Source organism: Heloderma suspectum, chromosome 8 (assembly GCF_057233095.1).
Source record: "Heloderma suspectum isolate Gila_16-S chromosome 8, 16-S_ref, whole genome shotgun sequence".
NCBI lineage: Eukaryota > Metazoa > Chordata > Lepidosauria > Squamata > Helodermatidae > Heloderma > Heloderma suspectum.
Genome location: NC_139465.1, coordinates 24464673 through 24606999, shown reverse-complemented (window position 1 = coordinate 24606999; position 142327 = coordinate 24464673). Strand labels below are relative to the sequence as shown.

General features: G+C 46.4%; 5 protein-coding genes and 1 pseudogene across 14 annotated transcripts in view; all 6 read left to right on the top strand.

Annotated features, from left to right (window-relative positions):
* The first annotated feature begins 29344 nt into the window (after positions 1-29344).
* On the top strand, positions 29345-30376 carry LOC146338945 (uncharacterized; annotated as a pseudogene).
* Positions 30377-37783: 7407 nt separating this feature from the next.
* On the top strand, positions 37784-48523 carry LOC146338944 (uncharacterized). Its single transcript, XM_084813137.1, has 6 exons — positions 37784-37960; positions 39354-39405; positions 42164-42351; positions 42738-42896; positions 45052-45162; positions 46692-48523. Exons 1-6 carry the CDS (start codon positions 37814-37816, stop codon positions 46809-46811), a joined length of 777 nt encoding a protein of 258 aa, XP_084669263.1. The 5' UTR covers positions 37784-37813; the 3' UTR covers positions 46812-48523.
* Positions 48524-55819: 7296 nt separating this feature from the next.
* On the top strand, positions 55820-66799 carry LOC146338943 (uncharacterized). Its single transcript, XM_084813151.1, has 4 exons — positions 55820-56152; positions 57130-57181; positions 65285-65442; positions 66528-66799. The coding sequence occupies exons 1-4, from the start codon at positions 56006-56008 to the stop codon at positions 66591-66593; spliced, it is 423 nt and encodes a 140-aa protein (XP_084669277.1). The 5' UTR covers positions 55820-56005; the 3' UTR covers positions 66594-66799.
* LOC146338942 (uncharacterized) lies at positions 65690-94649 on the top strand. Of its 3 annotated transcripts, XM_084813130.1 has the most exons (7): positions 65690-66612; positions 68073-68182; positions 82895-82946; positions 88838-89025; positions 90243-90401; positions 91183-91293; positions 92779-94649. In XM_084813130.1, exons 2-7 carry the CDS (start codon positions 68084-68086, stop codon positions 92896-92898), a joined length of 729 nt encoding a protein of 242 aa, XP_084669256.1. In that variant the 5' UTR covers positions 65690-66612; positions 68073-68083; the 3' UTR covers positions 92899-94649. The 3 variants fall into 3 exon arrangements, with proteins under 3 accessions (XP_084669256.1, XP_084669254.1, XP_084669255.1); XM_084813128.1 differs by lacking the exon at positions 65690-66612 and having other exon boundaries at positions 67956-68182; XM_084813129.1 differs by lacking the exons at positions 65690-66612; positions 68073-68182 and adding an exon at positions 81499-81671.
* Positions 94650-110092: 15443 nt separating this feature from the next.
* On the top strand, positions 110093-132960 carry LOC146338941 (uncharacterized). Of its 7 annotated transcripts, none has more exons than XM_084813141.1 (7): positions 110093-110177; positions 111922-112031; positions 119121-119172; positions 124555-124742; positions 125954-126112; positions 127270-127380; positions 128937-132960. In XM_084813141.1, the coding sequence occupies exons 2-7, from the start codon at positions 111933-111935 to the stop codon at positions 129054-129056; spliced, it is 729 nt and encodes a 242-aa protein (XP_084669267.1). In that variant the 5' UTR covers positions 110093-110177; positions 111922-111932; the 3' UTR covers positions 129057-132960. The 7 variants fall into 7 exon arrangements, with proteins under 7 accessions (XP_084669267.1, XP_084669266.1, XP_084669269.1 ...); XM_084813140.1 differs by lacking the exon at positions 110093-110177 and adding an exon at positions 110231-110409; XM_084813143.1 differs by lacking the exon at positions 110093-110177 and adding an exon at positions 110231-110515.
* Positions 132961-139022: 6062 nt separating this feature from the next.
* LOC146338940 (uncharacterized) overlaps positions 139023-142327 on the top strand; it is a 16453-nt gene continuing 13148 nt past the window's right edge. The window contains exons 1-2 of one of the 2 annotated variants that reach the window (XM_084813134.1): positions 139101-139210; positions 139371-139460. In XM_084813134.1, coding sequence (XP_084669260.1) covers positions 139422-139460 — 39 coding nt within the window. In that variant the 5' untranslated portion in view covers positions 139101-139210; positions 139371-139421. Of the gene's footprint in view, positions 139211-139370; positions 139461-142327 lie in introns of both variants that reach the window. The other variant, XM_084813131.1, reaches the window with a different exon arrangement.

Genomic DNA, 142327 nt, shown 5'->3' with positions numbered 1-142327 from the left:
ATTTATTCTTCTTTTACAACTTAACAACTCTACTGTTTGCAACTAGATCTGAGCAGCACAGTACCTATGCCCTAAGTTGGAACAGTTGGTCCCCGTTTGAAAGGGAATTACTGGCAGACCCCTGAACTTAAGGACTAGGGAGAGTCCCTCCCCTTTTCCCTTGGATCCTCCGGGCGCAGCCGTTGTATCCGCGCCATCCGGGCACTACGCCTCCTTTCTGCGCCCTCCATTTGGCGCCGCTCTCTGCGTCGGTGTCGCACGTCCACCAAGTCTGCTATCTGCGCTCTGTCACTCCCTGGACTGCTTTCTAATCTAGGAATGCTGGTGGGAGGAATCTCCGTCAGCTGTTGGCCCTGGGAAAGAGGAGTGCGCTCCTCTCCCAGGAGCGACTGCTCTTCCTCAGAATCAGACCTACTCTGGGATTCTATGGGCTCAGTGTCCACCCTGACATCATCCCCGCTCCCATGAGGCCCCCCCTCATGCTCCTCCCCTGGGGCCCCGGGCTTGTGGGGGTACAGCTGGTGGAAGCGCCTCAGCAGCAACGGAGCATGCACATTTTCCGCAGGTTCCCAGGATTGCTCATCAGGCCCGTACCCCTTCCAGTCCACCAGATATTGCAAGCGGCCACGAGAAAGGCAGGAGTCCAGAATCTCCGTGACCTCAAACTCCTCCTCCTCCTCCACCAGCACTGGCGGTGGGGGGGAGCCGACTGAGCGATGAGGGTCGCCCGAAACCAGGGGGGACAGCAAGGACCGATGAAAAACGGGATGGATCTTCATGGAGGGTGGGAGAGCCAGGTGAAAAGCAACAGGGTTAATCAGGGCTGTAATCTGGAAAGGCCCCATGCGGCGAGGCGCGAGCTTCCTTGCGGGCGAGTGAGAGGGGAGGTATTGGGTGGACAACCAAACCCAGTCCCCCAGTTGCAGAGACGGACCTGGCTGGCGCCGCCGGTCTGCAGAGGCCTTGTAGGCTGTCTTGGCTTGCTTGAGGGAGTCCCGTAAGAGGTGGTGTACCGCTCGCAACTCCTCTAAAAAGTCCTGGGCTGCTGGCACTGAAGAGGGAGCTAGGGTGGACGGGAAGGCCTTGGGGTGGTAACCAAAATTGGCAAAAAATGGAGTTTGGTGGGTGGAAGCATGGCAGGTATTGTTATAAGCAAATTCTGTGAGAGGCAGCAAGGAAAACCAGTCATCCTGCTGGTAATTTACATAACAGCGCAGATATTGCTCCACAGTCGCATTGGTGCGCTCGGTCTGATCGTCTGTCTGTGGATGGTGGGCGGAGGAAAGACGGAGCGTCACATGGAGCAACACCAGTAGCTCCCTCCAGAAATGGGCAGTGAATTGGGCCCCCCTATCGGAAATGAGACCCTCGGGCCATCCGTGGAGGCGGAAAACATGTGCCACGAACAGCTCTGCCATCTCCCTGGCTGTGGGCAACCCAGAGCAGGGGATGAAATGGGCCATCTTAGAAAACAAATCCACCACCACCAGAATAGTGGTCTTACCGTGTGAGCGAGGCAAGTCAGTGATGAAGTCAAGGGAGAGCAGTTTCCAAGGTCTTGAGGGGGTAGGCAGGGGGTGAAGCAAGCCTGTGGGCTTGCCTGAGGGGGCCTTTGCCCACTGGCAGGAGGCGACATAGGACTTGACGTCCTGACACACACGAGGCCACCAAAAATCCTTTGTCACTCCATGCAAGGTCTTGGCGACGCCAAATAGCCCAGCTGTGGGGGAGTCGTGGCACTGATGGAGGATCTTTTCACGGAGGGGTCTAGAAGGCACATAGACCCGTCCGGAATGGTAAAGCAGGCCACCTCGCAAAGAGAAGGGGGTAGAGTGGGGGGGGCAGAGGCTAGCCCCAATTCCTCCACCTTTGTGCGAACAAAAGCATCCTGAGCCTGTGCAGAGAGAAGGAGCTCATCCCAAGAATGAGGCACCGCAGCTGCCGCCAGGCCTTGGGGGGGAAGAATCAGAGAGGGGGGGGGAATTTTCCTCACTCCCTGGCTGGAGGTCAGGCTTACGAGAAAGAGCATCCGCTTGTAGGTTGTCTGAGGCCTTCACATGGCAAATCTTAAGGTGGAACCGAGAAAAAAAAAGCGACCACCTAATCTGCCGCTGGTTTAAGGCACGGGCTGTCTGAAGATGTTCGAGGTTGCAATGGTCGGTTCTAACTTCGACTGGGTGCTGGGCCCCCTCCAGGAGATGACTCCAGGTCTCCAAAGCGGACTTGATGGCCAACAGTTCCTTCTCCCAGATGGTATAATTCCTCTCAGACATGGTCAGTTTCGTGGAGTGGTAGGTGCAGAGTTGTAGCCTGCTGCCCTCCCGATCTGCCTGAAAGAGCACCGCCCCCACCGCGAAGTCAGAGGCATCAGTTTGCACTACAAAAGGCTTCCTCGGATCGGGATGTAACAGGATCGGCTCAGAACTGAAAAGCTTCCTAAGTTCCTTGAAAGCCTGTTGGGCAGATGCCGTCCAATGAAAAGGAGATTTCTTGCCCTTAAGGAGGTCCGTGAGAGGAGAAGTGAGCCGAGCAAAACTGGGCAGGAACTTTCTGTAAAAATTAGCAAAACCCAGAAAACGTTGCAAGTCCTTCTTGGTGGATGGAGCCTGCCAGGAGAGGACAGCCTGGACCTTTGCAGGATCCATCCTGATACCGTCAGGCGAAATAATGTAGCTAAGAAAGTCCAAAGAGGTTAGGTCAAACGCACATTTCTCCAGCTTGGCATAAAGATGGTTCTTGTGGAGGCACTGGAGGACAGCAGAAACATGAAGCTGATGGGCATCGGAGTCCTCAGAAAATATAAGTAAATCATCGAGATAAACAATGAGGAAAGTGTCCAAATAGTCCCTGAAGATGGCATTCATAAAATGCGAAAAAGTGGGGGGGGGGTGCAGGTGAGCCCAAAAGGCATTACTAGGTATTCATATGCTCCGTACCGGGTCCTGAAACAGGTCTTCCACTCATCCCCCTCCCGGATGTGAATGAGATTGTATGCGTTACGCAGGTCCAACTTTGTGAAAATCTTGGCTCGCCCCAGGTGCTCCAGCATCTCAGGGATCAGGGGGAGGGGGTACTTGTCAGGGATGGAAATGGAATTTAGATTTCTGAAGTCGTGCACTGGGCGGCGCTCTCCAGATCTCTTGGCCACAAAGAAGGTAGGAGCACAGGCAGGGGAGGAGGAGGGACAAATGAAACCGCATTTGAGATTTGTGTCCAAAAACTCCCGCAGAGCTCAAAGTTCCGGCTCCGACATTGGATACAGCTGGCCAGCGGGGATGGTCACCCCCAGAATGAGGTTAATGGCACAGTCAAAAGGGCGGTGGGGGGGAAGCCGGTCAGCCTCCTTCTTGTCAAACACATCCCGAAAAGCTTCATACTTCTCTGGGAGGATGATGGTAGCTGAAGGACTGCCATAAGCAGACAAGGAGGGGGAGGAAAGGGTTAAGGCCTGGGCTGGGACTGGCGCCTCCTCTGGGAGGCAATGCTCCCGGCAGTTGGGAGACGCAAACTCCACTTGCTGAAGCCCCCAAGAAATCTGAGGGTTGTGCTTAGAGAGCCAGGAAATACCCAGCACGATTGGGTATAAGGGAACCTTGGCTAAGTGAAACTGAATCTGCTCAACGTGGGACTGGGGGCACAGAGTGAGCGGAACTGTAATACGGGTCACCGCGCCCGAAGAGAGAGGATGCCCATCAATGGTCTCCACTGCCAAGGGGGCAGGAAGGGGCAGGGTAGAAATCTTGTGGAAGAGGGCGAAGGTCTCATCCATGAAACTGGTCGTAGACCCCGAGTCCACTAAAGCTAGGGCCTCCACCCCACCCCACCCCACTGGGAGGAGCGGAGGTGAACATGCAACAGCAGATGGGAGGGTGGGGGGGTTGGGGAAGGCACCCACCCGGTGGGGAACTGACCCCCACACTGGAGGCCCCCAACAAGCTTGGGGGGCAGTCTAGTCAGGCCTGGGGACGAGGAGGAGGAGGAGGGGGAAGGAGAGGAGGAGGAGGCAGCGGAGCTGTGGATTTCACTCAGCAGGTCTTGGCGAAATGCCCTAGCTTTCCACATCGAAAACATCGGCGCTCAGCATGCCGGCGCTCAAACTCCTCTGGCGGCAGCGAGGCTCAGGTAGCTCCCAGCTGCATCGGGGTCTCCTCCACCCCCAGTGCCGGAGCGGGGGGTGGGGGAGGAGGCAGGAAACGTGGGGGAATGGGAGGAGGGAAATCCTGGCCCCCGGCGCCCCGCTGGGTCTGCCGGCGCCCCTCCAGCCGACTATCTATCTGAAGGCAGGTCTGGATGAGCTCCTCCAAAGTAGGCGGGCTGGGCGTGCGCACCAACTCATCCAAGATCTCGTCGTTCAAACCATCCAAAAACTGAGCCACTAGCGCAGCATCATTCCACTGTAAATCCTGCATCAGCAAACGAAAGGTTGTCGCGTAGCTGGAAACTGAGTTCTTGCCCTGCCGGAGGCGGCGAATCTCCCAAGAAGCCGTCTGCGTGTGCAGGGGGTCACCGAAAAAACGTGCCATGGCTGTCATGAAACCTTGATAGTCCCCGAGCAGGGGGTCATTAGCGAGCAGGAGCCCCGAAGCCCATTTAGCTGCCATGCCTGACAGTAGGTTAATGATGAAACCCACACAGATGTTCCGTCTGGAAATCCTCAGGCCTAAGACACATGTACAGCTCTGACTGGGCCCTGAAAATCTGAAAAAGTCCTTTCTCACCAGAAAACCTCTCTGGCAATGCCACCGGGCACTTGCGGCATGGGGGAATCGGAGGTGGGGGGGGGGTTGAACCACAGCCTGTAGATTTTGCACTGTAGCCTTCAGTTGAGCCATCTGATCATGGAGCATCTGGTTCTCTTGCACCAGAGCTTGCACTGCTGGGTCTCCGGCACCCTCCATAAGGCAATAGGAGAAGAGAGAGAGAGAGAGAGAGGAGAGAGAAAAAAAAAAGAGGAACGGGGACCAAGGTGTCAAGGGCTCCTTGGAGGCCTCTCTCAGTCTAATCCAGTAGCCAAGTCCAGACACAGACAAAAGGATTCCTTTCAAAGCTTTATTCTTCTTTTACAACTTAACAACTCTACTGTTTGCAACTAGATCTGAGCAGCACAGTACCTATGCCCTAAGTTGGAACAGTTGGTCCCTGTTTGAAAGGGAATTACTGGCAGACCCCTGAACTTAAGGACTAGGGAGAGTCCCTCCCCTTTTCCCTTGGATCCTCTGGGCGCAGCTGTTGTTTGCGCGCCAACCGGGCACTACGCCTCCTTTCTGCGCCCTCCATTTGGCGCCGCTCTCTGCGTCGGCATCGCGCGTCCACCAAGTCTGCTATCCGCGCTCTGTCACTCCCTGGACTGCTATCTAAGCTAGGAATGCTGGTGGGAGGAATCTCCGTCAGCTGTTGGCCCTGGGAAAGAGGAGCGCGCTCCTCTCCCAGGAGCGACTGCTCTTCCTCAGAATCAGACCTACTCTGGGATTCTATGGGCTCAGTGTCCACCCTGATAGCAATGTTGGTGGAAAAGAACTGTCTCTTTGCCACCCTCACCGCCACAGAGTAGGCTTGATAGTGGGCTCTTACCTGTGTTCAGTCAGACTCAGCACGAGTTTTCCTCCACCTGCGTTCTAGCCATCTCCCCTCTTGCTTCATTGCCCTCAGCTCAGGTGTATACCAAGGAGCTGGCCGGGCTCTGCTCAGAGGGAGAGGGCGCTTGGGCGCGATCGTGTCAACCGCTCGAGTCATCTCTGCATTCCACAGAGCGACCTGGGCTTCGACAGGAGCACCAGCCATACCAGCAGGAAAATCCCCCAGAGCCCTCTGGAATCCATCAGAATCCATTAATCTCCGGGGGCGGACCATTTTAATAGGTCCCACACCCTTGCAGAGGGGGAAGGCTGCCAGGAGTCTAAACCTCAGCAGGAAGTGATCTATCCATGACAAAGGGACAGATGTTAATTCCTCCACTTTCAGATCACCATCCTCCTGCCCAGTCGAGAAAACCAGATCAAGCTTGTGTCCTTTTATATGCATTGGGCCGATAACATATTGGGACAGCCCCATGGTTGTCATGGCGACCATGAAGTCCTGAGCCGCCCCGGATACAGCGGCCTCGGCATGGAAGTTGAGATCCCCCAGGACCATCATCCTAGGGGTCCTCAACACCAAGTCCGAGACCACCTCCGTCAGCTCAGGCAGGGAGTCTGATGGGCAGCGGGGTGGGGGGTACACCAACAGAATCCGTAATCTGTCCCGGGTACCCAACACAAGGTACAAATACTCAAAATCTGCACTCGAATTAGCAGGAAGCCTGGAGAGGGAGATTGAATTCCTATAGACCATGGCAACCCCCCCTCCCTGACCCTCAAGTCAGTGTTAGTGCTGCACCGAGTACCCAAGAGGGCACAGGTGGGAGAGAGTGACCCCTCCCAGTTCCCCCACCCAGGTCCCAGTAATGTTAGAAAAAAAAGGAGACTCCATAACCATTGGCGTCTCAAGTTACGTAAGAGCCCGAGTGGCGGGAAAATATAGGCGGAGCAAAAAGGGAATCATACTGACGCACTCATGACTAACGGCTTGGTAAGCTGATAGTGACTGTTTATTGGATATTAACTTAGTGAGCCGATGTACTAACTGTTTCATTGGTTACTGGTAAGAACAATAGAAGCAATATGATATAAAGGGCTTTTGCACACGTGTCTCGGGGTCCAGACTGCTCTGCACCCGTTTTGCAAAACGTTCAATAAAATAGTGTTGGATCCACTGCTGCCTGCCTGGCATTCTTTTCTTCTAAACCGAAAGCAAGGACTTTTTATCTAACAATTTGGTGCCGTGACTCGGATCCTGCTTCGGGGCGCGTCCCCTTCGCGCTGAGCCGAGGGGCCGCGGAGGAGAAGTGGCCACAGGCGGTTGTTTTATACTGCCTTCTCCTCACGACGGTGGCGGCAGAAGCACCTGGGGACCAACGCCAGAGGAAGAGGGAGACGTGATCACTCCTTTTAGGCACCGGCAGTGGATCAATAAGCAGCTGGACGCAGCTGCGGGCGGGACAGAAGAGGCTTTTGGGGTAAGTGAAACAGCTTACATTAGGGGATAAACGCGGGACGGTGGTATGTTTGTGATTGTGTGAGACGCCTACGGGCGAAGCGAGTGAGGAGCCCCGATCTGCATTTCCTTACCCCGGAGACGGGCTAGGTCAGAGGAGGGCGAAGCGCAAGAATTGCTGACTGAAATTCCCACCGTCATGGGCGGGTCCCAATCTATGTCTGCGAAGAAGTCCCATACGCCCTTGGAGTGTTGTTTGCGCAATTGGTCACATTTTAAGCAGGATTATGGAACTAAGATGACAAAGGATCGTCTTGTCTTTTTTTGCACCCGGGAATGGCCAATATTAGAACCCAAATGGCCACCCGAGGGGTCTTTTGACCCAACCTTGGTATCTGATGTGCGAACAATAGTAGCACAGAGGGGAAGTTGGGACCAGTTCCCTTATATTGATTCGTGGGCAACTTGTGTGCCCCTTGGCGGCAGGCCTGCTCCGTGGGTTGTTAAATGCATGTCCCTTGCCCTTCCCATGGTGGTCAAAAGGAAACCACCAAAAGAAGGACCACCCAGGGTTGTGGCCACGGCACCGGAGGACCTACTGCTTCTTCCTCCCTACGGGACAGCCGTCGCAGGGCGCTCGTTGCAACCACCACCCTCTCCTGAGGGGCCCGCCCAGCGGTTAGATGCCCCCGAGAAGGACCCCTCTCATGAAATAGTACCAGAGGACCCCACCCCTCTAGTTGAACGCCAGGACACTCTCCAAGATCGTCTATATTCCCTAGAGGAAAGATTGGAGGTCCTACAGAGAGAGGCAAAAGGGGGACCTAACTACAACCTGCGAAAGGACCCCCAACCACCGGTGAAGTTCACCTTCCCCATCAGAGAAGTCCCCGACCCTACCGCCCAACATCCTCAAGGGACGATGTTTGTTTATGTCCTATTCACAACATCTGATTTGTATAATTGGAAACAATTTAACCCCTCCTTTGAAGAGGATCCCGGGCCACTCCTGTCTCTGATGGAGAATGTGAGGCTTACTCACAACCCCACATGGGACGATACACAAATGCTACTGAACACCTGTTTTCTCAGCCAAAAGCCAACCATCCTTGCGGGGGCACGAGCCAAGTATAGGGAGGAAAATCCCCAGGCAACTGAGGAGGAGACGGTGGAGGTTCTGCCCACAGGGCGACCCAATTGGGGGGTGGCCACAGCGGCACATAGACGCTTACATGCTGACTATTTTCAACTCATTTTAGCAGGCATGAAGCAAGCCGCGAGAAGGGCCCCCAATTTGCAAAAAGTCCTGACTCTAAAGCAAGACAAAAACGAACCTCCTGCTGTGTTCCTCCAAAGGCTGAGGGAAGCCTTCGCTAAATATACTGACATTGACTTGAATGATCCAAATAATTTAAGGATCCTCACGACTCAGTTCGTGGGAAATAGCTGCCAGGACATCAGAAAGAAGTTGCAAAAAGTTGAAGGAGGGTTGGCAGCTGACCTAGGAGTTTTAGTTGAAGTAGCTCAAAAGGTTTATGAGAGGCGAGAAGAAGAAGAAGGAAAAGAAAAAGACAAGAGGCAGGCCAAGCTCCTTGCTGCGGTTCTTAAACCTGACAAGGAGGGAGCTAGGAAGGGGAGGAAAGGGGGAAGGAAAGGATCTCCCCTGGGGAAAGATCAATGTGCCTTTTGTAAGAAAATGGGGCACTGGAAGCGTGACTGTGAGGCTTTGAAGCAGAAAGAGAGAGGGGAAAATACGGGAGAAGCGCAGAGAGTTCTGTATGAACAGGAAAGAGATTAGGACAGACCGGGGCCCGGCCCCCTCTTAGCCGTCTCTGAGGCAAGACGGGACCCCATGGTCAAAATAAAGGTTGGGGGCCGCTCCTACAAAGCCCTTGTGGACACAGGGGCCGCCCTGTCCGTCCTCCCCCTCAGTGAGCCCCCAACGGGAGGTGGGGGGTTCACCACCATAATGGGGGTCGAGGGAAGGGCAACCCAAGTGCCCCTCTCTCGTCCCCTGTTCACCAAGGTTGGGAAAACACACCTAGAACATGCATTTGTCTGTACCCCCTCCTGTCCGGTGGCATTGCTAGGGAGGGACTTATTGACTAAACTCCAAATTGAGATTGCTTTTACTCCTGACGGAAGGATGGAGATACGGCTCCCTAAACAGCAGAGTAGTAACTACCAAATGGCCCTTTTGAAGGTTGCAGAAGAATCCACCCCAGAGGCCACCGAGGACTGGAGCTTAATAGAAAACAGAGTCAATCCTCTAGCTTGGGCCGGGATTGGAGGGGCCTCTCGTGCCAAGTCGGCAGCACCATACAAAATTCCCCTCAAGGAGGGAGCAAGGCCTGTTCATGTGAAACAGTATCCCCTTTCCCGCCAAGGAAAGGAGGGCCTACAACCAGTAATAACAAAGCTCCGAGAAGAAGGCCGGCTCATTGAGATAATGTCCCCCTATAACACGCCCATCATCGCTGTGCCAAAAAGGGGAGGGGGGCAAGGGCTTTCGCTTAGTGCAAGACCTCCGGCTCATTAATCAGCAGATCGAGGCCCCCCATCCTGTGGTCCCCAACCCACACACCCTCCTTGTAGGAATTCCGGAAGAGCACGCCTGGTTCACTGTCATAGACCTAAAAGACGCCTTTTTCAGCATCCCCCTCCACCCTGATTCAAGGCCTTTGTTCACCTTTGAATGGGAAAGCCCAGGGGGGGGGTCAAAAGTTCAATTAGCATGGACAGTCATCCCTCAGGGGCTGAATCTCTCACCGGTGGTCTTTGGCCAGCAGCTCCAAAAGGATCTCGAACCCTGGGTCCAGCAGCACTCAGAGGTGCATCTCCTCCAGTACTGTGACGACCTCCTGATTTCAGCCAAGGCCAAGAATGCATGCCTGAGTGGGACGGTTTCCCTCCTCAACTATCTAGCGGGGGGGGGGTATAAAGTGTCAAAAGAAAAAGTACAGTTGGCCCAACCAACTGTAAAATTCCTAGGCTACCACATAACTAAAGGGACTCGGAGCCTAGGGCAAGAAAGAGTTGAAGTCATCCGTGACACTCCTGTCCCTAAGTCCCCCCGCGAATTGAGGGCCTACCTGGGGCTGACCGGATTCTGCCGACTATGGATAGCAAACTATGGGGAGACAGCGCGGCCGCTGTATGAGGCGCTGCAGAAAGATAGACTGGATAAATGGAAATGGACTAAGGAAATGAATAAGTCTTTTCTCAGTCTTAAAGCTGCTCTTGTGTCACCACCTGCTCTAGCCATACCAAATCCCAGCCGGCCATTTAGACTTTATGTGCATGAAAATAAGGGCATAGCTTCGGGAGTGCTTTGCCAGCGAAAAGGGCCCTCTTGGAGACCAGTGGGATATTACTCCAAGGTCCTAGATGTCGTAGCACGAGGATGGCCAAGTTGCCTGAGGGCAGTAGCGGCAACGGCTCTGGTTTGTGCTGAAGCGGAGAAAATGACAATGGGAGGACCCATTGAAATTGGGTGCCGCATGGAGTGCCACAAATTTTGGGATCAGGAGGAGGAAGCAAATTTCTCAACCCAGCCCGGCATTCCCGATATGAAATAGGTTTACTAACAAACGAAAACCTCACTTTTAAGGCTTGCTCTAGCTTTAATATCGCCACACTACTGCCAACATTACTGGGCACAAACGGATCAGGACTCCCAGATCATGACTGCCTTGAAGTATTAGACCTAGACACCAAAGGCCGACCGGACCTTGAGGATGAACCAATAGAGGGAGCCAGAGATCTGTTTGTAGATGGATCTAGCTATATGCTGGATGGAAGGCGCTACACAGGCGCGGCTGTCGTTACTCTAGAGGAGAGTGTGCGTGAGGAAAGGCTGCCTCCTCATTTCTCCGCCCAATCCGCTGAACTGGTAGCCCTGACAAGAGCCCTGCAAGCCAGCAAGGGAAAGCGAGTAAATATTTATACCGATAGCAAAAATGCCTTCGCCGTTGTGCATCCTCATGGGCAACTGTGGAAAGAGAGGGGATTCCTTACAGCAAACGGATCTCCAGTGGCTAATGGCGGCCTAATAGTGGATCTTCTGGATGCCCTCCAGCTACCCTCACAAGTAGCTGTTGTCCATGTCCGAGCCCATGGGAAAGAAAAAGAGGAAAAATGGAGACAGGGAAACCAGAAGGCAGATGAGGCCGCAAAAAGAGCAGCCAGAGAGGGAATCCAAGGAACATTCCTCATTCTTCAAAAGAAAAGAGCGCCCCACATACTCCCCTGCTGAGTTACGGGTGGCACAAGAACACGGAATAAGTCCCTGCGATGACGGATGGATCCAGATGACAGATGGAAGACTGCTTCTTCCACAGACCCTGCAGAGGGTTGTTCTAGAGCAAGTTCACCATTCTCTTGGACACCCTGGAGCATCAGCCATGATCGACTATTGCAAGAGGCTGTTTGTCTCCCCTGGCTTAACTGTATGCGCCCACCGACTAGCCGCAACCTGTGAAGTCTGCCAGAAAACCAACCCTCCCAGGGCACCCCCTCCTCCAAAAGGAGGGCGACCATGGGCCTACTATCCTTTCCAGAGGGCGCAGATTGATTTTGCTGAGATGCCACCATGTAGGGGTTACAGGTATTTGCTTGTAATAGTATGTCAAATGACAGGGTGGGTAGAGGCGTTTCCATGTAGGAACTGCCAAGCTAAAACTGTTGTTGCTAAATTGTTACAGGAGGTGGTGCCCCGGTTCTCCCTGCCCGAAGTTATAGAGTCCGATCAGGGCTCACATTTCACCTCAGTTATTACACGGGGGCTGGCACAAGCTCTGGGAGTAGAGTGGCATTTACATTGCCCCTGGAGGCCCCAGGCAAGTGGACAGGTTGAAAGAATCAATCGGAGCCTCAAGGAGACTTTAACCAAACTCCAACGAGGGGTGAAGCTCACTTGGGTTGAGGCTCTGCCAATAGCTTTAACGAAGCTTCGAAGGATGCCAAGAAAGGACATAAAATTGTCCCCCTTTGAACTGATGTTTGGGTTCCCGCCTCGGGTACACTGCGGAAGGAGGGAGGAAGTCAAGTGGGAGGTGGGTGATCAGATGCTAAGGGATCAGTTGACTTCTCTACAGTCTGTTCTTTCACAGCTACGAGCTTATTCCGTTCCGTTTCAGAGACTGCCGTTAGATGCACCTATCCATCTCTTCCAGACGGGAGACGAGGTGTTGCTGAAAAAGTGGAATAAAGAAGCTTTAAAGGAAGGGTGGGAGGGGCCTTATTTGGTGGGACCAACCAGCCACTCGTGTGTAAAGCTTGTGGGTTCTAGTAAATGGACACATTGCAGCCGGATAAAGCCATTTAAGCGACCCTCGCTTCCTTCTGTCACTTGGAAAGAACAGGAGGACACAGGCAACGGTCCTTTGCTCCCTGGCACCCCTCTGGAAGCTGCCAAGGACAAAGGCGAAGAAGCCATCCAGGAGCCACAATCGCCTGTAATATACAAGTCACAACATCTGGGAAAAGCTCGGGTTCGAATTACAAAAAACTTGTAATATGAAGCAAGTATTGTGGGTGGTGTTGGTAATGTTGGTTAAAGAAATATTAACGTGGATGGTGATACCTCAAGGACTTGGGCTTGACAGCTTTAAGATAAAACCCCGAAATGTCACACCAACACCCCTCAGACCACTTCTGGTACAGATCCCTGAGAAAGAGAGGCGTCCCTGGAGAACCAGGTTAGGGATCCCAATAACAGAGGAAACTGATAATGTGTGGTTAGAGTGGATAAAGTATACAGCCAAGTCTTTAAATAAGTCTGACTGTTTTGTTTGTGCCACAGGGAGATCTGTAGCAAAGGTGCTGCCCTTTCCACTGGGATGGGACACTCCTTCCCTCCTCACCTGCGTGATCCGTTTGTTCCAACACCCTGATGCATGGGGAGAGGAGGAATGCCAAACCCTCAATAAATTATACCCCCCACTCAAATCAAAGGATCGTGTCAGACCTTCCACAGTCTTCCTGCAAAGAAGAAACCATACCGGATGCATACACCGAAACCTTGCAGACACAGAGGGGCATATAGGGAACCTGACAAGTAAAGTAAGATGTGTTAATTCTACCCGCTTTAGGAATAATTCCCTTTCAATCCCACGAGCTGATCTCTGGTGGTATTGTGGTGGCCTAGAGTTGTATGAGGTATTGCCCTCCAATTGGTCCGGAGCTTGTGGGTTAGTTCAGTTGGCAGTCCCCTTTTCAATTGCATACCATCCAGCAGAGAAGACTGGCCAACCCCGGCAGAAACTATCAGTAACCCCTTTTGATGATCAAATATATATTGACTCCATAGGAGTACCAAGGGGAGTGCCAGATGAGTTCAAAGGAAGAAATCAAATTTCTGCAGGATTTGAATCTACCCTGTTTTGGTGGGTGACCATTAACAAAAATGTAGATTGGATCAATTACATTTATTATAATCAACAGAGGTTTATAAACTATACTCGAGATGCTGTAAAAGGATTGGCTGAGCAGCTAGATGACACCAGCCAAATGGCTTGGGAAAATCGGCGTGTTCTTGATATGATGTTAGCAGAAAAAGGAGGGGTTTGCGTCATGCTAGGTGGACGGTGTTGCACCTTCATCCCTAACAACACTGCCCCAGATGGCACGGTAACAAGGGCTTTGCAGGGTCTCACCGCCTTGTCTGAAGAATTAGCCGAGAATTCAGGGATTAACAACCCCGTGACTGACTGGTTGGAGAGATGGTTTGGAAAATGGAAACACCTAGCAGCCTCAATCCTTATTTCGCTTGTAGTGATGATAGGAGTTTTAGTGTTATTTGGTTGTTGCATTATCCCCTGCGCTAGAGGCTTATCCCAGCGGTTAATTGAAACCGCTCTGTCAAAACAGATGCTCTTGCTTTATTGTGCTGATAAAGAAACTCCGTTTTAAATGCTTTAAGACGTGAATAAAGACTTAAAGGAGGGAATTGTTAGAAAAAAAGGAGACTCCATAACCATTGGCGTCTCAAGTTACGTAAGAGCCCGAGTGGTGGGAAAATATAGGCGGAGCAAAAAGGGAATCATACTGACGCACTCATGACTAACGGCTTGGTAAGCTGATAGTGACTGTTTATTGGATATTAACTTAGTGAGCCGATGTACTAACTGTTTCATTGGTTACTGGTAAGAACAATAGAAGCGATATGATATAAAGGGCTTTTGCACAGGTGTCTCGGGGTCCAGACTGCTCTGCACCCGTTTTGCAAAATGTTCAATAAAATAGTGTTGGATCCACTGCTGCCTGCCTGGCATTCTTTTCTTCTAAACCGAAAGCAAGGACTTTTTATCTAACAGTAATACGTACCAGGTCAGCCCCCTCATCGACAATCAAATCATGGATGAGGGAGATTTTATTTTGGGCCGACCTGGCATTCAGCAGCAGCACCACCAGACCCGAGGGCAGACTGGTAAGGCTGCCAGGAACCATCGGGTTGGGGGAAGAACCAGAAGAGGGGACAGCTGTAAGGTGTCTAGCCCCTCTTCTCCTCAGCTGGCCTGTTAATCCCCCAACGCCATGCCTCCCCCTGCCCGTGACCACAGTTATAGTGGCACCTCCCCGACCCCCTGAGTTGCCCAATAGTCCTCCCAGGCACATATTAAAATGTTAGAGTATAAAATGTTCAACAGTATAAAAGAATATAAAAGATAAAAGAGATAAAAGAGAACAGCAGCTAAGAAGGAGCAGATAAAGTCCACGTTTGCCCCTTTCTCCCTCGCCTTGCCTGTCTATCTTACTGCTGTTTATATTGCTTTTATTGTTACTGCAGTTGAAATGGTTTTTAGTAATGTATTTTCAATGTGATTTTTAATATTTATATGTAAACAGCTTAGAGATTTTAATATATTAAGCAATATATGAGTATTGTATTATTAATAAATACATCAACAAAATTCTTGGGAGTGCTTTGAGACAGAGGGCTCCTGGCGCTACTGCAATGCGTTTATCAATGAGTAGCGTGTGGGTTTTAATCAGGGACCGAAGGCAAGTGCTGAATGCATGTCCATCTTAGTAACCTTTGTACTAACCCTGGTGGGTTCCAGCAATCACTCTGACACATAGGTAGACACAACAGGTGATTTTATGGGGTAGCTAAAACAGGGAAAGCTTTCAGTCACTTAAAGGTTGGCACACACCCAAGGAAAGGGTCCACCATTCGTGCCAGATCCAGATTTTTGAGGGTCCTTGGGCAAGGCATACTCAGTGGGCACCCCCTCAGTGAGTCTACCTTCTCACCACCATTGTCAGCAGTTACTATTACTCCTCATCCTCTCTGTCACCATTGCTTCCGCTTGCTTGCTTGATAGACAGAGAGCGAGTGAGCCAGTAGGCTGTGGCATCTACTGCTCCTCCTCCTCAACACCACCGTTGTCTGGGCCCAAGTAAGAGGCAGGTGAGCAAGCAAGTTGCAACGGTGAAGAGGAGGGACAAGTCCAGGAGAACACATAGACTTATACGCAAGAAGCGCTGTGGATCACCCATATACCCCTTTCACAGCACTATTTTGCATATAAGTCTGTGGGCAAGGGCTGTCGATCGCCATGTTTTTTAAAAACATGGCGATCGGGACAGAGACGAACAGGCCCGAGTAAGTTGTGGGCTGCTTACCGAATGCGGAGGGGGGGGGGCTTGACTGCAGCCTAGAGGGCCAGTGAGAAGGGGAAAGCTTGGCAGGCGCAGCTTGGGGGATGCCCAGAGAACCCAAGCTGGGATGTGTTCTCACATCCCTAATCACAGCTAGCGATGGCCATCCCCCTTTGGGGGCTCGCCCCACTTAACATGGCAGGTGCAATTTGCACAAATTAGGCATATTATAGCTGCAATTTGCTCAAATTAAGCAAATCACAGCCAAAATTTGTGTAAAAAACCACATGAAAATCTGTGAGCTGGGCCAACTTGATAAAGATTATCTTGTGGGTAAGTGAGCCAGAATCTGGGGGGTGAGCTGCTGAAAAGCTCAGCAAACTTCACCCCCCTGGATGGATTCTTCTAACATCCGTAGTCACAGCAGGGTCTGTTGGGAGATGTACTTCTAAGATGTTCTAAGTCTCCACATTACACTACCAATCAAAAGGCACTGTGCAGCTATGCTGTCTTTTCCTCCTTAAGTAATTTTAGAATCATAGAATAGTAGGGTTGGAAGGGGCCTACAAGGCCATCGAGTCCAACCCGCTGCTCAATGCAGGAATCCAAGTCAGAGCATCCCTGACAAATGGCTGTCCAGCCTCGTCTTGAAGGCCTCCAGTGTGGGAGAGCCCACCACCTCCCCAGGTAATTGGTTCCATTGTCATATTGCTCTTACAGTCAGGAAGTTTTTCCTGATGTTCAGCCGGAATCTGGCTTCCTGTCACTTGAGCCCATTATTCCGTGTCCTGCACTCTGGGATGAAGCAGTGTGTGGAAAGAAGCAGTGGTGGGGAAAACACATGGGGATTACAAGTGGAAGATGTTGTCATCTGGACCTCTGTAAAATTCCATGAATGAGGCATGGAGTTTGCACAATAAAAGCTTTGTCTAGGGATATTACGGGGGTCTGAGAGGGGGGCCATTTACGCAACGTTACAGGTGTAAATGGTCCATTTTTACAGCTGCCATTTATGCAACATTACTTTTTGGGAAAACCCTGAGCTGCCGTTTTTACACAAAATGGCAGCTCGCTAAAGGGGCGGGCATGCTCCGGGCACTCACTGGGCACTCACTGGGCCACCCAGAGGCTCACACAAGAGTCTTGCCGGGCAGACAGAGGGGAGTCGGTTCATCCCTAGCCTTGCCTGGAAGCCCCCACCCAGTCCACTGGCTTCTGCATCCATGCACTTCCTCCATTGTCTTCCCCAGCTTCAAAAGGCAGAGTGTAAGCTGCTTCAGGACAAGGATGCTGGTTTTTTCCCTGGTTTTGACATTGTAAAGCATATATTGTTTGCAGGGCAGAAGTTTGAGTTTGCTTCTGAAATCTATGCATACAAACAAAGATACATAATGGGACCAGGTTATCTTAGGGATTGCCTCCCCCTTATGCGACTGCCCGGTCTTTCCGATCATCAGAGAACACACTCCTGAGGGTGTCATATGCTCCTGAGATTCGCCTCAGGAGCGCTTCCAGCAGAGCTTTTAATGTCTCAGCACTTTTGTCTTTTAATGTCTCTGGGATGTGTCACCGGCGATCATTAGACAGGCCCCCACAGTTCGGACGTTTAAACGTCTCCTCAAGACCCATTTCTTCACACAGGCTTTCTCTGAAGTGTGACGCAACTAGCCTTGGTCTGTAGTGCAAAGCAGAGTGTGTATTTTTACATTGATTAGTATTTTTTATTGTGTAGTTCTATTCTTATAGTTTGTTGTTGTTTTGGTGGTATGATACTGTATGTTCACTGCTTTGAAAGGAAAGTGGTATCTAAATTATCATTATCATCAGCACCATCATTATAGTTGTTGCTGTTGTTGTTATTATTATTAGCAATAATATTGAGCAGTGGTGCCATCAGGGCAGGAACTTGGGGCAAAAGTCTAAGGCCCCATTTAGCAGAATGTGTAGAAAGGCCAAACTCAGTCAGGCTGGTGTTTACCCCAGCTTGAAGTAAATGAAGTCATGCATATTTATCATCTAAAAGGCAAGGGACAGGGGCTAAGACCATTAGATCCTGAGTCCAAAGTTACAAAACCACACCAGTGGTATTTAGAGGCAAATCCAGATAGGCTTGTTCAGGGCTTGGTATACATGGCGCTAAAAATCAAAGAAAGAAAATATCTTAGTCCTATGCAGCTCTCTTTTTTACTTGCTGCCATCCTTTAGAACTGAGGAGCATCATTCACCTTCCCAGTTCTGGTATATTTCCCTCCTAGGCTGCTCTGAACATGCTCACACAGTGCTGGTTGCTAGGATTTGCTGAAGATGAGAACCTGTGCATTTCCTTGCATCCTGGATGGGTGCAGACAGACATGGGAGGAAAAATGGTAGGTGATTCATGATGGAATCTCATCCCAAGATTCCATCTAATGTATTGTACTACCTGGACCAACATCCAAGTGAGGCTCAAAGTGAACAATACATGAATTCACTTTTGGACATTTCATAAATATCATAAACACCTGCTTTAGGTTTAAGAGAGGCCCTTGGTCTGATCCAGCAATGAAATCCAGGGTGTTTTTTTTTATAAAGGGCTCCAAATGCTACCAATCAAAAGGCATCATGCAGCCATCAGCAGCAGCCTGTCCACTTAGGCGGACTAGGCAATCGCTTGGGTGCCATGTTAAGTGGGGCATCAAATTCAAGGGGGAAAAAAATACAGATAATAAAAACATACAAATAGCATAACGAAGATGTCATTATTTCAATTCCTGTGCATGTACAGAGGGAATATGACTGAGGCTGTGGAGGTGAGCAAGAAAACCACTGGGGATGGTGGGGCTAAGTTGGGCCAGCCGCCTGCTTGCCTTTGGGACCCAATCCTCCCTCAAGCGATGCAGGATATCCTCCTGTTTGCATCTGCTCCCAGTTGGAGGCAGGGAGTGAGAGTCTCCCCAGAGGGCAGCCCCTTCCTTTGCCCTCCGAGAGCTGAGCCTAGGGGCTGGCAGTACCTGATTGGCCATGTTGCCCTGAGGATGCAACCGGGACCGTTCTTCCAGGGGACCGTCTTCCACGTCTGCGCTCATCTCCTTTGCTGTTTTTACCAAACTCTCTGTGCTGATACAGTGCTTAGTTAAACACACAAACATTTAGGCCACGTTTTATTATAAACGATAATATTTCTCCTGCCGAAGATGTACGGGAGAGGGGGCTTGCCTTTTCATTAGATGGAAAACAGGGGCAAAATGTTTCCCAGTTTACCAGAAGCCTTAGCCTAGATCTGCCCTGGGGGTTTTGGTGTGGGGGCACTGGTTGCATGGTTCGCCTGGGCACCAATTGCTGGCACATAGTTTAGGGCCACCCCTGGCAGCTCTATCACCTTTTCCTCCTTAACGGATTTCTTCTGTTAAGAAAAAAGAGGGAAGAACTGCTGGGAAGATATGGGAGAGTTACAAACGGACAACGTCATATTTGGGGCTCCCTGTAAAATTCTGTGTTTGAGGCAGAGTAACTGCTGGATAAAAGCCTGATCTGACTGGAAGCACCCTTCGTCTCATAACTTATCCAGACTCCAACTCAGCATTAGGTGTGTTTAAGCCAACTTTTAAAAAGTTAAACTTGGTGTGGAACTGTGGCAGGATTCCCAACTCTGGCTTTACAGAACCTCCTGGGAATTCCCAAAGCAGTGTATGCAGTGACTACCTCAGTGCTGTTCATCCCCAGCAGCAGATACTGACGGCTGCTTCACACAGAGCTTTTATCCTGCAATTGATATTGTTCCTTCACGGAAGTTTACAAGCTCTTTACATGATGCTGTGTCCCTCCAGGGCGTCTCCTGCACTAAATGCCCTTTGTTCTGTTTTTAACTAGATTGCAGATAACGAGCTATCAGATTACCCTGTTGTGTTCCCCTTCGGTTTCCTCCGTCAAAAGAGGAAAAGCGGCAAGAAGAGGAGCAAGATCAATGAAAGATAATGGAAGACACAGATATGGGGAGAAGGAGCGGGGAAGGGGAGGGGAGAAAGGAAGCGCATGTAAAGGGAGTCCATTGTGATCCTGCATTTAAAACAGAAACAGAAAGCCCCATTTTAAATGCAAGATTTGAATATGAACTTGAGCATGCTCCAGGAGAGAGCGCAGGACAGGAAGGCCTGGCGTGCTATGGTCCATGGGGTCACGAACAGTCGGACATGACTGAACGACTGAACAAAAGAGATGCCTTGAGAGTCCAGTTGCAAAAATACCCGAATTCCAGGGTTTCCAAAGGCCTTCAGGCTTGATCCGGGCAACCCTACAGAGGAAGAGAATTCCGTACATGAGGAGCAGCTGTTGAGCAGTTGAAATTGATACCAGAAGTTCATGCAGTGTACTCTTGGCTGATCCTGCCCATTTGCAGTTCTATTTTTGCCCAGCACACATCTTCTGTCACTCTCTTTTCTGTTCTGTTTTTCCAGGCCCCTCAGAGAATGGACTTGTCTGTGCGAGACCTCCTGGACACCATGGCCCATCTCTCTGAGGAAGGCAGTGGCACCTTTGTGAACTGGGAAGGGAAGTCCCTTCCCTGGTGAGACACCCAGACGCCTGCTAGCCTGAACGTCCAGATAAGCCCTTTGCTAGAAACAATGTGAACTGCGCCTTTTATCAAACGCTCTGTGCTCTGCTGGTAATCTGACCACTCCCTCTTCCTTCCAGCTGCCTTGTGCACTGTAGTTAATTCTGGCTGGCCTGTGTACTCGCTTTTGGTTGTCATGGGTGGGGGAGTGCAAGCCTTGTGCCACTCACCTATTCACTCTTTCTAGGTACAGGCCCTAGGGGTGGAAAGTAACCACCCTGGCACGCAGGCTCTGTGTGCTTCAGGATGTGAGTGATTTAGCAGCACCCAGTCATTGCTGTTCTGCTTCAAGCTGCAACTTCCACACCTCTGGAATCCAAATAACATCCTGTAGCCAGGTGGGAACACCCACTTTCCGCAACCCCAAATGTGGTCGGGGAGGCGATTTTTGTAGGGACGATGGTGTGGGAGTAAAGGTGATGATGATAAAGCTTTCATTGTTTCAGCCAGTGGTTACAAGAAGCATACAAAAAACACAGATAGATAACAAAAATCAGATAAAACATATGTTACAAATTTTTAAACATTCTGCAAGGTCAAAAAACATTATACTGTACTTTCGGGATACAAGGGCAAAGTTGGCCAGTGACAGGAGAATTGTTTTATTATGCCATATAAACAAAAAAATTATTCCCTCCGAATCAGACCAGATGAACTTTTACTCAAAAAATGGATCTAAATACTTGGAACAAATTTTGGAAAACAGAAGGTGATAAAACAGGTAATGAGGCAGGTCCTCTACTTTGCCTCTACAACAAGGGCAAAGTCTGGAGGCATAAGGTATTTTTCTAAAATGCTCTTCCAATACTGCCATGTTCATCTACTGCACCCTTAACCGTGTTAAAGCTGATCTGAGGCGAGGCTCAGAAATAAGAGTTAGATAACTTTCACATTCAAATTTAATTTTGGTCTTTGCAAACCAGGGTGCTCTCTAGGGATGAAAGGGTTAAACACCCCATCCATTCCTGTTGCAGTCCCAGTTGTGATTGGGGACCCTGTCTGGCTGCAGTTTAGGGGGAAGGAAAATAAATGGATGGGAAGACAATGCTATTTAGAAACGGAAGGGTTAAAATAGCAGAATGGATTCTTAAAGAGGAGGGTCAGAGAGTAGAAAACAGAAAGATTTCAAATTTCCAGGGCCAAATCATTACATTCCAGGGTCCTGAAAGAGTCTGTGGACATATGGACTTTCCTTCAATAAAGAAATCTCAGTGATTTGGGTATCCAGTGTCAGATAGCCTGAGCGTGTGTGCTGGGGGGATCGGGAAACCTGACAGTGTAGATACAAAACCTAACTAAGCGTTAGGTATTGCGCATTTAGGAAGGAAAAGAAAATCAAAGGTATGAGAATAGAATGGGGGTAGACCTGGCTTGATAATAGCAACAGTAGTAATGATACACTTGACCATTGGTACCAAAACACAAGACATCCACAGGAGAGGTTTGTTGTTCAGTCGTTCAGTCGTGTCCGACTCTTCGTGACCCCATGGACCATAGCATGCCAGGCCTTCCTGTCCTGCGCTATCTCCCGGAGCGTGCTCAAGTTCATATTCATTGCATCCGTGATGCTATCTAGCCATCTCATCCTCTGCTGTCCCCTTCTCCTTTTGCCTTCAGTCTTTCCCAGCATCAGGGTCTTTTCCAGAGAGTTTTCTCTTCGCATTAGGTGGTCAAAATATTTGAACTTCATCTTCAGTATCTGTCCTTCCAATAAGTAGTCAGGGTTGATTTCCTTTAGGATGGACTGATTTGACCTCCTTACAGTCCAGGGGATTCGTAAGAGTCTTCTCCAGCACCACAGTTCGAAAGCATCGACTCTTCGGCGCTCAGCCTTCCTTATAGTCCAGCTCTCACAGCCATACGTTGCTACTGGGAAAACCATAGCTTTGATTATATGGACCTTTGTCGTCAAGGTGATGTCTCTGCTTCTTACTATGCTGTCTAGGTTTGCCATAGCTTTCCTCCCAAGGAGCAAGCGTCTTTTAATTTCATGGCTACAGTCACTGTCTGCGGTGATCTTGGAGCCCAAGAAAATAAAATCTGTCACTGCTTCCATTTCTTCCCCTTCTATATGCCAGGAAGTGATGGGGCCAGATGCCATGATCTTCGTTTTTTTAATGTTGAGTTTCAAACCAGCTTTTGCACTCTCCACTTTCACCCTCAACAAGAGGCTCTTGAGATCCTCTTCGCTTTCTGCCATTAGGGTGGTATTGTCTGCGTATCTGAGGTTGTTGATAATTCTCCCGGCAATCTTAATTCCGACCTGTGATTCATCCAACCCGGCGTTTCTCATGATGTACTCTGCATATAAATTAAATAAGCAGGGCGACAATATACAGCCTTGTGGTACTCCTTTCCCAATTTTGAACCAATCGGTTGTTCCATGTCCGGTTCTTACTGTTGCTTCTTGACCTTCATACAGATTTCTCAGGAGACAGGTAAGGTGGTTGGGTACTTTAACAGCATCATCCTTTAGGATTTTAAATAGCTCAGCTGGAATACTGTCATCTCCGCTAGCTTTGTTGTTACTAATGCTTCCTAAGGCCCACTTGACTTCACTCTCAAGGATGTCCGGCTCAAGTTCAGTGAACGCACTATCATGGCTATCAGGGACATTAAGATCCTTCCTGTATAGTTCTTCTGTGTATTCTTTCCGCCTCTTCTTAATCTCCTCTGCTTCTGTTAGGTCCCTGCCTTCTTTGTCCTTTATCATGCCCGTCTTTGCACAAAATGTTCCGTTGAGATCTCCAATTTTCTTGAAGAGATCTCTAATCTTTCCCATTCTATTATTTTCTTTGATTTCTTTGCATTGTTCATTTAAGAAGGCCTTCTTGTCTCTCCTTGCTATTCTCTGGAACTCTGTATTCAGTTGGATATATCTTCCCCTTTCTCCCTTGCTTTTCACTTCCCTTCTTTGCTCAGCTACTTGTAAAGCCTCATCAGACAGCCACTTGGCTTTCTTGCATTTCTTTTTCTTTGGGATGGATTTCGTTGCTGCCTCCTGAACAATGTTACGGACCTCCGTCCATAGTTCCTCAGGCACTCTGTCTATCAAGTCTAACCCCTTAAATCTATTCCTCACCTCCACTGTATATTCATAAGGGATATGATTTAGGTCATACCTGAATGGTTTAGTGGTTTTCCCTACGTTCTTCAATTTAAGCCGAAATTTTGTGATAAGAAGCTTATGATCTGAGCCACAGTCAGCTCCAGGTCTTGTTTTGACTGACTGTATAGAGCTTCTCCATCTTTGGCTGCAAAGGACAGAATCAATCTGATTTCCATATTGACCATCCGGTGATGTCCATGTGTAGAGTCGCCTCTTGTGCTGTTGGAAAAGAGTGTTTGCTATGATCAGCGTGTTCTCTTGGCAAAACTCTGCTTCATTTTGTACACCAAGGTCATGCTTGCCTGTTATCCCAGTGATTTCTTGATTTCCTACTTTAGCATTCCAATCCCCTATGATGAAGAGGACATCTTTTTTTGGTGTTAGTTCTAGAAGGTGTTGTAGGTCTTCATAGAACCGATCAGCCTCAGCTTCTTCAGCCTCCGTGGTTGGGGCATAGACTTGAATTACTGTGATGTTGAATGGTTTGCCTTGGATTCATACTGAGATCATTGTATTGTTTTTGAGATTGTACCCCAGTACTGCTTTTCCCACCCTTTTGTTGACTATGAGTGCTACTCCATTTCTTCTAAGGGATTTTTGCCCACAGTAGTAGATATAATGGTCATCTGAATTAATTCACCCATGCCTGTCCATTTTAGTTTGCTGATTCCCAAGATGTCGATGTTCAATCTTGCCATCTCATGTTTGACCACCTCCAGCTTACCTTGATTCATTGATCTGACATTCCAGGTTCCTAGACAATATTGTTCCTTACAGCATCGGATTTTCTTTTCACCACCAGACACATCCACAGCTGAGTGTCCTTTCGGCTTTGGCCCAGCCGCTTCACTCTTTCTGGTGCTACTTGGAAATTCCCTCTGCTCTTCCTCAGTAGTATATTGGACACCTTCCGACCTGAGGGGCTCATCTTCCGGCGTCATATCTTTTAGCCTTGAGATACATTCCATGGGGTTTTCTTGGCTAGAATACTGGAGTGGGTTGCCATTTCCTTCTCCAGTGGATCACATTTTGTCAGAACTCTCCACCATGACCTGTCCATCTTGGGTGGCCCTGTATGGCATAGCTTATGGCTTCACTGAGTTATGCAAGCCCCTTCGCCACAACAAGGCAGTGATCCATGAAGGGGCAGGAGAGGTTTAGCGGGCCACAAATGGGAAGCAGGGGTGAAACCAACATTTCCTTCCTTTCTCTTGCCCTGGGTTTTCACATCTGGACAGGAGAGGGCACAGTTTTTGCCCCCATCTCAAGCATATGTCCGATTCACATAGAAACATTTATTCTTTTCAATGAGATGACAGGTAGTATAGAAAGGAACTTCACCAATATGAATATTATTACATTCTCCCTGTTTCCATGAACAATGAGAGGTTTTGGTTTCCTTTGGAAGGAGAGAGCACGGGCTTATTTACAATTATACACCTTGTTCTTTTCACACAGAGATCTTGGTTACAACATTTTAGGGGGTGGGGTAGAGGGTGTCACCTTTCTGTAATCTTGCACTGAGAAAACGCAAATGATCCATGCAGAACAACAAGTCAGCCATCTCACTAACAAAAGGAATGCAGGAGGGAAAAAGAGAAGATAGTATAAGGCAGCATGAGAAAAAAGTGTGTTTGTAGTAAGGGAGCAGCCCACAATCCTTAACACAACACAAGTCCAGACAACTTTGGTCAAACATGCTAACAAACTTCCATACTAAGATCTCCAACGTCTGTGCATTTCTCGGGACCTGGCTTTGGATTGTCCTGCCTTTCTGAGGCCGGCGTGCTGGGGCCGTTCCATACATCACATTCAGCGAGGAGCTGCAACCAATATGTTATATGTATTATTATTCAAATTGACTATTATTTATTATGCACATTTATATACCACTTTCCACAAAGGTATCAACACGGTGAATATCAAATACAATGGCATAAACACAACAATAAATATAACTATAAAAACACCACAATACAGATTCATCAGAAATAAAAGCTCACAGTCTACGGTGTGCTACAAACCATAGCTGGCTGGGTGATGCTTCAGGGAAAGCCTGTGTAAAGAGATGAGTTTTAAGCAGACGTCTGAACCTCAGAACAGTGGGGGCCTTTCTAATGTCAATTGGTGGAGCGTTCCAGGGGGTGGGCGGGTGGGTGCTGCAGCACCAAATGCTCCACTGCAAGTGCTCCTGAGGTGAACCCCAAGAGCATGGGCACCCCTCAGAAGTGCTCCCTCTGATGATTGCAGAGATCAGGCAGGGAGATAAGTGGGGAGGTGCTCCCTATGGCAACCTGGTCTCAAGTTATTTAGGGTATATTTTAGAGGGACTAGGGCCATGGGTCACTTAACCTGAGCTTGAAGTGTTAACATGTACCTGAGTAAGGTGGGAGGGGAACTCTGGGTTCTGCCTTTTTCCTTGTCTCCTCCCTCTCCTCTCCTATTCTTCTTCCTTCTTCCTTCTGCAAGTGATGCTGACCATGGGGCTGACCACAACCAACTTACCTTGAGATGTATGTTTGTTATATCTCCAGTAAAGTCTGTTCTTAACCCACCACTCGAGTGTGTCCTGCCTACTGATTCAGATTTCAGGTTATGGGCCCAGCAGCCAAGAAAGAAGAAAAAGGGCTTTTGCAAGGAACCACCCTGAAACCTGTGAGTACTGCCCATTGGATAGACAAGAGAGAGAAAAAAAATCTCAGAGGCTGGAATGATGGCTGAAGGAAATATACATGCAGCCATGGAAAAACTAGGCACTGGGAACTACCAGATATGGAAGCTGAAGATGGAAATGGTGCTAGTGAAAGAGGACTTGTGGGAGATTCTGGAATCAGCCCACTCTACAGAAAACCCCCAGGACTGGGACAAATGGGACAGAAAAGCAAGGGTAACAATTGCTCTATCCATCAAAAATGACCAGTTGCTCCACATCAGCTAAGGAAATGTGGGAAGCTCTGCAGAAAGTGCAGCAGCCTACCAGCATAACTGCAAAGCTCTTCTTGAAGAGGAAGCTGTTTAAAATGAGGCTTGAGAAAGGATCCAGCTTGCTAGACCACATAAATGCACTCTTGCAAGTTGTTGAAGAGCTGCGGGCAGTTGGCTCAGAGACCCCAGAGGAGGATGTCGTGGCCATCATTTTGTGCAGCACAGATGACCCCTATGAACCCCTCATAACAGCCTTGGAAGCACGCCCCAAAGCAGAGCTAAAATTGGACTGTGTAAAGGTCAGGCTGATTAGTGAGTGGAATCGCAGGATGGAAAAGATGGCTGATGCCTCATGTGAGAGGACAAGGGCTAGGCCAGAGGCAAAGATGGAATCAGAACAAGCCCTTAAGGCAAAGACAAAAGAATGCTACAAGTGTGGGGCCAGGGCACATTTCAAGAGAGACTGTCCGGAAAACAGCCAAAGAGAGAAAAGAGCAACAAAGGCAGGGCAGAGTAAACTATGAGCTGCATTCCTGCTGATCCATTTGCCTTGAAGTAAGCAGAGCTCAGAGGCACAACCTAGTTTTGGTGCTGGACTTGGAAGCTAGCAGCCACATGACTAGCCGGAGAGAGTTCTTCAAGGAACTAGATCACCAAAAGCAGGGTTATGTTTACCCGGCTAATGGGAAACAGATAAAAGCAGCTGGAACAGGAGAAGGCACCACAGACTGTATAGCACCACCTCATGGTTAGGGGTGTACGAAACCTTGCTTACCTGGCTCCGCTGGGTTCCGCTGGGCGGGGGGAGGCGCTCCGTCCCTCCCCCCGGAATCCTCGAGCGCCTCCCCCTGGAATCCTGGTTGGCCGGCTCCGCTCCGCGGGGATTCTGCAGAGCCGCTGGCCAGCTCCGCCAGCAGCCGGACATCCGGCCGCTGCCTAGCAGGGATGCAAATGGCAGCTGCTGTAGCCGCCGCCATTTGCGTCCCTGTATTCAGCCGTGATAGGCTACGTAAAGACTTACGTAGCCTATCACGTCTGGGTTAAAAAAAAACAAAACCCTACGCAAATGGCGGCTACGGCCGCCGCCATTTGTGTTCCTTATTTTAGGCCGTCTTAGTCTACGTAAATATTTATGTAAACTAAGACGGCGAAAATAAGGGGGAACACAAATAGTGTAGTGGGCACTATTTGCGTTCCCCTTTATTTTCACCGTCTTAGTCTACGTAAATATTTACGTAGACTAAGACGGCCAAAAATAAAGAATGCAAATGGCAGTGGCCATAGCCACTGTTTTTTTTAAAAAAAACCCAGATGTGATAGGCTACGTAAATCTTTACATAGCCTATCACGAATTGGGGGGGGGGAAACAGACTGCAAATGGTGGCGGCGGCAGCTGTTCGGAAGACCAGCCACCGCCGCCACTGGAGCCGCCGCCATCCAGAACATCCACCCCAGGTAAGTCTTGTCCCGGGGGGGATCCACGGGGGGCGGGGGGGTGGCAGGCCGTTCCGCCACGGAGTTCAGGGGGCCGAATGCACTGGCATTCGGCCTCACTGAGATCCATGGTGGAATTCTCTGACATCCCTACTCATGGTGAGAAAATGAAGCTGACGATGTCTTATTTGTGCCAGACCTGGAGGGCAGCTTGCGCTCAGTAAGAAAGCTTATAGCAGATGGATTTGTCCTACTTTTCGAGGGGGATGAATGCCAAATCTCCAGAGAAGGAAGGTTGTGGGGCAATGTCAGGGTAAAGAACTCTATGTATGAGATTCCTGGCAGCAGAGAAGAGGCCAAGAGGGCAGACGAGGCACCCCACAACAGTTGCATCCATCTCTGGCACAGACGCATGGGGCACAGAAGCATGGAGGCCATGAAGGAGTTGGTGGCCAAGGAACTCACAGCAGACTTACAGATCCTAGCATGCAAGTCAAGGATGAGCTGTGTATGCTGCATCAAGACCAAGCCCACACAAGCCCCACTGCCCAAGGCAAGTGAGAGCAGAGCTAAAGAGCCACTGGAGCTCATCTACTCCGACCTCTGTGGGCCGATGGAGGTGATAACCCCTGGAGAGGGTAAGTACTTCCTCACCGTCATGGATGATTATTCCAGGTTCACAGCAGTCTACATCATCAAGTATAAGGATCAAGTACTGAGCAAGTTGAAGGAGTTTGTTGCAGCAACCAAGAACAAATTCCACAAGATATTGGGTGCCATTCGTACTGACAATGGAGGAGAGTACATCAGAAGAGAGATGGAAGCGTATCTCCGGGCCCAAGGCACTGCGCACCAAAACACAGTCAGCTACTCGCCAGAACAGAATGGCGTGGCTGAGAGGGGTAACAGATCACTCCTAGACATAGTAAGAAGCATGCTGTCAGATGCAAATCTACCATTCAAATTCTGGGGAGGGGCGGTGTCTATGGTGGCCTACATACAGAACAGGCTGCCAACCAGGGCCACTAGTAAAACACCTTTTGAACTGTGGCATGCAGCCAAGCTGAAGGTGGGCCATCTGAGAGTGTTTGGGTGTGAGGCCTATGCTCACAGCCCAGAACAGAAAAGGACCAAGCTGGCTGACAGAGCCATAGAAGGGGTCCTGGTGGGATACAGTCCCTACCATAGAGGCTACAGAATTCTTATTCCCCAAGACTGCAGCGTCATAGTCAGCCAAAGTGTGCAGTTCAATGAGACTGTGAGGTGAACCTGAGCACACCTGGGAGTGGAGGAGGGGAGCCCACAATGCCCGAGGAAGACGAGGGGGCAGCCGACACACCTAATCCCGACAGTGAGGCTGGTGACACCGGGGAGCTCAAGCTGAACGCAGCAGAGCAGCAGGAACCCAGGAGGTCGGAAAGGGCCTCCAAAGGCGTTCTGCCAGCCAGGTATGGTGACTATTACTCTGCAGCCAGAGTGCAGCAGATCCAAGAGCCGGAGAGCTGGGAGGACGTTGCCTCCTTGCCCAAGGATGAAGCAGACAGGTGGAAGCAGGCAGCACAGGAAGAGATGGACTCATTACGCCAACCTGGACCCTGACTGAACTTCCCCCCAATCGCAAGGCAATTGGCTGCAAGTGGACCTTCAAAATGAAGCGCGACGCAGACGGTGAAGTAGAACACTACAAAGCCAGGTTAGTAGCAAAGGGATACTCTCAAAATGGGGAGGACTACAATGAAACGTTGGCCCCAGTGTAAAGCACACCACCATTAGAGACAGCAGGGAGATGCAAGTGAGGCATCTAGACATTAAAAGAGCATTCCTGTGTTGTGAAATAGAGGAAGACCTGTACACAATGCAACCACCAGGGTTTGAAGATCCAGAAGGGGCAAGGGAAGTGCAAACTGCTCAAAAGCATTTATGGACTTAAGCAGGCCACCAGGGCCTGGAATGAGAAAACTAAGGGAGTCCTAGTACACGAAGGGGAAAGCAGACTCCTGCCTCTATGCCAGGCAGAAGGAGGGCAAGTGGGCATACATACATACTAGTGTATGTGGATGATCTGGTCCTGTGCTATGAGCAGGAAAGCAATGGCACAGAAATCATGCTCAGACAGAAGCAGAACTTTGAAATCAAGGACCTGGGTCCAATAGAGTACTACTTGAGTATACAGGTCAAGAAGAAGGACGATGGGAGCTTCCTCCTTAGTCAGAGACAAAAGATCAAAGAGATGCTGCTGGAGTTCGGAATGGCAGAAGGGGAAGAGGTCAAGACTCCCATGACCACATATCACTTGAAGATGTGATGACGACGTCCCACTGCTGGATAATCAGCAGTATCGGAGGGCCATTGGTAAGCTCCTATTCATCGTGATAGTTACCAGACCAGACATAGCGGCAGCTGTGGGCATCCTGAGCAGGAAAGTGGCCAAGCCATCTCAGCACAACTGGAACAGAGTGAAGCGTGTGATGTGCTACTTGAGAGGTACCACGCATACAAAGTTCGAGCTGCCCAGCAGCACACATGCAGGGCTGATTGGGCTCATGGATGCAGACTGGGTGGGTGATGAGTCAGACTGCAAGTCCACACCAGGTAACCTGTTCACATACAAAGGCGGGGCTATCAGTTGGCCAGTAAGAAGCAGGCATAGTGGCCATGTCTTCCAGAAGCAGAATACGTAGCAGCAGCCAGTTGCATGTCAGGAAGTGATTTGGCTCAGACAATTATTCACTGCCATGGGACTGGAGACCACAGTGCTATATGAAGACAATCAAGGGTGCCTAAAGCTGGCATCGAGTGAGGAGCTGAGACCACGGACAAAGCACATTGATGTGAGACATCACCTGATCAGAGACTTAGTTGAGCAAGAGGTGACTGAAATGAAGTATTGCCCGAATGAAGAAATGGTGGCAGATGTGTTGACAAAGCCTCTGCCAGGGGAATTGCACCAGCACCACCTGATGGGCATGGGATTAGTGCAGTGACCCATTGCCTTTGAGAAGGGGTGTTGGAGGGTCTAGGGCCATGAGTCACTTAACCTGAGCTTGAAGGGTTAACATGTACCTGAGTAAGGTAGGGGGGGATCTCTGGGTTCTGCCTTTTTCCTTGTCTCCTCCCTCTACTCTCCTATTCTTCTTCCTTCTTCCTCCTGCAAGGGATGCTCACCATGGGGCTGACCTCAGCCAACTTATCTTGAGATGTAAGCTTGTTCTATCTCAAGTAAAGTCTGTCATTAACCCACCACTCCAGTGTGTTCTGTCTACATCCATGGCTACTGATGGGGAGCTGATTCGGACTTCACACCCCTCTCCAGCTAGACAAAAAGTCATTGTTCTCCAGCCTCTTCTTGGGCAGTTCTTCTAAGAACTGCACAATAATTCCCCCCCCCACACACACACTCCATTTCCCTTCTTTTTTATCATTCCAAAGGCAGCTGTGTAGCACTGGAAGATTTTAAAAAGCCCCTTATATTGTCAGACATGTAAAGAAATTGGGGCCCAGGCCCTCATGGCACAAATCTGCATAAAATTTCCATATGCTAATTTCTATATATGCAAATTTAGAAATAATTACTAGGATTTATCTCAATTTTGCAGATGTCAAAGCTAGCCAATTTATCATCCAAATCACCCCAGATTAATTTTTTTTTTTTGAAATCTTCAGTTAATTTGCCCCCTGTCCACTTCAATTGCAATTAATTTGCAAGGGGGTGAAAACAATGCAAAAGAAGGAAGTGGCTGGTAGGTTTTTTCACAAGCAATTCGCACAGAATTCAACAAGCAATTCGCACAGCAATTCGCATGAACAATTCGCACCCCCAACCATCTCGAATGGCCATATTTGCACTAAAATGGAGTTTCAAAAATTTTACAATGCGCTAATCCAAAAGTATTCTGTGTTGGGAGATGTTGCATTCCCCCCCCCCCCGCAGCTGCAATTCCCTTTGAAAATCACCCCCCCCCATAACAATTAAGCTAAGGGGAGAAAAAACCCCTTCCATTGGCACCATTGAACACTCAGGTCTCTGGAGAACAGATCCAGGGTCCTGGGGAATACACTGGGGGCACGAGCCTTATGGGTCCAATGTTTACAACACTCCTGGTCAGACCATTGGTCCATTCAGCTCATTATTGACAGGCAGCAGTTCTCCAGGTTTTCAAACGGATCTTTCCCAACCCTACTTGAACTGGGGATTGAACTGAGGACCTTTTACAGGCAAAACATTTGCCTGCCACTGACCTATGGACCTTCTGCTATTGTCAAACACAAGAATCTAAGCTAATAAATGAACAAAGCAGCTTATGTCTTGTCGTGCTGTGATAACGTGTGTGGCACTGGACTCCTGCCAGATAAGAGACACTAAGCTGACACAAGCTTAAGGGGGAAAGTTGGGGGGGGGGGAGTCTCGCATGAAGGACAGGCTTGTGAGGGAGCCCAGCCATGCCAGCACATGGGGAATCCAGTTTTTCTAGTAATTCTAGTAATTTCAGAAGAAGGTTCTTTTGAAACATCTGAGTTTGAAACATAAACAGATAAAAGGAAATATTTCTTCACATACCACACTATGGAATTCGCTACCACAGAATGTAGTGATGGCCACCAGTTTGGGTGGCTTGAGAAGGGGGTTAGACAAATTCCTGGAGGAGAAGGCTATCAATGGCTACTAGTCTTGATGGCTATGTGCTCCCTCCAGTACCAAAGGCACTGAGCCTATGTACACCAGTTGCTGGAGAACATGGGTGGGAGGGTGCTGTTGCACTCATGTCCTACTTGTGGGTTTCTGGTCAACAGCTGGTTGGCCACTGTGTGGACAGAATCCTTGACCAGATGGACCCTTGGTCTGATCCAGCAGGGCTCTTCTTATGTTCTGAGGCTACAGCAGAAGGAGGAAGAGAAACAGGGCCATTCAACCAGCAACTTTTGCCTCTTCCTTTCATTGAAATATTTTCCATTCCATCTGGTCCTTACCCGAACTTTGACACTTTTAAGACCTGGCACCTGAGTTTGCTTTTTTGCTCCACCTGAAAGCCCCACTCCTTTACAAACCCAGAAACTTTGCTAGATCTTGACCCATGTAATGAGGGTTTGGCCAAGAATGTATTTTTCCAAAGTCCCAGATCTATTTCCCAGAGCCCAAAGTGTCCATTGGTGTTAATGGAAGTTTTTTTTTTTCTTCCTAAGTTTAATTGACATGTGGGAGAGGTGATTTTCTGGGTGGGGGGATTATGGCTAGGGAGGGAAGGTTTAACCATTCCTTTCCCACATGCTACAGCCCCTCAGAAATCCCCCCCCCGCATGACAAGCTTAGGGGGAAAAAACTTCCACTGATGCCATAAGTGGGCATGATTGTGGGTGGGGTCACAGCTTTCTGTATATGATTTATTATTACATTTACATCTCACCTTTTTTCCTCCTGCAAAGAACCAAAGGCAGCTTACATGGTATAGTGGTCCTCCTCCTCCTCTCCATTTTATCTTCACAACAGCCCAGTGAAGTAGGTCTGTCTGAGAGTGAGTGACTGGCCCAAGTGCCCCAGTGATCTCTCAAGTTCCAGTCCAACACTCTAACCACTACACCATACTGCTGAGAGAAGCTCTAACCCTCTCCTCTCTGTGTACGGCAATTGCTTCTGAAAATTGCCTCCCCTTCCCGGCATGGCAAGAAAGCTTAGAAAAACACAACCCTTTCTATTGGTGCCAAAGGAACCTTTATTTCTAAACGTAATTGCATATGGTGGGGGATGATTTTCCTCTGGGAAAGAAAAAGAGAGAGGGAGAGAAGTGGGAGAAGAGAGATGAGGGGGAGAGAAAGAGAGGGAGAAAATGTGTTTATTGTCCTCCTAAAGGGGAAAATAATCTGGGCAGGAGGCCTTCTCAAGACATCCCAAGTGCACATCAGATCAAAGCATGTATTGTGCACTCATGATTCCTTACTCACATTTGTTTATGGCTTCTTTAGTTGGTGTTGTCATCCTCCAGTTTTGCTTCTGCTTTCTAAAAGCACTTTTCCTTTTTTTTTTTTTTACAGCAGGGAAAATAGGGTATTGTTTCTGAAAGTGAAAGAGAAGGTATTTTCTTACTTGTGTATTTGCACTTTTCTGCCATAGCACAGCACCACCTAGTGGTTATCTAGTGGAAAAACTGGAAAGGAAAAGCTGTTTGTGTAGAGCTCAGATTTCAATTCTGCGATGAAATGGAAAGTAGCTCAGTGGATTAACAGTCTCATACCAAAAAGCTCTTGGTCTTTAGGTGCTTCCAGATGGAGGGCTCCAACATTAACAAGGAAAAGACATTGTGCAGCTATTCTGTTTTTTCCTCTATAGTGGATTTTTCCTGCTAGTAATAAGTGGTGGGAAAACATGGGGCGGGGGGCACAAACTGAAGACACTGTGATCTAAACCTTAAGTGTATGTCTCCCTGCATGGTGCATGGAGAGGTGGTGCTAGGTGCAGGGCTTCCTAGCCTGTTCTGCTTGCATTTTCTCTGTGAGCATTTCTACACCAGGCTAAAATCCTGCAACTTTACCAGGGCTTTCTGCTTCCATTTTAAATGCAGGATCATGATGGGCTTCCTTTACACAGGCTTCCCTTCCACCACCACCCCTTTCCCCCTTTATCTGCAATGTTCTATATGTTTCATTATACAGCCACTAGATGGCGCTATGGTCTAGCTCCTCTTATTGCAGGATTTCATCTTTTCACCAGGGAACTCATAGAATCATAGAATTATAGAATAGTGGGGTTGGAAGGGGTCTACAAGGCCATTGAGTCCAACCCCCTGCTCAACGCAGGAATCCAAGTCAGAGCATCCCTGATAGATGGCTGTCCAGCCTCATCTTGAATGCCTCTAGTGCGGGAGAGCTCACCACCTCCCTAGGTAATTGGTTCCATTGTCGTATTGCTCTAACAGTCAGAAAGTTTTTCCTGATGTTCAGCCGGAATCTGGTTTCCTGTAACTTGAGCCCATTACTCTGTGTCCTGCACTCTGGCATGATCGAGAAGAGATCCTGGCCTTCTTCTGTGTGACAACCTTTCAAGTACTTGAAGAGCGCTATCCTATCTCCCCTCAGTCTTCTCTTCTCAAGGCTAAACATCCTCAGTTCTTTCAGACTCTCTTCATAGGGCTTTGTTTCCAGTTCCCTGATCATCTTTGTTGCCCTCCTCTGAACCCTCTCCAGCTTGTCTGCATCCTTCTTAAAGTGTGGCACCCAGAACTGGACACAATACTCCAGATGAGGCCTAACCAGTGCTGAGTAGAGGGGAACTAGTACTTTCTGGGATTTGGAAGCTATTCTTCTATGAATGCAGCCCAAAAGAGCATTTGCCTTTTTTGCAGCCTCATCACATTGTTGGCTCATATTCAGCTTGTGATCGACAACAATTCCAAGATCCTTCTTGCTTGTAGTCTTGTTGAGCCACATATCCCCCATCTTATAACTGTGCATTTGGTTTCTTTTTCCTAGGTACAGAACTTGGCATGTATCCCTATTAAATTTCATTCTGTTGTTTTCTGCCCAGTGCTCCAGTCTATCAAGATCACTTTGAATTTTGTTTCTGTCTTCCAAAGTATTAGCTATCCCGACCAATTTTGTGTCATCCACAAATTTGATCAGCATTCCCTGCACCTCCACCTCCAAGTAATTAATAAAAATGTTGAAGAGCACTGGGCCCAGGACTGAGCCCTGCGGTAGCCTGCTTGTTACCTCTCCCCAGTTTGAGAAGGTCCCATTGATCAGCACTCTTTCCGTCCGATTCTGTAGCCAACTGTGGATCCACATGATCGTTGTTTCATCTAGCCCACTTTGAGCTAGTTTGCTCATCATGATATCATGGGGCACTTTGTCAAAAGCTTTGCTGAAGTTGAGGTATATTATGTACACAGCATTCCCACAGTCCACAAGGGAGGTTACTTGATCAAAAAATGAGATCAGATTCGTCTGGTAGGATTTGTTCTTGACAAATCCATGTTGGCTTCAAGTAGTCACTGCATTGTTTCCAGGGTGCTTACAGATGGATTGCTTGATAATCTGCTCCAGAATTTTTCCAGGGATTAATGTCAGACTGACTAGTCTGTAGTTCCCAGGTTCCTCCTTTTTACCATTTTTGAAGATGGGGACAACATTAGCCCTCCTCCAGTCATCTGGCACTTCCCCCATCCTCCATGATTTCTCAAAGATAATACAGTGGTTCTGAGAGTTCTTCTGCCAGTTCCTTTAGTACTCTAGGGTGCAGTTGGCCCTGGAGATTTGAACTCATTCAAAGTAATTAGGTGTTCCTTGACCATATGCCTATCGATCTCAGGCTGCAATCCTGCCCCTTCAGCCTGTACTTCGTCTTTGCCAGGGGGGTCATAGACACTCTTTTGGGAGAAGACTGAGCCAAAGTAGGAATTGAGCACTTCTGCATTTTCCTTGTCAACTGTTATCATTTTGCCATCCTTATTAAATAGTTGAACCACCATTTCTTTCCTCTGCCTTTTACTATGCACGTACTGAAGAAAGCCTTTTTGTTGCTTTTAGCATCCCTTGCTAACCTGAGCTCGTTCTCAGCTTTAGCCTTCCTGACGCCATCCCTGCAATTCTGTGCTACCTGCCTGTACTCTTCCTTTGTTGCTTGGCCTTCTCTCCGCTTCCTACATGTGTACTTTTTTGTTTTCAGACCATCTCTAAGCTTTTTGTGAAGCCTCATTGGCTTCTTCTGTTGTCTTCCACCTTTTTTTCTTGTTGGAATTGTTTGTAATTGTGCCTTGAGATTTTCCTTTTTTCAAAACTCCCACCCATTTTGGACTCCTTTTCTCATTAGAGTCGCTTGCCAATTCTCAGTTTATGATATTTATAGAACTTCATTTTTGTATTTGTTTTTAGCTGTTAGAATTAGCCACCCTGAACACTATAAGGGTGGGATATAAATCTTCTGAATTACAGACTTGTATTGGAGCCTGTCTTAATCCCTCCCCCTTTTTTCTGCCTTCTCACCTTTCGCTTCCCTCTCTTGCCTTGTTTCTGCTCTTTCTCTGTCCTTCCTTTTTTCTTTCTCTAAAGACCCAGAAGTTCTTCCCCCATTCCAGCTGCTGTAGTGTGGTGAGGGGGAGTGAAGGGCTGTGTGTGTGTAAGAGAGGGATATTTGCAGAGCAATTTCATACCCAGAAGTAAGACCCACTGAGTTCAATGGGGCTGACTCCCATGTAAGAATGCAGAATTGTATCCTTAGGAAGGAAGGATGGATGACTGAAGGAACTGGTGCATGGGCTGGAGGGCTGGAGACTAGAATTAGTCTCTTGCTAATTTATTATCATCATCATTATCATCATCATCATTTTAAACTAGTCTCTCTTTGCCTTCTGTGCAATGAGTTTCTCCCAGAGCAGAAAAAATGTGGGTTCAAAGCAATGTATTCTGCATTTGTTTTATTGCTCAGTCTCATCCCCCCCGCTCCCCATCAGTTTGCACTCATGAATATGAAGATACTGGCCTCAGTTTGCTTTTCTGAAAAATGAGTTTCTGCTGGAGCAGACAAGTGTGTGTTCAAAGGAGTGGGTCCTCTGTGTTGTGTTGCTCAGTCCCCCTTTTATGATCATGTCTCAGTTTGACTTTCTGAGAAATGGATTTCTACCGGAGCAGAAACATGTGGGTTTAAAGAAATGGTTTTGTGTCCTAAGGCTCAGAACCCTCTCTGCCTCTGCCCACTGTTACCTTCACCTTTTGCTACCTCTGCCTCACCAGAAGCTGCTCTGCCTCACCATACCTGAGGAAGACCAGCTGCCACGGCAAAAAGCAAAACAAAACCCCTTTCATCTCTCTTGCCCACTCATCTCCCCCACCCCACCCCCACCACAGACTTCTCTCCCCCTTCTGTCTCTCTCTCTCCCTCCTGGAGGAAAAGTGGCTCTACCCCATGCAATTTAGCTTTGCAAAAGGCTTCCACTGGCACCAATTGACACTCCGGGGAATGGAATGCAGCATCTGCAATCCCAGATGTCGCAACCCCTGCGGCATCTGCAATCCCAGATGTCGCAACCCCCCTGTAGCCAAGCCTCCTGGGCGGAGGAGTTGGAAGCTAAATTTAGCTGAGCTTTGCCTACCAAAGAGCTTAGTCTGTGAGGATCGGGGTGGATAGAAAGATGGAAAGGTTGAACACACATAGTGTCCTGGTGACTGGGTCCAACCGAGGCATTGGCTTGGAGCTGGTCAAGCAGCTGGCTGGGCAACACAATCGGCCTGCATGGATCTTTGCCACGTGCCGGGACCCAGAAGGACCAGGTGCCCAGGTGAGCCACAGGGTGAACTCTGCTGTATCTTGGGATGGGTTGCCTCTACAGGGGAATTTTCCCTGATGCCAAGAGTTTGCACTGAGGGTTTGGAGGAATCTCACAAGGCCTGTTAATGCCCCATTCCCAGGGCAGGTGTCATCCTTTGAGAACAATTCAGCAGTTCACTTAATCAGTTGCCCTTTCATGGGCTTTCCTCATTCTTTTCTTTGTAGAATTAGAGAGGAACTAGTAGGACAGAGAGTGGTTTATCCCACCCAGAGATTTAAACAGCATTTAAAGGGAGAACCAATTATCTTATTGGGTGCTGGAAACCATAAGAATGACCCAGAGTAAATATTCTAAAATACAAGACATGGGATGTTCGTTGTTCAGTCGTTCAGTTGTGTCCGACTCTTCGTGACCCCATGGACCATAGCACACCAGGCTTTCCTGTCCTGCGCTCTCTCCCGGAGCGTGCTCAAGTCCATATTCATTGCATCGTTGATGCTATCTAGCCATCTCATCCTCTGCTGTCCCCTTCTCCTTTTGCTTTTAATCTTTCCCAGCAACAGGGTATTTTCCAGGGAGTTTTCTCTTTGCATTAGGTGGCCAAAATATTTCAGCTTCAGCTTCAGTATCTGTCCTTCCAAAGAGCACTCAGGGTTGATTTCCTTTAGGATGGACTGATTTGACCTCCTTGCAGTCCAGGGGACTCGTAAGAGTCTTCTCCAGCATCACAGTTGACATGGGATAAATATCTCTAAATAGTAAATCACACTGTGTTCAGTGGAACTTTCTTCCGGGTCAAAGTCCTTAGTGTTGCAATTTCTGTTTCTATCATAACTTATTGGAACAGTGGGAGAAAATGACACCCTCACAGCTTGTCCAAGCTGGTTTCTAATCTGTATTAACTGATTGTGAGAACATAACCTAAAGAATAATACACTGGTTTTCATCTGTTTAACTGACTGTGAGGACAGGATCAGTGCATGGCTGGTTGGGGTTTTTACAGATTTTTTCCCAAGCCCAACAGACTAAGCTCTTTGGCACCAAACCTCAGCTAAATTTAGCCTCCAATTCCACTGCCTTGGTTACAGGGGTGTTGCTACGCCTGGGACTATGGGGCCTCCAGCCCCAGTCTGTTCCTCAGAGCCCTATATTTCTGTGTGAAATCTGGTTGAATGACCTTGCATAGTTCCCATTCAGTTCATAAAATGAATGTTCAAGCTGAGACACTTTCTGGAGCGCACTTTTGCACAATCACTACAATGCAACAAATGCATTTGCAGGTGAGAATGGAAACCACATAGGATTTAGCCTTCTCCTGTCTTCCCTACTTATCCCATCTCAAATAATCCCATCTCCGGGACTCATTCTTTCATATTAAGTCTTTGGTTTTTGTTTCTTTCAGGAGTTGAAGAATTTAGCTGCCAAGCACCAGGGAATAGAGATAATTGCACTGGGTAAGTGCTCGGCCCTACAAATTCACTCTTCCTAAACTGATGGAAAGAGAAGTGGAGAGTCTAGCCCATTTCTGAAGATTACTTTCCTTGCTGCAACCCACTATACATGTACCTGGGAATAATTGCCCTTGAACACAATGACCTGGGTCTGAGATCACACTGACCCATGGTTGTTTTGACCCATAGTTTGTTGCCCTGCCCAGGGTTTGTCTGGCAGCCAGTCAAACAAATGGTGGTTTGCTCTCTCTATCCCTGAGATATTTGTTTCTCTCCTCCTTCGCTGCTCCCTCCCTGTATCCTAAATGCCTTTGCAGTACTGCAGTGCTGGCATGTAGAGCAGTTGGGTTTGCTTCCCCCCCCCCATTCTTGCCCACTGCCTCTGTAGCTTGTCAAAACAACTAGGGATGTTGTGAGTGTCTGATTGGGGGCTTGAGCTTGGTGGGTTCCTGCCAGTTTGGCCCCCGAATGCCAGTCCCCACTCCTTGCCCGACTGGCAGCTTGACCTGTTTCGTAAAGGCTGATTTTACGTAAATGGCAGCTGCCATTTACATAACATTGGCCTTTATTGAGAAGGCCTCCTCTGCCTGCCAACTCTTCGCACTCTTCTTGCTCTGCTGAGCAACCGCACCTCCTTCTGCTGGTGCCCAGGAGAGAGAGGTGCGGTTGCTTGGGGGCCGGGTGGCAGGATGGGAGCTCATCTTGCCGCTTCCGCCCAGAAGAGATTGGCACAGTTGCTAAGCGGCTGCAGCAGGATGGGAGCCGAGAGGGAAGTGCCATGACACTTCCCTCTCAGCTCCCATCCTGCTGCCTCCATAACTGCAATGAGCTGCCATTTTGCGCACAACAGCAACTCATCAGGAAAGCAGGCAACTGCTCATTGGGTGTCTGTGGACCACCGGGTGGCTTGTGCCCCGTCACAAGCTGGGGCAGGCAGCCAGCAGGGGTTTGTCAAGCAGGGCATGGGGCGGACCCAGGTGAGTTCGCCCATCCCTAGAAACAACCAGTGAACAACCCACAGTTTGGGGTTAACATGTAACAACAACCTGTGGTTTAAACAACCCAGAGTTCACAACCCAACCACAAACCACGAGTTCTCTGTCTGCATTGTTTGTAGTTAGCAAACCATGGTTTCTTAATGTTGCTAGGTTTGCACATCACGGCAACTCAGATTTAACAACCCATGGGTTAAATACACCATGGATCAATGTTATGTGCGAACAAGGTCAATGGGTTATTTTATTTCTGTGTGGACATGTAGGATTGTACTATAAATGTATATTAGTAGATATACTTGGAAAGTTGTTGGATATGGCACTACACCAAGAAAGCTAACATTCTATCAGGCAGATACATAATAAGAAGGTTATACACAATTATTCAGCATGAACTTGAAATGTTTCAGCAATCCGCATGTATTATGAGTGAATAGGCACTGTAATTACTCTCTCTAATACCAAACTCAGGTGGTCAGTGCCAACATCTATGTAGCCAAAACAGGGGCACTGAGAAAGAAGAGGGAGGCATGCTTAGCTAAACACTGAAGTTTGCAGAAGTATCCTCTCCCCCCCCCTCGCCGCCCTGCCCACAAGTCTCTTTGAAAAACATGTGGGGGCACGAAAGCATTCCAATGAGGACTGAGCATGCTCAGTAGCCATGGAATCTTGAGAATCAGTTGGAAAAATATACAGAAAGCTAGAGCTTTCTAGACTAAAGTGGAGGTTTCAGTTTGCAGGGGGAAATTTGCTCAAAATCAATGTTGCATGAACACAACAACATGTTCGGCAATTTGCAAATACATTTGGTGGACACGTGCTTGTGGTTGCAATCGCATTCAGGGATTCGAACAGGATAGGGTCTCATGTTTTGCAAGCAAAAACTAAATTCTCATGCCTCCCATACTTCCTCATGCAGATCTGGAGTGTTTGCAGCTTCCTCTTTAATCCACCCAGGCCCTTTTCACAAACATGCATATCTGTATTTATCAAATGATGAATTGCAAGTGTGAAAGGGGAATTTACAGATGGAAACACCACAGAGTTTGCAAATGGAAACACCACCTCTGAAACCTCTGAACATTTTTAAAAGACAATACATTTTAACAGAAATCGTTTACACATTCAGTTGAAAATTATTACAGTTTGAGTGTCTGAGGCTGAATCTACACATAGCAGTTATACTGTTATTATACCATTATCATAGCTGTTGGTACACATGGCACCAATGGGCACCAATAGTTATGATAACGGTATAACTGCTACGTGTAGATTCAGCCTGAATGATAGAAGAGATTAAGGGCGCAATCCTGTGGGGATAGGTGGCCGCCTCCGAACTCAGAGGGACTGCCTATCCAATGCAGGGAAGGAAAAGCACAGAGCGGATCATTCCCTCCATGCTTCTCCTGCCCTGCATTTGCAGCTAGACAGCCAATTTTGGCTGTCTAGCCATGGGAAGGCAGAGTGGGGGAGGAGGCCACTGGATGACATAGCCCATAGTTTAGGACCATTGTTGAGTCTCTCCCCAAGAAGAGGACAATGTTTCTTCTTACAGACTGTAGGCAGAAGTCCTGAACATTTCAAGAATGATGAAGTCCTATTTAGAATATGTAGTAAATTTTGGCACCATTGAGTCGAAATTCAAGAATATATATAGTATAGCAATATCTACAGAAGGTGGATAATTTCAGAGTATTGAAGCCTTACCCTAAGTACAATGATGCCTATATATGGAATAGTATGAAGTCTTCTCTTTGCTGCTGTAGACACCTGCAAATTATCCAGCATCAAGACTGCTGCAGCCAGAGTTACCGAGAAACTGAAAGGAGATGGGCTGAATCTGCTGTTTAACAATGCTGGGATTTTAAAGCTAAGCACTCTGGAGTCAGAGACACAGGAAGTCATGGCTGAGGTGTACAAGACCAATGTGATTGGGCCCTTGCTGGTGAGCCAGGTAAGCCCATCCTAGAGTCCCTTCTTCATGGAAACGTGTCATGTTGTCGAGTCCTTAATGTCTGGCGAATAGGTGGGTGGAGACATGTGCTTCTGGGGGATGGAGTTTTAGGTAGACGAGCATTTTTCCTGGACTAGAGTACTGTACCCAGTAGCTGCATAACAGACAGAAATTTGACAGGTGCAGCCTTCATGGTTATGGAAATGAAGTGATGGGAGAAGGCTGCATCTGTTGAACAAGATTTGGAAATAGTTTCCATGTGGACAATGCCCTGGTGAATAACTACTGGTCTGCCATCTGCACTTCAACGGTGGGCTTTGTACTGGTGATGTCCAGTTCTCCCCAGAGTATGTGGCTGTCCTTGATTCTTTGCTCTCCTTCCCCAGGCATTCCTGCCCTTGCTGAGGAAGGCAGCTCAGGAAAGCCCCCAGAAAGGAATGAGCTGCAGCAAAGCAGCCATCATCAACATGTCCAGCGAATGTGGCTCCATCACAAATGTCTTTGCGTGGGAACATGATCAAGTAATCTCTTACCGTTGCAGCAAGGTATGGACACGCTCATGGTGCTAAGGGTGGAGGGTTGGCTCTGGTAGTGTCATCAAGATAAGCAGTGTGAAATCACTTTCAGTAAATTAGGGTGCTGATAAGGTTCTTGGAAGAGTCTATCCCACAACATGTTCTCTTGATTCTTGCCTATCTTGGCTAGCAACATCCAGCTGTAAGAGACTGGTCAGTTTAGAGATCAGTGCATCATGATCCAGAGGGACATATTCATCCCAGCTTGAAGAAGGTGTTGGATAGGCCCACCAGATCCTGATGACCTCAATAATTACAAGCTGGTCTCCAACTGGCCTCTTTCAGCCATGTGCTCAAGAGGGTAGTTGCCAGACCACTTGGATGAACTTACTTATCTGGATCCATGTCAGTCTGGTTTCAAGCCCCACTTGGGGACAGGAATTGCTTTGGTTGCCCTTGCTGATAATCTTTGCCTGGAATGTGACCCTCTTGATTATCCTAGATCTTCCAGTGGCTTTTGATAACATCAGACATAGTATCCTTCTGGATCTTCCTTTGGGAGATCAGGTTAGAAGGCATTGCTTTGTGATGGGTCAAGTCATCAGGCAAGGTTCCAGAAAGTGGTTCTGGCAGATTGCCATTCCCACAGGGTTCCTCAAGGGTCAGTGTGGCCTCCTTACATTTCAACTTCCTATGCAGAATCACCGGGTAATGTTGTCTGGAGCTTTGCACCACAGTGCTGCACTTTGGAACCTGACGATGCCCTGTACAGAGTTCCACCTTCACCAGTGTAATTCTAGGCATGTTTACTCAAAATTCAGTGCCAATACAAGCAGTGGGACCTGGGAATAGGACTGCAGCCTTAGTTATGTTAAAATCAGTGGTGGCTGGTGACTCCAGTGCTGAAGGGGTGGTAATTCTATTCTGGATTTTAGTTACAACTAGCCAGAGCTCTAAAGGTGCTATCAAAGATGCTGGACCTTATCCCCAAATAGTTTCAGCAGCCTGGATAGCACTTTCAGACCTTTGGCTGGTTGTAAGTAAAACCCAGAATGGAATCACTGCCCCTCAGGGACTGGAGTCACCAGCCACCACTTATTAGAATTGTGTCTCGCTGAGGAAGCAGGGCCTTTTCAATACTTTCAATACACTTATTAGAATTGTGTCTCGCGGAGGAAGCAGGGCCTTTTCAATACTTTCAATACACTTATTAGAATTGTGTCTCGCTGAGGAAGCAGGGCCTTTTCAATACTTTCAATACGCTTATTAGAATTGTGTCTCGCTGAGGAAGCAGGGCCTTTTCAATACTTGCCCCAATAATGTGGCATGCCCTGCTGTGGGAATTGAGTTCAACCCATCACAGGCTGCTTTTCAAAAATGGACTATTAATACTGGGCTCGGCAGGATTGAATATATAAACACCAAAGAGCCCAAGGCAGTGAATACACTCCTCCTCCTCACCATTTTACCCTCACAACAATGCTGTGAGGTATCTGAGACTGAGAGTCCATGACTGGCCCAAAGTCACCCAGTGAGCTTCATGGCTGAGTGGGGAATTGAACCTGTGCCTCCCCAGTCCTGGTCCAACACTCTAACCGCTATACCACACTGGCTGTCATGTAGAATGCTGCATTTGGCAGCATATGACAAGGTTTATCAGGTTTCTTGTTATTGTTGATTATTTCAAATGGTTTAGATATATGTGCGTCTGTGTGCGTGCTGCCTGCTTATATGTTTGTATGTCAATGGGTTTTGTACTATGCGTATAGTGTATTTTAATGGTTTTTATTCTTTGTAAACTGCCCAGAAAACTTCGGCTATGGGGCTGTGTAGAAATGTAATGAACGAATGAATGTAAGATCCTTGGGGGCAAGCACCCTGTTTCCCCCGCCCCTTTTTCTGCACTCATGAAATTGTAAAGCAAGCATTGATGGTATTCTGGAGTTTCAATTGGTTACATATTGTTGGTGTTGATGATAATAGACAAACTCAAGCTTCTGCAGTGACAAGCATTTTCAGAGCTATGTGTACTTTTCACAAAGAAATTCAAATCATCTGTCTGTAGGAACATGATATTTAAATGATATTTCTTAAAACCACAAAGTCCTATTTTTAACCTGCTGCCATCCTATGGAACTGATACGTATCATTCACCTCTCTGCTCCTGGCATGTCTTCCCTCCTAGACTGCTCTGAACATGCTGACACGCTGCCAGTCCCTAGGACTTGCCAAAGATGAGATCCTGTGCATTACGTTGCATCCTGGGTGGCTGCAGACAGACATGGGAAATACACTGGTAGGTGATTCGCGGCAGACTCTCAGCTCCATTAAGGGAGGGATGTGTGAAACAGCAAAGCGGGAGCTCACCAAAGTTCTCCAGATTTCCTCTTGAAGCTCGTTCTGATCCAGTCTGTATCAGATTAGGAGCTTTGTTTTTTTTCCTGTTCACGTGAAAATCCATGTGTATTTTTCATGCATGTTTTTCCAAATGTACGCATCAGTTGTGCACATCTTTGAAATTCTTCTCCCATTGATTAAAGTGTAGTTTGGCGCATTTTCCAAAAGTGCACATTTTTTCATGCACATTTTTCAATTGTACACATGCGGTCACATGCATTTTTTGGTCTGCTAATCATATTGTAACCTTGGAAATGTGCTGACTTCGACTGCAGATTGCTTCTTAGTCCATATTTAATCCAGAAGGTGTGAGCTGGGTAAATCCATTTGGGGGGGGGTAGTGGTATCTGCAGATGCATTTATTTTATTTCCCCACATACACCCATTCCTTTTTAAAACTTGATTTGTTTCTGCACAAGTATTTTTTAATTTGGTTTGTTCCCTGCCTTCCTACCAAGAAAAAATGCCAATCAAGGCAGCGAGTGATGGCAAAGATTCTCTCAGCAGCCACCTCCCAGCCACCATCCCCCCCCCCCACTTGCCTCTGGAACAAACACGACATCGTGATGTGGTTTTGCTTTGAAGAAGGCATTGCGAGCAACACGGGAACATCGGAAGCGGCCTTGTGCTCGGTCAGACCATCGGTCCGCCTAGCCCAGCGTTGTCGACACTGACGGGCAGCGGCTCTCCAGGGCTCGAGGCAGGATCCCTTCCTAACCCTAACTGGAGATGCCGGGGATCGAACATGAGACCTTTTTGCATGCAAAGCCGGTGCTCTGCCACCCAGCCTCAGCCCTTTCTGGCTAAAATAACTGGGGGGAAATATCTGTCACAGAAAGGAGCTTCAGCCCTACTGCCGCCTCTGGTGGATGCCAAACAAGGTATTTTGGAAAGGAAAGAAAGAAAAGGAAATGTAGTCACCACTACTCGCTAAGCACCCCCCGCCCCCGCCCCCAAGCTTGCAAATAGTTTAGCTCCCCCTGAAAAACATTCACTGGCTGATAGAGTTACAGATGTGGAGGGCACATTTTCCCTTCCCATCACAAGGAGCCTCCCATTGTGAGAAGCCTTTTGAAAGTATAGATCTGTCGGATCACCCTTATCCACGTAATTGTGGACGCTGGCTGATGGGCCTGTTGACACTCACAAGGTTTAATGAGGCAGGACTTCCCTTTGCAGAAGCCAAGCTGAGTGTTCACTAGTTTACACCTAACAGATGTTAAGCCAGCTAGCTTGTAATTTCTTTTTCTTAAAGAAAAATAATACTACACTGGCTAATTTCCTATCTTCTGGGACTGAACGGAATACATGTAAAACTGCTACTGGGAATACTTTTCTGTTTGCCTTTGATGGTGCATAGCTCTTATGAAGTGTGTTCTCAGTTGATGATACCCATGTTTTGCAACTTTTTCCCCACTGTTTTTCCAGGGAAAGCCCCCACTGACGGTGGAGTACAGTGTGCGAGAGACCCTCAATACCCTTGCCCATCTCTCTGAGAAGGACAACGGCACTTTTGTGAACTGGGAGGGGAAAAACCTTCCCTGGTGAGACGGCCAAAGGTTTGCTTCCCTGCTCTGCAGGAGGAACCCCTTGCCACAGGCAATGCAAATATCTGACTAGCTGTGCCTTTGTTGTATTCAATAAACACACCATGTTCTTCTCTCTGAAAATCTTAAAACTCCCTCTCCCTTCCAACTGCTCTTTCATCCTGGCTGCCCTATGTGATCTCCATCACTTACTCTTTCAAGATACCAGCTGCGATGGAGAAAATGAGCTTCCTTGACTCACAGACTCTACCTGCTTCCTGATGTGGTTGATTTGGCAGCTTCTAAGCATTGCTTCAAACTGCAAGGAGGATATAAATCCTTCTTCCAGATCTCTGGAATCCAAAGAACACTCTGTAGCCAGGAGGATAGTGCCCCTTTCCCCAGCCCCAAATGTTGGGGGAAGGTGATTTTTGGTGAGACTATGGCATGGGGTGGAAAGGATTAAACACTCCCTGTTCCCTTGCTGCAGGGCCCATATCTGTTCTCCAATCCCAGACTCTGTCTAGTCATCCCTTGCTTCCTAGCTCCCCTGTGTGGTCCTTGTGGGTCATGACTCTTGGATCTTTGTCAGACTGTGCCTTTGAGAAACACCCAAGCCAGGTGTCAGGAGCAGGGATGTACGAGGATTTCCTTTCAGTCCACAAATCATCCGAACATGCTCCGTTCGCTACCCTGAACAGGAGCGCATGTTTCTGAAGAATGTTTGCATGGTCTTGAATATGCAATTGCGTTCAAAAATGCATATAGTTTGGGGAAATGTGCACTTTGAAATGTGCATTCTTAAACACACACACATTTTCTCACTTTACTCAATGGGGTGGTGGTGGTGGAACAGCACACCTTTGGAAAACGCGCACAAAAGTGCACACATTTCCTGTTCAAAATGTGCACTTTTCCCGTTCGAACAAACTACACAACAGGTCGCAAACGAAAATGGGAGTGAGCTGAACCGAACTTCAAAATGAAGTTCAGAGAATTTCCGTGAGCTTGAACATCCCTTGTTCTTCCAGCCCTAGTTAGGGCTGGCCCTATTGCTGGCTCCTAGCTGGCTGTATCATCATGCAGTCTGAAGCCCTCAGTCAACACCAAATAATGGGTGTGGCTCCACCTGAAGCAGGACAAAGGAAGGATTAAAGTGGTTGAATGGATTCTTAAGAGGGGCATACAAAAGAAAAAGACTAGAGTGACCTTTGCAGGCTACAGCCCGCTGAAAAATGTGTTGCGCAACTGCTAATGTGTTTTTATCAGTCAGATTTTCTGAGCTGTGAATGAAAGAACAGAGGTGGGAGGAGAATGTTTTGCTCACAATGTCATGCAGATGTCTCACAAAAAGTGAATGAACAAAGTTGCTATTTCACCTTAAATAGCCAGTGTGGAAGTGGTCCACACAGTGGTTGTATCACCACCACTTTTCAATCATGCCCCCCTGCCAAAGGTAGATAAGAAAATCACTGGTTTCATGGCAGGGGGATATTTTAAATTTTGCACGAATGTGCCTATAGGGGTTTTTTTTAGGTATCATTTGGGCTATTTCACTAAAGTCAAACTTCAAAATGTGAAATATTGTTCCTTCCTAAATGAAGAATTGGTAACCCATTAAGGGTCAGTATTATTAATTTACAATATGTGTATACCGCTCCATATCTAGAACAGATTTTGGAGCAGTGAACACAACAGATAAAACAGTACAAGAATAAAAGATTAAAACACCACATTAAAATGGTACTTGTTTAAAAAACACAGTCTCGGGGAGAAGAGGAAACAACTTCAGGAACTAATCAGTTAAGGGCACAATCCTATGCATGTTTAGGCAAAAAAAGTCCCACAATTCCCAGCATTCCCCAGCCATTCCTGCTGGCTGGGGAATGCTGGGAGTTGTAGGACATTTTTTTGTCTAAACATGCATAGGATTGCGCCCTAAAATACCAAAAGCCATATAGTGAAATAATTGTATTAGGTCAACTCAAAGATCACAAAAAATGGGCAAGGTTTCAAGGTCTCCAGATCTCTTCTGATGGGCAATACAGTTGCTTTTCCTCCCATAATTAGATAAAGCTACTGATTCTCCAAGGGTGCAGGTGGAAAACTGTCAGCGAGGCAGATTTCGACATGTCTGAGCTGGGTTTTTATTGCTACGATAATGTTGAGAATTGAGATGTGTCTGTGTGGGGAGAAACGACATCAAACAAAATAATTGAAACTGATTAACATGGCAGATTCAACAACGTTGGGAGAAGGCAGGAATAAAAAACATCAATTACAAGGAGAAGTGGAAGGGAGAGATAAAAAGCTGCCAGCTGTCTAAGTCATGCCCACTGTGTGGAGAACGCATAGACGGATATACATGTGGGAATGCCTGCCACGTGTAGGCACTCATTGGCAATCTGATTTACCAGAAAAAAAAAAAGAAAGTGGAAAAGCAACCAATGGCCAACACAACCTTGGACAGCACATTGGGGGCACAAACCTTTTGGCCCCGAGGGCTGCATTTGGTGTTGGTTGGGGTCTTGCACATGTCTGCACATGCACACACACACTTCAAGGGCTACTGTGTCGGGATCACTGGGGAAGGGAGGAGGCTGCTGCTTCCTCCCTGCCCAAGCCACCTGTCATGAATCAGCACCCCGAACCATCATCCTCAGAGGCTTCTGACCCCTCATCCCCAGAAGACTCTCCGGAGTCAATAGGAGAAGACTCTCCCATGGAAAGACCTCGTGAGGCTTCCGTCTCCCCAGAACGCACTTTTCCAGAGGAACCCCAGGGAGACAGCCTCCCCGTGTCCCGAGGAGCTTGCATTTCTATGCTCAGACTCTGAGGACTCAGGTCATGAAGACACTAGCATGCCGCATCCACTCCCATGTTGTTGCAGCCTGAGGTTGTTGAAACAGATCAGATCGCTTTAAGGATCAAAGTCTCAGCCAGTGTAGAGGTGGACCTAAGCAGCCGCTAACTTGCTATTGAAGCTTCAGAGTTGCTCTAGCCTTCCTTGGAGCAACATGCAGGCAACCCTTGAAGCTTTCCATGGTGCTGATACTTGTCTGCCTTGCTTCTTGAGAAACCTGACCCCTGCTCACGATCTGATCCGTGGCAGAACCCTGCAACTCAACAGCATCATCAGAAGGAGGTTCCAGCCTAGTCACTGCTTTCCCACTGCTGTTAGCAGCAGTAAAGCAGCGATTTGGGCTCCTTCAGGGTTTTGTGGGGGAAGGGAGCAGCAAGCTGCAGCCTACTCCTCACCTGAGCCAGCTGGATGTGACTGCTACTTTACTACCAGTATTAGTGGTAGTAATGCATTGATCTGAGCTACTTCAGGGTCATGGGGGAGGGAGGATGAAACCTCCTCACTGTTTTGTGCCCCAAACCTTGGTTGCCACTGCCATTAACACTACGGTGTTGTGTTTTTGCAGTGGTGGTTTTTATGGTGGCAGCTGGGTCTTGGGGGATGCACAACATGACTTGAGGGCTATAGGTTGTGCACCCCTGACCTAGCTATAGGGTAAGAATCCTCCAAATGGAGGCACCCTAAGAATACTTTGTATGAAACTTCAGCAGGGGTGAAGTGGCCCTCCAGGTGTTTCGGCCTACAACTCCCACCATTGGCTATGCTGGCTAGTGCTTATGGGAGTTGTAGGCTAAAACATCTGGTGGGTCACAAGCCACCCACCCCTGCATTTATACCAATAGTCAAGACATCTGTGGGAGAAGTTTAAACAACTGCAATTGGGGAGAGGAGGTGAAGTAAAATTGCCCTTCCCTTCCCTTCCACTGGGATTTCCTGCATCTGTATAGGAGGGGGGAAAGTTTTTGCCCTGACGTCAACCAGGTCTCTGGTTCCCAAAGTGAAAGGTGTTCCTTTTAATGAGAGGAAACTGAGAAGAAATACTAATATATTGTTACATGCTTCCCGCTTCCCAGGACAGTAAGTAGCTCCAGAGGCACCAGGTTTGGTTTTCTTTGGAAGAGGAGATCACTGGGCTTATTTACAAATATCTGGGTTGTTCTTTTCACACACAAAGACCTCATTTATGCTGTCCTAGCTAGGCTGGGAAAGTTGCCACTTTCCCATAATCTCTTCCACTGAGAAAATATCAACCACTCCTCTTGAACGATTAGCCAGCAATCTCTGTAAGAAAAAGGAAGGTAACATAATGCAGGAAGCTTAAAAGGGAAGGTAATATAATGTAGTATAAGAAAAATGGTGTGTTGGTTTTTGTTTGGGGGGTTTGTTTGTTTGTTGGCAGACACAGAGCAGCCCATAATCTTTAACACGAGCCCTGACAACTTCCATCAAGTTTGTTAGCGAACTTCAGTTCTGAAATGCAACTTCTGTGTGTCTATCAGGACCTGGCTTTGGGTTGTCCTGGGCTGGCCCCTTCCGAACAGCTGTTTTGGGGCCATTTTACACATCTCACTTTGCAAGGAGCTGCAGCTGATCGTAGTTCCATGTCCGCACCAGCCCGGCAGCGGCTGGAGGCCCCGCTGCGGGTTGGCCTGGCCGGCGGCTCTGCGACCTGACCGCGGAGCCAGCTGGGCAGGATTCCGGGGGGAGGAACAGATCACCTCCCCCCACCTGCGGAACCCGGTGGAGCCAGGAAAGTGGGGTTTCGTACACCCCTATGACCATGACAAATACGATACACGTATTCATAAAGTACATTTTAAAGCATCTTGGCTGTACATCTAAAAATATAATGGCTGAAGGGGACCTTAGAAACCCCTGAAAACTGCAGCAAGGCACAACCGGAGCTCGAAACTCCTGCTTGGTCCAAAGGGCCCCTAAAAGCCTGCACAGACTCCTGGCTTTCAGGCAGCTTCTCTCTCTTGTCTAAAACATCTTCATTGCCTTCTACCAACTCCCCTCCCAAGCTAGGCAACAAGAAATCCTTCACCAGCCTTAGGCAGTGCTTCTAGGAACTACACAATAAACCCCACTTCTTTCTTTGTCATGCCATGAGCAGTTGGGTGGCACTGGAACATAAATAATGACCATTGGTCTATTTGGCTCTTTATTGACTGGCAGAAGCTCTGCAGGTTTTCAAACCAGGGTTTTCCCCCAGCCCTATCTGGAAATGCCAGGAATTGAACCTGGGACCTTTTGCAAGCAGGGCATGCGCACTACCCTGAGCTACAGCCCTTCCACTGTTGCCAGACATGGAACTTGAGCAGACATTGGAACAAAGCGGATTATGCACTGACATGCTTTGGGGACCTGTGGGGCACTGTGCCATTGCCAGATGGAGGTTCTAAGCTGACACATGATCCCAGCAGCTTAAATAAGCAGAATTTCCAGAGTGATAAAGGGAGCAGTGTCCATGAAAGTTTATGCCAGAATAGATGTGTTAGTCCTTAAGGTGCCACAAGATTCTTTGTTGTTCATAGGGCAGTTTTAGGAGGTAGGACAGGCTCATGAGAGAGCCCAGCTCTGTGAGTGCAAGAGGGAACCCAGCCAACAAAGCTCTCTTGTTCAGGGAAATGATACATCATGTGCAACATTTTATTGCAGATCTCTCTTGTAACTAGATGGCTCAAAGTACAGATCCAGGTTCAGTAGATGGGATGCCCTAGAACCAATAGCTGGTGATTATTTGGGTTGCAGACCAGAAGCTAAACTGTAGCATGAATGGAGCTTTCAAGTACGCAGGTATTACCTTCCCCCAGGACTTGACAGTTGTCTCCAATGCTTTACATACATGCCATTACAAGTTTCTTTAGGCCTCTAGACAGAGCTGCCTGCAAAGATATCATCAACCAGCCCCTTCCACCGGTGTTTATTCCTTATTAGTTCTGGCTCATATTCCAGAACTAATCTTTTAGCAAAGGTACAAGAAAGCTTTTCCTGGGACTGGCCTACAACTCACAAAAAATGCATACTATATAATATTCTCTAATATTTCTATTACAGAAATACATTGAAATATGAGGATTTCATACCTCCCATCCAGATAAGAAGGCATAGTCTGTAAACATAATTCCATAAATGCTTGTCTCAACTAAGATTAAGTCAAGGAAGTAAGATAATGAGAGAGTTATAAAGATGGTACCACCCACTACATCATGTTTGTTGAATCATTTCTAAATCTTTATTAGCATCCAGTAAATTTAAACAGTCTTTAATTTTGACTTTTGATTAACTTAAATATACGAAATCCAGTGGAAGAAAAAATTGGGCCAGTCTTTCAGAAAAGAAAGAACCCACCCTTCCTTCTCTATTCAAGATAGCAAAGTTTGGCCAAATAATGGTTAAGCATATCAACCAATCCTTTCAAATAAAAGAAAATGGCCTTGTGTCAGGATGCAGGGCTCCAATCCCCCCCCCCTCTCCTCAGGGGCAGAGACCTCTGACGGGCAGCCTCACAAACCCCTCTTTCCCAAAACACATGAAGAACTGGGAGGAAGTTCTATGACCATGCTTAGATTCTGAGGACTCTAGCTTTGATGCCACCACTACACTGCAGTATCTCCGCATTCTCATAGTCAAAGGCTTCTAGTGCAAGAAAGTTGCCTTTAAATGAGAAGGCCTTATTCGGGGAGTGGGGCAGGGGCTGAGTTAACAACCTAGAGGGAGCCAAAACCCTACTTAAGGCTCATTCAGAGTCTCCTAGTTGTTGGAGCAACATACAAGTTAAGCTTGTCTGGCTACCAGCCCCACTTGAAACTCTCTGCGGTGCTTTCCATTTCTTTGTTCTGTGTATACTAGACCTGTTCTTGGACCTGGCTAACTATGCTTCTGGAATGTTCTGTCTTTGGGGCTCTCCATGTTGCTATTCATTTGTTGTTCTGCCTATCTAAGACCTGACCTTGGACTGCTCTGACCACGCTTCTGGAACTTCTCTTCTGCCAGTTCTTTAGCAGTGTTCCAAATGACCTAGACCCTTTCTTCAGCAAGGGTCTGCTAGTCAAAACAGAATACCTTGTTCATTCTATTAGAAACTGATGGTAACCCCACCTCAACACAAAGACCAGCTGCCATATTAGGAGGAAGGGCTAATAACTTTTGGCATCCATGATCTATGTGGATCACAGATTGGGGTCCTGGTGTGTGTGTGGGGTAGAGAGGCTTTAACCTCCCTGTCTGCAATGTACATTACAACTGGATCACTTCTTGGCAATGTAAATTGCAGGCATGGGGCCTCTGATTTATTTCTGTTCATAAATTGGAGTAAAAATGGTAAATGTGTAAATTTTTTAGCACTTTTTGACTTGCTGTATTTGTGGCTATTTTTATCAGATTGGTTTGAAATTTGGCACACCTGCAGACATCATGAAGATCAGGGTCCCCGAACATGACCTGAAACAGCACCCACAAAGTTTTCCACTCCCTTCCCTCTTCAAAAATGTATTTTTAATAAAAACATTGAAAACATTAAGCTGCCAGATTCTCCTCGTTCCTGAACCTGCCACTGTTTAGCAGGCAGGAAGAGAAAGGAAGAGCTGCTTCTTGGTACTGCCCAATCTTCTTCTACTCCCACAGACCTTTCCCCCTGTTGTGCTCTCTCTCTCTCCTGTGTCTCTTTCAGCCTCTAGTCTCCCCCGAGTCCTTTTACCTTGGTATTTCTCTCCCTTCCCCATCCCTAGCCTTGCTCTTTCCCTTTCACCCCCTTCTTGCTATTTCTCCCCAATCTCATCCTCTAGCTTCACTACTTCTCTCCCACACCCCTTCACCGCAGTGTTTCTCCCACTCTTACAGCCTTCCTCTTCCTCTCACTACTTCCGCTCTCTCCCAGCCCCTTGCTCTTTTTCTCTCCCTTCCTGTCTCTCTCACACAAAGAGCACCATCTCAGATGGGGGCTCTGGTGGCAGAGGAGGAAGTAGAAGCGCCGGGTGGGGAATGGAGTGGCTGAGCCTGTGTTCCAGGCAAGGAAAATGTTTTCTTTCCTTTGGGGGCTGGGGTGTCTCTGTGTGTTTATGGACGGGATGAATAGAGCAATCCTATGTGGGCCTGCTCAGAAGTAAGTCCCACTGAGTTCCATGTAAGCATGCCTAGGATTGCAACATTAGAAAGGAAGGGAGGAAGGAAGGAAGGGATAGTTAAGGAATTGGTGTGTGTGAGAGAGAGAGAGAGAGAGAGAGAGAGAGAGAGAGCGGGGTGGTGGTGGTGGAAGTGGGTGGATGGATGGATCTTGAGAATTGTCTCTCAGCCTCACTAATTTGCCATCTATGAAATGGTTATTTTGTCAAGCTTCTGTGGGGTTGAATACGTGGCTTGGCTTTGGAGTTCACACTCTTCCTCTTCTTGTATTCCATTTCTTGGGTGAATTACCTGTTCTTTGACTAGCTAGGCTCCCATGGCAATCATTATGTGACTAGAATCATAGATTCATAGGGTTGGAAGGGGCTTATAAGACCATTGAGTCCAACACCCTGCTCAATGCAGGAAACCTGATTTCCAGGTGGTCTCCCATCCAAGTGCTAACCAGGGCTGACCCAGCTTAGCTTCCAAGATCAGACAAGATTGGGCGCATCCAGCCCTTTGCTCATATCCTCTGTGGAATCCATTTTGTGGTGGTGCCTAGACCAGTTTCCCAAATTCCCAAATCTGTTCATGGGTCCAAAAAGGTTGGGGGCCCCTGGCAAAGATCACGAATGCCAAGCTTCAGGTTATTAGCTCAACAATATTCGATTGTATAAGCAATCAAATATTGAGGTGTATAATGAAAGACACCCCTTTTTTTTTTTTGCTACTCGCCTTAACTAAAGGGGCATGACTGTGCCACTTTAATAAGAGAAGCATTGTGCAATAGAATGGTTATGTAAGGTCCATATTCTGGGTTGTTTAGCAAACACCATGATTTTGATTTTATCATCATTAACTTTAAGAAATTCAGTTCTACATCCCATTTTTTAAAAAATGATCTCTACCTCCCTATTTGCATAAGGACTAGCAAGACCACACTGAGTTTGCTTGATTAAATATTCTTTAACTAAATGAAACTTTATCCTTTGCCAACTCTAAAAAGTGGCAGCAGGGCTCAACAAGAACCTGAACCCATCCACCCACCTGAATGTCACATAGAAAGCCTGCACAAATCCATTGCTTGCAAGCATTTTCTCTCTTTTTCACTCTGTTCTCAATTACTCTTTGCACTCTGAGCTGACAGAGGGCCAGGCAGCTTATGCAAGCCGGGGTGGAGGAGCCTGGGGCCAGATTTTGCTGAGATTTCCTGTCAAAAGGTCTTGTTTGGGCTGGCAAGAGAGATGGCCATGCTGAATGTGCGCAGCATCCTGGTGACCGGGTCCAACCGGGGCATTGGCTTGGAGCTGGTCAGGCAGCTGGTTAAGAAAAACAATGGGCCAGAATGGATCTTTGCCTCCTGCCAGGACCCAAAAGGACCAGGTACCCAGGTGAGCCCCAGGATGGAGTCAGCTTTGTTTTAGGATGGGCGCTTAAACAAGGGTATTTTCCCTGGTGCCAAGGTAATATGGGGGCAATCTTACATGTCCTTTTACCTTCCACTTTCCAAGGCAGGTTTTGTACTTTGGGGACATTTCAGCAGCTGTTCACTTAAGCATTGATTAGTTATGTGCCTTGATCACAGATTAGTTATGTGCCTTGATCTTATGTTACATGGATTATTTTATGTTACATGGATTAGTTATGTGCCTTGATCTTATGATACATGGATTATTTTATGATACATGGATTAGTTATGTGCCTTGATCTTTCTTTGCAGAATTAGGGAGGAATGAAGAGAAAAGAGGTTGATTTCTCCCACTCACTGATCTGAAGAGCTTTAAAGGGAGAAGCAATTATCTTATTGGGTGTTGGAAATTATGAGAATAAATCAGTTTATATATTTTGAAATGCAGAACATGGGATTAATATAATTAAGTAGGAAATCATCTTGAGGTCAATGAGACTTACTTCTGGGTCAAAGTGCTTAGGATCGCAAAGTCTGTTCTTATTAAAATGCATCGGAAGAATGGGAGAAAACACTCCTCAGCTTGTCAAAGGGGTAACTGACCTGTATTAATTGACTATGAGGACATAACCTAAAGAATAATCTCTGGTTCTCATCTGATTGTGAAGACAGGACCAGTGTATTCCCTACATACTTTTTCCTGTAGGAAATATAGTTGCATAACCTTGTACACTCCCTGAGTTCCTCACTTAGAGCAGGACTGTTTACAAAATCAGTGTTCAAGCTGGGATACATTATGCAGGGCACTTTTGCTCTGGCACAACAATGCAACAATTGCCTCCCCAGATGAGTAAACCACGTCTGTTTTAACTTCCTCCCGCCTTCCCTGTCTCATCTCCAACAATCCTCTCTCCAGGACCTGCTGTTCCATCCTAAGTCTCCGGTTTTCATATATTTCAGGAATTGAGGAATTTGGCTGCTGAACACCAGGGAACAGAGATCATCCCATTGGGTATGTGCCTCCTAAATTGATGTGGGGAATAATTGAGATTCAAGGACCTTTCACAAAATGTAGTTATTTAACTAAAATTATTTTTAAGCTGCCTCTCTCAAAAGATTACTTTTTTTTTTTTTTGCAGATTAAGGTTTCAGTCCTACCCATTCTTACTCAGGAGAAAGCTCCATTGAACTCAGTGGGGCTTACTTCTGAAGAGACGTGGGGCTCCTTCACACGGAGCTTTTATCCTGCGATTGAGATTGCTGCTTCACAGAAGTTTGTGGGCTCTTTACATGATGCTGTGATCCTGCTGTGACCCTCTAGGGCATCCTCTGCCCTAAATGCCCTTTGTTCCATTTTTAAATAGATCACAGATAATGAGCTGTTGTGTTCTGCTTCAGTTTCCTCTGTGAAAAGAGTTAAAGTGGCAAGACTCAGATACGAGGAGAAGGAGGGGGGAAGAGGAGGGGGAAAGGAAGCACGTATAAAGGGAGTCAGTTGTGATCCTGCATTTAAAATGGAAGCAGAAAGCCCCATTTTAAATGCAGGATTTTAGGCTGGTGTAGAGATGCCCATGTACAAGATTGCACTATAAATGTCTATTGGTAAAGGATATTTAATGTAAAGGATATTTAAGGACAACATTCTCTTGTGAAAAGTTGCTAGAAGGTCTCCTGGTGGAGACAGTCCCTTTTCAGATGTCTGTGGTTGTTACTCGATATAATGTGGCAGCATAGATCAACTTTTCACAACAAACCTGCTCTTTTTTTTTTTAAGTGCCATATTTACACCATATATGGACTGATCATTTTCAGATATGAAGGCATGTGATATTGAGCACATATACTCACGCACACCTGATTGGCGCAATACACAATGAACTTGCATATGTGTGAATGTGCAAGTGATGGAAATAATGTTTCTATTTCATTATGATATAATACATACTCTTATATGGCAGAAGATGATATGAACACAGTTCATAAAATCACTAAAAACACCAGGATAGCTCTGAAGAACCATTCAGCTAGTATATTTTTAAAGAAATGTTGGACACAATACACACATCTGTGTTAGCTACATATACAACTGCTCAGAGAAATAAAGTAGAAATTTGGGCATAGGTTTTTAAAAAGTGATACTAATTTTTAATTTAACAAATATCTGTGCTGAAGAATTGTTTCAGATTCTTGAACTTCAGGTTTTCAAGCATTCTCCCTCATGACAGCACAATGCAGTGCAGGGAAAGTTAGCATTTTTGCAGTTACTGCACTTCTAACATACTTTTGTGCAGATGCAAGAGAGCAGGAAAGATAATGCTCAATGGGAGTTTTCACACAGCCTCCCTTGCTTTTCAAATGAGGCCCTCCAATCAGATTCACTGCAGCAGAAGTTGGGTCTACCTATATAAGGAGGCATGCTTGCGAGGGAGCCAGCTCTCCGAGCGCGAGGAGCCCCAGTGACGAAGCATCAGCAAACAAGCGAGTTAAGCAACTGTGCCAGTTTAGCAACAGGGCAAGGAAGCCATGGCAGTGAACTCTTCTCTCCCTACTCCGTACTCACAGTAAGTAACTGAAAATCAATAACTATAAATAATTTCCCCAACTTCTCATAGTAAACAACCATGTTTTCCAGGGAAAACACACCCAAATAATAAAAAAACAGTTATGAAAGTAGAAAGCCAGCAGTGTGGAGGGGGCTATCCAGGGTATTGCACTGAGTGCCACATGTACAACTATCTACCTGCTGGACAGAAGTCATGGTGTGTGCTCGGCGTAATGAGCTCCTGGCTCTCAGGGGAAGAAATGCGTTCCCTTGAGGCCCAGGTTGCTGACCTGGAGAAGCTAAGAGAGGCAGAGAGGTTGGTGGATGAGACCTTCAGGGACCCATTAGCTGTGTCCTGCTCCCAGGGTGACAGCTCCTCTGTTGTCATGGTGAATGCGGGTCTCGGGGAAGGAGGGCGTCATTCTGAGGAAGAGGGAAATGATCCCTTAGAAGGGACCCAGTCCTCAGAAGATAAACAAATATCCTCTTGGGCCGAGGATGTGCCTCTGGGGGGAGGGGGGCTTGTGGTAGTGGGAGATTCGATCATTAGACACATAGACAGCTGGGTTTGTGATGGGCGTGTAGACTGCATGGTGAATTGCCTGCCTGGTGTGAAGGTTGCGGAGGTCACGCGTCGTCTAGTTAGCCTAGTAGATAGTGCTGGGGTGGAGTCAGTGGTCGTGGTCCATGTTGGTACCAACGATGTGGGGAAATGTAGTCGTGAGGTCCTGGAAGCCAAATTTAGGTTGCTAGGTAGGAGGTTGAGATCCAGGACCACCAAGGTGGCTTTCTCAGAAATGCTACCTGTTGTATGTGGAGGGCCAGCTAGACAGGCGAAGCTGAGGAGTCTCAATGTGTGGATGAGATGGTGGTGCAGAGAGGAGGGGTTCAGATTTGTTAGGCACTGGGGAATGTTTTGGGACAAGCCAGGCCTGTACAAGGGGGATGGGCTCCACTTGAACCAAAATGGAACCAGACAGCTGGCACTAAACTTAAAAAGGGTGGCGGAGCAGCTTTTAAACTAAACCCTGGGGAGCTGGGAAACATCCAGCTCGGGTTAAACCATCCCTAGGGGATGAAAATGAAAATGTTTTTGATTGCCCAAAGGTAGAAGGGGAGGAAATAGGCCAGGAGCACATCGTAGAACATGATAGCCAATCAAAGGGGCCAACATCCCATAGCAAAAGATGCACATGCCAGAGGCATCTGGGGAAGGACACTGTGTATAGGTGTGTCTTTGCAAATGCTAGAAGCCTCTGTGCCAAAATGGGAGAGTTGGAGTGCTTGATTTTAAAGGAAAACCTGGATATAGTGGGCATTACAGAAACCTGAGGGAGCGGAGAGAACCAGTGGGATGCGGTCATCTCTGGATATAAACTCTATCGGAAGGACAGGGAAGGGTGTACTGGGGGAGGTGTTGCCCTGTACGTCAAAGAAGGCATAGTGTTGAGTGGACTAGAACATCTAAAACTGATAGGCTCTTCCACAGAAGCTCTGTGGTTGACAGTACCGGGCTCCAAAACTAATTTAGTTCTAGGAACATGCTATCGTCCCTCAGACCAGAATGCTCAGAGTGACCTTGAGATGGAAAACAAAATCAGGGAGTCTTCCAAACAAGGAAGTGTTGTGATAATGGGCGACTTCAATTACTCCCACCTTGATTGGATAAATGCATGTTCCAGCCATGACAAAGAGGTTACATTTCTTGATGCCCTAAATGATTATGCCCTAGAACAGTTGGTCATGGAACTGACCAGAGGTTCTGGCATGTTAAATTAAACCTTGAATTTAATCCTAAGTGGTGTCACCCAGAACCAAGTATGAGATGTAAGTGTTGTTGAACCAATTGGAAACAGTGATCACAGTGCTATCAGATTTAATATATATTTAAGTGGGAAATTGCCCAGGAAGTCCAACACAGTCACATTTGACATCAAAAGAGGAAACTTCTCTAAAATGAGGGAACTGGTGAAAAGGAAGTTAAAAGGGGGAGTCAAGAGAATTAAACCCCTTCAAAAAGCTTGGAGACTACTCAAAACCACAATAATAGAAGCCCAGCTAAAATGTATACCACTTGGAGATTCTTTGGAGTGCACAAACGGTCACTTGGTCAAGATCCTGGTGGATGGATGGCATGCTGCCATCACTGGGGCATTAGACCATGTGGCTTCGAAACACCCTCTCCCCCCGAACAGAGCTCAGTCTGCAGCATGGTTCACCCCATGGTTGCGAGCTCTGAAGCTGGAGGTGAGAAGGCTAGAGTGCCGGTGGTGGAAATCTCACTCCAAAGATAATCGGACACGGGTTAGAGCTGTAGCTTCAGCCTACCATGAGGTGATAAGAGCAGCAAAAATGAATTTTTATGCCGCCTCTATCGCATCTGCAACCCAGGAGGCTGTTCTAAGTGGTCTGGAATGTGGTCAGTCCAGTTGTTCCGGAACCAGTGGAGCATTCTAAGGCCTCCTGTGATGAGTTTGCAAAGCACTTTGCAGATAAAATTGACTGGATCAGGAGTGCTATTCTGTGCGCTGTGGATACAGTTAGTGAACAAGGGGCGGCCAGTGGCAGACTGGTTGTGTGGGATCGGTTCCAGCTTCTTCCTTCAGAGGAAGTGGACAAGGTGCTTTCATCTTAAGGCCAACCACCTGCTTACTCGATCCTTGCCCATCTTGGCTCATTATAAGCTGCAGAGAGAGATTGAGGGAGGAGATCAAGGCAGTGGTGAATGCCTGCCTTGAGGAGGGAGTGATACCATCAGTCCTCAAGAAGGCGGTGATAAGGCCACTGTTAAAGAAGCCCTCCTTGGATCCCCAAGACTTGAACAACTTTCGCCTGGTCTTGAACCTGCCATTTGGGGGCAAGGTGATTGAGCAGGTAGTGGCTTTGCAATTGCAGGCACACTCGGGAGAAGCTGATTATCTGGATACATTTCAGTTGGGCTTCAGGCCTGGGCATGGGACAGAAACGGCCTTGGTCGCCTTGGTGGATGATATGGGTAGAGCTCTGGATAGGGGCAAATGCTCCTTCCTTCTTCTCCTCAATCTCTCAGTGGCTTTTGATACCGTCGACCATGGTATCCTCCTGGACCGCCTGGAGGGGTTGGGCATAGGGGACACTGTATTACGGTGGTTCCGTTCCTTCCTCTCTGGCATGTACCAGAAGGTAGTTCTGGGGGAGGAGACTTCAGACCCTTGGCTGCTCACTTGCGGGGTGCCACAGGGTTCTGTTCTCTCCCCAGTGTTATTTAACATCTATATGAAGCCACCGAGGGCTATCATCAGGAGTGTCACAAATATGTGGATGACATGCAACTCTACCTCTCATTTAAATCCTCACCAAGGGTGGCTGTAGAACCCCTGTCCAAGTGTCTGGAGTCAGTGAGCAGCTGGATGGAAAGGACGAAGCTGAAACTGAACCCCAACAAAACTGAAGTACCTTTTGTGGGAGACAAGGGGAGGTTGGGTGATGTTGACCTAGTGTTTAATGGGGTGTGGCTACCCCTGAAGGACCAGGTCCACAGTCTGGGGGTCATTTTAGACTCCCAGCTGTCCATGGAGGCTCAGGTGTCAACCGTGACCCAGGCAGCTCTGTACCAACTCCATCTGATACAGCGGCTGCACCCCTATCTCCCTAACCATCTGCTCCCATCAGTAGTTCATACCTTGGTCTCCTCTCACCTAGACTACTATAATGTGCTCTATGTGGAGTTACCCTTGAAGACAGTTCAGAAGTTGCAGCTGGTGCAGAATGTGGCGGCCCGCCTGATTAAAGGCAGCTGTCGGTGAGACCACATCACTCCAGTGCTGAAGGAGTTGCACTGGTTACCAGTTGTTTTTCGGGCCCAATTCAAGATGTTGGCATTGACCTTTAAAACTCTATATGGTTCTGGCCTAGTCTATCTTAAGGAGGACCCCCACAACACCGTGGACACTGCTCAATGAGATCGGCCTAGGTAGGCCTTCTGTCTGTCCCATCAACCTGGACAGCTAGGCTGGTGATGACTAGGGAGAGGGCCTTTTCTGTGGTGGCCCCCACTCTGTGGAATTCCCTCCCTAGTAACCTCTGCCATGCCCCCTCTTTGATGAGCTTCCACCAGGCTTTAAAAACCTGGCTGTTCAGGTGGGTATTTGAGGTGGGTTAGGGCTTTTTTTAGAGCAGTGTTGTTTTATTATGTTTTGTTGTTGTTCAGTTGATTATGTAAATTTGTTATTAATATTGTACACCGCCTAGAGTGGCTGGGTAGCCGGCCAGATGGGCAGCTAATAAAACAAACAAACAAACAAACAAACAAAAAAAGGTCGCATCATGGTTAACAAGCAGTATTAAAGGAGCTATTAGAGAAAAGAGAGCTTCCTTCAGAAAATAGAAGTCTTGCCCAAGTGAGGAAAACAAAAGGGAGCACAAGCTTGCACAAAGGCGATGCAAGCAGACAATAAGAGATGCAAAAAAGCATTTTGAAGAGCATATTGCTAACAAAGTCAAGGCCAACAATAAAAAAATCATTAAATATATCAGAAGCAGAAAACCAGCTAGGGAGGCCATTGGATGACAATGGAGTTAAACAAGTACTGAAGGAGGACAAGGAGATTGCAGAGAAGCTGAATGAATTATTTTAATCTATCTTCACTGCAGAAGATATAGGACAGATACCTGTGTCTGAACTGATGTTTTCAGGAAGGGAGTCTGAAGAACTGAGGCAAATACTGGTGGCAAAAGATGAAGTTCTCAAGCTTATTGATAAATTGAAAGCAAATAAATCACCAGGCCCAGATGATATCTATCCTAGAGTTCTCAAAGAACTCAAATATGAAATTGCTGATCTTCTAACCAAAGTATGCAACATGTGCCTAAGACCAGCCCCTATACCAATGTAACACCAATTTTCAAAAAGGAATCCAGGGGGGATCTGGGAAATTACAGGCCAGTTAGCTTAACGTCTGTTCTGGGTAAATTGGTTGAAAGCATTATTAAAGATAAAATTAGTAAGCATATAGAAGGACAAGCTGTTCTGAAAAAGTATCAACACAGCTTCCACAAAGGTAAGTCCTGTCTCACTAACCTTTTAGAGTTCTTTGAGGGTGTCAATAAACAAGTAGACAGGGGTGATCTGGTAGACACTGTTTACTTGGACTTCCAAAAGGCTTTTGACAAAGCCCCTCACCAAAGACTCCTGAGCAAACTTAGCAGTCATGGAATAAAAGGACAGATCCTTTTATGGATCAGTAACTGGTTAAAGAACAGAAAGCAGAGGGTAGAAATAAATGGTAAATTCTCCCAATGGAAGGCATTAAATAGTGGGGTCCCACAGGGATCTGTATTAGGACCAATGCTTTTCAACCTGTTCATAAATGATCTGGAATTAGGAGTGAGCAGTGAAGTGGCCAAGTTTGCCAATGACACCAAAGTATTTAGGGTGGTTAAAAAAAAAGAAATTGTGGGGAGCTCCAAAAGGATCTCTCCCAACTGGGAGAATGGGCATCTAAATGGCAAATGCGGTTCAATGGAAGCAAGTGTGAAGTGATGCATATTGGGGCAAAAAATCCCAGCTTCAAGTATAGCCTGAAGGGATCTGAGCTAGCAGCGACCGACCAGGAAAGAAATCTTGGGGTTGTGGTGGACAGCTCAATAAAGATGTCAGCCCAGTGTGCAGCCACTGTAAAAAAAGGCAAACTCCATGTTAGGCATAATTAGAAAAGGAACTGAAAATAAAACTGCTGATATCATACTGCCCCTATACAAATCTGGGGTGCAGCCACACTTGGAACACTGTGTTCAGGTCTGGTCACCTAAAAAAATATATATTGTAGAGCTGGAAAAAGTGCAGAAAAGGGCAACTCAAATGATCAAGGGGCTGGAGCATCTCCCCTATGAGGGAAGGAAACAACAGCTGGGATTGTTTAGCTTGGAAAAAGGAGGGTAAGGGGAAACATGATAGAGGTCTACAGAATTATGCATGGTGTGGAGAATGCGGATAGGGAAACATTTTTCTCCCTCTCTCACAATACTAGAACCCAATGGGGTTGGTGGGAGATTCAGGACAGATAAAAGGAAGTGCTTCTTCACACAGCACATAGTCAAACTATGGAATTCGCTACCACAGGATGTAGTGATGGCCACCAATATGGATGGCTTGAAAAGCGGGCTAGACAAATTCCTGGAGGAGAAGGCTATCCATGGCTACTAGTCCTGATGGCCATGTGCTTCCTCCAGTACCAGAGACAGTGAGCCTATGTGCACCAGATGCTGGGGAACATGGGTGAGAGGGTGCTGTTGCGCTCATGCCCTGCTTGTGGCTTCCTGGTCGACAGCTGGTTGGCCACTGTGTGAACAGACTGCTGGACTAGATGGACCCTTGGTCTGATCCAGCATGGCTCTCCTTATGTTCACCTGTTGCACCGGGACTGGAAGTAGCTGTCATGCAGATGAGCTGCAGGAGTGCACTGGGTTGCCGCTGGCAAGTAACTGCTGGGCTCACATTTGTGCTCCCGCTATGGCCTTTCAACTGCTGAATAGATGCTCACGCCTCCCCACAGAATGTGCGGCTGCCCTTGATGCTTTCTTCTCCTTCTCCAGGCATTCCTGCCCTTGCTGAGGAAGGCAGCTCAGGAAAGCCCCCAGGGAGGCTGAGTTGCAGCAAAGCAGCCATCATCAACACGTCCAGTACAGCTGGCTCCATCACAACCGTCTTTCAGTGGCAGAATGGACAAATGATCTCCTACCGTTGTAGCAAGGTATGGACACATCGGTCATGTAAGGGCAAAGGACCGGCTGAGTTAACATCAGAGCTGGCTTTTCTTGTCTCACTTTTGGATGCCGACAAGGTTCTTGGAAAAGTCTATCCTACAACATGCTTTCTTGGTCCTTGCCCATCTTGGTTAATGACTTCAAGCCATTGTAGACTAGTCCATTTAGAGGTATGACACTATGCAGAGGGGCGCGTTCCCCCCACATTCCAGGAGGCATTCATCAGGCCCTACCTCAACCCCAGGCTCAGTTATTCCATTCCCCACCTGGTTCACTTACCTCCTCCTATGCCATCAGAACCCTCATCAGGGAAGGTGCTGTGTGTGTGTGTGAAGAATGAGAGAAGGGATTGAGAAGGGAGAGAAAAGGAATAAGGCCAGGGGCTGGGAAGGAGGGGGAAATAGTGAGAGAAAGAGCAAGACTCGCAATGAGAAAGGAGAAACAGCGAGGTAAAGAGGTGGGGAAGAGAAAGGGTGAGGCTAGAGGCTAGGAGTGGAGAGAGGGAGAGAGCGTGCACAAAGGGGAAAGCTTTGTGTTGGCAGAAGAGAGAAGGGAAGGGATTGAAAAGGAGCAAGACCAGAGGCTGGGAGGAGGAAGAAACAGTGAGATAAAGGAGTGAGGAGAAGAGAGAGAGCAAAGCTAGGGACTGGGAAGGAGAGGGAAATAGTGAGAGAAAGAACAAGGCTAGGAGCTAGGGGGAGGGAGAAACAGCGAGGTAAAGAGGTGGTGGAGAGAGGCAGCGAGGCTAGAAGCTGGGAGGGAGGTGAAAATAGCAAGGCAATGGGATAGAAGGGACAGAAAGAGGAAGGCTAGAAGCTGGGAGGGGGAGAAACTGCGAGGTAAAGAGGTGGGGAAGAGAAAAGCTGACTTTACACTAAAGAAAACCCCCGCAGTCCTCCCATTCTGGAGCTTTTCCCCATTTATCGTGGGCTCCCAGACAGTGACCATGTGACTGCTGAGAGGGGAAGCTTTTAATTTTCAAGGTTCCATAGAACCCGGTGAAACAGTGCCATGTAGTGGCTGTTTCAGTCACATTACATTCCAGCTTTTAAAAATGGTTCATTCGTTCCAGATCTTTTTGGAGCGAAAAAACCAGGAAATACCTCTGGATATGCCCTGGAGGTTAACGACATCATGAAAAGGACCTGGAAACTTCGGTGAGTATGCAATCTCAATAGCAGGATAAAAGCTCTGTGTGAAGGAGCCCAAGGAGTGAGGCTAGAGGCTAGGAGGGGAGAGACAGAGCGCATAAAGGGGGAAGCTTTGTGTTGACGGAAGATCGGACAGGGCCAGGAAGCAACTCTTAACTTCTCTGCTTGTCTGCCCAGCAGCTGATCAGTGGCAGGCCAGGAACAGGAAGGAGATCCTAGCGCCTCAACCCTCTTCAAGGTTTTTATTAAAAAGATATGTTTTGAAGGAGACAGGGAGTGGAGAGTTTCATGGGTGCTGTTGGAGGCCCACAGGGACAGTGCTGGGGACTGAGCTTGCTTACTAGGTTGGTTCCATGCTGCTGCAGTTACTAAAAGCCTGGCCACCCTAGCTGGCTCCTACCGCTGAAACCACTGACACCAGTACACTTGATCAGTCGCACCTTGGCCTCTTTTCCTACCTCCCATTGGGAGGAGTTCCACCAGCTTGTTCAGAGTAGGACAAACTCTGGAGTCCTAGGGGCACATCCAGACCCCCCTTTCTATGGTGTGTGTATGTGTGCAAATTTGTTCCCATTTTGACCTTTATTTGGTCAGAGCTCCAGCTACTTAGTGCAGCCTTCCTGCTTAACTAGTGGGAAGAACTGCGGCCGGGACCCTTGAGAACATGGGTGGGTTTGTCTAGAGCAGCGTATCTGGAAACAGTTTCTTTCCCTTTCCCAGAGCCAAATCATTGTTCTTTTTATTCTGTCCCATCCTGAATGGATGAACCTAATTATCTGGATCCATTTCAGTCTAGATTCAAGCCCCATTTGGAGACTGGACTTGCTTTGGGTACCCTGGCTGACTCCCTTCATATGGAATGTGACCCTCTTGATTATCCTAGATCTCTCAGTGATTGTTGATAACATCAAACACCGTATCCTTCAGGGCCATCTTTGGGGAGATCAAGTTAGAAGGCACCTCATCATGTGGTGGCTCTGGTCATTAATTAATTAATGATTAACAATTAATTGTTGTGAACCGCCCAGAGAGCTTCGGCTATTGGGCGGTATAGAAATGAAATAAATAAAATAAATTCCTGGAGGACCAGGTTCCAGAAGGTGGTCCTGGCATGTTACTGTAGTTTGAGATTTGTCAGAGAGGCCTTGTTCAGAATTCCAGCTGATTCTTTGTTTGCATGTTCATGAAATAGTAAAGCATACATCGATGGCTTTTCTGAAGTGTAAGTTTGCTTATATGGTGGTGGCAGTGTTGTTGTTATTTAGAGGCAAACTCTATTTTCTGCAGTGACTAGCTTTTTTCAGGGCTATGTGTACTTTTCACTGACAAACTTAATAAAAGTAATCTGCGGTGAGAGCATTAAATAGCATCTCTTAAACCCACAACACCTTTTTTTTTTTTTTTTACCTGCTGCCATTCTGAGATGCATCCTTCACCTTTCCCCCTCTGGTTTGTCTCCTCTCCAGGCTGCACTGACATGCTGACACGGTGCCAGTGCCTGGGGTTTGCCAAAGACCGGATCCTGTGCATTGCATTGCATCCAGGGTGGGTGCAGACAGACATGGGCATCACTGTGGTAAGTGACTCATAGAGGCCATCAAATGGATTTAACTACTAAGGCTTCCACCTAAATTAATAAACTCTTTGATAGTTCAAATTTGTTGAAATACCTTCTCTAAGTCAAAAACGATAAGAAGCACATTGTTAGGTGTGCTGATGCCCATTTTTAATTTCAGCTCTGTGCTGAATCCTGGTTGGATCCCTAACCCTGGCCAGACAGATGTTCCATGGAGCTCATGACCATCCTGTGCTATTTGTCCCCCGAGGTATACATGGAGTTACTATACTTAGCTATTGTGGTTGATAGCTGTCGATAGACATAAACCTCATGAATCTGCCAAATCCTTAAGCAAAATCTATGCATGTAGCCGCCAGGACATCTTTGGGCAGTGAATTCCACAATTTAATTATACCCCGCTTGAAAAAATGCTTTGTTTCTCAAATGCATATGTTAGCTCTTTCACCATCCCATTCTATATCAATTACAAAGATTCAGTACAAGACCAGATTGGACTAAATTAAAGACGATATCCTTGCTCAATTGCATGACTTCCAAATGTGTTCAGCGTTAACCAGGCATTTGGCAGCATATGATGAGTTTTAATCGGTCCTGGATTGTCTTATGGTTGTGGTTGTTTGCCTGAAGTTGCTTGTTTGAAGTTGTTTAGATATACAGTATGTTCTCCTGTGTATATTGTCTGTTTGTATGCTTTTTTAAAAAAAATGTAAATGGCTTTTAACTTTTGTATACTGTATTTTTAATGTTTTTAAACTTTTTAAACTGTCCAGACAGCTTTGGCTATTGGGCGGTATAGAAATGTTAATAATAATAATAACAGCAACAACAACAACCATAAGAAGCCAACCACCCCAACAACCCACCCTGGCTGGGTTTGCATGTAATGACCAGCTACTGTGTGCCCCCACTGTGCCCTGATTATTCAAAATGGGGCTGCTGCAGCAACAAGAAGCCCTGCAGGGAAATTCCACCATGGTGGGCTGGCTTCTTGTTACATGCAAACTGGACCACAGTGTGAAGGAGAAGTACTTCCTTTTCTCTGTATGGAATCTCCTGCCAATCAATTTCATCAGATAACCCGGCATTCTAGTATTATGAGCGAGGGAGAAAAAACACTTAATATCCATGGCCGCCACACTATGCATAATTGTATAGATCATAATATCCTCCCTTACATGCCTTTTTTTCAAAAATAAAAGGTCCCAAATATTTCAGCCTTTCTGCACAAGGGATGTGCTCCGGCTCCTTGATCATTTTAGTTACTTTTTTTTCTAGTTCTACAATATCTTTTTTGAGATGGGGTAACCAAAAATTGTTCATAAAAATGTATGAAGAACACTGGTGGATCCTACCAAAGGTTTATCTGGTTCCGCATTCTGTTCCCACAGTGGCCAAACAGATGCCCCAGTGAGAAACCCACAAGCAAGCCATATGTGTAAGAGCAGCCTCCCACTTGTGTTCCCTAGCAACTAATACTGAGAAGCATACTGGAGGCAATATATAGCCATCATGATTAGTGTCCATTGATAGCCTCATCCTCCATGAATCTGTCTAATCCTCTTTTAAAGTTATCCAAGCTGGCAGCCATCACATAGAATTCAAAATACAACTGTACAAAGACATTTTGAACCTGGCATGTTTATTTTTTATCCTCCCAATAATCTCTAGCAAGGAATGTGCCTTTTCTCTGCTAAATCACACAGAATAAGCATTGCATTGTGCTATCCACTATGACCCCAAGATTTCTTTCATGGCTAGAAAGTATTTGCAAGTTTGGTGCAGGGTTGAGGAGTCTTTAAGGGTGGTGGCAATGGCAGAGATTTTTTTCTTTCTATTTTCCTTTTTGTTGTTGTTGCTGCTATCACAACTATGATCACAAAGATCTTCTCAGTGACCACCTCCTGGCCACAAATTTCCCCCACATGCCCCTGGAATGATGCCATGTCATTATGTAATTTAATTCCGAGGGGTTGCCTATCAGATCACCTTTATCCTCGTAACTGTTGACACTTGTTGATGTGCCTGTTGACACTCACAAAGGTCAATGAGGCAGGACTTCCCTTTGCAGAAGCCAAGCTGATTCTTCTTCAACAAGATTTGTTCTTCTATTTAATTCTATATTTAATAATGCTTTTTTACCAGTTTGCTGTAATAGATAGTAAGCTTGCAATTTCCTGGATTCATTTTAAAAGTTGGTGTAATGCTGGCTACTTTCCAATCCTCTGGTACAGAATGTGATATGTGTATAGCAGCTTTTGAGCATGCTTCTCTGTTTGCCTTTGATGGTGCATGGATATTTTTGAAGTGTGCTCTCAGCTGATGTTATCTATGCATTGTCACTCTTTTCTACACTGTAAAAGTCCTTGTGTCACTCTCCTATTCTCCTTCCAGGGACAGCCCCCACGACCGTAGAGCTCAGTGTGTGAGAGATGCTAAATAAGCTTGCCTGTCCCTCTGAGCAAGACAACGGCACTTTAGTGATCTGGGAGGAGAAAATCCTTCCCTGGTGTGACACCCAAAGACCTGCTTGTGTGCACTGCAGGAGGAACCTTTCACCACAGGCAATGCAAATATTTGATTAGCTGTGCCTTTGTCTTCAATAAATACACCATGATCTGCTCTCTGAAGAATGTGCTATTCCTTCTTCCTTCCAGTTGTATTTGCTGACATCCTTCCCAATTGCCTTATGTAACTATACTCATTTTTCATGCTTTTTTGTTTGTGGTCGCATAATGTAGTTCCCAGTCAGTGACTGAATCACACCGGGAGGAATATCACTCTGTGCCTGAGGTGTGTTTCCATCTCTGTTTTCTGATTGCTGTGTCTGAGCAATTTCATGAGGAAAGTGCTGCTTGATTGAGTGGCGTTACTAAATCTAGACATGACTTAATATTGCTTCCCTTCAGGCAAGATCACTGGCTTAATTATCAATATCTCCAAGCCTTTGACTTGTCCACTCTAGGCTGACTCTTTTAAACTGAACACACCATTTGCTGCAGAAATACTGAAATGCATGCTCTGTGCCATGCAGCTTGTCAACAGGGGTTAGTATGGATCAATATCATTTATAGCCCACATATGCACTTAGGTGTGCAGTAGGAGAACTGCAGAAGAGAACTGGACACTCTGCTAAAGTTCCATGAATGAAGAGCTTTTCTAGACAAAGCTTTTATTGTGCACTCATCATTCCTTACTCAGAGTTGTTTATGGGTGCTTTGGATGATGAATATCATCACCGTCCAGTTTTGCTTCTGCTTTTTAGAAGCAATTCTGTAGGGTTTGGGGGAGTATTTTTTGCCAATGTGAAACAAAGTGCAAGTCCTCACCAGTGTAATTGTGTTATTCTGCTATACCACAGCACCACTCTAGAGGTTATATATGGAAAGGCAGGAAAGAAAAATAACTTCATGTAGAGCTTCAATCTTAATTCTGCAACAAAACCAGAAGTAGAAACAGCAGATTAATCAGCCTCATCTGCAAAAGCTCAAAGCCGTGTCTGGAAACACCCAGTGTAGCCCTTCCATTAGGAAAAGTCTTTATTCTGGTCTTGGAAAGGGCATAGGAGCAGCCCCTCCATTATGAAAACTCAGGTCATGCACATCCCAGGAAGAACTGTGTATGTGACCTCTTTCATGCAGCTTTCCAGGTGAGCTTGTTGTCTTTTGATGCCTTCTCTTCCTCCCTGTTAACACTTGCAAATTGCAAATTTGCCTTCAGAGCAACAGCCAAAGAAGTATCTGCCAAGTCATATTTAGATTATTAGCCTTCCTCTTTGAGCAAGATGGAAGGAAAAATTATAAGCTAATTTTACTTTATTTAAGCTTTAACTTTATTTTACACTTTTTAAAGCTTTCAGTCACCTCAAGATCTCCCTTTTTCTCTCTCACATGGATCTGTGAAAGGCTGAAAATCTGCCCCAAGCTATGGCCACAGCTGCTAATGTAATACTCCCTTCCTTACCTGCCCCTGTCACACCAGGAAGGAGAAGGAAAAGCCTTTTCCTTCTTTCTTCACTCTCTTACTGATACCTTAAAATCAGTCTGTTTCCCGCCTCCCAGCTGAGCAGAGCAGAGCAGAGCAAGCTGCTCCAGCTGGTCCAGGGACTACAGAAGCAGGCAAGCTCCCAGAGAGCGAGCGAACAGGGGGAGCAAACAGGAGTTGGCCAGGGGAGTTGCAGTGGTTGAAGAGACAAAGGAGACAAAGGAGACAGAGGCTAAGAGGTAAGTGGGTTGCAGGAAGCCCAGGGCGCTGCCCTTTATCCTTCTGACTGGCTGTGAGCTCACCAGGAGCTTCTGAGAGCTCCAACTGAATTGGAGGGGTGTGGCCTGAGTACTCCCAGCAGCTGACTGGGCGGGAAGCTTCAGTCTGTTTCCCGCCTCCCAGCTGAGCAGAGCAGAGCAGAGCAAGCTGCTCCAGCTGGTCCAGGGACTACAGAAGCAGGCAAGCTCCCAGAGAGCGAGCGAACAGGGGGAGCAAACAGGAGTTGGCCAGGGGAGTTGCAGTGGTTGAAGAGACAAAGGAGACAAAGGAGACAGAGGCTAAGAGGTAAGTGGGTTGCAGGAAGCCCAGGGCGCTGCCCTTTATCCTTCTGACTGGCTGTGAGCTCACCAGGAGCTTCTGAGAGCTCCAACTGAATTGGAGGGGTGTGGCCTGAGTACTCCCAGCAGCTGACTGGGCGGGAAGCTTCAGTCTGTTTCCCGCCTCCCAGCTGAGCAGAGCAGAGCAGAGCAAGCTGCTCCAGCTGGTCCAGGGACTACAGAAGCAGGCAAGCTCCCAGAGAGCGAGCGAACAGGGGGAGCAAACAGGAGTTGGCCAGGGGAGTTGCAGTGGTTGAAGAGACAAAGGAGACAAAGGAGACAGAGGCTAAGAGGTAAGTGGGTTGCAGGAAGCCCAGGGCGCTGCCCTTTATCCTTCTGACTGGCTGTGAGCTCACCAGGAGCTTCTGAGAGCTCCAACTGAATTGGAGGGGTGTGGCCTGAGTACTCCCAGCAGCTGACTGGGCGGGAAGCTTCAGTCTGTTTCCCGCCTCCCAGCTGAGCAGAGCAGAGCAGAGCAAGCTGCTCCAGCTGGTCCAGGGACTACAGAAGCAGGCAAGCTCCCAGAGAGCGAGCGAACAGAGCGAGCGAACGGGGGGAGCAAACAGGAGTTGGCCAGGGGAGTTCGGCAGGGGAGGTCAAGGGGGAGGCCCCTAACATTTTTTTTTTAACTAACTTTTTCCCATTTATTTGTCTTGTAACACACACTTCCACACCAGTGGGACTCTGCTTTTAACCTCTACTGAGTAGAGGAGCAGGCACAGGCTAGTCTAGAACAATCACAAAGCTAGACACAAAAAGGGAAAAGGGGCTATGGAAGGACAAGACTCTCCAGTGGTGGTGACCTGCAAGGTGTGTGCCATGTTTGTTTTCTTGCCTGAGAACAACATGGCCTACACCTGCAACAAGTGCAAGTTGATCACGCTGCTGGAGGAAAAAGTAAGTGGACTGGAGCGGCGACTGTCAACCCTCCGGGGAATAAGAGAACACGAAGAGTTCTTGGACAGAATGGGGGAACTACAGCAGCAAAGGGCAGACCACAAGCTTGAAGAGCAACAGCAAGATGAGGCAGTGGGAAATTCTGAGGTGAAGAAAAATGGAGTAGAGGATACTCCTTGGAAAACGGTGACAGTTAGGAGAAGAAGAACTAGACGACACTCTGCACCAGTGGAAGCGGTGGAGCTGTGGAACCGATTCCAGGTACTTGCAGATGAGACTGGAGGACAGCCTGCAGAGGAAGAATCACAGGGGAACCTGCATGAGAGTGAGCAAGAGGCTAAAGGTCAGTCAAACAGAGGCGATGAAACCCAGGCCTACAAGAAGAAGAAGAGAAGAGTGGTAGTAGTGGGAGACTCCTTGCTGCGTGGGATCGAGACCCAAGTATGTCGCGAAGATCCGTGGACTCGCCAGGTATGTTGTCTCCCGGGAGGACAGATTAGAGACGTGACTGAAAGGTTGCCTGCACTCATAAAGCCCACTGACAGGTATCCCTTTCTTCTCATCCATGTGGGAACAAATGATACCGCCAAGCGGAGCTACGAAGAGATCACGTCAGACTTTGAAGCTTTGGGAAGGAAACTCAAGAACTTTGGGGCCCAGATAGTTTTCTCATCCATCCTTCCAGTAGTTAGAAGAGGGATAGAAAGGGAACGAAAAATACTCCGGGTGAATGACTGGCTACGAAGGTGGTGCCGACGAGAGAGATTTGGATTCTGGGACCACGGGCTATACTTCCTGGAAGATGGGCTGTTGGCTAGGGATGGGTTGCACCTCACAAAGGCTGGGAAGAATGTGTTTGGCCACAGCATGAAGAACTTCATCAGGAGGGCTTTAAACTGAATCCTACGGGGAAGGGAGATGTAATGTTGGGGGTAACAATGGACGTAGGCGCATGCACTGCAATGGAGAGAACAGCTCTGAAAGCATCCAATAATAGTCTTCAGACACAGGTAGGAAGAAAGCCAGACTATGAAGCACATGGTCTTCGATGTCTATATACTAATGCCCAGAGTATGGGAAACAAACAGAACGAACTTGAACTCTTAATACAGGAGGGAAATTATGACTTGATAGGTATAACTGAGACTTGGTGGGATGACTCTCATGACTGGAATACAGCAGTTGAAGGATATAACTTGTTCAAAAAGAACAGGAGGAACAGAAAGGGAGGCGGGGTTGCACTGTATGTGAAAAATACATATCTCTGCACAGAAATACAGGAGGAGGAGCTTGGTAGCCCCATCGAGAGCATCTGGGTTGAAATAAATGGAGCAAAGAATAAAAGGAACCTGGTGGTCGGAGTCTACTACCGGCCACCCAATCAAGGAGAAGACAAGGATGAAACTTTTGAAAAGCAAATAGCCAATGTTTTAAGGAAGCATGATGTAGTAGTAATGGGGGACTTCAATTTCCCCGATATTTGTTGGGAGACAAATTCTGCAAAACATGGCCCCTCCAGGAAATTCCTGACTTGTGTGGCGGATAACTTCCTCCTACAGAAAGTAGAGGAAGGAACTAGAGGATCGGCTATCCTTGACTTGATCCTAACCAACAGAGATGACTTAGTGGAGAAAGTAGCAGTTACAGGAACTCTGGGGGAAAGCGACCATGTTGTACTTGAGTTCTTGGTTCTAAGGGAAGCAAAAGCCGAGTGTACTCAAACGCGTACCCTGGATTTTAGGAAAGCTGATTTTAATAAACTCAGAACAATGATCAGTAAGGTCCCATGGCAAGCAATGCTAGCGAGAAAAGGAGTCCAAGATGGGTGGGAACTTTTAAAAAAGGAAATTCTCAAGGCACAATCACAAACAATTCCAACAAGAAGAAAAGGTGGAAGACAACAGAAGAAGCCAATGTGGCTTCACAAAAAGCTTAGGGATGACCTGAAAACAAAAAAGGACACATATAGGAAGTGGAAAGAAGGCCAAGTAACAAAGGAAGAGTACAGGCAGGTAGCACAGAATTGCAGGGATGGCGTCAGGAAGGCTAAAGCGGAGAACGAGGTGAGGTTAGCGAGGGATGCTAAAAACAACAAAAAGGCTTTCTTCAGCTACGTGCATAGTAAAAGGCAGAGGAAAGAAATGGTTGTTCAGCTATTAAATAAGGATGGCAAAATGATAACAGAGGACAAAGAAAAGGCAGAGGTGCTCAATTCCTACTTTGGCTCAGTCTTCTCCCAAAAGAGGGTCTATGACCCCCCTGGCAAAGGCGAAGTACAGGCTGAAGGGGCAGGATTGCAGCTTGAGATCGACAGGCATATGGTCAAGGAACACCTCATTACTTTGAATGAGTTCAAATCTCCAGGGCCAGATGAACTGCATCCTAGAGTCATAAAGGAACTGGCAGAAGAACTCTCAGAACCGCTGTCTATTCTCTTTGAGAAATCATGGAGGACGGGGGAAGTGCCAGATGACTGGAGGAGGGCTAACGTTGTCCCTATCTTCAAAAAGGGTAAAAAGGAGGAACCTGGGAACTACAGACCAGTCAGTCTGACATCAATCCCTGGGAAAATTCTGGAGCAGATCATAAAGCAATCCATCTGGAAGCACCTTGACAACAATGCCGTGATTACTCGAAGCCAACATGGATTTGTCAAAAACAAGTCCTGCCAGACAAATCTGATCTCATTTTTTGATCAAGTCACCTCCCTTGTAGACCGTGGGAATGCTGTAGACATCATATACCTCGACTTCAGCAAAGCTTTCGACAAAGTGCCCCATGATATCCTGATGAGCAAACTAGCTCAAAGTGGGCTAGATGAAACAACGATCATGTGGATCCACAGTTGGCTACAGAATCGGACTCAAAGAGTGCTTATCAATGGGACCTTCTCAAGCTGGGGAGAGGTAACGAGTGGGGTACCGCAGGGCTCAGTCCTGGGCCCAGTGCTCTTCAATATTTTTATTAATGACTTGGAGGAGGAGGTGCAGGGAATGCTGATCAAATTTGCAGATGACACAAAATTGGGAGGGATAGCTAATACTTTGGAAGACAGAAACAAAATTCAAAGTGATCTGGATAGACTGGAGTGCTGGGCAGAAAACAACAGAATGGCATTTAATAGGGACAAATGCCAAGTTCTGCACCTAGGAAAAAGAAACCAAATGCACAGTTACAAGATGGGGGATACGTGGCTCAACCACACTACGAGCGAGAAGGATCTTGGAATTGTCGTCGATCACAAGCTGAATATGAGCCAACAATGTGATGTGGCTGCAAAAAAGGCAAATGCTCTTTTGGGCTGCATTCATAGAAGCATCGCTTCCAAATCCCGGGAAGTACTAGTTCCCCTCTACTCAGCACTGGTTAGGCCTCATCTGGAGTACTGTGTCCAGTTCTGGGCACCACACTTTAAGAAGGATGCAGACAAGCTGGAGAGGGTTCAAAGGAGGGCAACAAAGATGATCAGGGGACTGGAAACAAAGCCCTATGAAGAGAGACTGAAAGAACTGGGCATGTTTAGCCTTGAGAAGAGAAGACTGAGGGGAGATATGATAGCACTCTTCAAGTACTTGAAAGGTTGTCACAGAGAAGAAGGCCAGGATCTCTTCTTGATCATCCCAGAGTGCAGGACACGGAATAATGGGCTCAAGTTACAGGAAGCCAGATTCCGACTGAACATCAGGAAAAACTTCCTGAGTGTCAGAGCAATACGGCAATGGAACCAATTACCTGGGGAGGTGGTGGGCTCTCCCACACTGGAGGCCTTCAAGACGAGGCTGGACAGCCATTTGTCAGGGATGCTCTGACTTGGATTCCTGCATTGAGCAGGGGGTTGGACTCGATGGCCTTGTAGGCCCCTTCCAACCCTACTATTCTATGAATTTCCCAAGTCCACTGAGCCATCTTGAAGTGAGAACTTAGGGTGTTTCTACATTAAGCACCCCACCCCCCGCAAAAATCCACATCCTTTTCAGAGCTTCCTGCTTTCAGTTTCTTTGCGGGGTTAGGAAGGGCTCCTTTACAGGGCAGACAGATAGTTTGAACTGAGAAAGTGCCTCCCTCCCTCCCTGGCATGTGTGCAAAGGAGGCGGGTGGGCTCTTGTTTCCACAGCTTAACTTCTGCTGTACTGTTTTCTTGCAGCCCCCAGGAAACCTCTGACTTACTTCTGAGTAGACATAAAATGTAAGATTGTGCCATAAGTCTGCAACCCTTGGCACGCTTATGTGAGAGTAAACCCCATTGAACGCAATGGGACTTACTTCTGAGTAGACATAAGATCACCCTGTAAGTCTGCAACCCTCAGCACACTTACTTGGGAGTAAGCCCCACTGAACTTAATAGGGTGCTTTGAAACAATAGAGGATGTTGCTTCTGAGCTTGGTGGGGTGGAGGATCAGATGTGTCTCCTTTCGTTGCAGGGAGGCATTTCACCCTTTTCTCCCTCCAACTGAGAAATGTGCTCAAGCATCTACATGGCAGACACCTGGGAATCGAGGAAAGTCCTTCCTCAGCAAGACTTGAGCGGAGGCAGGAGTTGCAATTGGTGGGCTATTCTTGCCCTCGCGCCTGTCAAATCTGCTCTTGCACCCCCTCTCCCATCCTCAGTGCCTTCATCATCCTGACCACGTGCACCCCCAGCAACTGAAAACAAACGCCCACAGCAGGCAGACAGAGGTTTCTTCTGCTATGGGAGAATTTCATGGGGAGGTCATGGCACTCCTGTTCCGTGGGCTGGAAAAAATACCACATGTTTTGCGTCTGGGGAAAACACGGGATAGGCTGGGGGAAATGGTGGGAGACACCCTGGAGGCTCACGGTGGCGTCTAAAGAGCCCACAAACTTCCTAGAGAGAGCCATCTCAATAGCAGGATAAAAGGTCCATGTGATGAACTCTTTAGTTTAGTTTAGTTTTATTTTATTTTACCTTTATTCAAAGATAATTATTTTCCCCCTGAGTGGAGGAGGGAAAGGAACATCCCAAGTCTCTAGATTCTAGGATTCTTTACTCCAGGAAGACACCTCATATTTGCTGCTCAAATGAGCAACCTGCCCCCCCTTTTCTGTCTGTCTCCCTTTCACAATCCTGAAATAGCTCAGCCAGCAAATAAGCATAAGTAAACATTTGGACTGACTCCTATATTTTTCTTCTAATTCTACCACAATCCCAACACCTGCACAATCCAGAGTAGAAACCCTTGTCTGTCTGTCTGTCTGTCTGTCTCTCTCTGTTTTCCCCATCAACTTTCTGTTTTGCTCCCTCCCATAGTTCTTTGTTGTTCAGTCGTTAAGACGTGTCCGACTCTTCATGACCCCATGGACCATACCATGCCAGGCCTTCCTGTCCCCCGCTCTCTCCCGGAGTGAGCTCAAGTTCATAATCATTGCATCGGTGATGCTATCTAGCCATCTCATCCTCTGCTGTCCCTTTCTCCTTTTGCCTTCAATCTTTCCCAGCATCAGGGTCTTTTCCAGTGACTTTTCTCTTTGCATTAGGTGGCCAAAATATTTGAGCTTCAGCTTCAGTATCTGTCCTTCCAATGAGCAGTCGGGGTTGATTTCCTTTAGGATGGACTGATTTGACCTCCTTGCAGTCCAGGGGACTCGTAAGAGTCTTCTCCAGCACCACAGTTCGAAAGCATCAATTCTTCGGTGCTCAGCCTTCCATATAGTCCAGCTCTCTCACAGCCATACGTTACTGTTGGGAAAACCATAGCTTTGATTAGACGGACCTTTGTCGGCAAGGTGATGTCTCTGCTTCTTACTATGCTGTCTAGGTTTGCCATAGCTTTCCTCCCAAGGAGCAAGCGTCTTTTAATGTCATGGCTACAGTCCCCATCTGCGGTGATCTTGGAGCCCAAGAACATAAAATCTGTCACTGCTTCCATTTCTTCCCCTTCTATATGCCTGGAAGTGATGGGGCCAGATGCCATGATCTTAGTTTTTTTCATGTTGAGTTTCAAACCAGCTTTTGCACTCTCCACTTTCACCCTCAACAAGAGGCTCTTTAGATCTTCACTTTCTGCCATTAGGGTGGTATTGTCTGCGTATCTGAGGTTGTTGATAATTCTCCCAGCAATCTTAATTCCGACCTGTGAGTCATCCAACCCGGCGTTTCTCATGATGTATTCTGCATATAAGTTAAATAAGCAGGGCGACAATATGCAGCCTTGTTGTACTCCTTTCCTAATTTTGAACCAATCGGTCGTTCCATGTCTGGTTCTTACTGTTGCTTCTTGACCCTCGTATAGGTTTCTCAGGAGACAGGTAAGGTGGTCTGGCACTCCCATCTCTTTAAGAATTTGCCAGAGTTTGTTGTGATCCACACAATCAAAGGCTTTAGCGTAGTCAATGAAGCAGAAATAGACGTTTTTCTGGAATTCTCTTGCTTTCTCCATGATCCAGCGAATGTTGGTGATTTGATCTCTAGTTCCTCTGCCTCTGCGAAACCCAGCTTGTACTTCTGGTAGTTCTCGGTTCACATGCTGCTGAAGCCTAGCTTGTAGGATTTTGAGCATAACCTTGCTGGCATGTGAAAGGAGCGCAATTGTATGATAGTTTGAACACTCTTTGGCATTGCCGTTCTTTGGGATTGGAATGTAAACTGACCTTTTCCAGTCTTGTGGCCACTGTTGAGTGTTCCAAATGTGTTGGCATATTGAGTGCAGCACTTTAACAGCATCGTCCTTTAGGACTGTAAATAGCTCAGCTGGAATACCGTCATCTCTGCTAGCTTTGTTGTTAGTAATGCTTCCTAAGGCCCACTTGACTTCACTCTCGAGGATGTCCAGCTCAAGTTCAGTGAGCGCACTATCATGGCTATCAGGGACATTCAGATCTTTCCTGTATAGTTCTTCTGTGCATTCTTTCCACCTCTTCTTAATCCATCTGCTTCTGTTAGGTCCCTGCCTTCTTTGTCCTTTACAACCACAAAATTGGCTCCTGTCCCTACTTCCTCTCCAACTGACTCTGTTCTCAGATGGTTCCTTTAAATCCTGCCAGTTCACCTTCCCTTTGCACGCACCCCTCCCTCCCCCATCATCCCCACGTTGTATTCTTTCAGTGCCAGCTGAAGGCCTTTTTATTTTCCCAGCATTTTAGTGCTCTGGTCTTTTAGCTCTGCTGTTTTAAATCTGCATTTTAAATCTCTGCATTGCTGCTAGGCTTTATGCTGGTTGTACTTTTTTGTTGTAGTTTTAAGCTTTCATATATTGTTTTATGCTGTACTTTGTGGTTTTAATTTTTGTGAACTGCCCAGAGAGCTTCGGTTATTGGGTGGTATAGAAATGAAATAATACATACATACATACATACATACATACATAAATCTCTCCCCAAAGCCACAGCAATCCTTGGCTTTGGAGCTCCCTGTTGCTCTTTCAAAACTCTCCATGTGCTTTCTTCTACATTCTCTGCATTTGTTTTACTCCCACCTCCAAAAAGCTCTCACAGCCCCCCCAAATCTGTTTCTTCCATATTCAGATGATCTCAGGATCAAAATTACCATCCTAAAGCTTGTCTTCTTCCCCCGTCTTCATAATTAGCCAAACACAGGTGAGAGCTTCTGGATTCCTGCTTTCTTCAGTCTGCTAAATTCCCTCCCCAACAAAGCAACAAGCCTTCCTTCTCCAGCCTCTTGCAGAAGTGCTTGTACAGACCCCACAACAACCCTGTTTCTGTTCCTTTTGGTTGTACTGCGGGCAGTTTTTGGCACATGACTATTGCCACGTATGTGCCTGAGATGAAATAATTGCCAAGTATCTTATGCAACCCAGGCCGGGGTAATTATGAGGAACTGTGGCTAGATAATCTCAGGTGGGGCTGGCAAAGGGCTTTTCCACTTGGGTCTGGGCTGGCAAGGGAGATGGCAATGCTGAATGTGCGGAGTGCCCTGGTGACTGGGTCCAACCGGGGCATCGGCTTGGAGCTGGTCAGGCAGCTGCTGGGGAAAAGCAATGGGCCAGAATGGATCTTTGCCACCTGCCGAGACCCAGAGGGACCACGTGCCCAGGTGAGCCCCTGGTTAGAGGCAGATGTACCTTTGGATAGGTGCCTCTGCATGGGATCCCCCCTCATCCTATGCTAAGGGGATTGTGCCCAGGGCAGTGGAGATGTCTTGTGAGCTTTTTAACTTCCCATTCTCAGGTAGGTTTGGTACTTGTGGGACAATTTGGTACTTGTGGGATAGTTCACTTAAACACAGAGGCCATTCACACAACATGCTAACCCACACTCGGTGAGTGTGAGTTGTTTTGCAGCATGGGTTGTTTGTTGTACCATAGGTTAGAGTGTTGTCTGAATGCAGCACGTTTTCCACAGGGTGGGCTATTGTGTTGTCTGAACACAGCCAGGGTGGCTTGTTAACCATGCATTATGGCTTGCTAACCACACTGAACAACCAACAGCAAACCATGGGTTCTCAAGGTAGCTTGTTCGAGAAAAGAAGCCACACTGCATGGTTAACAAGCCATCCTGACTGCATTCAGTCAACAGGATAACCTACAGTTCAACAAACAACCCATGGTTCAAAACAAGCCACACTCAACCACTGAGTGTGGGCTAGCATGTTGTGTCAACGGCTTGACAGATTAGTTGCCCTTTTCTGTGCTTCGACCCCCTCTTTTCCGTTTCAGAATTAGGGGGAATGATCAGAAATTATACTGATTTCTCCCACCCATTGATGTGAGCAGAATTTAAAAGGAGGAACAATAATCCTATAAGAAACTGGAAATTATGAGAATAACTCAGATTAAATATTCTGAAATAACAGAGCATGGGATGGATGTCACCAAGCAGTAAATCACATTTTGCTCATTGGGGCTTCCTTCTGGCTCAGAGTGCTTAGAGTGTGACATTTGTTCTTATTAGCATATGTTGGAAAAAAGGGAGAAAATACTCATCTGATTGTGAGAAATGATTCTAAAGAATAACACTCTGGGTTACTGATCATGAGGAAGGAATCCTCCAGACTCCCCCCTCCCCCCAGATGCATGATCTTGAACGCTCTTCTAAGACTCCCCACTCAGAGCACAAAAATAACGATCAAGCTGACATATTTACTGCAGAACACTTTTGCAGAGACAGAACAATGAAACAAATGCATCCTGTGCTGAAAATGGAAATCAGGGAGAACCTCTTTCTGTCCAGTCTTCCCTTCCTGTCTCTTCTCAAGTTACCCGGTCTCTCCAGGAATTAATTGTTTCATTGTAAGTTTATGATTTGGGTATCTTTCAGGACTTGAAGAATTTGGCTGCCAAACACCAGCAAATCGCCATCATCCCACTGGGTATGTGCTTGGACCCCCAGTTTCCCTCCCCATCCTTACATCACTGCAGACAAGAGCTGAGATTCAAGACAATATTCCTTTTGTGCAGATTAAATTTGCATTGGTCCCCCAATTGTGATCCTCAGCTGGAATTTCAGAACTCAAGATATGCTTGGGAAATTTTGGGACCTGTTTCTAAATATAGAAAACTAACATACAGCTAGGAAGGATTTGCTCTGTTATTATAAATTCCAAATGTTGGAGCAGTCGGTGTGCATTATGCGCAAATAGACATGATAATCACTCCCCCTAGCAGTAAATTCAGATGATGAGTGCCGACAGGTATTTAGACAAAACGGCCACTAAGAAACAAGAAGGGCATATGAATTTGCTCAAAGGAACACCAAAATTTGCTTAAGTACAAAAATAGTATGCAGTAAGAACAAAAAACAAAAAATGCCCAATGAGTACTGAGCATGCTAAGGAGCCAAGGAATGTTGACTGACAGTCGAAAAAGAAAACCTGTGTGTGTGTGTGTGTGTGTGTGTGTGTGGTGAACCTTGTATTCTGATATAGACCGACACCATCTCCATAACCAAACAGGAGTGAATCAATTCAGTTGTTCTTTAGTTCAAGGACATAACATAGGTACTGTAAATTCTAAAAAGACAGTTACCTTTTATTTATTTGATTTATATCTTGCCCTTCCTCACAAAGAGCCCAATGTATAGCACAACTATCTTGTGAGAAGTTGCTAAGAGGCCTTCTCAGGCAGATCTGCATTTTTTTCTCATCTTCCTCTTTAATCAACCCATGTTTTTGCGCTTGGTAGAGACAGGCCCTTTTCACACACCAAAAAACAAATGTGCATATCTGTAATATCAAATGATGCATTGTATGTGTGAAAGGGCATTCACAGATCAAAGACCACAGAGGTTTCATAACACTCTGAAAGACAGCACATTTCAATGGAAGCTGTTCACACGCTGAGCTGCGAGTCACCAAAATCTGAGTGACCAAATGATAACAGCGATCAAGTTTTGTATGCATTTTTGAAGACGCCCATAGTTGGGCACTATTGTTGTGTTTGTCCCCCAAAAGAGATACTGGGGCTGTTCACACAACATGCTAACCCATACTCAGTAGTTTGAGCATGGGTTGTTGTTGAACTGTGGGTTATTTGTTGAACTATGAGTTAACGTGTCGTCTGAACCTAAGTTAACCACGCAGTGTGGCTTGTGAACCACCCTGAACAAACCATGGGTTCTCAAGGTGGCTTGTTCAAGAAGAATAAACCATATTGCATGGTTAAAAAGCCCACAGTTCACCAAACAACCCATGATTCAACAACAACCCACACTCAACCACTGCGTGTGGGTTATTGTGTTGTACGAACCCATTCACTGACTGGGTTCTCATGACATGACCCCCCCATGGCTTGTTACCCATGATGGGTTATTGTGTCATCTGGACCTGGACCGCTTACTGCAAGGTGGCTTATTTGGGGGCAACAAAGCATCCTGACAACCCATGTCATGTTCTAGGGGTTCTCTTACCCATGATGGGTTGTCATGTCATCCCAAACTGGGAGAGTGTTTTCATCATGGGTTGCCACAACTGAGTACAAAACCCCTGCTGCTCTTCCCAGTCGCACCCACCCGCTTGCCACCTCAAGCCTCACTCACCAGTGACAGCCCCCGCAACGATGGCCAAGAGGCTCTTTGGAGGGGCTGTTGCTCACTTGCCAACCCCTTTTTAAAAAATGGTTTCTGTGTGTGTGTCAGTCTTGCACTTACGGCTGTCAAGACGAGGGAGCAAAATCATCCCCTTTGCCAGGTCGTCCCCAGGTTTCCAGTGCTGGACTGACACTTGGGGGTCGGCTGCCTCCATTCCGCCTCCAGCAACCCTTCTTACTACAGAACTAGTGCCCGTCCCCTTTCGGGGCTCCCATTTGCAGTAACTGCAGCAGTAACTGCTCCAGCTGGAGCAGCCTGTTCGATATGTGCAGCCTTGCCTTGTCAATGTCCTTGTAGGGGTGACTGCAGGTAGGCTGCTTTCTGCAGATAGGCTACTCGCTGCAAAGAATAACGCATGCTGGGTCACATTTGTGGGCTGCCCGACACAGAAGAAGCATTCCGGATGAGGTATTCAAACTGCTGAGGCAGCGTAAATATTTGCATGAGGAAGGTGGGGGGTTAATTAGAAAAAGCAGAGACTCTAAGTCGAATGAGGAGATTATGCACAGCGTCCTGCCTCAGCAGCACTCCCCAAAGGGAGCATTATGGGTGTAAACAAACCAGAATGTTTATTTATTTATTTATTTATTGCATTTCTATCCCGCCTTTTTTCCTCTTGCAAGGAACCCAAGGCGGCTTACGTTCTCCTCTTCTTCCTCTCCATTTTATCCTCACAACAACAACCCTGTGAGGTAGGTTGGGCTGAGAGTCCGTGACTGGCCCAAAGTCACCCGGTGAGCTTCCATGGCTGAGTGGGGACTAGAACCCAGCTCTCCCAGCTCCCAGTCCAACACTCTCACCACTAGACCACACTAAATTATAAGCAGACAGTGATTTTACTGGGTGGGAATGCAAGAACACAGACTGGAGTGGTGTAGAAATTGTGGGAGTTACAAGCTGAGTAAAGCAAGTCCTTTGGGAAAGGCCCTATTGCACCCAGTCATTAGTAACAGCCCTTTGGAGTTGGGGGCATTGAAACACTTGAAGCTGAAGTATGGAAGAGACAGGTATGCATATTTGCTTATAATGACTGATCATTACAGTAAATTTGTGGTAGCAAGGCCGGTGAAGGATTTATCAGCATTCAGCACAGATAACCGCACAGGTCTTTCTGTCTACCTTTGTGAGATCCTATGGCTGGCTATCCTTCAAGAGTGTTAATTAACAGATCAGGGAGATCATTTGAATCAGATCTGATCAGATAATTTGAATTGCAACTCTTCAAGGGTTTTGTACCTTATATGGCAGTCATAAAAGCAGGACTACAATATATCATCCGCAAACAAATAGATTGTGTTAGAGGAGTAATCGAATCATTCTCAGGCTTCTCAAAACTGTGGATCGGAAGCAAAGGAAGGACTGACCCAGAATTCTACCTAAATTAATTTACATATATAATAATTATGTTCACAGTTCTACAGGATATACTCCATTTTATCTAATGTTTGGTGGATTTGGGAGACTACCCATGGATATAGGACTTGATGTTAAGGTGAGAGAGGCAGGAGCATTTGCAGAGAAGCAAGGGCATTTGTGGTGTGTGTGTGCACACTGGCTTTCGATATACATGCTGGAAGCCGGCAGGTGGACCAAGGGGGAAACAAACCATAGCAAACTGAGGAGCTCCTGATTGGCTGACAGCAGCAGCATGGGTTAGCCATGGATTAAACCATGGTTTGCTTTCAGGGTAGCTTATCATGATGTGCAAACTCACCCACTGGGAGGGTTCACATGACACGCTAAGCCACCCTGCGAATAACACCTTGGGTGGTACACAGAACAACCCACGGTGCATCTGACAGACGATCAGGCTCAACATGGGTTGTTCTCCCACTCCTTCCCCCTTGTTCCTCCGGACGGTATCCCAGTGTCCTCCACAGCAGGACCCGTTTTGTCTGCCCATCTTGTCTCCCTCCCTGCTCCGATCGCAACCCGTTTTAGTTTCCCAGCTTTTTTTTTGGCCTCAGAAAGTTGCGCAAACGGGGTCAGGTTTTGGGGGAGGGGGTGTCAGTCTTCCGCAAGTGTGCACTTATGGCTGTCTGATATGTGTAGCCTTGCCTTGTCAATGCCCTTGCAAGTTTCAGCTATCGAAGGGCACAAAGTGCAGTGTAGGACATGCAAGGCCAGACCGCACATAGGCTAATTTGTGCACGCTTGTCACTGACAGGTCCGAAAAAGGGGGAAAGATCAGGAGAAGGAGGTGCACCACCAACAGCAGGGGGCAGGGGGGAAACAATACCACCCACTTAGCAAGGGGATCCTCTGGGTTTTAATTGTTGAACTGACATTTGTCAGTGTCCTGCTTCCATTCAGCACTTCCATAAGTCTCCAGCAAGTCTAGAAAGGGGAGATCTTGGCTCCCCCCTATGTCGCTGCTCCCATTTGCAGTAACAGCAGCAATAACTGCTCTGAATGTGAGCTGTGAATCGGAGGGAGCCAAGATTTCCCCTTTTACGAGTAGCTGGAGACTTGGGGAAATGTTGAATGGAAGCAGGATGCTGACAAGTATCAATTCAACATTTAAACCCAGACGATTACCATGCCAAGGGGGAGATATTGAGCCATCCTACTTTTGGTGCACCTACTTCTCTCAGTCACTAGCGGTGTGCAAATTAGCCTATATGCACTCTTGCCTTGTCAGTTTCCTTGTATGCTTCCTCACACCCTTTGACAGCTGAAACATAGGAGGACATTGACAAGGCAAGGCTACAGATATCGGACAGACGTAGGTGCGCAGTTGTGCACTTGCAAAAGACCACCACCAACAACAACTACAATAATAATTTTTAAAAACTATGACTCCATTTGTGCAAATTTCTGGGGCTACAAAAAATTAAAAATATATATTAGCTCATTTGTGCAAATTTCTGGGGCTGAAAAAATAATAAAAAGGATTGCCAAATGAGTGACAACCCCTCCAAAGTGCTGTTTGTGCATCGTTGGAGGGGCAGTCACTGGCGAGAGAGGATTGAGGCAGCACAGATGGGTGCAGTCACCAAGAATAGTTTTTTTCTACTTTTGCTGAGCAGCTCACTGACTGATTCCTGCAACCTACAATGAAACAGCTGTTCAGGATTCAGATGACACACCAACCCATTGTGGTTTGAACAACCCCTAGAACAAGCCAGGGTGGCTTATTGCCACCCCGGTATGCATAAATAAAAAGGTAAAGGTGTCCCCAACCAGTCGTGTCCGACTCTAGGGTGTGGTGCTCATCTCCATTTCTAAGCCGAAGAGCCAGCGCTGTCCGAAGATGCTTCCGTGGTCATGTGGCCGGCATGACTGAACAACAAGGTGCACGGAACGCTGTTACCTTTCCCGCCGAAGCGGTACCTATTTATCTACTTGCAATTTCTTGCTTTCGAACTGCTAGGTTGGCAGGAGCTGGGACTGAAGACGGGAGCTCACTCCGTCACGCAGCTCTCAGGTCTCGAACTGCTGTCCTGCCGACCTTCCGGTCTGCAGTTCAGCGTCTTAACCACTAAGCCATCGCAGCCGTAGCATAAATAAATACCATTAAAAAGTTGTGTCTTGACACATTTTCTAAAGGCAAAGAGAGTGGGGATGGCTGTAATTCTGAGGGGAGTGCATTCCACAGTTCGGGAGTGACACAGGAGAAAGCCCTGCCACGTATCCCCATCAAGCGGCCCTCCAGGAACAATAGTGTCCTCAAAAGATCATCTCCTGCAGCTCTTAATAATTTGACAGGTGCATAGTGAGGTAGGTGGTCCCTTAGATAACCAGATCCAAAGCTATTTAGGGCTTCAAAGGTTAAAGCCAACGTCTCATTTCAGCAGGGCGTCCCACAATGAGGACCGAATGTTGGAGGTTGTAAAAGCCAGGGCTGCTTCACATATTACACAGCACTAAAAACCTTTGCTACTGTGCTTTCCTTAGACAGGAAGACTCAGCATATATCAGTATAATACTCACACTGGCAAACATATACTGTTCATGTGCACATTAGATACGATTTTTTCCGGCTCTATTTAATACGTTATTGTGTGTGTGCTTAAAAATGTGCTGAGTGAAGTAATCCTTCTTCTGCTGCATTTTCGGAGCACACTGAGTGCATGCTGCAAAGATAAGCAACAACAATGCAGCCTGCAGGCAGCCTGCAGGGCTGATCCTGGCTCACTTTCATCCTTTTAAAATCCCTTCTCTTTGCTGCTGTAGACCTTTCTGAGCCATCCAGCATCAAGATTGCTGCAGCCAGAGTCACTGAGCAGCTGAAAGGAATTGGGTTGAATCTGCTGATAAACAATGCTGCGATTGCAAGGCCATGTCCTCTGGAATCAGAGGCACCGGAGGAAATGTCTGAGACATACAAGACCAATGTGATTGGTCCTATGGTGGTGAGCCAGGTAACGCCATCCTATGGCTCTTCTTCATGGAAACTTCTCATCAACTTGCAGAGCCTTTGGGAGTCAGTGTCTTGATGCAAGTTAGGGATGTCAGAGGAATCCATCTGAGGGGTGAAGTTCGCTGAGCTATCATCAGCTCGGTCCCCGGACTTCAGCTTGCTTACCAACCAGCTGGCTAGACTTGATGCAAATCGAGTCAGGCCAGCTTGCAGATTTTTGGGTTGTTGCTGTTTTTCTTAAATTGCCATTTATGCAAATTGTGGCTGCAATTTGCAGAATTTGTGCACAATCCGGCCATAATTTGCACAAATTCAGGCTGTAATATGCTTAATTTGCACAAATTGCAGCTGTAATTTGCATAAATGGCAAAAAGGATCCTCTGTCTCAGAAAACTGGGAACAAAAGGTCCATTAGTCACACAAGTCTTTTTCACTAGATGGTTGGATTAGGATGCTTCAGAAATAGATATACTCCAAGGTGACACCTAGAGCAACATTAATTGAAGTCCACCTACATGGCTAGAGAGGTAGGTTTCAGAAATGATTACACTATAAACACACACACACACACACACCCCTCTCAGCTCCAGCTAATTTGTGCTTGCTTGCTTGCTTGCTTATTTATTTATTTATTTATTTATTTATATCCCACCTTTCTTCCATCATGGAACTCCAGGTGGCTACATGTGGTTCCGAGGTGGCATCCCCTCCAAGCACTGACCAGACCCAAACCTGCTTAGCTTCAGCAAGGTGTCTGCCTCATGTTTTCACACTATGCCCTGGGATTATTGACAAGTTGTGCTCTTTAGTCAGAGCTCATGTGATCACCTTAATGTCCTAACGAAATGGTTAAGGGATCAAGAGGTACATTCAGATGAATTATTGTAGATATTATATATATACTACCTTGGTCCAGAAAAAATTTATTATTGAGCAGGCCCATCATACATGACCAAAATCTAATGGCTGCATGACAGACAGAAATTCAACAGGTGGATTCTTAGTGGTTATGGAGGAGCAGTGATGTGGAAAGCCAGCACCTGTTGAAGCCAGATTGGAAGTAGCTGCTGCCACCTGGACAAAGCACAAGAGTATTCCGGAGAGTAACTGCTGGGCTCACATTTGCACTCCTGTTGCAGTCTCTGACCTCATAAAAAGATGCTCAGTCCTCCCCACACAGTTTGCCACTGTCCTTGATAATTCTCTCCCCTTCTCCAGGAGTTTCTGCCCTTGCTGAGGAAGGCATCTCAGGAAAGCCCCCAGGAAGGGATGAGCTGCAGCAAAGCAGCCATCGTCAACATAAGCAGCAAAACTGGCAGCATGTCAACTATCTTCGGATGGCATTTGGCACATGGTGTCTCTTACCGTTGCAGCAAGGTATGGAAAATGTAGTCAACAGACACCAAGGGACTATGAAGCTTAAGAGTAATAATATGTATTATTAATCTTGAGACTTTCTCCCCTTTCCCTTTCTCAAAATGTTACGCCCTTGCTTCGCCTGCCACCCATTCCATGACTTCATAGGCGTATAGAAGAGGGCATTACTCCAGTACTTGGAGGTTTCCAAAATTTCACATGCATTTGGAATTGAAATGCCATGCGAAATTTGGGTTTCTAGTCTGGTCTCCACTATGCATTTAATCCAGTTCAGATCAAAGAAGCCAACTCAAACATAGATATGAGCGTTTGTGCCAAGAATCTCCCTCCCTCCCAACACTAATAACAGAATATCACAAGAACATCATAGTGATCACCCATGTAGTTTATTACTGTTAGGCAGCAGGACAGACCCTTGTGAGATTTCTGCCTCAGATGCCAAAGTAGCATAACCTGCCTTGCATACTAAGCACCGTGACTTAAGGGACTGGAATTGGGTGCCTTTTGCTGCTCTGCCTAAGGTAGCAAAATGTCCTGTGATTATCCTGATTGTTGTTGTTTTTAGAGGCAAACTCATATTTCTGCAGGGACACCTTTTTTTCCAGGGTTGTATGTACACTGCACACACACATACACACACACACAATTAAAATAGTCTGTCCCTACGGAGAGCATTGAATGCCATCTCTTAGTCCCACAGAGGTCTTCTTTTGACCTGCTGCCATGCTATGGAACTGAGATGCGTCATTCACCCCCTGCTTCTTGCGTGTCTCCCTCCCAGGTCGCTCTGAACATGCTCACGCAGTGCCAGTCCCTGGCATATGCCCAAGACAAGATCCTCTGCGTTGCTGTGCATCCCGGGTGGGTGCAGACAGACCTGGGAAATCTGCTGGTAGGTGATTCATGGTGGAATGTCAACTCTACGCAGAGGCTGTCGGATTTATGTATCTACTTCGGCCTACATAAGGGTCAAAACAGATAATGGGGTAATTAATTTATCATTGTGGGGAGGGAAACCTGCTGATTGCAGAGCAGAGGTAAGGCTATCACATGTTGGCTCTACAAAGCCTGGAAATTGGAGGCCAAGGCTGATGCCTCAAAAGACATGTCCAGAAACGATGTTGCGCAATGCCGTAGGAACATCGGAAGCTGCCTTACGCTGAGTCAGACCATTGTTTCATCTAGCCCAGTATTGTCAACAGTGACTGGCAGCAGCTCTCCGGGGTTTCAGGCAGGATTCTTTCCCAGCCCTACCCGGAGAACGCAGGGATCGAACCTGGGACCAGCATGCAAAGCAGGGGCTCTACCACCAACCCACGGCTCCTCCCAGGAAGTGTACTTGCTTACTACTGCACCCACACTTTTCTTTGTCTTTCAGGGCTTAATCCAGGCCTAAATCCAAGACTCATCAGAATGAGGCACTGGATGGAGCTCCAGAGAGCCCCACCAGTCATTTTCCTGCTGCAGCAAAGGTCCCTGCAGGAGAGTGGCTAGCACAGCTCGCCAGAGTGTCTCTCAGGCCCAAATAATGCTTTGCTCTGAGGGGTCCATCCTCAGAGTGAAACATTGGGTGGGGTGGTTTTGGAGACTGCCTGTGCTGTAGCAGGACAAGTGGTCGTTATGGTCACCTCACCCATAAGGCCTCACTTTGAGGAACGACCCCTCAGAGCAAGCATTGATGGGCCCAGATCATGCATGCTATTGCTGGTAATGCAACAAGCCACTGGGGTGGGGGACAGCAGCACAATGGCTCTGGGGCGGACGGAGAGCCTAGGACTACTAAAGATGTCCTATGTTGCCCTCTTCTTCCTGTATTGCATTATACAATTATCAGAAACATCTGAGCCTTATGGATTTGCTCATTGGTCAACTCCTGTGAGTTGACCAATGCCTGTTTTAATTATTTAAATATAAGGATATGAGCAGGTATATACAAGAGGAGAGGTTCCTTTAGATACACTGGTCCTAAATGGTTTAGGAATTTAATGGCCATCACAAACACCTTGAATTGAGCCTGAAAACAGACTGGAAGCCAACTGATGAAGAAAAAATAAAAATGAATGCTCTCCAGTTATTTTATATTCATCGTTTCTTTCCTTACTGGCTGAATATGGAATGGGATGATACTCATGGTTATTCTTAGGATTTTGGCGATAAACCTTTGGGACAACAAGTGGAGGTATATAAAGAGAACATGCGTAGGGAGATAGGACAGAAATGGAATACATGTATAGCAGCTATTGAGAATGCTTCCCTGTTTGCCTTTGATAGTGCATGGATGTTATGAACTGTGCTCTCGGTCAGTGATGCCCATGTTTTGTAACTGTTTTGGGCATTGTGCAGGTTCTCATGTCACTCGCCTCTTCTCTCTTTCCAGGGAGCGCCCCCACTCTCAGCGGAGCTCAGTGTACGAGAGATCCTGAACACGCTTGCCCATCTCTCTGAGAAAGACAACAGCACTTTTGTGGACAGAAAGGGTAATTCCCTTCCTTGGTGAGACACCCAACAGTCTCCTTGTCTGCACTGCAGGAGAAACCCCTCACCACAGGCAATGCAAATATCTGACTCGCCTTGTCTTCATCAACTTTCTCTGCTGTATAAGAATGCAATCGTATTACCTGGGAGTAAGTCCCACTGAGTAATAATGAACATGAAATTTACCTTTTTAATTTCAGTGTTCTGCCAAAAAAGGGGTCTCTTTATTCATCCGTGATTCCAGCAAATATCCCCAGCTGCCCTGTTCTTTCTTGAACAGGGGTTGTAGAGGATGATCCACATGCTTGTACTATCCATAAAAAAGCAAGACTTAGATCCCGCCCCCCCCCGATTCCTACTCAGTTTGACTATCTATCTATCTATCTATCTATCTATCTATCTATCTATCTATCATGTGTCTATGTAAATAAAGACAAGGTGGTCATTGAAAAGATATCATGGTTTGCATTGACAGCTGAAAAGTCCACTACTCTTCATATGACAGCAACCTCTAAGGATACCTGGACCTTTTCATAATTTGACCTGTTTACTTATGCATTATATAACATCTTTTGACACAAGTGCATTTCTAAATTTCTTATGAGCTATGGTGAAAACAATACAATCATTACTTATTTAAAACTCATCTCTCATGGGATCATGCTCATTCTTCTTATGGTTTTAAATCAGAAAGTACATAATTGGATTCAACCGAATCCTTACAGTTCTCATTCGTGTGATGTCTCTTAGCATGCTATTGGGGGCAGGGGAGAACAGTGTGGGAGGTTTACAGTGTGGAGGTTTACAGTGTGGGAGGTTTACAGTGTGGAGGTTTACGGGCACTTGCTGGGCTGTGGAACAACAGTGGTGCTTCCTGCCCTGCTTGTGACCTTCACAGAGACGTCTGGTTCAGCCATGTGGGAAACACCTTTCGGCTGATCCAGCAGGACATTTCGTATATTCCTGGACTGATGAGATTGACATGAGTGGTACAGTCCTTACATGAATTAATACAGGGAGAGAGATATCCTCGAGCTTCATCCCTCCTCCTCCTCTCTGTCTTTTAAGTCACAGCCAAGAAAAGAAATACAAATCATTAGATGGTAGATTTTACCCATACTGCTCAGTATGGATTTAGACACAGTTAAATATTTGAAAAGTAAGAATAGTTTTCATATTTCTAGTCTGTGTTGTTTATTGGAGCTTGATGCATTTCCAGAGTATATTAACTGCCCAATCCTGCATTTACTCACCAGGAAATTCCACTGCTGAATCTGGAAAGATGGGTTATAGGGAATTTTCTTTCCAGCACTGCCACCACCTATGGGAGAACTATCTCTTCACTGGGCAATCCCACCTTTGGGTTGTTTTGTTGTTGTTGTTTTTAGCAAATGCTTATATTTCAGGGCCTAAAGAACTTTCTGCCACTATAACTCTACAAGCTGACCCTTTTCTGCTGCCACCAGTTCTCTAAGAATACTTTAAAAAACCTCCTAGGAGCTTGGTATGAGGCTTGGACGTGAGATGGGCACCAACACGAGAGACAAGAGGAACTATTAAACAAGTTAATATATTAAAGGGATATTTTGTGCATAAAGGAATACTATATTTACTTTGGGCTTTTCAAAAGAATGACTGCTGTCACTTCCTAAGTACTCAAGAGACACTGTTGCTGATACAAGCCTCTTAATGACTCCTTTAACCCCGGGCCAAGTTCCCTAGACCTTCACCCCAGTCAAATACACTCACAGCCAGGTCCAGCTCTTGGGTACAGTCTCTCTCTCTGGCTCTCAAAGTTCCTCTAGCTTCCTTTCTCACTGCTTGGACAGTTTATCTGGGTTTTAATGCCTGCTTGTGTAACCTTCTTCTGGCAAGATCATAGGGCAACCTCCTGGCATAGCAAAGCCACCTGCTCCCTACTCCTGATCTTCACCAGCCACGTATGGTTATCCCATACAGAGGAGGAATGTCTTACTATTCAGGCCTTAGGTATTCACTTGCTCCTCAGCTTTCTCCTAGTCCTTCTATAATACCACCCACCAATCAACAGACCTTCTTCTTCTCTGACTAACAAGAGAATTCCTCAATCCCTAATTATCAACTCCTTGTCAACTGTAATTATATGGCCTAGTAGATCGTGCTGGGGTGGAGTCAGTGGTTGTGGTCCATGTTGGTACCAAAGATGTGGGGGAATGTAGTCGTGAGGTCCTGGAAGCCAAATTTAGGTTGCTAGCTAGGTTCAAATCCAGGACCATCAAGGTGGCTTTCTTGGAAATGCTACCTGTTCCACTCACAGGGGCAGCTAGACAGGCGAAGCTGAGGAGTCTTGATACGGTGGTGAAGGGAGGAGGGGTTCAGATTTGTTAGGCACTGGGGAATGTTTTGGGACAAGCCAGGCCTGTACAAGAGGGGCGGTCTCCACTGGAACCAAAATGGAACCAGACTGCTGGCGCTAAACATAAAACGGGTGGCAGAGTAGCTTTTAAACTAAACCCTGGGGAATACCGACAGGAGCTGAGAAGCATCTGGTTCGGGTTAAACCATCCGTAGGCGATGAAAATGAAAATGTTTTCAAGTGCCGAAATGTAGAAGGGGAGGAAATAGACGATAAGCATATATGAAACATAATAGCCAATCAAAGAGGCCTAAGTGCCATAGCAAAAGATGCAGATGCCAGAAACATCTGGGGAGGGACACCGTGTATAGGTGTTTCTATGCAAATGTTAGAAGCCTCTGAGCCAAAATGGGAGTGTTGGGGTGTCTGGTTTTAAAGGAGAACCTGGATATAGTGGGCATTATGGCAACCTGGTGGAATGGAGAGAACCAGTGGGATGCAGTCATCTCTGGATACGAACTCTACAGGAAGGGCAGGGAAGGGTGTGCTTGAGGAGGTGTTGCTCTGTACATCAAAGAGGGCATAGTGTCGAGCAGACTAGAACATCTAAAAGGGGCAGACTCTTCCACAGAAGCTCTCTGGGTGACAATATTGGGCTCCAAAACTAATTTAATAATAGGGACGTGTTGGAAACTCTGAGTTCCTACAGTGGTGAGAAAAAGTCTGTGAACCCCTTAGGATTGCCACATATTTCCAACCTAAAATGTTATTAGATCTTAATCTAACTCCACAACCCTAGATAAAGAACAATAGATAACCTGATTAAACAAATGACACCCAAACATGAAGCTTTTTCAATATTTATTTATTGAACTATTTATCCCAATATTTTCAATACCTGATTCAACATTCAATATTCATGAGTGAAAAAGTATGTGAATCTTTAGATTCAGTACCTGGTGACACCCCCTTGAGCAGCAAAGACTTCAAGTAAGCATTTTCTGTAACTGTTGGTCAGTCTCTCACATCGGTTTTGAGGAATGTTTGCCCATTCCTTCTTACAGAACTGCTTTAACTCAGTGACATTTGAGGGCTTCCTTGCATGAACAGCTTGCTTCAGGTCCTGCCGCAACATTTTCAATGGGGTTTAGGTCCAAACTTTGACTAGGCCACTCTAAAACATGGAATTTCTTCTTCCGCAGCCATTCTTTTGTAGATCTGCTTGTATGTCATCTTTGATCGCATCGAAAGAACAATAAGAATTCTTTACAAGTTGTGAGGAAAAACATTTTTTTTCTAAATGTTGCAGAACCCAGAGTCAGAGAGACCACGGAGTGAAGGAAAAAGAGATTATTTAACGCACGGGCTTAAGGCTGGAATCATTTCCAAAGAGCCAGAAGCCCCGAAATACATCAGCACATGGTTTTTATAGACATTGTGACACATATGAAACGGCTCCTCCTCCCCCTCCCGCGTGGGGTTGCAGTCCTCAACATTTCTTCTCTTAGCACCATTGTTTATCATACAAGAACTGGGTTATAGGGTAGCCATGATAAGGAGAGAACAGAAGAGAACAGCAGAGAACAAGATATACAATTGTATGACCTTTGACAAGATAAGGAATTCCTGTGTCTCGTCAGCTTACAACAATATATTCAAGGGAGAAAGAGCTCAGCAAGAACATGAAGCATGAGACTGCATGAGGCTACTTAGTCTGACCCCCGATATGGCTGCTACATTCCCCTCTTAAATGCATAATTTCATTACAATTATAGCATTTCTGATAACCATACAAAGCTTTTTGTGACATACATATTACTTAGCTTCTTGTTGGGCTATTAGAGCATAGAGGGCAGCAGTTTTACTAGCTGAGACATAAAACAGATTGGTTAAACAGCGCATAAGACAAGGAATGCAAAGGCATAACAGAACTTTTATGAACAACACTGGTAGAATTAGGATGAACAATGCTTCAAGCCAGCTAAGATCTGGAAGCCAAGGGGTTAACTAATTGAGCTAATTGTTTTGTCTTATTGTTTTGTTAGCTACTATATTGTGCAGCTTGTTGATCTGTTCATTTACAGCATTGCCATTATCAGTTAAGTTAAAACAACAGAGCTTTTGGTGTGTCTCACAACTTAAGTGATGAAGAAGGAAGAGGTAATCTATACCAGCTCTATTTTCTAGAACTGCACCTCTTAGATCACGCAACTCTTTATTTAACAATGACAGTGCTCGTGAGGTGGCATTTATGCTTTTGGCTAAGCTGCAAGCTAACCGGTTGATCTCCAGACCATTAGCCAAGGCTAAACCTGGAACCCCAACCAGTGACATTGCTAAGGCTAATTTTTCTGAGTCAGAATATAACTGCACATGACTATTACAATTTTTAGTTAGTTGGAGTGCTTGAGGCTGCCGTCGACGGATTTTCTTGGGCTACAGGGGAAGAATTGGCACCAGTTCAATTGGCGGCTGAGGCAACATGGGTGGTTATTAGACAAGTTGGCAGGAATGAATGACCAAGTGCGGGAACTACGTGTCTAAAACCATCCATGAGGCAAAAGTATGTGGGCATCATTAAAAGATACATTTTGAATTTTATTACAGTGGCAGGGGGCCAGGGATAGCTTTATATTTTCTGGAAAATTTTTGACAATTAAGCATTCGTGCACACGTAGCATTTGTTTTAGCAACGATGGGGGTGCGTAGAGTGAACTCTGTAGGGGGTAGGATCTTTGCAACCATGCCTTATTTTATTGCAACTTATTTTGGGAATAAGTTAAACTTACACCATAAACTCTTAATATGGTATCTTTTTGAATTTTTCTAGGATGTCTACAGACAGGTATTAGGCAAGAGCTAATAAGCCTGTTTGCAGGTATATCTCTTGGCAAACAAAAATGTTTTACTCTCGTGATGTTAGCCAGGTGAAGCCAGTAATTATCAGCAAATTACTGGGGCAAACTTCTCCTTCTAGGGGCAGACCCCCCTTTTTGCACCTTATTAAAGAAACACAATGCAACACTACTAACACTACAACACGCATGTTTGATCTTCTTTGGGATCTGACCGTACGCCGGGCAGCTATTCACCTGGCAAGCTGCAGTAGGGTCTAGTCCCCTTCTTCAATTCTCCAGTTGCAGGTCTGACCGTACGCAGGGGGACAGTCTCCCGGTGTGTCCACAGTAAGGTCTAGCCTGAGTCTTCTTACTGCTTTTTCAGAATGATTTTTAAAGGATTTTTAGGATTTCTGTTTACAGTCTACTCTCCCCCTCTCGCTCTCTTGACTCGTGTCTAATGTATTCAGGGTTTAATTTCAGCTGCTTTTATAGCTGTGGGGGTGGAAAGTATGACAGTTTTCAGTCCTCTCTATCTGGGAGTCAAAGGGTTATTTTTCCCTCTTTAACTCATACTTTAACTCTTGGTTGGAAAGGATGAACTTCTGTGATGGGAATGGCTTATTTTCTAAGACAAGGCGACGCTGGGCTTGAAGAACTTTGCCCAGTGTTTGGACTTCTTGTTTAAGGCTCACGTTTGCTTGCTCTTGATGCCGCTCCAGTGTCAATCATGAAGTCAATGTCACGGCCCCTCACAGTCAATGTCACGGCCCCTCTCAAGCTGTCTCCCTCTTCGCCCATTCTGGCCCCTTTGGTTTTCTCTTTTGTGTATTTGATTTATTTTATTTGGGCATTCATGCCACTAATGTCCATCTTGTCCACACTGGGCACACTGGTTGTTTTTTAAGAATCTTTTGCCTCTGCCGGGTCTTCTTCGTTTCTTCTTTCGTCCACATCTTCTTGGGCCTCTGGGTTGAGGGGGGTATACTGGCGATAGGCATCTGAAAGACGCTCCAAGTACGCTCTGGGACCTCTGGGACCTCGGTGGCACCTTGCAGTACTTTAGACACTTTGGTCATATTAACTGACTTCTTCATACCTGCCTTTACGGCTTTTAACAGCAGGGTTTGATACTGGGTGAGGCGCTCTAGCCCCACTTGTGTTTTGGGATTCCAGCGGGGGGGGGGGTTACTTACAAGGAGACTTTATTGGGTAACTTACAGCACACAGGCGTACCTAATGGTTGGATCAGACAGCTTCTCTGAACCACGAGCTATTGGGCTAAATGGGTTTTATACTATACATGTTACCCATGAGGCAGCACAACACTAGCAAGCATTTTCAGCATAGGCTAGAAGTGTTTGGTTTTCAGGCACAGCTTCCTGTAAACAACTTCGCTTCCCAAAGTGCTTGATAACACTTTTATTTATTAGTATGGGAAGACAAATTTTTTCTCTTTCTTTTGCTTTCTTTTTCTTTGCTGATCTGCCTGTATTGCAGATCATGTTTTAAACTTTTTACATAAAACTTTCTGCTCCATGCACCAGCCTTGTCTCTTTGTCTTTTTCAAGTTAAACTCACTTACTTAACCCTTTCTGCCTTACACTAGTCCCAATGACACACATTTGGGATAGGCTCTTCTTCTCTTTCTAGTTACATTTTCTTCATCTTAAAGAACTATTGCATTATAGTGGCTACTTTATTCCAGGTAATAAGCTCCAGGCACAATCAGCTGCTTTTAATTTACCCTGGGGCCAACTATGGCCACGCTTCTTTTTTACAAATGTTTTTTCTCTTTTTTTTCCCTCTTGCCTCTTCTTTCTTCTTTTTTTCCCCCTTCTCTATCTGTTTTCTACTTTCTCTATTCTTTCTTTTCTACTTGCCTTTGTCTTTTCTCCTTGTCATCCATTGGGAACCACACTTAGTATTATTTGGAGTTGCAACTAACACTAATCTGCAAATATCACATATATTTTATGATATCTAAGAAATCATAAAATGTACACAACAAACTTTTTTCTGCAATTTACACAATGAATGGAAAACACTTTTTGCATGGTAAGGCATGATGGAGCAGATCCAGCAATTATACTGCTCTTCTGGCTGAAAGCTCAGGGCCCATTAAAATCAAGGGACGGGCATACCCACACACGCAAAGAGTTCTAGGTCACCATTTTTGCATCGGCAACTCTATGCTGCATGAGTTCTGGCAGAAGGAAATCTAAAAGTCATAGATCAAACTCAGCCTGCTGTACACTGAGCTGACTACAAACACAGACACACAGTCCACAGCGATGAGAGTTCAAGTTTATCAAAAGCTTCACAGCACTGTCCATGGCAAGTCTTTGACAATTTAAAATTTTAGTTCATGTGCAGAGTGTCTCTAAAAAGCCCAGACAATGATGGAGGCAAACAAAGAAGGCTCTGGGCAATGAAGATGAGATGTTTCCAGCAAAGGCTCTCCACTTTTGCATCAGTTTAAAAAGGGAAAGTGTGGCCCTACACCCCTTCTGACAGACAAGGGCCTTTAATTTTTTAGCAAGGCCTCTGTCTAAACAGAGCGGCACAGCTCAGCTCTCTAGCCGTGACGCTTTAACCTGGGCAACTCCTCTGTAAATTCTATTTTATTTCTGTCAGGTTCTCACAGACATTTTAAAAACTTACTCTTTTTTTTCTCTTCTAACCTGGTACACGAAAGCACTGAAACACTGAGTGCCGAAACTCAGGACGCTGGGGGGTGATGGGCATCACCTTATACTTGCATTTTTCAGGCAGCCATTAATCTTCGGGGAGGCGGTGGGGTGATTTGCAGGACTTCAAAGGCAAGCTTCTCAGTTTGTTTGTATTTGTAAATCCCAAGCTCAAAACAGGACAGGATGAGGTGCAGGGCAGCTAAATCTTTGCTGTGGCACGGGCAACAAATAACTCAGGTCAGCTTTCTTCGCTGGGGTCTCAAACAGGAAAACAGTCTTAATTTAAAGTTGTAACATCACTGACAGCGTCAGCCAGCCAGCTACACAGATCTCATTGTTTTTTAAGACAGTTGCTCCAATATCTTCTTTTCTTCTCAATCAGGTTGGGTCTCCCAGCTTACACAGTTTATTGCAGCTTTCAGGAGCATGGTAGTAGCGTGATTTTGGCTTGGCCAGGAACATGCTGTCTGGTTTCTCGGTCTCTTCAGCACACACACTCAGGCAGTGTAACACTGGACACTCAAATCAGTGAGATTTCTTCATTGCAGGGAATCCCACGGCAAAAGCTTAATGGTTACGCTCTTCAGAAATCATATAGCTGATGGTCAGTAGCTACAGGCTCTATGCAATTCTAACACAGTTCAAAGCTAAACACGGTTACCTTGACAGAGATCTTCAACGTGGTATCTCCGCTTCATTCTGCTTTGGGACAGTCTTATGGCACACTTTTCACTCGAAGAGGGGTCTAGCCTGTGCTCTGGGGGCTGATTCTTCACCTTTATTTTCTATTTTGCCTTCATCTTCTGGGTCTTCATTTTCAGTTTCCATTTCTTAGGGATTTCATCTCAATTAGGCGAGGTGATGATGTTGCACAACTCAGAACATTGTGGGCAATTTTCCTGCCCCCCCTCTCTCGGCACGCTAGGCTAACAGCTACTTCTTCGGCCTTACACTCTCACGCTCCCACGCTTTGTTAAAAGCCACACTGTCCTGCAACATTTTTTTAATTAACAGCCTCAGATCTTGTTCTTTTTTCCTCTCAGCTCGACCTTGAGCTTTTTGCTGTTTTCTCTCTCTATTCTGAATTTTTTTTAAAAAAACCTTTTTCCTTCTTTGTTTGACATACATCTCAAGGGGGTGCAAGTCTTGAGCAGTATACAAGCTCGCCTCCCTTTTTTTGTGAGAACACATCTTTTTAAGGGTCACTGCCGATTTTATTAAATCTTCTGCCCAACACTTCAATTTTTCAGTTTCTTTTATTAATGCTGATTGAGGTGTAAGAGGGGAACCTCCCGATCCCGTAGAGATGAAAGTCTCGGCAGACAATATCTGGGAGTTGAGGACCGTAGCTGAAATTGGCGAATTACTGCCGGTGGGGCTTGAAACTGATGGCGACAGTTCTAAGTCAAAGCGAGGGGCAATGCCTCTGTAGGGGGGATGGCAGGGGCTCAGGAGTCACAGGATCTGGATCTCGACGGGGTGGTCTTACAGTAACATGGGCCCGTGGTGGAAGCAGGGCATAAGCAGGTAGAAACGCCGTTAGCTCTGCCAGATCTTCACACAGGGCTTCTAACACTGGTTGTAATTTCTTTTTGGCCAATTTTTTTTTCTGAGCACCAAAACGTTTGCCTGGGATTCTAGGCATTTCTTTAGCCATGGAGGAGAAGCGCGGACTATGGAATCTCACGAGTTTATGTAGGGAAATTGGTCGGGGTGCCCAGGTCTCCCAACCACAATGGCATATACACGGCTGGTTTTGCTGGGCTCCAAAGAGCCTTTAGTAGGCCATCCTACACCAAAAGACGGCCACTGTATTTCACACAAAGTCTGCAACCATTGAGGATTCATGGGGGGGTGTCGGCCAATCCTCTTGGCCGACACAAGAGGATTTTACACACCACGCACTTTGCTACTGGCCTGGGCACCTGGACGGTCAACGGTATGCGTCAGAAACCGCAGTAGCCACTCACACAATCATCAATCTCTCCACTGCATCCATACGTCCCTGCCACCCACTTTTCCCACTTTTTACCAGAGCGGAAAGCGGCTTCCCCAGTTTCCTCAGCTTCCTACTGAGTACTGGCGTGCTGGGTACTGGCGCCCACTCGGGGGTGTGATCAGGCCCCCCTTCTACCCGCAAGGAGTAGGTTCTTTTTGTATACGTATACCACCAACACTGACCTTCTTCATAAGGCGGGGCCCTCTTTTTTTCTGCCCAGTGGCCTTTCTCCCTAAAGGCGGGGCCCTCTTTTTCCCATATACTTGCCTTTCTCCTGAAGGCTTCCAATGTGGGTTTCAACTCAATTGCAGCTGCGATACAGGCAGGGCTCAAGTTCCTTCCTCCGCTTCTCAAGGTTCTCTTGCTGCTCGCTGCCGTTTGGGCGATCCCGGTGCAGGCTTTCTCCCATTTACTCGACAAAAAGGTCGGTGGCGCCAAGAAAGGGAGGCATGCGCCGAGCTTGTCTTCCCGGTGCGGCGATCAAGAGCAGGCAAATGCCACCTGTCTGGCTCAGAGCCTGCCACATCCGAGTCACGGCACCATTTATGTTGCAGAACCCAGAGTCAGAGAGACCACGGAGTGAAAGAAAAAGAGATTCTTTATTTAACGCGCGGGCTTAAGGCTGGAATCATTTCCAAAGAGCCAGAAGCCCCGAAATACATCAGCACATGGTTTTTATAGACATTGTGACACATATGAAACGGCTCCTCCTCCCCCTCCCGCGTGGGGTTGCAGTTCTCAACATTTCTTCACTTAGCACCATTGTTTATCATACAAGAACTGGGTTATAGGGTAGCCATGATAAAGAGAGAACAGAAGAGAATAGCAGAGAACAAGATATACAGTTGTATGACCTTTGACAAGATAAGGAATTCCTGTGTCTCATCAGCTTACAACAATATATTCAAGGGAGAAAGAGCTCAGCAAGAACATGAAGCATGAGACTGCATGAGGCTACTTAGTCTGACCCCCGATATGGCTGCTACATAAATAGTCATGTTTTCTACAATCTTCTCCATTAGTGTTTTCCCAATTAGCTGTATTCTTGTATAGTTTCTTCCTGAGGGTGGCAACAAAGATAGCATGGGTTTGTTGTCTCTGAGTTCCTAAAACACTGTCTGAGAGAGCTCAGTGGAAAGACTGTGTTTAAATAAAACTTAGGTTTATTTGGAAGGCAAAGTTTGTGTGAGTTTGTGAGGTGCAGTACACTAACTTTGAAATACAGCTCTCCTAAAATGAGATTAATGAAACAGCTCTCCTAAAAACAGGCTTTATCTAACTCACTCTGACACTGAATTTAGGGCGGGGGGGGGGAAGGGAAAGCTGTCCCCTTCTGATAGGGGCTTCCAGTGAGAAAACATTGCTCACTTCTCTTGAGCAATTAGCCAGCCATTTCCCAAAGAAAAGAAAGTTAATATAATACAGGGAGGTCAAAGGGAAAGTAATATAATTCAGGATAACAAAATAGGGAGAGGGGTTGCAGTATGAGAACAGCCCACAATCCTTACCACAAACCCTGTCAACGTTAGTCAAATGTTACTTAGGGAGTAATCCTATGACTGCAAGTCAGCAGCTAGACAGTCATAGGATATGTAGTTTTCCAGGAACTGACCATCTCCCTCTGCCGTGCTGCCTCACAGGCAGCGTGGAATGGCCTTGCACTCCACACTCAGGAGTGCAGAGCGGCCAAACCAGGGCAATCCTGGGCGCGTTCCAGAGCGGGGAAGGCGGAAATGTTGGTATGACACATCCTACGTGTCGTCCGGCAGCCACTTCCCCTGCTCTGCCTTCCTGCGGCTAGACAGCCGCAATTTGCTGTCTAGCCACAAATAGAGAGCAGGAGAAGCGTGGAGGGAACGATCCCCTCCATGCTTCTCCTGCCCTGCATTGGATAGGCAGTTGCCTCCAAGTTCGGGAGGATTGCACCCTAAATTTCCATTCTGGAATCTCCAACATCTCTGTGTCTGCCAGGACATGGCATTGGGTTGTGCCGACTTCTCCAGAACCGGGTTCTTGGGACCATTTTGCACATCACACTGAGCCCAGAACTGTGGGTGATCGTGGCTCCATCACAGGTGTAGCACGTGTATTCATATGGCACATCTTAAAATGTTTGGGATGTACATCTAAAAATGTGATGGTTGCTGAGGACCTCAGGAACCTCTAAAAACTGCAACAGGGCCAAGTGAAGGTTGAAACTACTCCTCGGTCCAGAGTGACCCCAGGAAGCCTGTTTAGGCTCCAGACTTTCAGGCAACTTCTGTCCGAGCTTTTCTACAAGAGTCATTTATTGTGTGCTCATCATTCCCTACTACAGTTGTCGACAAGTTCTTTACATGACAACGTGACCCCCCAGTTTAATTTCTGGGTTTTTTTAAGAGCACTTTTATTTATTGCTCTGCTTCTGTAGGTGGCAACAGCATCAACTGTGTGGAGGCTTCCACTTTTTTGAGGCCAAATTTTGAATTTCTTTTGGTGGTATTTTTGAGCTTACCTAATCACCATGAGGTGGCTGAGGGTGCCGTGTGCGTTTTCTCTCTGTGTTACACATCTTTCCATTGCTCTGCAGCCTCCCAGGCCACCTGCACTTCCTGAACTGGAAAACGCCCCATGGGTGGAATTGCCTCATGATGTCTTCCTCATGAGGGCTTTAACTGAAGTGTGGGAAGCGGAGGAGGCTACAGGCTGCCACAGAGATCACTGTACGATGACAGACAGGACACTCATGCAGACTCCTCAGCCACCTCATAAGTCAGGTAACCACAAGAACCCCGAACCCAGCGCATGAGAATGTCTCCAAAGCTTCTCCTCCTCTGATTTTCTTTTCGAAAGCGATTTCTTTTCTATCAGATTGAATGAGAATGGTCGGAAAAAATGTGGGAGACATTTTCGGCACAGTGCTAGTTTATTTACACCAGGCGCAGCAAACTTGTGGCTCTCCAGATGTTGCTGTACTACAACTCCCATCATCCCAAACCAGTGGCGATGCTGGATGGAGCTGATGGGAGTTGTTAGACTCCAACAACACCTGGAGGGCCACAGTTGATGGGGATTCACAGCATTAATATCCCAACAGATTTCTGTTCCCTCATTAAGTCTGTGAGGGGCTCTTGCACCCCAAAGATGCCCCCAGAGCTCCAGCTCACCTCTGACTCCCAGCCTGATATTGTCTGTTAGACTCTTCCAAATGCAACTAACGACTTCTTGCTTCTATTGCTCTTACACTCATTTCAAATGGTCTGAGGCTTTCTTCACACGGAGCTTTTATCCTGAGATGGAGATTGCTCTCTCACGGAAGTTTGCAGGCTCTTCTTTACATGACACCGGAACCCGACAAGGCATCTCCTGCACTAAATGCCCTTTGTTCCGTTTTTAAACAGATCGCAGATAGAGCTATCAAATTACCCTGTTGTGTTCTGCTTGAGTTCCCTCCATGAAAAGCGGAAAAGTGGCAAGGAGAGGAGCAAAACCAGTGAAAGATAATGGAAGACGCAGATAAGGGGAGAAGGAGGGGGAAAGGGGAGGGGGGGAAGGAAGCAGGTGAAAAAGGGAGTCATTGTGATCCTACATGTAAAACGGAAGCAGAAAGCCCCATTTTAAATGCAGGAGTTTAGGCTGCTGTAGAGATGCCCTGAGTGTCTTCTCGCCTTTCTGATCCACAGCAGCTCATAGCCATTTAGTTAACACTCAAGAAATGTCTAGGCAAGACCTGTCCGAACAGAGTGGATAAAAATGGATGATTTAAAAATAAAAAATACACCTTTTATGTTTTTGCTTGGCTGATTTAAATCACCAGTTTAAATGGTTGTATCCAAACCATTAAAAAAAAAGAAAAAAAGAGTTACTGGGACCTCGAAAGATCATTCTGACTCCCCCCAGTCTCATTACAGTACATTTTCCTGCCTTCTACTAACTCCCTTTCTCAGCCACACAACATGAAATCTTTCTCCAGACTCCTTCTAGGCAGGACCTGGCTGGAGCCCTCAGCACATCTGTTTCCCTTTATGTTTGCCATGATGTATCTGGGCAGTTGCCAGGTGCAAAACTTGAATTGACACTGGAGCCAACTACCTTTTGCAACTCTTACAAAAGGGAGTGGAAATTTGGCTGGTTTGAGCTGCCACAGAACTTTGTTCATCAGGCAAGGACAAGCAAGAGCTTCTCTATTCTGCCAGATTCCCTCCCCAACATGGCAACAAGCCATCCTTCTCCAGGTTCTTTCAGCGACCCCACATCAAAATCCAGTTTTGCCTCTTTTGTGTTGCATTGCAGGCAGTTTAACTCAGGACTATTGTTTTCAGGAACTTTTTCTCTCCCTGTGCAAGAGGCACTGTTTTGCCGCTTTCAGAGGGAGGGGGAGAATATTGGAGAATTTTCTCCTTGGTGAGGGGGACACAGTTTCCACATACCCTTTTAACTTTGGGAGGTATTTGTTGCTGGTTTCTAAAACCATAAAATCCCTGATTGCTCGTGCTTTGCAAAGCAGCAGCTGCTGTCCTGCAGCCTGTCCTGAATGCCTGTTGGAGAGGGAGAGGTCACTTGGTCTCCTGGGAGGGAGTTCAGAAAAAGCTGCTGGGTTGGACTCCTGCAGGTGCAGGGGGTGTTTTTTAAACCAATAAAAACTAGAAAGACCCCCTCAGCCACTGCCCACACTTAAAAAGCTAAGCTGAAATCCTGTCCTCCACCCCAAGGAGAAAGTTATTTGAAATTTTCACCCCTCCCGGCCTCTTTCGCCAGAGTTTTCGTTTCACCCCCATCGCTCCATGAAATGCTGAAAATGGAGGCATCCAAATTTTTGGCACAGCACTACTATTGCCATATACAGAGACTGGGCTAAAACAAAACAAAGCGCCTTAGATAAGCCTGGGTGGGGAAGCCTGGGGCTAGATATAGCTGGGGTTGGACTGCCAAACAGCTTTGTTAGTTGTGCGTAGGCTGGCAAGAGAGATGGCCATGCTGAAGGTGCGCAGCGTCCTGGTGACTGGGTCCAACCGGGGCATCGGCTTGGAGCTGGTCAGGCAGCTGGTGGAGAAAAGCAACCGGCCGGAATGGATCTTTGCCACCTGCCGAGACCCAGAGGGACCACGTGCCCAGGTGAGCCCCTGGCCAGAGTCAGCCATACCTTGGGTATGGGAATTCCCCTCTCCATGTCAAAGAGTTTGTGCGCGGGGCAATGGAGGTGTCTTGTGTGGCTTTTTAACTTACCATAAATATTGCAGGGCTTGGTACTTTGGGGAGAGTTCATTTAAACACAGATTAGTTGCCCTTTTATGTGTTCTTTCCGCCTTATTTATTTATTTATTTATTACATTTCTGTCCTGCCTTTTTTCCTCCTTAAGGAATCCAAGGTGGCGTACATAATCCTACTCCTCTCCATTTTATCCTCACAACAACAACCCTGTGAGGTGGGTTGGGCTGAGAGTCTGTGACTGGCCCAAAGTCGCCCAGTGAGCTTCCATGGCTGTGTGGGGACTAGAACCTGGATCTCCCGGCTCCCAGTCCAACTCTCTAGCCACTACACCACTAGGGATGTCGGAGATTCCAACCACCAATGGGGTTGGTGGGAGATTCAGGACAGATAAAAGGAAGTGCTTCTTCACACAGCACATAGTTAAACCATGGAATTCGCTACCACAGGATGTAGTGATGGCCACCAATATGGATGGCTTGAAAAGGGGGCTAGACAAATTCCTGGAGGAGAAGGCTGTCCATGGCTACTAGTCCTGATGGCCATGTGCTTCCTCCAGTACCAGAGGCAGTGAGCCTATGTGCACCAGATGCTGGGGAACATGGGTGGGAGGGTGCTGTTGCGCTCATGCCCTGCTTGTGGCTTCCTGGTCAACAGCTGGTTGGCCACTGTGTGAACAGACTGCTGGACTAGATGGACCCTTGGTCTGATCCAGCATGGCTCTCCTTACGTTCACCTGTTGCACCGGGACTGGAAGTAGCTGTCATGCAGATGAGCTGCAGGAGTGCACTGGGTTGCCGCTGGCAAGTAACTGCTGGGCTCACATTTGTGCTCCCGCTATGGCCTTTGAACTGCTGAATAGATGCTCACGTCTCCCCACAGAATGTGTGGCTGCCCTTGATGCTTTCTTCTCCTTCTCCAGGCATTCCTGCCCTTGCTGAGGAAGGCAGCTCAGGAAAGCCCCCAGGGAGGCTGAGTTGCAGCAAAGCAGCCATCATCAACACGTCCAGTACAGCTGGCTCCATCACAACCGTCTTTCAGTGGCAGAATGGACAAATGATCTCCTACCGTTGCAGCAAGGTATGGACACATCGGTCATGTAAGGGCAAAGGACCGGCTGAGTTAACATCAGAGCTGGCTTTTCTTGTCTCACTTTTGGATGCCGACAAGGTTCTTGGAAAAGTCTATCCTACAACATGCTTTCTTGGTCCTTGCCCATCTTGGTTAATGACTTCAAGCCATTGTAGACTAGTCCATTTAGAGGTACGACACTATGCAGAGGGGCACGTTCCCCCCACATTCCAGGAGGCATTCATCAGGCCCTACCTCAACCCCAGGCTCAGTTATTCCATTCCCCACCTGGTTCACTTACCTCCTCCTATGCCATCAGAACCCTCATCAGGGAAGGTGCTGTGTGTGTGTGTGAAGAATGAGAGAAGGGATTGAGAAGGGAGAGAAAAGGAATAAGGCCAGGGGCTGGGAAGGAGGGGGAAATAGTGAGAGAAAGAGCAAGACTCGCAATGAGGAAGGAGAAACAGCGAGGTAAAGAGATGGGGAAGAGAAAGGGTGAGGCTAGGGGCTAGGAGTGGAGAGAGGGAGAGAGCGTGCACAAAGGGGAAAGCTTTGTGTTGGCAGAAGAGAGAAGGGAAGGGATTGAAAAGGAGCAAGACCAGAGGCTGGGAGGAGGAAGAAACAGTGAGATAAAGGAGTGAGGAGAAGAGAGAGAGCAAAGCTAGGGACTGGGAAGGAGAGGGAAATAGTGAGAGAAAGAACAAGGCTAGGAGCTAGGAGGAGGGAGAAACAGCGAGGTAAAGAGGTGGTGGAGAGAGGCAGCGAGGCTAGAAGCTGGGAGGGAGGTGAAAATAGCAAGGCAATGGGATAGAAGGGACAGAAAGAGGAAGGCTAGAAGCTGGGAGGGGGAGAAACTGCGAGGTAAAGAGGTGGGGAAGAGAAAAGCTGACTTTACACTAAAGAACCCCCCGCAGTCCTCCCATTCTGGAGCCTTTCCCCATTTATCGTGGGCTCCCAGACAGTGACCATGTGATTGCTGAGAGGGGAAGCTTTTAATTTTCAAGGTTCCATAGACCCCGGTGAAACAGTGCCATCTAGTGGCTGTTTCAGTCACATTACGTTCCAGCTTTTAAAAATGGTTCATTCGTTCCAGATCTTTTTGGAGCGAAAAAACCAGGAAATACCTCTGGATATGCCCTGGAGGTTAACGACATCATGAAAAGGACCTGGAAACTTCGGTGAGTATGCAATCTCAATAGCAGGATAAAAGCTCTGTGTGAAGGAGCCCAAGGAGTGAGGCTAGAGGCTAGGAGGGGAGAGACAGAGCGCATAAAGGAGGAAGCTTTGTGTTGACGGAAGATCGGACAGGGCCAGGAAGCAACTCTTAACTTCTCTGCTTGTCTGCCCAGCAGCTGATCAGTGGCAGGCCAGGAACAGGAAGGAGAACCTAGCGCCTCAACCCTCTTCAAGGTTTTTATTAAAAAGATATGTTTTGAAGGAGACTGGGAGTGGAGAGTTTCATGGGTGCTGTTGGAGGCCCACAGGGACAGTGCTGGGGACTGAGCTTGCTTACTAGGTTGGTTCCATGCTGCTGCAGTTACTAAAAGCCTGGCCACCGTAGCTGGCTCCTACTGCTGAAACCACTGACACCAGTACACTTGATCAGTCGCACCTTGGCCTCTTTTCCTACCTCCCATTGGGAGGAGTTCCACCAGCTTGTTCAGAGTAGGACAAGCTCTGGAGTCCTAGGGGCACATCCAGAGACAACCACCAAAAGGACACGGATCACCACCGCTCCGTCACTTCTGCACCACTTTTTGCCAAGTCTCATCTGAGTGTGGCCACTTAGGTTCTCACCTCCGAGACCCACTGCAATCCCTTCTTAAACAGATGTCTTTTCCCTTCATCTGCTGAAACCCAGGATTTTTGACACGCCCCAACCTTCAGCTTCAGGAATGGGTTATTCAAACCCAAGGATAGCTATCTCTCTTTTCAGGAGGGCCTTGTACAAATGATAACCTCCTGTTTAGACCCCCCTTTCTATGGTGTGTGTATGTGTGCAAATTTGTTCCCATTTTGACCTTTATTTGGTCAGAGCTCCAGCTACTTAGCGCAGCCTTCCTGCTTAACTAGTGGGAAGAACTGCGGCCGGGACCCTTGAGAACATGGGTGGGTTTGTCTAGAGCAGCATATCTGGAAACAGTTTCTTTCCCTTTCCCAGAGCCAAATCATTGTTCTTTTTATTCTGGCCCATCCTGAATGGATGAACCTAATTATCTGGATCCATTTCAGTCTAGATTCAAGCCCCATTTGGAGACTGGACTTGCTTTGGGTACCCTGGCTGACTTCCTTCATATGGAATGTGACCCTCTTGATTATCCTAGATCTCTCAGTGATTGTTGATAACATCAAACACCGTATCCTTCAGGGCCATCTTTGGGGAGATCAAGTTAGAAGGCACATCATCATGTGGTGGCTCTGGTCATTAATTAATTAATGATTAACAATTAATTGTTGTGAACCGCCCAGAGAGCTTCGGCTATTGGGTGGTATAGAAATGAAATAAATAGAAATGAAATAAACAAAATAAATTCCTGGAGGACCAGGTTCTAGAAGGTGGTCCTGGCATGTTACTGTAGTTTGAGATTTGTCAGAGAGGCCTTGTTCAGAATTCCAGCTGATTCTTTGTTTGCATGTTCATGAAATAGTAAAGCATACATCGATGGCATTTCTGAAGTGTAAGTTTGCTTATATGGTGGTGGCAGTGTTGTTGTTATTTAGAGGCAAACTCTATTTTCTGCAGTGACTAGCTTTTTTCAGGGCTATGTGTACTTTTCACTGACAAATTTAATAAAAGTAATCTGCGGTGAGAGCATTAAATAACATCTCTTAAACCCACAACACCCTATTTTTTTTTTTTTACCTGCTGCCATTCTGAGATGCATCCTTCACCTTTCCCCCTCTGGTTTGTCTCCTCTCCAGGCTGCGCTGACATGCTGACACGGTGCCAGTGCCTGGGGTTTGCCAAAGACCGGATCCTGTGCATTGCATTGCATCCAGGGTGGGTGCAGACAGACATGGGCATCACTGTGGTAAGTGACTCATAGAGGCCATCAAATGGATTTAACTACTAAGGCTTCCACCTAAATTAATAAACTCTTTGATAGTTCAAATTTGTTGAAATACCCTCTCTAAGTCAAAAATGATAAGAAGCACAGTGTTAGGTGTGCTGATGCCCATTTTTAATTTCAACTCTGCTGAATCCTGGTTGGATCCCTAACCCTGGCCAGACAGATGTTCCATGGAGCTCATGACCATCCTGTGCTATTTGTCCCCCGAGGTATACATGGAGTTACTATACTTAGCTATTGTGGTTGATAGCTGTCGATAGACATAAACCTCATGAATCTGCCAAATCCTTAAGCAAAATCTATGCATGTAGCCGTCAGGACATCTTTGGGCAGTGAATTCCACAATTTAATTATACCCCGCTTGAAAAAATGCTTTGTTTCTCAAATGCATATGTTAGCTCTTTCACCATCCCATTCTATATCAATTACAAAGATCCAGTACAAGACCAGATTGGACTAAATTAAAGACGATATCCTTGCTCAATTGCATGACTTCCAAATGTGTTCAGCTTTAACCAGGCATTTGGCAGCATATGATGAGTTTTAATCGATCCTGGATTGTCTTATGGTTGTGGTTGTTTGCCTGAAGTTGCTTGTTTGAAGTTGTTTAGATATACAGTATGTTCTCCTGTGTATATTGTCTGTTTGTATGGTTTTTTTTAAAAAAAATGTAAATGGCTTTTAACTTTTGTATACTGTATTTTTAATGTTTTTAAACTTTTTAGACTGTCCAGAGAGCTTTGGCTATTGGGCGGTATAGAAATGTTAATAATAATAATAATAACAACAACAACAACCATAAGAAGCCAACCACCCCAACAACCCACCCTGGCTGGGTTTGCATGTAATGACCAGCTACTGTGTGCCCCCACTGTGCCCTGATTATTCAAAATGGGGCTGCTGCAGCAACAAGAAGCCCTGCAGGGAAATTCCACCATGGTGGGCTGGCTTCTTGTTACATGCAAACTGGACCACAGTGTGAAGGAGAAGTACTTCCTTTTCTCTGTATGGAATCTCCTGCCAATCAATTTCATCAGATAACACGGCATTCTAGTATTATGAGCGAGGGAGAAAAAACACTTAATATCCATGGCCGCCACACTATGCATAATTGTATAGATCATAATATCCTCCCTTACATGCCTTTTTTCAAAAATAAAAGGTCCCAAATATTTCAGCCTTTCTGCACACGGGATGTGCTCCGGCTCCTTGATCATTTTAGTTACTTTTTTTCTAGCCATCATATAGAATTCAAAATACAACTGTACAAAGACATTTTGAACCTGGCATGTTTATTTTTTATCCCTCTCCCAATAACCTCTAGCAAGGAATGTGCCTTTTCTCTGCTAAATCACACAGAATAAGCATTGCATTGTGCTATCCACTATGACCCCAAGATTTCTTTCATGGCTAGAAAGTATTTGCAAGTTTGGTGCAGGGTTGAGGTGTCTTTAAGGGTGGTGGCAGTGGCAGAGATTTTTTTCTTTCTATTTTCCTTTTTGTTGTTGTTGCTGCTATCACAACTATGATCACAAAGATCTTCTCAGTGACCACCTCCTGGCCACAAATTTCCCCCACATGCCCCTGGAATGATGCCATGTCATTATGTAATTTAATGCCGAGGGGTTGCCTATCAGATCACCTTTATCCTCGTAACCGTTGACACTTGTTGATGTGCCTGTTGACACTCACAAAGATCAATGAGGCAGGACTTCCCTTTGCAGAAGCCAAGCTGATTCTTCTTCAGAAGACTTGTTCTTCTATTTAATTCTATATTTAATAATGCTTTTTTACCAGTTTACTGTAATAGATAGTAAGCTTGCAATTTCCTGGATTCATTTTAAAAGTTGGTGTAATGCTGGCTACTTTCCAATCCTCTGGTACAGAATGTGATACGTGTATAGCAGCTTTTGAGCATGCTTCTCTGTTTGCCTTTGATGGTGCATGGATATTTTGAAGTGTGCTCTCAGCTGATGTTATCTATGCATTGTCACTCTTTTCTATACTGTAAAAGTCTTTGTGTCACTCTCCTATTCTCCTTCCAGGGACAGCCCCCACTGACCGTAGAGCTCAGTGTGTGAGAGATGCTGAATAAGCTTGCCTGCCCCTCTGAGCAAGACAACGGCACTTTAGTGATCTGGGAGGAGAAAATCCTTCCCTGGTGAGACACCCAAAGACCTGTTTCTATGCACTGCAGCCTGCAGGAGGAACCTTTCACCACAGGCAATGCAAATATTTGACTAGCTGTGTCTTTGTCTTCAATAAATACACGATGATCTGCTCTCTGAAGAATGTGCTATTCCTTCTTCCTTCCAGTTGTATTTGCTGACATCCTTCCCAATTGCCTTATGTAACTATACTCATTTTTCATGCTTTTTTGTTTGTGGTCACATAATGTAGTTCCCAGTCAGTGACTGAATCACACCGGGAGGAATATCACTCTGTGCCTGAGGTGTGTATCCATCTCTGTTTTCTGATTGCTGTGTCTGAGCAATTTCACGAGGAAAGTGCTGCTTGATTGAGTAGCGTTACTAAATCTAGACATGACTTAATATTGCTTCCCTTCAGGCAAGTTCACTGGCTTAATTATCAATATCTCCAAGCCTTTGACTTGTCCACTCTAGGCTGACTCTTTTAAAGTGAACACACCATTTGCTGCAGAAATACTGAAATGCATGCTCTGTGCCAAGCAGCTTGTCAACAGGGATTAGTATGGATCAATATCATTTATAGCCCACATATGCACTTAGGTGTGCAGTAGGAGAACTGCAGAAGAGAACTGGACACCCTGCTAAAGTTCCATGAATGAAGAGCTTTTCTAGACAAAGCTTTTATTGTGCACTCATCATTCCTCTCTCAGAGTTGTTTATGGGTGCTTTGGATGATGAATATCATCACCGTCCAGTTTTGCTTCTGCTTTTTAGAAGCAATTCTGTAGGGTTTGGGGGGAGTATTTTTTGCCAATGTGAAACAAAGTGCAAGTCCTCACCAGTGTAATCGCGTTATTCTGCTATACCACAGCACCACTCTAGAGGTTATGTATGGAAAGGCAGGAAAGAAAAATAACTTCATGTAGAGCTTCAATCTTAATTCCGCAACAGTCCTTAAGACATGTCCGACTCTTCGTGACCCCATGGACCATAGCATGCCAGGCCTCCCTGTCCTCCGCTCTCTCCCGGAGTGAGCTCAAGTTCATATCCATTGCATCGGTGATGCTATCTAGCCATCTCATCCTCTGCTGTCCCTTTCTCCTTTTGCCTTCAATCTTTCCCAGCATCAGGGTCTTTTCCAGTGACTTTTCTCTTTGCATTAGGTGGCCAAATTATTTGAGCTTCAGCTTCAGTATCTGTCCTTCCAATGAGCAGTCGGGGTTGATTTCCTTTAGGATGGACTGATTTGACCTCCTTGCAGTCCAGGGGACTCGTAAGAGTCTTCTCCAGCACCACAGTTCGAAAGCATCAATTCTTCGGTGCTCAGCCTTCCATATAGTCCAGCTCTCTCACAGCCATACGTTACTATTGGGAAAACCATAGCTTTGATTAGACGGACCTTTGTCGGCAAGGTGATGTCTCTGCTTCTTACTACGCTGTCTAGGTTTGCCATAGCTTTCTTCCCAAGGAGCAAGCGTCTTTTAATGTCATGGCTACAGTCCCCATCTGCGGTGATCTTGGAGCCCAAGAACATAAAATCTGTCACTGCTTCCATTTCTTCCCCTTCTATATGCCTGGAAGTGATGGGGCCAGATGCCATGATCTTAGTTTTTTTCATGTTGAGTTTCAAACCAGCTTTTGCACTCTCCACTTTCACCCTCAACAAGAGGCTCTTTAGATCTTTTTCGCTTTCTGCCATTAGGGTGGTATCGTCTGCGTATCTGAGGTTGTTGATAATTCTCCCGGCAATCTTAATTCCGACCTGTGAGTCATCCAACCCGGCATTTCTCATGATGTACTCTGCATATAAGTTAAATAAGCAGGGCGACAATATGCAGCCTTGTCGTACTCCTTTCCTAATTTTGAACCAATCGGTTGTTCCATATCCGGTTCTTACTGTTGCTTCTTGACCCTCGTATAGGTTTCTCAGGAGACAGGTAAGGTGGTCCGGTACTCCCTTCTCTTTAAGAATTTGCCAGAGTTTGTTCGTTGTGATCCACACAACCAAAGGCTTTAGCCTAGTCAATGAAACAGAAATAGACGTTTTTCTGGAATTCTCTTGCTTTCTCCATGATGCAGCGAATGTTGGTGATTTGATCTCTAGTTCCTCTGCCTCTGCGAAACCCAGCTTATACTTCTGGTAGTTCTCGGTTCACATGCTGCTGAAGCCTAGCTTGTAGGATTTTGAGCATAACCTTGCTGGCATGTGAAAGGAGCGCAATTGTATGATAGTTTGAACACTCTTTGGCATTGCCGTTCTTTGGGATTGGAATGTAAACTGACCTTTTCCAGTCTTGTGGCCACTGTTGAGTGTTCCAAATGTGTTGGCATATTGAGTGCAGCACTTTAACAGCATCGTCCTTTAGGATTGTAAATAGCTCAGCTGGAATACCGTCATCTCTGCTAGCTTTGTTGTTAGTAATGCTTCCTAAGGCCCACTTGACTTCACTCTCGAGGATGTCCAGCTCAAGTTCAGTGAACGCACTATCATGGCTATCAGGGACATTCAGATCTTTCCTGTATAGTTCTTCTGTGCATTCTTTCCACCTCTTCTTAATCCATCTGCTTCTGTTAGGTCCCTGCCTTCTTTGTCCTTTACAACCACAAAATTGGCTCCTATCCCTACTTCCTCTCCAAATGACTCTGTTCTCAGATGGTTCCTTTAAATCCTGCCAGTTCACCTTCCCTTTGCACGCACCCCTCCCTCCCCCATCATCCCCATGTTGTATTCTTTCAGTGCCAGCTGAAGGCCTTTTTATTTTCCCAGCATTTTAGCGCTCTGGTCTTTTAGCTCTGCTGTTTTAAATCTGTATTTTAAATCTCTGCATTGCTGCTAGGCTTTATGCTGGTTGTACTTTTTTGTTGTAGTTTTAAGCTTTCATATATTGTTTTATGCTGTACTTTGTGGTTTTAATTTTTGTGAACTGCCCAGAGAGCTTCGGTTATTGGGTGGTATAGAAATGAAATAATACATACATACATACATACATAAATCTCTCCCCAAAGCCACAGCAATCCTTGGCTTTGGAGCTCCCTGTTGCTCTTTCAAAACTCTCCATGTGCTTTCTTCTACATTCTCTGCATTTGTTTTACTCCCACCTCCAAAAAGCTCTCACAGCCCCCCCAAGTCTGTTTCTTCCATATTCAGATGATCTCAGGATCAAAATTACCATCCTAAAGCTTGTCTTCTTCCCCCATCTTCATAATTAGCCAAACACAGGGGAGAGCGTCTGGATTCCTGCTTTCTTCAGTCTGCGAAATTCCCTCCCCAACAAGGCAACAAGCCTTCCTTCTCCAGCCTCTTGCAGAAGTGCTTGTACAGACCCCACAACAACCCTGTTTCTGTTCCTTTTGGTTGTACTGCGGGCAGTTTTTGGCACATGACTATTGCCACGTATGTGCCTGAGATGAAATAAGAGTCAAGTATCTTATGCAAGCCAGGCCGGGGTAATTATGAGGAACTGTGGCTAGATAATCTCGGGTGGGGCTGGCAAAGGGCTTTTCCACTTGGGTCTGGGCTGGCAAGGGAGATGGCAATGCTGAATGTGCGGAGTGCCCTGGTGACTGGGTCCAACCGGGGCATCGGCTTGGAGCTGGTCAGGCAGCTGCTGGGGAAAAGCAATGGGCCAGAATGGATCTTTGCCACCTGCCGAGACCCAGAGGGACCACGTGCCCAGGTGAGCCCCTGGTTAGAGGCAGATGTACCTTTGGATGGGTGCCTCTACATGGGATCCCCCCTCATCCTATGCTAAGGGGATTGTGCCCAGGGCAGTGGAGATGTCTTGTGAGCTTTTTAACTTCCCATTCTCAGGTAGGTTTGGTACTTGTGGGACAATTTGGTACTTGTGGGATAGTTCACTTAAACACAGAGGCCATTCACACAACATGCTAACCCACACTCGGTGAGTGTGAGTTGTTTTGCAGCATGGGTTGTTTGTTGTACCATAGGTTAGAGTGTTGTCTGAATGCAGCACGTTTTCCACAGGGTGGGCTATTATGTTGTCTGAACACAGCCAGGGTGGCTTGTTAACCATGCATTATGGCTTGCTAACCACCCTGAACAACCAACAGCAAACCATGGGTTCTCAAGGTAGCTTGTTCGAGAAAAGAAGCCACACTGCATGGTTAACAAGCCATCCTGACTGCATTCAGTCAACAGGATAACCTACAGTTCAACAAACAACCCATGGTTCAAAACAAGCCACACTCAACCACTGAGTGTGGGCTAGCATGTTGTGTCAACGGCTTGACAGATTAGTTGCCCTTTTCTGTGCTTCGACCCCCTCTTTTCCGTTTCAGAATTAGGGGGAATGATCAGAAATTATACTGATTTCTCCCACCCATTGATGTGAGCAGAATTTAAAAGGAGGAACAATAATCCTATAAGAAACTGGAAATTATGAGAATAACTCAGATTAAATATTCTGAAATAACAGAGCATGGGATGGATGTCACCAAGCAGTAAATCACATTTTGCTCATTGGGGCTTCCTTCTGGCTCAGAGTGCTTAGAGTGTGACATTTGTTCTTATTAGCATATGTTGGAAAAAAGGGAGAAAATACTCATCTGATTGTGAGAAATGATTCTAAAGAATAACACTCTGGGTTACTGATCGTGAGGAAGGAATCCTCCAGACTCCCCCCTCCCCCCAGATGCATGATCTTGAACGCTCTTCTAAGACTCCCCACTCAGAGCACAAAAATAACGATCAGGCTGACATATTTACTGCAGAACACTTTTGCAGAGACAGAACAATGAAACAAATGCATCCTGTGCTGAAAATGGAAATCAGGGAGAACCTCTTTCTGTCCAATCTTCCCTTCCTGTCTCTTCTCAAGTTACCCGGTCTCTCCAGGAATTAATTGTTTCATTGTAAGTTTATGATTTGGGTATCTTTCAGGACTTGAAGAATTTGGCTGCCAAACACCAGCAAATCGCCATCATCCCACTGGGTATGTGCTTGGACCCCCAGTTTCTCTCCCCATCCCTACATCACTGCAGACAAGAGCTGAGATTTTAGACAATATTCCTTTTGTGCAGATTAAATTTGCATTGGTCCCCCAATTGTGATCCTCAGCTGGAATTTCAGAACTCAAGATATGCTTGGGAAATTTTGGGACCTGTTTCTAAATATAGAAAACTAACATACAGCTAGGAAGGATTTGCTCTGTTATTATAAATTCCAAATGTTGGAGCAGTCGGTGTGCATTATGCGCAAATAGACATGATAATCACTCCCCCTAGCAGTAAATTCAGATGATGAGTGCCGACAGGTATTTAGACAAAACGGCCACTAAGAAACAAGAAGGGCATATGAATTTGCTCAAAGGAACACCAAAATTTGCTTAAGTACAAAAATAGTATGCGGTAAGAACAAAAAACAAAAAATGCCCAATGAGTACTGAGCATGCTAAGGAGCCAAGGAATGTTGACTGACAGTCGAAAAAGAAAACCTGTGTGTGTGCGTGTGTGTGTGTGTGTGGTGAACCTTGTATTCTGATATAGACCGACACCATCTCCATAACCAAACAGGAGTGAATCAATTCAGTTGTTCTTTAGTTCAAGGACATAACATAGGTACTGTAAATTCTAAAAAGACAGTTACCTTTTATTTATTTGATTTATATCTTGCCCTTCCTCACAAAGAGCCCAATGTATAGCACAACTATCTTGTGAGAAGTTGCTAGGAGGCCTTCTCAGGCAGATCTGCGTTTTTTTCTCATCTTCCTCTTTAATCAACCCATGTTTTTGCGCTTGGTAGAGACAGGCCCTTTTCACACACCAAAAAACAAATGTGCATATCTGTAATATCAAATGATGCATTGTATGTGTGAAAGGGCATTCACAGATCAAAGACCACAGAGGTTTCATAACACTCTGAAAGACAGCACATTTCAATGGAAGCTGTTCACACGCTGAGCTGCGAGTCACCAAAATCTGAGTGACCAAATGATAACAGCGATCAAGTTTTGTATGCATTTTTGAAGACGCCCATAGTTGGGCACTACTGTTGTGTTTGTCCCCCAAAAGAGATACTGGGGCTGTTCACACAACATGCTAACCCATACTCAGTAGTTTGAGCATGGGTTGTTGTTGAACTGTGGGTTATTTGTTGAACTATGAGTTAACGTGTCGTCTGAACCTAAGACATTTACCACAGGGTGGCTTGTTAACCACGCAGTGTGGCTTGTGAACCACCCTGAACAAACCATGGGTTCTCAAGGTGGCTTGTTCAAGAAGAATAAACCATATTGCATGGTTAAAAAGCCCACAGTTCACCAAACAACCCATGATTCAACAACAACCCACACTCAACCACTGCGTGTGGGTTATTGTGTTGTACGAACCCATTCACTGACTGGGTTCTCATGACATGACCCCCCCATGGCTTGTTACCCATGATGGCTTATTGTGTCATCTGGACCTGGACCGCTTACTGCAAGGTGGCTTATTTGGGGGCAACAAAGCATCCTGACAACCCATGCCATGTTCTAGGGGTTCTCTTACCCATGATGGGTTGTCATGTCATCCCAAACTGGGAGAGTGTTTTCATCATGGGTTGCCACAACTGAGTACAAAACCCCTGCTGCTCTTCCCAGTCGCACCCACCCGCTTGCCACCTCAAGCCTCACTCACCAGTGACAGCCCCCGCAACGATGGCCAAGAGGCTCTTTGGAGGGGCTGTTGCTCACTTGCCAACCCCTTTTTAAAAAATGGTTTCTGTGTGTGTGTCAGTCTTGCACTTACGGCTGTCAAGACGAGGGAGCAAAATCATCCCCTTTGCCAGGTCGTCCCCAGGTTTCCAGTGCTGGACTGACACTTGGGGGTCGGCTGCCTCCATTCCGCCTCCAGCAACCCTTCTTACTACAGAACTAGTGCCCGTCCCCTTTCGGGGCTCCCATTTGCAGTAACTGCAGCAGTAACTGCTCCAGCTGGAGCAGCCTGTTCGATATGTGCAGCCTTGCCTTGTCAATGTCCTTGTAGGGGTGACTGCAGGTAGGCTGCTTTCTGCAGATAGGCTACTCGCTGCAAAGAATAACGCATGCTGGGTCACATTTGTGGGCTGCCCGACACAGAAGAAGCATTCCGGATGAGGTATTCAAACTGCTGAGGCAGCGTAAATATTTGCATGAGGAAGGTGGGGGGTTAATTAGAAAAAGCAGAGACTCTAAGTCGAATGAGGAGATTATGCACAGCGTCCTGCCTCAGCAGCACTCCCCAAAGGGAGCATTATGGGTGTAAACAAACCAGAATGTTTATTTATTTATTTATTTATTGCATTTCTATCCCGCCTTTTTTCCTCTTGCAAGGAACCCAAGGCGGCTTACGTTCTCCTCTTCTTCCTCTCCATTTTATCCTCACAACAACAACCCTGTGAGGTAGGTTGGGCTGAGAGTCCGTGACTGGCCCAAAGCAGGACTACAATATATCATCCGCAAACAAATAGATTGTGTTAGAGGAGTAATCGAATCATTCTCAGGCTTCTCAAAACTGTGGATCAGAAGCAAAGGAAGGACCGGCCCAGAATTCTACCTAAATTAATTTACATATATAATAATTATGTTCACAGTTCTACAGGATATACTCCATTTTATCTAATGTTTGGTGGATTTGGGAGACTACCCATGGATATAGGACTTGATGTTAAGGTGAGAGAGGCAGGAGCATTTGCAGAGAAGCAAGGGCATTTGTGGTGTGTGTGTGCACACTGGCTTTCGATATACATGCTGGAAGCCAGCAGGTGGACCAAGGGGGAAACAAACCATAGCAAACTGAGGAGCTCCTGATTGGCTGACAGCAGCAGCATGGGTTAGCCATGGATTAAACCATGGTTTGCTTTCAGGGTAGCTTATCATGATGTGCAAACTCACCCACTGGGAGGGTTCACATGACACGCTAAGCCACCCTGCGAATAACACCTTGGGTGGTACACAGAACAACCCACGGTGCATCTGACAGACGATCAGGCTCACCATGGGTTGTTCTCCCACTCCTTCCCCCTTGTTCCTCCGGACGGTATCCCAGTGTCCTCCACAGCAGGACCCGTTTTGTCTGCCCATCTTGTCTCCCTCCCTGCTCCGATCGCAACCCGTTTTAGTTTCCCAGCTTTTTTTTTGGCCTCAGAAAGTTGCGCAAACGGGGTCAGGTTTTGGGGGAGGGGGTGTCAGTCTTCCGCAAGTGTGCACTTATGGCTGTCTGATATGTGTAGCCTTGCCTTGTCAGTGCCCTTGCAAGTTTCAGCTATCGAAGGGCACAAAGTGCAGTGTAGGACATGCAAGGCCAGACCGCACATAGGCTAATTTGTGCACGCTTGTCACTGACAGGTCCGAAAAAGGGGGAAAGATCAGGAGAAGGAGGTGCACCACCAACAGCAGGGGGCAGGGGGGAAACAATACCACCCACTTAGCAAGGGGATCCTCTGGGTTTTAATTGTTGAACTGACATTTGTCAGTGTCCTGCTTCCATTCAGCACTTCCATAAGTCTCCAGCAAGTCTAGAAAGGGGAGATCTTGGCTCCCCCCTATGTCGCTGCTCCCATTTGCAGTAACAGCAGCAATAACTGCTCTGAATGTGAGCTGTGAATCGGAGGGAGCCAAGATTTCCCCTTTTACGAGTAGCTGGAGACTTGGGGAAATGTTGAATGGAAGCAGGACGCTGACAAGTATCAATTCAACATTTAAACCCAGATGATTACCATGCCAAGGGGGAGATATTGAGCCATCCTACTTTTGGTGCACCTACTTCTCTCAGTCACTAGCGGTGTGCAAATTAGCCTATATGCACTCTTGCCTTGTCAGTTTCCTTGTATGCTTCCTCACACCCTTTGACAGCTGAAACATAGGAGGACATTGACAAGGCAAGGCTACAGATATCGGACAGACGTAGGTGCGCAGTTGTGCACTTGCAAAAGACCACCACCAACAACAACTACAATAATAATTTTTAAAAACGATGACTCCATTTGTGCAAATTTCTGGGGCTACAAAAAATTAAAAATATATATTAGCTCATTTGTGCAAATTTCTGGGGCTGAAAAAATAATAAAAAGGATTGCCAAATGAGTGACAACCCCTCCAAAGTGCTGTTTGTGCATCGTTGGAGGGGCAGTCACTGGCGAGAGAGGATTGAGGCAGCACAGATGGGTGCAGTCACCAAGAATAGTTTTTTTCTACTTTTGCTGAGCAGCTCACTGACTGATTCCTGCAACCTACAATGAAACAGCTGTTCAGGATTCAGATGACACACCAACCCATTGTGGTTTGAACAACCCCTAGAACAAGCCAGGGTGGCTTGTTGCCACCCCGGTATGGATAAATAAAAAGGTAAAGGTGTCCCCAACCAGTCGTGTCCGACTCTAGGGTGTGGTGCTCATCTCCATTTCTAAGCCGAAGAGCCAGCGCTGTCCGAAGATGCTTCCGTGGTCATGTGGCCGGCATGACTGAACAACAAGGTGCACGGAACGCTGTTACCTTTCCCGCCGAAGCGGTACCTATTTATCTACTTGCAATTTCTTGCTTTCGAACTGCTAGGTTGGCAGGAGCTGGGACTGAAGACGGGAGCTCACTCCGTCACGCAGCTCTCAGGTCTCGAACTGCTGTCCTGCCGACCTTCCGGTCTGCAGTTCAGCGTCTTAACCACTAAGCCATCGCAGCCGTAGCATAAATAAATACCATTAAAAAGTTGTGTCTTGACACATTTTCTAAAGGCAAAGAGAGTGGGGATGGCTGTAATTCTGAGGGGAGTGCATTCCACAGTTCGGGAGTGACACAGGAGAAAGCCCTGCCACGTATCCCCATCAAGCGGCCCTCCAGGAACAATAGTGTCCTCAAAAGATCATCTCCTGCAGCTCTTAATAATTTAACAGGTGCATAGTGAGGTAGGTGGTCCCTTAGATAACCAGATCCAAAGCTATTTAGGGCTTCAAAGGTTAAAGCCAACGTCTCATTTCAGCAGGGCGTCCCACAATGAGGACCAAATGTTGGAGGTTGTAAAAGCCAGGGCCTGCTTCACATATTACACAGCACTAAAAACCTTTGCTACTGTGCTTTCCTTAGACAGGAAGACTCAGCATATATCAGTATAATACTCACACTGGCAAACATATACTGTTCATGTGCACATTAGATACGATTTTTTCCGGCTCTATTTAATACGTTATTGTGTGTGTGCCTAAAAATGTGCTGGGTGAAGTAATCCTTCTTCTGCTGCATTTTCGGAGCACACTGAGTGCATGCTGCAAAGATAAGCAACAACAATGCAGCCTGCAGGCAGCCTGCAGGGCTGATCCTGGCTCACTTTCATCCTTTTAAAATCCCTTCTCTTTGCTGCTGTAGACCTTTCTGAGCCATCCAGCATCAAGACTGCTGCAGCCAGAGTCACTGAGCAGCTGAAAGGAATTGGGTTGAATCTGCTGATAAACAATGCTGCGATTGCAAGGCCATGTCCTCTGGAATCAGAGGCACCGGAGGAAATGTCTGAGACATACAAGACCAATGTGATTGGTCCTATGGTGGTGAGCCAGGTAACGCCATCCTATGGCTCTTCTTCATGGAAACTTCTCATCAACTTGCAGAGCCTTTGGGAGTCAGTGTCTTGATGCAAGTTAGGGATGTCAGAGGAATCCATCCGAGGGGTGAAGTTCGCTGAGCTATCATCAGCTCGGTCCCCGGACTTCGGCTCGCTTACCAACCAGCTGCCTAGACTTGATGCAAATCGAGTCAGGCCAGCTTGCAGATTTTTGGGTTGTTGTTGTTTTTCTTAAATTGCCATTTATGCAAATTGTGGCTGCAATTTGCAGAATTTGTGCACAATCCGGCCATAATTTGCACAAATTCAGGCTGTAATATGCTTAATTTGCACAAATTGCAGCCATAATTTGCATAAATGGCAAAAAGGATCCTCTGTCTCAGAAAACTGGGAACAAAAGGTCCATTAGTTACACAAGCCTTTTTCACTAGATGGTTGGATTAGGACGCTTCAGAGATAGATATACTCCAAGGTGACACCTAGAGCAACATTAATTGAAGTCCACCTACATGGCTAGAGAGGTAGGTTTCAGAAATGATTACAGTATAAACACACACACACACCCCTCTCAGCTCCAGCTAATTTGTGCTTGCTTGCTTGCTTGCTTGCTTATTTATTTATTTATTTATTTATATCCCACCTTTCTTCCATCATGGAACTCCAGGTGGCTACATGTGGTTCCGAGGTGGCATCCCCTCCAAGCACTGACCAGACCCAAACCTGCTTAGCTTCAGCAAGGTGTCTGCCTCATGTTTTCACACTATGCCCTGGGATTATTGACAAGTTGTGCTCTTTAGTCAGAGCTCATGTGATCACCTTAATGTCCTAACGAAATGGTTAAGGGATCAAGAGGTACATTCAGATGAATTATTGTAGATATTATATATATACTACCTTGGTCCAGAAAAAATTTATTATTGAGCAGGCCCATCATACATGACCAAAATCTAATGGCTGCATGACAGACAGAAATTCAACAGGTGGATTCTTAGTGGTTATGGAGGAGCAGTGATGTGGAAAGCCAGCACCTGTTGAAGCCAGATTGGAAGTAGCTGCTGCCACCTGGACAAAGCACAAGAGTATTCCGGAGAGTAACTGTTGGGCTCACATTTGCTCTCCTGTTGCAGTCTCTGACCTCATAAAAAGATGCTCAGTCCTCCCCACACAGTTTGCCACTGTCCTTGATAATTCTCTCCCCTTCTCCAGGAGTTTCTGCCCTTGCTGAGGAAGGCATCTCAGGAAAGCCCCCAGGAAGGGATGAGCTGCAGCAAAGCAGCCATGGTCAACATAAGCAGCAAAATTGGCAGCATGTCAACTATCTTCGGATGGCATTTGGCACATGGTGTCTCTTACCGTTGCAGCAAGGTATGGAAAATGTAGTCAACAGGCATGTGCAAAAGCTTCAGAGAAAGAGTATTTAAGGTACCCCCAAATGAACAGAACTTTGAGAAAGATCAGAACACCAAAGAAGCAGCTGGACGCAGCATAACACTTGCTTCTGAGTGTACAGCCTGGCTGGCCATCAGGCTCAATTGATCCAACATGGGTTAACTATGTGAGTGAATGTAGAAAGTGTGAATGGATTGAACTGAACTGCATTCTGTCTAAATAAAGGTGTTCTAGAAACTGCATTTGAATTTTGCATCTCAGTCTGCATCTCACACTGTAATCCCAGGTACCTATTCCTAACATTGAGAGACAGAAGGGGAGGGGGATAGATCAAGATGCAGAACAAAGACACAGAGAAAGGAAAGAACAGACACCAAGGGACTATGAAGCTTAAGAGTAATAATATGTATTATTAATCTTGAGACTTTCTCCCCTTTCCCTTTCTCAAAATGTTACGCCCTTGCTTCGCTTGCCACCCATTCCATGACTTCATAGGCGTATAGAAGAGGGCATTTTACTCCAGTTCTTGGAGGTTTCCAAAATTTCACATGCATTTGGAATTGAAATGCCATGCGAAATTTGGGTTTCTAGTCTGGTCTCCACTATGCATTTAATCCAGTTCAGATCAAAGAAGCCAACTCAAACATAGATATGAGCGTTTGTGCCAAGAATCTCCCTCCCTCCCAACACTAATAACAGAATATCACAAGAACATCATAGTGATCACCCATGTAGTTTATTACTGTTAGGGAGCAGGACAGACCCTTGTGAGATTTCTGCCTCAGATGCCAAAGTAGCGTAACCTGCCTTGCATACTAAGCACCGTGACTTAAGGGACTGGAATTGGGTGCCTTTTGCTGCTCTGCCTAAGGTAGCAAAATGTCCTGTGATTATCCTGATTGTTGTTGTTTTTAGAGGCAAACTCATATTTCTGCAGGGACACCTTTTTTTCCAGGGTTGTATGTACACTGCACACACACATACACACACACACACAATTAAAATAGTCTGTCCCGAGGGAGAACATTGAATGCCATCTCTTAGTCCCACAGAGGTCTTCTTTTGACCTGCTGCCACGCTATGGAACTGAGATGCGTCATTCACCCCCTGCTTCTTGCGTGTCTCCCTCCCAGGTCGCTCTGAACATGCTCACGCAGTGCCAGTCCCTGGCATATGCCCAAGACAAGATCCTCTGCGTTGCTGTGCATCCCGGGTGGGTGCAGACAGACCTGGGAAATCTGCTGGTAGGTGATTCATGGTGGAATGTCAACTCTACGCAGAGGCTGTCGGATTTATGTAGCTACTTCGGCCTACATAAGGGTCAAAACAGATAATGGGGTAATTAATTTATCATTGTGGGGAGGGAAACCTGCTGATTGCAGAGCAGAGGTAAGGCTATCTCATGTTGGCTCCACAAATCCTGGAAATTGGAGGCCAAGGCTGATGCCTCAAAAGACATGTCCAGAAACGATGTTGCGCAATGCCGTAGGAACATCGGAAGCTGCCTTACGCTGAGTCAGACCATTGTTTCATCTAGCCTAGTATTGTCAACAGTGACTGGCAGCAGCTCTCCGGGGTTTCAGGCAGGATTCTTTCCCAGCCCTACCCGGAGAACGCAGGGATCGAACCTGGGACCAGCATGCAAACCAGGGGCTCTACCACCAACCCACGGCTCCTCCCAGGAAGTGTACTTGCTTACTACTGCACCCACACTTTTCTTTGTCTTTCAGGGCTTAATCCAGGCCTAAATCCAAGACTCATCAGAGTGAGGCACTGGATGGAGCTCCAGAGAGCCCCACCAGTCATTTTCCTGCTGCAGCAAAGGTCCCTGCAGGAGAGTGGCTAGCACAGCTCTCCAGAGTGTCTCTCAGGCCCAAATAATGCTTTGCTCTGAGGGGTCCTTCCTCAGAGTGAAACATTGGGTGGGGTGGTTTTGGAGACTGCCTGTGCTGTAGCAGGACAAGTGGTCGTTATGGTCACCTCACCCATAAGGCCTCACTTTGAGGAAGGACCCCTCAGAGCAAGGCATTGATGGGCCCAGATCATGCATGCTATTGCTGGTAATGCAACAAGCCACTGGGGTGGGGGACAGCAGCACAATGGCTCTGGGGCGGACGGAGAGCCTGGGACTACTAAAGATGTCCTATGTTGTCCTCTTCTTCCTGTATTGCATTATGAAACATCTGAGCCTTATGGATTTGCTCAAGGAATCCTCCTGTGAGTTGACCAATGCCTGTTTTAATTATTTAAATATAAGGATATATAAAGACACCCATATAATTTAAAAACTAAGACTCTAAAATGCCTGGGAGAAGAGGAAGTTCTTTTCCTGGTGCTGAAAAGATAACAATGTAGGCACTGGTGAGCTGCCTTGGGGAGGACATTGCATAAACTGGGTGCCACAACTGAGAAGGCCCTCTGTTGTAGCTTCCCGGCTAACTTCCTTTAAAGGAGGCTGCTAGAAGAGGCCTCTGAAGATGACCTAAGGGTGTGAGCAGGTATATACAAGAGGAGAGGTTCCTTTAGATACACTGGTCCTAAGTGGTTTAGGAATTTAATGGCCATCACAAACACCTTGAATTGAGCCTGAAAACAGACTGGAAGCCAACTGATGAAGAAAAAATAAAAATGAATGCTCTCCAGTTATTTTATATTCATAAATAGTGCATGGATGTTATGAACTGATACTGATAGTGCATGGATGTTATGAACTGTGCTCTCGGTCAATGATGCCCATGTTTTGTAACTGTTTTGGGCATTGTGCAGGTTCTCATGTCACTCGCCTCTTCTCTCTTTCCAGGGAGCGCCCCCACTCTCAGCGGAGCTCAGTGTACGAGAGATCCTGAACACGCTTGCCCATCTCTCTGAGAAAGACAACGGCACTTTTGTGGACAGAAAGGGTAATTCCCTTCCTTGGTGAGACACCCAACAGTCTCCTTGTCTGCACTGCAGGAGAAACCCCTCACCACAGGCAATGCAAATATCTGACTCGCCATGTCTTCATCAACTTTCTCTGCTGTATAAGAATGCAATCGTATTACCTGGGAGTAAGTCCCACTGAGTAATAATGAACATGAAATTTACCTTTTTAATTTCAGTGTTCTGCCAAAAAGGGGGTCTCTTTATTCATCCGTGATTCCAGCAAATATCCCCAGCTGCCCTGTTCTTTCTTGAACAGGGGTTGTAGAGGATGATCCACATGCTTGTACTATCCATAAAAAAGCAAGACTTAGATCCCCCCCCCCGATTCCTACTCAGTTTGACTATCTATCTATCTATCTATCTATCTATCTATCTATCTATCTATCTATCTATCTATCTATCTATCTATGTGACTATGCAAATAAAGACAAGGTGGTCATTGAAAAGATATCATGGTTTGCATTGACAGCTGAAAAGTCCACTACTCTTCATATGACAGCAACCTCTAAGGATACCTGGACCTTTTCATAATTTGACCTGTTTACTTATGCATTATATAACATCTTTTGACACAAGTGCATTTCTAAATGTCTTATGAGTTATGGTGAACACAATACAATCATTACTTATTTAAAACTCATCTCTCATGGGATCATGCTCATTCTTCTTATGGTTTTAAATCAGAAAGTACATAATTGGATTCAACCGAATCCTTACAGTTCTCATTCGTGTGATGTCTCTTAGCATGCTATGGGGGGCAGGGGAGAACAGTGTGGGAGGTTTACAGTGTGGAGGTTTACAGTGTGGGAGGTTTACAGTGTGGAGGTTTACGGGCACTTGCTGGGCTGTGGAACAACAGTGGTGCTTCCTGCCCTGCTTGTGACCTTCACAGAGACGTCTGGTTCAGCCATGTGGGAAACACCTTTCGGCTGATCCAGCGGGACATTTCGTATGTTCCTGGACTGATGAGATTGACATGAGTGGTACAGTCCTTACATGAATTAATACAGGGAGGGAGATATCCTCGAGCTTCATCCCTCCTCCTCCTCTCTGTCTTTTAAGTCACAGCCAAGAAAAGAAATACAAATCATTAGATGGTAGATTTTACCCATACTGCTCAGTATGGATTTAGACACAGTTAAATATTTGAAAGGTAAGAGTAGTTTTCATATTTCTAGTCTGTGTTGTTTATTGGAGCTTGATGCATTTCCAGAGTATATTAACTGCCCAATCCTGCATTTACTCACCAGGAAATTCCACTGCTGAATCTGGAAAGATGGGTTATAGGGAATTTTCTTTCCAGCACTGCCACCACCTATGGGAGAACTATCTCTTCACTGGGCAATCCCACCTTTGGGTTGTTTTGTTGTTGTTGTTTTAGCAAATGCTTATATTTCAGGGCCTAAAGAACTTTCTGCCACTATAACTCTACAAGCTGACCCTTTTCTGCTGCCACCAGTTCTCTAAGAATACTTTAAAAAACCTCCTAGGAGCTTGGTATAAGAGGCTTGGACGTGAGATGGGCACCAACACGAGAGACAAGAGGAACTATTAAACAAGTTAATATATTAAAGGGATATTTTGTGCATAAAGGAATACTATATTTACTTTGGGCTTTTCAAAAGAATGACTGCTGTCACTTCCTAAGTACTCAAGAGACACTGTTGCTGATACAAGCCTCTTAATGACTCCTTTAACCCCGGGCCAAGTTCCCTAGACCTTCACCCCAGTCAAATACACTCACAGCCAGGTCCAGCTCTTGGGTACAGTCTCTCTCTGGCTCTCAAAGTTCCTCTAGCTTCATTTCTCACTGCTTGGACAGTTTATCTGGGTTTTAATGCCTGCTTGTGTAACCTTCTTCTGGCAAGATCATAGGGCAACCTCCTGGCATAGCAAAGCCACCCGCTCCCTACTCCTGATCTTCACCAGCCACGTATGGTTATCCCACACAGAGGAGGAATGTCTTACTATTCAGGCCTTAGCTATTCACTTGCTCCTCAGCTTTCTCCTAGTCCTTCTATAATACCACCCACCAATCAGCAGACCTTCTCCTTCTCTGACTACCAAGAGAATTCCTCAATCCCTAATTATCAACTCCTTGTCAACTGTAATTATATGGCCTAGTAGATCGTGCTGGGGTGGAGTCAGTGGTTGTGGTCCATGTTGGTACCAAAGATGTGGGGGAATGTAGTCGTGAGGTCCCGGAAGCCAAATTTAGGTTGCTAGCTAGGTTCAAATCCAGGACCATCAAGGTGGCTTTCTTGGAAATGCTACCTGTTCCACTCACAGGGGCAGCTAGACAGGCGAAGCTGAGGAGTCCTAATGCGTGGATGATACGGTGGTGAAGGGAGGAGGGGTTCAGATTTGTTAGGCACTGGGGAATGTTTTGGGACAAGCCAGGCCTGTACAAGAGGGGCGGTCTCCACTGGAACCAAAATGGAACCAGACTGCTGGCGCTAAACATAAAACGGGTGGCAGAGTAGCTTTTAAACTAAACCCTGGGGAATACCGACAGGAGCTGGGAAGCATCTGGTTCGGGTTAAACCATCCCTAGGCGATGAAAATGTTTTCAAGTGCCCAAATGTAGAAGGGGAGGAAATAGACGATAAGCATATATGAAACATAATAGCCAATCAAAGAGGCCTAAGTGCCATAGCAAAAGATGCAGATGCCAGAAACATCTGGGGAGGGACACCGTGTATAGGTGTTTCTATGCAAATGCTAGAAGCCTCTGAGCCAAAATGGGAGTGTTGGGGTGTCTGGTTTTAAAGGAGAACCTGGATATAGTGGGCATTATGGCAACCTGGTGGAATGGAGAGAACCAGTGGGATGCAGTCATCTCTGGATATGAACTCTACAGGAAGGGCAGGGAAGGGTGTGCTTGAGGAGGTGTTGCTCTGTACATCAAAGAGGGCATAGTGTCGAGCAGACTAGAACATCTAAAAGGGGCAGACTCTTCCACAGAAGCTCTCTGGGTGACAATATTGGGCTCCAAAACTAATTTAATAATAGGGACGTGTTGGAAACTCTGAGTTCCTACAGTGGTGAGAAAAAGTCTGTGAACCCCTTAGGATTGCCACATATTTCCAACCTAAAATGTTATTAGATCTTAATCTAACTCCACAACCCTAGATAAAGAACAATAGATAACCTGATTAAACAAATGACACCCAAACATGAAGCTTTTTCAATATTTATTTATTGAACTATTTATCCCAATATTTTCAATACCTGATTCAACATTCAATATTCATGAGTGAAAAAGTATGTGAATCTTTAGATTCAGTACCTGGTGACACCCCCTTGAGCAGCAAAGACTTCAAGTAAGCATTTTCTGTAACTGTTGGTCAGTCTCTCACATCAGTTTTGAGGAATGTTTGCCCATTCCTTCTTACAGAACTGCTTTAACTCAGTGACATTTGAGGGCTTCCTTGCATGAACAGCTTGCTTCAGGTCCTGCCGCAACATTTTCAATGGGGTTTAGGTCCAGACTTTGACTAGGCCACTCTAAAACATGGAATTTCTTCTTCCGCAGCCATTCTTTTGTAGATCTGCTTGTATGCCATCTTTGATCGCATCGAAAGAACAATAAGAATTCTTTACAAGTTGTGAGGAAAAACATTTTTTTTCTAAATAGTCATGTTTTCTACAGTCTTCTCCATTAGTGTTTTCCCAATTAGCTGTATTCTTGTATAGTTTCTTCCTGAGGGTGGCAACAAAGATAGCATAGGTTTGTTGTCTCTGAGTTCCTAAAACACTGTCTGAGAGAGCTCAGTGGAAAGACTGTGTTTAAATAAAATTAGGTTTATTTGGAAGGTAAAGTTTGTGTGAGTTTGTGAGGTGCAGTACACTAACTTTGAAATACAGCTCTCCTAATGAGATTAATGAAACAGCTCTCCTAAAAACAGGCTTTGTCTAACTCACTCTGACACTGAATTTAGGGTGGGGGGGAGGGAAAGCTGTCCCCTTCTGATAGGGGCTTCCAGTGATAAAACATTGCTCACTTCTCTTGAGCAATTAGCCAGCCATTTCCCAAAGAAAAGAAAGTTCATATAATACAGGGAGGTCAAAGGGAAATTAATATAATTCAGGATAACAAAATGGGGAGAGGGGTTGCAGTATGAGAACAGCCCACAATCCTTACCACAAACTCTGTCAACTTTAGTCAAATTTGTTACTTAGGGAGTAATCCTATGGCCGCAAGTCAGCAGCTAGACGGTCATAGGATATGTAGTTTTCCAGGAACAGACCATCTCCCTCTGTCGCGCTGCCTCACAGGCAGCGTGGAATGGCCTTGCACTCCACACCCAGGAGTGCAGAGCGGCCAAACCAGGGCAATCCTGGGCGCGTTCCGGAGCGGGGAAGGCGGAAATGTCGGTATGACACATCCTACGTGTCGTCCGGCAGCCACTTCCCCTGCTCCACCTTCCTGTGGCTAGGCAGCCGCAATTTGCTGTCTAGCCACAAATAGAGAGCAGGAGAAGCACGGAGGGAACGATCCCCTCCATGCTTCTCCTGCCCTGCATTGGATAGGCGGTTGCCTCCGAGTTCGGGAGGATTGCACCCTAAATTTCCATTCTGGAATCTCCAACATCTCTGTGTTTGCCAGGACATGGCATTGGGTTGTGCCGACTTCTCCAGAACTGGGTTCTTGGGGCCATTTTGCACATCACACTGAGCCCAGAACTGTAGGTGATCGTGGCTCCATCACAGGTGTAGCACGTGTATTCATATGGCACATCTTAAAATGTTTGGGATGTACATCTAAAAATGTGATGGTTGCTGAGGACCTCAGGAACCTCTAAAAACTGCAACAGGGCCAAGTGAAGGGTGAAACTACTCCTCGGTCCAGAGTGACCCCAGGAAGCCTGTTTAGGCCCCAGACTTTCAGGCAACTTCTGTCCGAGCTTTTCTACAAGAGTCATTTATTGTGTGCTCATCATTCCCTACTACAGTTGTCGACAAGTTCTTTAGATGACAACGTGACCCCCCAGTTTAATTTCTGGGTTTTTTTCAGAGCACTTTCCTGAGTTTTTTTAGAGCAGGGAAAATGGAGTATTATTCGTGAAAGCAAAAGAAAACGTATTTTCCTACTTGCGCTATTCCGCTATAGTACAACACCACCTACAAGTTATGTAGTGGAAAAGCAGGAACGAAAAAGCTTTGTGTAGAGCTCAGATCTCAATTCTGTGATGAGACTGAAAGTAGATGCAGCAGATTAACAGTCTCGTGTAGAAAACCTCTACCTCTCTCTCCTAAAATAATGTTATGCCCTCCCTAATGATCTGAGCGGTGAGAACAGCAAGAGTGCAAAAGTTTTTACAGGGTTTTGATTTCCTTGGAATGTGGCATGCTGTATTTGTGATATATGGTGCACAAATGGCCTTTCAACAATCTCCAGCCTATTTGTGGGCGGAGAAATTGGGGGGACAATTTCACCAAATTTCTCCTAGGGGAAAACAGTTTCTCTCAGATCTCTCTCAGGGCTCACTATTGGCAGGGGCTGTAGCACAGGTTCTTTCTTTTTTCCTAGGGGTCTTTTATTAATTGCTCTGCTTCTGTAGGTGGCAACAGCATCAACTGTGTGGAGGCTTCCACTTTTTTGAGGCCAAATTTTGAATTTCTTTTGGTGGTATTTTTGAGCTTACCTAATCACCATGAGGTGGCTGAGGGTGCCGTGTGCGTTTTCTCTCTGTGTTACACATCTTTCCATTGCTCTGCAGCCTCCCAGGCCACCTGCACTTCCTGAACTGGAAAACGCCCCATGGGCGGAATTGCCTCATGATGTCTTCCTCATGAGGGCTTTAACTGAAGTGTGGGAAGCGGAGGAGGCTACAGGCTGCCACAGAGATCACTGTACGATGACAGACAGGACACTCATGCAGACTCCTCAGCCACCTCATAAGTCAGGTAACCACAAGAACCCCGAACCCAGCGCATGAGAATGTCTCCAAAGCTTCTCCTCCTCTGATTTTCTTTTCGAAAGCGATTTCTTTTCTATCAGATTGAATGAGAATGGTCGGAAAAAATGTGGGAGACATTTTCGGCACAGTGCTAGTTTATTTACACCAGGCGCAGCAAACCTGTGGCTCTCCAGATGTTGCTGTACTACAACTCCCATCATCCCAAACCAGTGGCGATGCTGGATGGAGCTGATGGGAGTTGTTAGACTCCAACAACACCTGGAGGGCCACAGTTGATGGGGATTCACAGCATTAATATCCCAACAGATTTCTGTTCCCTCATTAAGTCTGTGAGGGGCTCTTGCACCCCAAAGATGCCCCCAGAGCTCCAGTTCACCTCTGACTCCCAGCCTGATATTGTCTGTTAGACTCTTCCAAATGCAACTAACGACTTCTTGCTTCTATTGCTCTTACACTCATTTCAAATGGTCTGAGGCTTTCTTCACACGGAGCTTTTATCCTGAGATGGAGATTGCTCTCTCACGGAAGTTTGCAGGCTCTTCTTTACATGACACCGGAACCCGCCAGGGCATCTCCTGCACTAAATGCCCTTTGTTCCGTTTTTAAACAGATCGCAGATAGAGCTATCAAATTACCCTGTTGTGTTCTGCTTGAGTTCCCTCCATGAAAAGCGGAAAAGTGGCAAGGAGAGGAGCAAAACCAGCGAAAGATAATGGAAGATGCAGATAAGGGGAGAAGGAGGGGGAAAGGGGAGGGGGGGAAGGAAGCAGGTGAAAAAGGGAGTCATTGTGATCCTACATGTAAAACGGAAGCAGAAAGCCCCATTTTAAATGCAGGAGTTTAGGCTGCTATAGAGATGCCCTGAGTGTCTTCTCGCCTTTCTGATCCACAGCAGCTCATAGCCATTTAGTTAACACTCAAGAAATGTCTAGGCAAGACCTGTCCAAACAGAGTGGATAAAAATGGATGAGTTAAAAATAAAAAATACACCTTTTATGTTTTTGCTTGGCTGATTTAAATCACCAGTTTAAATGGTTGTATCCAAACCATTAAAAAAGAAAAAGAAAAGAGTTACTGGGACCTCGAAAGATCATTCTGACTCCCCCCAGTCTCATTACAGTACATTTTCCTGCCTTCTACTAACTCCCTTTCTCAGCCACACTACATGAAATCTTTCTCCAGACTCCTTCTAGGCAGGACCTGGCTGGAGCCCTCAGCACATCTGTTTCCCTTTATGTTTGCCATGATGTATCTGGGCAGTTGCCAGGTGCAAAACTTGGACAAATGATCTCCTACCGTTGCAGCAAGGTATGGACACATTGGTCATGTAAGGGCAAAGGACCGGCTGAGTTAACATCAGAGCTGGCTTTTCTTGTCTCACTTTTGAATGCCGACAAGGTTCTTGGAAAAGTCTATCCTACAACATGCTTTCTTGGTCCTTGCCCATCTTGGTTAATGACTTCAAGCCATTGTAGACTAGTCCATTTAGAGGTACGACACTATGCAGAGGGGCACGTTCCCCCCACATTCCAGGAGGCATTTATCAGGCCCTACCTCAACCCCAGGCTCAGTTATTCCATTCCCCACCTGGTTCACTTACCTCCTCCTATGCCATCAGAACCCTCATCAGGGAAGGTGCTGTGTGTGTGTGTGAAGAATGAGAGAAGGGATTGAGAAGGGAGAGAAAAGGAATAAGGCCAGGGGCTGGGAAGGAGGGGGAAATAGTGAGAGAAAGAGCAAGACTCGCAATGAGGAAGGAGAAACAGCGAGGTAAAGAGGTGGGGAAGAGAAAGGGTGAGGCTAGAGGCTAGGAGTGGAGAGAGGGAGAGAGCGTGCACAAAGGGGAAAGCTTTGTGTTGGCAGAAGAGAGAAGGGAAGGGATTGAAAAGGAGCAAGACCAGAGGTTGGGAGGAGGAAGAAACAGTGAGATAAAGGAGTGAGGAGAAGAGAGAGAGCAAAGCTAGGGACTGGGAAGGAGAGGGAAATAGTGAGAGAAAGAACAAGGCTAGGAGCTAGGGGGAGGGAGAAACAGCGAGGTAAAGAGGTGGTGGAGAGAGACAGCGAGGCTAGAAGCTGGGAGGGAGGTGAAAATAGCAAAGCAATGGGATAGAAGGGACAGAAAGAGGAAGGCTAGAAGCTGGGAGGGGGAGAAACTGCGAGGTAAAGAGGTGGGGAAGAGAAAAGTTGACTTTACACTAAAGAACCCCCCGCAGTCCTCCCATTCTGGAGCTTTTCCCCATTTATCGTGGGCTCCCAGACAGTGACCATGTGATTGCTGAGAGGGGAAGCTTTTAATTTTCAAGGTTCCATAGACCCCGGTGAAACAGTGCCATGTAGTGGCTGTTTCAGTCACATTACGTTCCAGCTTTTAAAAATGGTTCATTCGTTCCAGATCTTTTTGGAGCGAAAAAACCAGGAAATACCTCTGGATATGCCCTGGAGGTTAACGACATCATGAAAAGGACCTGGAAACTTCCGTGAGGGGGAAGCTTTGTGTTGACGGAAGATCGGACAGGGCCAGGAAGCAACTCTTAACTTCTCTGCTTGTCTGCCCAGCAGCTGATCAGTGGCAGGCCAGGAACAGGAAGGAGAACCTAGCGCCTCAACCCTCTTCAAGGTTTTTATTAAAAAGATATGTTTTGAAGGAGACTGGGAGTGGAGAGTTTCAAGCTGTTGGGTGCTGTTGGAGGCCCACAGGGACAGTGCTGGGGACTGAGCTTGCTTACTAGGTTGGTTCCATGCTGCTGCAGTTACTAAAAGCCTGGCCACCGTAGCTGGCTCCTACTGCTGAAACCACTGACACCAGTACACTTGATCAGTCGCACCTTGGCCTCTTTTCCTACCTCCCATTGGGAGGAGTTCCACCAGCTTGTTCAGAGTAGGACAAGCTCTGGAGTCCTAGGGGCACATCCAGAGACAACCACCAAAAGGACACGGATCACCACCGCTCCGTCACTTCTGCACCACTTTTTGCCAAGTCTCATCTGAGTGTGGCCACTTAGGTTCTCACCTCCGAGACCCACTGCAATCCCTTCTTAAACAGATGTCTTTTCCCTTCATCTGCTGAAACCCAGGATTTTTGACACGCCCCAACCTTCAGCTTCAGGAATGGGTTATTCACACCCAAGGATAGGTATCTCTCTTTTCAGGAGGGCCTTGTACAAATGATAACCTCCTGTTTAGACCCCCTTTCTATGGTGTGTGTATGTGTGCAAATTTGTTCCCATTTTGACCTTTATTTGGTCAGAGCTCCAGCTACTTAGTGCAGCCTTCCTGCTTAACTAGTGGGAAGAACTGCGGCCGGGACCCTTGAGAACATGGGTGGGTTTGTCTAGAGCAGCGTATCTGGAAACAGTTTCTTTCCCTTTCCCAGAGCCAAATCATTGTTCTTTTTATTCTGTCCCATCCTGAATGGATGAACCTAATTATCTGGATCCATTTCAGTCTAGATTCAAGCCCCATTTGGAGACTGGACTTGCTTTGGGTACCCTGGCTGACTCCCTTCATATGGAATGTGACCCTCTTGATTATCCTAGATCTCTCAGTGATTGTTGATAACATCAAACACCGTATCCTTCAGGGCCATCTTTGGGGAGATCAAGTTAGAAGGCACCTCATCATGTGGTGGCTCTGGTCATTAATTAATTAATGATTAACAATTAATTGTTGTGAACCGCCCAGAGAGCTTCGGCCATTGGGCGGTATAGAAATGAAATAAATAAAATAAATTCCTGGAGGACCAGGTTCCAGAAGGTGGTCCTGGCATGTTACTGTAGTTTGAGATTTGTCAGAGAGGCCTTGTTCAGAATTCCAGCTGATTCTTTGTTTGCATGTTCATGAAATAGTAAAGCATACATCGATGGCTTTTCTGAAGTGTAAGTTTGCTTATATGGTGGTGGCAGTGTTGTTGTTATTTAGAGGCAAACTCTATTTTCTGCAGTGACTAGCTTTTTTCAGGGCTATGTGTACTTTTCACTGACAAACTTAATAAAAGTAATCTGCGGTGAGAGCATTAAATAGCATCTCTTAAACCCACAACACCTTTTTTTTTTTTTTTACCTGCTGCCATTCTGAGATGCATCCTTCACCTTTCCCCCTCTGGTTTGTCTCCTCTCCAGGCTGCACTGACATGCTGACACGGTGCCAGTGCCTGGGGTTTGCCAAAGACCGGATCCTGTGCATTGCATTGCATCCAGGGTGGGTGCAGACAGACATGGGCATCACTGTGGTAAGTGACTCATAGAGGCCATCAAATGGATTTAACTACTAAGGCTTCCACCTAAATTAATAAACTCTTTGATAGTTCAAATTTGTTGAAATACCTTCTCTAAGTCAAAAACGATAAGAAGCACAGTGTTAGGTGTGCTGATGCCCATTTTTAATTTCAGCTCTGTGCTGAATCCTGGTTGGATCCCTAACCCTGGCCAGACAGATGTTCCATGGAGCTCATGACCATCCTGTGCTATTTGTCCCCCGAGGTATACATGGAGTTACTATACTTAGCTATTGTGGTTGATAGCTGTCGATAGACATAAACCTCATGAATCTGCCAAATCCTTAAGCAAAATCTATGCATGTAGCCGCCAGGACATCTTTGGGCAGTGAATTCCACAATTTAATTATACCCCGCTTGAAAAAATGCTTTGTTTCTCAAATGCATATGTTAGCTCTTTCACCATCCCATTCTATATCAATTACAAAGATTCAGTACAAGACCAGATTGGACTAAATTAAAGATGATATCCTTGCTCAATTGCATGACTTCCAAATGTGTTCAGCTTTAACCAGGCATTTGGCAGCATATGATGAGTTTTAATCGGTCCTGGATTGTCTTATGGTTGTGGTTGTTTGCCTGAAGTTGCTTGTTTGAAGTTGTTTAGATATACAGTATGTTCTCCTGTGTATATTGTCTGTTTGTATGCTTTTTTAAAAAAAATGTAAATGGCTTTTAACTTTTGTATACTGTATTTTTAATGTTTTTAAACTTTTTAGACTGTCCAGAGAGCTTTGGCTATTGGGCGGTATAGAAATGTTAATAATAATAATAACAGCAACAACAACAACCATAAGAAGCCAACCACCCCAACAACCCACCCTGGCTGGGTTTGCATGTAATGACCAGCTACTGTGTGCCCCCACTGTGCCCTGATTATTCAAAATGGGGCTGCTGCAGCAACAAGAAGCCCTGCAGGGAAATTCCACCATGGTGGGCTGGCTTCTTGTTACATGCAAACTGGACCACAGTGTGAAGGAGAAGTACTTCCTTTTCTCTGTATGGAATCTCCTGCCAATCAATTTCATCAGATAACCCGGCATTCTAGTATTATGAGCGAGGGAGAAAAAACACTTAATATCCATGGCCGCCACACTATGCATAATTGTATAGATCATAATATCCTCCCTTACATGCCTTTTTTTCAAAAATAAAAGGTCCCAAATATTTCAGCCTTTCTGCACAAGGGATGTGCTCCGGCTCCTTGATCATTTTAGTTACTTTTTTTTCTAGTTCTACAATATCTTTTTTGAGATGGGGTAACCAAAAATTGTTCATAAAAATGTATGAAGAACACTGGTGGATCCTACCAAAGGTTTATCTGGTTCCGCATTCTGTTCCGACAGTGGCCAAACAGATGCCCCAGTGAGAAACCCACAAGCAAGCCATATGTGTAAGAGCAGCCTCCCACTTGTGTTCCCTAGCAACTAATACTGAGAAGCATACTGGAGGCAATATATAGCCATCATGATTAGTGTCCATTGATAGCCTCATCCTCCATGAATCTGTCTAATCCTCTTTTAAAGTTATCCAAGCTGGCAGCCATCACATAGAATTCAAAATACAACTGTACAAAGACATTTTGAACCTGGCATGTTTATTTTTTATCCTCCCAATAATCTCTAGCAAGGAATGTGCCTTTTCTCTGCTAAATCACACAGAATAAGCATTGCATTGTGCTATCCACTATGACCCCAAGATTTCTTTCATGGCTAGAAAGTATTTGCAAGTTTGGTGCAGGGTTGAGGAGTCTTTAAGGGTGGTGGCAATGGCAGAGATTTTTTTCTTTCTATTTTCCTTTTTGTTGTTGTTGCTGCTATCACAACTATGATCACAAAGATCTTCTCAGTGACCACCTCCTGGCCACAAATTTCCCCCACATGCCCCTGGAATGATGCCATGTCATTATGTAATTTAATTCCGAGGGGTTGCCTATCAGATCACCTTTATCCTCGTAACTGTTGACACTTGTTGATGTGCCTGTTGACACTCACAAAGGTCAATGAGGCAGGACTTCCCTTTGCAGAAGCCAAGCTGATTCTTCTTCAACAAGATTTGTTCTTCTATTTAATTCTATATTTAATAATGCTTTTTTACCAGTTTGCTGTAATAGATAGTAAGCTTGCAATTTCCTGGATTCATTTTAAAAGTTGGTGTAATGCTGGCTACTTTCCAATCCTCTGGTACAGAATGTGATATGTGTATAGCAGCTTTTGAGCATGCTTCTCTGTTTGCCTTTGATGGTGCATGGATATTTTTGAAGTGTGCTCTCAGCTGATGTTATCTATGCATTGTCACTCTTTTCTACACTGTAAAAGTCCTTGTGTCACTCTCCTATTCTCCTTCCAGGGACAGCCCCCACGACCGTAGAGCTCAGTGTGTGAGAGATGCTAAATAAGCTTGCCTGTCCCTCTGAGCAAGACAACGGCACTTTAGTGATCTGGGAGGAGAAAATCCTTCCCTGGTGTGACACCCAAAGACCTGCTTGTGTGCACTGCAGGAGGAACCTTTCACCACAGGCAATGCAAATATTTGATTAGCTGTGCCTTTGTCTTCAATAAATACACCATGATCTGCTCTCTGAAGAATGTGCTATTCCTTCTTCCTTCCAGTTGTATTTGCTGACATCCTTCCCAATTGCCTTATGTAACTATACTCATTTTTCATGCTTTTTTGTTTGTGGTCGCATAATGTAGTTCCCAGTCAGTGACTGAATCACACCGGGAGGAATATCACTCTGTGCCTGAGGTGTGTTTCCATCTCTGTTTTCTGATTGCTGTGTCTGAGCAATTTCATGAGGAAAGTGCTGCTTGATTGAGTGGCGTTACTAAATCTAGACATGACTTAATATTGCTTCCCTTCAGGCAAGATCACTGGCTTAATTATCAATATCTCCACTCTAGGCTGACTCTTTTAAAGTGAACACACCATTTGCTGCAGAAATACTGAAATGCATGCTCTGTGCCAAGCAGCTTGTCAACAGGGATTAGTATGGATCAATATCATTTATAGCCCACATATGCACTCAGGTGTGCAGTAGGAGAACTGCAGAAGAGAACTGGACACTCTGCT

What these genes read in the sequence shown, in the direction of transcription:
- LOC146338943 (XM_084813151.1), top strand. Translation starts at nt 56,006, where the DNA reads ATGGCCATGCTGAATGTGCGCAGCATCCTGGTGACCGGGTCCAACCGG. An exon ending in AACAGAGATCATCCCATTGG is followed by an intron (nt 57,182 to 65,284) that starts GTATGTGCCTCC and finishes CTCCTTCTCCAG; the next exon opens with GCATTCCTGCCCTTGCTGAG. An exon ending in TCTCCTACCGTTGTAGCAAG is followed by an intron (nt 65,443 to 66,527) that starts GTATGGACACAT and finishes CATTCGTTCCAG; the next exon opens with ATCTTTTTGGAGCGAAAAAA.
- LOC146338942 (XM_084813128.1), top strand. Translation starts at nt 68,030, where the DNA reads ATGCATCCTTCACCTTTCCCCCTCTGGTTTGTCTCCTCTCCAGGCTGC. An exon ending in AATCGCCATCATCCCACTGG is followed by an intron (nt 82,947 to 88,837) that starts GTATGTGCTTGG and finishes TTGCTGCTGTAG; the next exon opens with ACCTTTCTGAGCCATCCAGC. An exon ending in TCTCTTACCGTTGCAGCAAG is followed by an intron (nt 90,402 to 91,182) that starts GTATGGAAAATG and finishes TCTCCCTCCCAG; the next exon opens with GTCGCTCTGAACATGCTCAC.
- LOC146338941 (XM_084813145.1), top strand. Translation starts at nt 117,751, where the DNA reads ATGGCAATGCTGAATGTGCGGAGTGCCCTGGTGACTGGGTCCAACCGG. An exon ending in AATCGCCATCATCCCACTGG is followed by an intron (nt 119,173 to 124,554) that starts GTATGTGCTTGG and finishes TTGCTGCTGTAG; the next exon opens with ACCTTTCTGAGCCATCCAGC. An exon ending in GTCCTATGGTGGTGAGCCAG is followed by an intron (nt 124,743 to 125,953) that starts GTAACGCCATCC and finishes CCCCTTCTCCAG; the next exon opens with GAGTTTCTGCCCTTGCTGAG.
- LOC146338944 (XM_084813137.1), top strand. Translation starts at nt 37,814, where the DNA reads ATGGAAAGGTTGAACACACATAGTGTCCTGGTGACTGGGTCCAACCGA. An exon ending in TCTCTTACCGTTGCAGCAAG is followed by an intron (nt 42,897 to 45,051) that starts GTATGGACACGC and finishes CTTCCCTCCTAG; the next exon opens with ACTGCTCTGAACATGCTGAC. An exon ending in CAGACATGGGAAATACACTG is followed by an intron (nt 45,163 to 46,691) that starts GTAGGTGATTCG and finishes CTGTTTTTCCAG; the next exon opens with GGAAAGCCCCCACTGACGGT.